Below are 128,351 nucleotides of genomic sequence, written 5' to 3'. Positions count from 1 at the left end.
CCTGGAACGAGCTGAAGAGAGCCCGAGACGTGGGATCACCCAGCAGCCACAGTGCAGAAGCCAGAGGGGGCCGCAGTGACGAGCCTGCGGGCTCCGCTGGTAGCCACCCGCGCCAGAGTGGACCAAGCCCTGGGCTCAGAGGCCCGAGGGCCCCCAAGACCCGGAAGGGGCCCGACTGAGCCACTCGCGCCTGGATCTGCCAAGCAGCCACTGAGAATGAGCTGGTGCATACCTGAGCATCCAGCCCAGGACACCAACGCACCGGCGGTTGAGGGCATCAGCCACCAGCAGGGAGTGTGGTGGGGGGAGATAGGTAATTTACTACGACTGGTATTTTCTCTTTGCCAGAATAAAAAGGATTTGTTTGAGAGGAGAAATTATAGGGGAGAATTAAAGATTTACACAAGTTAGATAGGTCTTATGAAGACATTTCTGCGAGCGTCCCTGTCCACAGTGTAGAGACTTTTAGATCACCATTGACCAGAGGCTGCGGAACAACAAAGAAGACCCTGCTCCAAAATCAGCACCTTCAAGCTCAACTGAAAGTTGGAGCTACCCACATGGACAAGCCAAGTGCCTTCTGGGGAAAAGCTTTATGGTGAGACAAGACAAAGATTGAGCTTTTTGTTCACAACAAGAAAATGTGTTTGGAGAAGTAAAGGTGAGGCTTTCAAACCTAGGTACAGTTTCAGCTGCAAGCATGTGCTAGTATGATACTCTGCAGCTGTTTTCCTGTCAGTGGTAATAGTACATTGCACAAAGTGGATGGAATAATAAAGGAGGAGGACTACCTCCAAATCCTCCTATCAGAATTGTACAGGAAGCTTTTTCATGGCTACCAAAAGCAGCTGTACTAGATGCAACAGGCAACAGAATTGCAGCTGGGCTTTGGCTCATCCAAACTGGTTTCCTCCCCTCTGTTGTGGGTGAAAATATCTGGCTAACTGACAGTTAGTACCAAAACTAATGGAGTTCAAGTCCACATCTTCCAGCTTGGTGTTAGTGGTGGTGATAAACCCTCACCAGACTAACCTGATAGAACAGGAGGCTATGTCTGTTTTTAGCATCTCAGATGGTACAAGTCTGATAATAGTTTAGAACAAACCTTGGTTGGGATCGGGCAAAATATTATTCTTCCAGCATTCAATCTCAACACACCAACACAGACTGCAGCACTCATACTTAAGCAGCCTCTTAAAATGTTTTTATAACTGCCCTTTCATTCACTGGACAATACTAAATAAGGTCTAATATGCTGCTAATCAGCCTTATATAGTTCCTGCTACTATACTTATTTTTCTGTCAGTCTATGAACTTGTAATGTGTGCAGAGGATATGCAATGGACTGGCATTTAGACCGCTTAAAGGAATTAAGACTGCAAGCAACATTTAACCATACATTCATACAGTGCTTTATTTGATAAACTTGATCTGTCTGCATCCACAGCCAATTTAGAATCACCAATAAACCTAATATGCATGTCTTTGGACCGTGTGAGGCAGCCAGAGAGCACAGAGGAATCTCACACAGGCTCACAGAGAAGATGCAAACCCTGCACAGGATCACAACACCGCACAAAGTGCACTATAGGTCGTCAAGTGCCTGATGTTCATTTGGTTACTGTTGCCTTGGTGCACACAAGTTGTTTGTTTCTCTGATACACAAATAAGCACACCCAGACACAAATATACACTTCCAGCTTACACAGGGGTGCATACAGGGTCCTTTTAGCTTATTGACCTAACTGGAGCTTTGTTTAGTTGTTGTTGCCTCCTCCTGTGGGATTGAACATCTCTAGAGTTTCACACTCCGAGCCTGCCTTCCTGATAAAAGACAGAGGAGCAAGGCTTCACAAGGAGAAGCCTGTGCTGTTATGGCTAAGCCACATTTCAGATGACAAAGAGCATCGGGCCAAGCCTTATGTTGACAGAAAGATATCGCTGAAGGGCAAAAGGTTAGGGCTCACAGATTAGTGCCAATGTATTACTGCAGTAGCCTCACTCCCCCCACTTGTAATTCTCTCTAATGCACACACAAGGGCAGCTCTGAATCCTTGACATTAGATCATTACAGTCATTTACTCTCCACTTACTCCAAGATTATCAATAACTTCCACCTTTTTAAACCTTAAATAACATAAAAATTTGACAATTTATATTAACAGAACTTGCATTTTTGGACTCCATTGGGGATATACATCTATAATGTGAGTGTAAAAAAGATTTAGGTCCCCACAGCAGGGATAAAACCTGCACTCCACACACACACTGTTCACAATCTATAGCCAGTGCTGGAGGCTGGATGGAACCACAGACTTGCAGACACAAAACTGCTGACCTGTTTGCAGCCTCATTCTTCTCACCTTGCTTTGGCTTCATTCTCTTTTCACTCTTCTGTGGCCAACTCTCCAACAATGATGTCAGTCTTTTCTGCCAAGGGGGAATGTGAAAATCAAATAATTGGTTGCTAGAATTTCTTAGAAAAAAAAGAAACTGCAACACTTCACTTCAATATTCTTCTTTAGGTGTAGGGGGCGAATAAACCACTGAACACAAGGTCATCATCGCTGGAGAAAAACAGTAGCCGTCATCAGATTTAGGTGACAAGAGACCTGTGGAGGGAAATCGTAGGTAATAATGTGTTCTATTGTAAATGACACAGATTAGCTTTCTAATTGTATCCTCGTTATTTCCCTATGGTCCTCACTTATCAATGTCTGGAAGGTCCTCCCTGCACTCCCAGTTAATACTTTTTAAAGATGAGTCTATTCCTTTTTGAAGGTCACACCAAGTCAATATTTAATCAAGGCTGTGGAACTGCAGGTTGAGGCAGATTGGATAAACTGTCCGTGGTCCATCTGTGTATACTTGAAGATTTGACAGTGACAGCAGAGATAGGCTAGTCACCATTCAAAGCAATAGCTTGTGTTGACAGGTTACAGTAGAGCGAATGAAAGGATTGGGTGTGTAGGTGTACATGTCCACACGTACTTTTCGTCAAGGTTTGCTTTGGTATCTTAGCTGCCCTCTGCGATTTAGGTCCCAACTATATTTCCTGACAGTTATACTAACTACTGCTGATATATGGGAACTCCTTTGGGCACTGTTGTGTTTCAAAATTGTACATGTCTATAGTTATTATAGAGAAGTCAGTGTGATTGTGAGAGTGCAGCTGATCTGTTTACCTAGCGTTTATTTCAAGCATTCGGCCAAGATGCGGTTCTTTGTTTGCATGCCACATACACGCATGGTCTGGAGCTGCACGTCTGCGTAGTGCAGCACTAATCATCTTCGACATTTCAAAGCGCTGCCTTAGTTAAAGTGTTGATGAGACATAATCTATAGACAGTCTGATGAAAGGATACACACAATTTCCTTAAATAGCATCACAGTGACTGCTTGAATCGCCACCTAATTGCCTCGTGTCTGAGAAGTTTTCATTAATTCAGCAAGGCGCACGCAGTTTACACAGCAAAGCCGAGAGGTGTCAGGTTGCCAATAAAACAGGAGTCTGAGTTTCATCCTACTTTATTGGATTGTGCAATACCCTTTGCCAATCACGGGGGATAATTGTGCAGCTTAATTTACCATCGGAGGCTACAAGATGAGAGGAGTCCCCCCATTAAGAAGGCTCACCGCCACACAACTGTACTCCTCAAGGAAAGGAAATGTAACTTTCTTCAGAATCCGCTTTTGGCACTTGTTAGCTCTTCTGAGCGTTGGATTTTTTTAAATTTATTTGAACACGTCAGGTTATAATTCCCTCCTGACATACACTCTCTTTATTAATGTGTGGATAAAGAGGACACAGCGCCTCAGCGACACAGCCACGGTCATGATAAAGTGTGAATGATAAAGTGTGAATTGATTAGAGCTGAACCAATGGGGGCCGGCTGTGCAAGGGAGTCATCGATAACCTGCCTGTGCTTCACATTGATTATTGCTATCTCAGATAACAGGACAGGAGACCTCTGTCTCTCTCCCTCTCACACAGAGAGACACACAAACTCTTGGCGCCTTTTTTTCTCCCTTATATTTATCTCTACATACGGTATATGTAAGGGAAGATGATAGCAATGGCTACATTCAAGTCCTTGTCTAATGTAATAGCTGTAAAGTTATGTTGGCCTTCTGTTGACTGACTTCACTGGACTGTGACCAGCATTAGTAGTTGGTCACACACACACACCGACTCAGTGAGTCAGGGACATGGATGTGAGGACAAAGAGCTGTTCACCTCTCATGTCTCTTCAACCTCCAGACGACTGGCTCAAGTAAACTCAATTTTGGTCGAATTGGGCCAACTGCGGTTACTCAAGAATCTATTCTCTCAGGTATCCTGTGTCACTGCACTGGGAACACTGGCAACACCCTTTCCTTTAACAGAGGCATCCATGTGCCATACTGTGTGTGTTTGTGTGTGTGTGTGTGTGTTAATGGTCAACCTATCACTTTGCCTGATTATAGGAGTTGATACCAGCTGTGCTGCCCCGAGTGGAGACAGGCTGATGTGTTACGTCTATCCTCTGAGCTGTTAGCACAAACATGACTGTGCGCACACACGTACAATCACACAAACCACAATCAGCAGTATGAGGCATGTCTGGCTCATTGAAGACACATAATCTCATGACCTTGAAGAGAAAACTGTAAAACATGTCTTGTTGTCTGAGCTTGCAGGAGACTTCTCTTCTCTTCTCTTCTCTTCTCTTCTCTTCTCTTCTCTTCTCTTCTCTTCTCTTCTCTTCTCTTCTCTTCTCTTCTCTTGCTTTTCATCAACTATGAACATGATGGAGGCTTTATAGTGTTTTCAATCTCTCCACCTCCCATCTCCCCTCTTTTATCCTCTCATCAATATTTATAAGTGTTATTGGTTGGAATGAAGTGTGTACATTTTGTTACCTTCCTCATGTTATGCGCCAACACGTGCGTTTGTGCGCTGAACATTTGTCGCTGAAACATCCTCCCATTTAGCCAGGCAGAAACAATCAAATGTTTTCTCAAGGGCATTTGCTCATTAAAGTCAATCCTTCTGGGACTGCTCTAGTGTATGTGTGTATCATGCGTGGCTTTGTTAGCTAGATAGCTTCCCTCTTAGCTTCCCTGACTACTGAGCGGTGAGTTTGGCATTCAGATTGCCAAAAACTGTTGTGAGCTTCGTCTGCTGGTTCCTTTCAGTCACAAGCTCCCAGCGTTATGTGTGTGTGTGTGAGTTACGTAAAGGCTTTGTGTAATGATGTTGTACGTCCTGTCATTTGTCAGAGTGCTTGTATAAGGAAACAGTGGTTGAATGCTGCAGGGAGGGTTTGGGTCATAAGCATTAAACTCAGGTGTGCTATGATTCGCTTGATTAACTACAGCTGTCAGTGAGGGCAGAAGGTGCTGTCCCTCCAGTCCTTCTGCATGACAGGCAGACGCCTCAACTCTCTGCAACCTGACATTGTCCCCTGCCTCCCTCTGGGTTTTTCACTTTTGCCAGACAGCACAGGGACTTTGTTGGTATAAGGGTCATATAGGGCTTACTGTGATGCTGAGCTCTGAAACGGCATATTGTGGTGTTAGGGAAGGCTCATCCTTGCTCATGTGACAAGGTGCATCCCTGTTAGGTCAGTAAGATTTTAAGGGGCTGAAATCCACTTGAGGTGTTTTATGTGTAAAGAGACTTACTTTTAGGGCATATGTGTGTTATTTGAGGATAAAGTACATATAATGATACATAATCAGAGAATGATCAATCCTTTTTTTACAGGATCACAGTAGCATTATGCAGATAGATGTATATATGTAGGATAAAGATGCATATTTATAATCTTTATCCAAACATCTGTGTAATATATGCAAATTTGCATGCTGAGGTGGATATTTTCGATGTTCTTTGTAATCTGCTGTTTTAGCACTGGGTATGTGTGAGTTAGAGGCATAAAATATGTATTTTGAGTCTATGATTTGTTTCTTCAGAACTGCTTAAAATAGATATCAGTGCTGATCATCTCTGATCTGGAATGAGCAGTGAATAGGCTCAGAGTCTGTGTGTGTATAACAGCTCAGTTTGCATATATATAGCTGGGTCAGCAGCATTAGATGGTTTTTCGCAGATAATGGAGGGACCACTGAAGCAAGAAGCTGTGCTCTGCTGTAATTGGCCCACGTGCACTTCTCTTCCTGGGTATCGTTCATGAACAGTGCATATTTACAAATTTAGGCTTAATCAGTGTGCATGCAGCCAAATACATGAAACGGCCATAAAAAGTATGCATGTTGTATGGATGTCGTCACGTTCCCCAGTGATGCATGTTTGCCCAGAAACTGGGGTGAGTTTTTTGACTTAAGCTGACAGATCCAGTGCCTCCTTCCCTCTTTTTCTTCTGGTCTGCTCTTCTTTTCTTTTTTACCTTAGCTGCAGTCTTTGTCTCAAGGGACACAACATTCACAACTTGGGTTATTGCAGTCCAAGCTTTGCAGTTTTTTTGTTTTGTTTTTTGTATACTGTCATTACTCCCAGGGAAACACTTTCTTGGCATTACTTTTTTTCACTTTTTATTTTTACTACGCCTCTATGTTTCTTCATGATACAGTTCTAGGAAAAATTCTTTTCCTGCAAATTAATGAATGTGTACCCTATTCACCTCCGGTCTCACAGGAAGTTCTTAAGGTAAGAAGTCCTTAATGGCCCAAAAGAATGGACATAGTAGGAAAACCTGTTTCAGACTTTGTAGAAATCAAAAGAAATCATCAACAAAACCATATTAGCAAGTATAACTGTATATCTTAGACGTTACATGGGATTTTAAAACCCGTGAATCCTGCTTTATTTACATTTTGACTCCTAAAAAGTCCTTGCGCACGGTGCTGCCTCGCTGCCTTAACAAAGAGCACAAAGCACTTTAAATACAACACGCACACAAACACACATGGCGTAGCCAGATGAATGGGCAGGCTACAACACAATGGTGCCAAATTAAATCACTGATGTCAGTGTCACCATGCGAGTCCCACAACACACACTCACACGCATGCAAGCATCACCTAATAAGGACCTCTTTGTTTGGCGGCATAATGTATTCTGGATCAGGAGATATCGGTTGGGGTTGGAAGGTGTGCACGGTCAATTTCAGTTGGTTATGCAAATCAGCGTGGCAACAATTGTTCTCGAGCCAACTTGGTATGATTGCTGATTTCATAATTTGCTCCCTCTCCCTTTGGTCCTCTTCAGATGTTTTTGATTCATTTTGTTCAACAGCGCCTTCATTTCCTCGATGCATCCTTTACATCAAACCAAGCTCACTCAAAGGACTGCTTACACAAAAGCACATATGGACCAGCTCATTATATCAGCTTTGATTACAATATGCCGTTGCAGGAGTCGCAGAAATGCATTCTCCCCTCCTCACTTTCTCCGCTTTAAGACAGAAATGGCATCAGGTGCTAGCGAGCGCAGACACACAGCTATTACTTCCACTGCTGCACCCATGCTGCTCGAGGGCACCTGTCTAAGATGAGTGTTAGTAAACAACCCAAACAGGTGGCAACATTTGTGTCACTCAAGCATGAGCTTGTCAAGGCTGGTGCTTCATCTGTGACCTTACATACACAGCTGTACCAGGGTGCTGCGCTCAACTCACTTCAGTGCTCAGGAGAATCGTAACTGGTGCTAAAGTTGTGTGAGTGCTAGATCTCGATAGCAGCTGCTCCTGGTAGACTACAGACTGCACAACGTACCGGATAGGTATGATCACGGGGCTCTGTGAAGTGACTGTGTTTATGTGGAGTGTTACATCCCCCCGGAAGATGTTGGTTTTCTTCTTTCAACTAACTCCTTGGCCGTTTATCAATGCCCAAGTACGCAAGTACGTACTCGCGTGCTCGGTGAGTACGTACTCGCCGAGAATGCACAGGAGTACGCACGCCGCCGAGAACGCGAGCACGGACTCGTGGGCCGTTCTCAATTCTCGGGCACGCGAGCACAGACTCGTGATTTGTACAGTCGGAACACCAGCGTACGTGATGATGTCACAGGTCCGGAGTTTTTACTGCCGTCCCCTCCTAATTTAACTGTGAGTAACATGTTATGAAGCTTAACTGTAATCACAGCCAAACTGGTTTACTCAGGAACAAATAAAACACTGAAATAAACCAAACATTAACATTTAGAAGTGATCTAAGTGACTTATATATCATTTTTAACCTCAGTAGTGTAACCTCTATTAATAAAAATAGTGTACATGTACATACGTGTACATACCTTAATAAAAACAAGCAGGTGAGACGTTAGAACGCTTTTATTTCTATTTTAGTGGACACTCAATACTATAGACAGCTGCTGGGGTTTCTTTAACCTGAGTAGTGAGAGGACCGCGAGCAGGGGGGGGGACGATGTGCCGGGAGTCCGCTGTTGAGTTTTGGATGAAATGCATTCTGGGATATATAGCTGTCCCAAGTCTACACCGATGCATGCTCGATAAAATGGGCGGATCGAGAACACATCCGGGACTTTTTCGCGTTCTCGGCGTGATGCGCATGCCAATTGGAACAGTACTTGGTCTCCGACTGATGACGTATCACGAGTACACGAGAACGCAAGTACGCACAAGTACGCATATTGATAAACGCCCCTTATGTTCTGTCTAGGCTCCACCTCCTCTGTCCTGATTGGATGCTGCTCACAGAATCCAGCTAATTGTCAATCAGCAGAGCACTACTTAAGGCCTGTGGAGCTGTGTTTCTGGGCCCTCTGGCCATTTTGATTACCATACCTGTGCAGGCTTGCATGCCTTTGTGGCTTGTATGTCCATTTTTGTGTTTTCATTTTCAGACTGCCTGTAGGGGAGAACTGCCTTTTGTTTTGAGCCCCTGTTTTCTCCTGTTTATGTGTTGTTAGGTAGGTTATGGTTATAGGTTGTATATTTTGTTTTCTTTGGAGTTAGGTAAGTTTCTTTTGTTTTCATATCTTGTTTGTTATGTTGGCCTTGGCTCTCCCTGAAGTTAACCCTCAGTCTGAACCAGAATTTAAACGCTAGCATGAAATAAACCTTTTAAAATTACCATCTTGGCTCCTCCTTCACTATTTACCTCCATGTTAGTCCCTTCAACCCCCCTAGACTAGCCAGGGGAGGTAACAGGAGAAATATTTTATATGTTATTACTCTTTAAGGGCAACTGTGAGCTCGTGAATCAAGCCTTGGCTAATCTAGGTGTGAGGTGAAAAAGGTTTACAGAAGTGTATAAAAACAGTATTTTTTTTATCCTGTCTTCCTCCCTTTACCCCCAACTGGTCAAGCAGATAGCTGCCCCTCCCTTAGCTTGGTTCTGCTAGAAGTTTCTTCCTGTTAAAAGGGGGTTTTCCCTTCCCACTGTCACCAACTGCTTGCTCAAAGGGGGGCACTTGATTGTTGGGGTTTTCTCTGTATTGCTGTAGGGTCTTTGTCTTACAACATAAAGCACTTTGAGGTGACTTATGTTGTGATTTGGTGCTATATAAATAAAACTGAATTGGATTGACTATCTCAATACTGTTTGCACACATCTAAAATCATTGGTGCCCTTGTACTGGTAGATTTGAACGGTTGGAGTCCAGCTCATCAACACTCACCAGTCTATTCTAAGTCTGATACACACAAGGTATTCACAATCATATGTCATGGACTCTGCATATGTTAAATCTTTGGAGCATCTCCATGCTTTGGTGGCGGGACATACACCCTCCATAGTTCAAAGCTTTCAACCCGTCTGGCATGCTATCCCTCAATATATCCACTAGATGGCAAATATGAAAGTTCTTTCAGAAAAGGTGTGTGGAATAGCTAAAGTCAGAGCCCCTCTATTGTTGCTGACTCATGTGAATGTTATTCTCAAATCTATAGAGACAGCAAAACACATTAGAGTGTTGATTCCTAAAAGAAGCAAAAGTAAGATTAAACATTTATATTTGTTCAACATCTCAGCTTAAACAGAATGATAAAGATTAGATTTATTGTCTTGAGAGACATACATGTCATATGGTTGCAGACATTTCCAAACTCCTTCCTTTTCATCAGCTTTGGACTATGAAGTCTTGCTCTTGCATTGTAGCCGCGGAGCTTGGTTGAGCGCGTAAACTTCCACTAGGATGGACACAGTCATTGCTATGGATACTGATAGACGCATTTGCTTGCTCAGCTGTTGGGCTACTTAACGTGCCTCCCTCTCTGCAAACGCTCCTTGCAGCATTCGCCAAAAATAAATAAATAATGAAATCAAACAGCACAGGGAGCGCAATAACGTCTTTAAAAAAAAAAAGGAAAAAGAAATCCTAAAAAATAAAATATAGATTAAAAGTGGATGATTTTGTCCTTCATGTTATCATTTTTCTCCAAGCCCCCCCAAAACTGTTCAAAATGCAGCTCTATTATTGTTGTGACTGTCTTTTATTGCTGAGCCTGGCACAACCATTTCTTTCGTTTAAAAAAACCAACTGATTTCCACATCCATCATCTGTTGTGCGTGACCCTTAATATGGCGAATCTTCCACGCAAGCACATAAAAAAAAAAGAGGCGGAGAGGTTAAGGCAAGGGTATATTGGAAATAATGGCACTGAGCCCCGGTTTGTTTGCTCGTCTGTCTCCACACAGACTCTCTCAACGCTGCTGCATCCCAGGCTCACCAGCATCACCAGGTGCAGTGGAGCAAAACCTACTATACGTGCGTGACAGGGAGGGGAGGGAGGGGGCGTTGTCGCTGGGGCCGATGAAACAAGAGGGAGAGAGAGAGAGGGTTGGCAAGGTGGCGGGATTTGTGTTGAAGCCTGTTCTGTCAGACATGCGCAAGAGCGTCAGCAGCAGCAGCAGCAGCATCACCACCATCACCACCGCCGCCGCCGCTGCGCTGCGTTTCCGCCTTGGCTGAGCGGCGCACACAGTCGAGAGGGGAGGGGAGGGACGCCGAGAGGAAGAACGGAGACGCAGTGGGGCACAGCACGGACTCCAAGGAGCAAATTACACCGACGCGCCAACACCCCCACCGCCCCCTCTCCAGAAACACCTCAAGCGGCGACCTGACCTGTGCGGTGCGCGCGTTGAGCTTTCCAGCATGGAGACTGCGATAAATAATAAGCACTAAAATGTGAGAGCCACAGGGGGGAACAGAGCGCACGCGTGTGTGTGAGAGAAATAAAGTGGCCATTCCCTTTATCTTTTTTTTTAATCATTATTATTGCGGGTGATTTCAATTCTGTGTTCTGCAGTCTGAAAATGAAGAAGTTCAACATCAGGAAGGTGCTGGACGGTTTAAAAGAGGTGTCCTCCTCCACGCCGTCTGTCCAAGTGGGGCCACAAGAGAACCATCTCATCCAGGAGACCCTCCAGTCCGAGCATTTCCAGCTCTGCAAGGTGGGCGAGACTGGAGATTTTTCTTTTTCTTTTTCAATCATACAGCTGTTTGCGTATTGGCTTTTAGCGCTAATGATATTTATTGCAGGCAATGTTTTGCACTTATCCCATCTCAGAACACGGATGGTGCAAGTGGAGCTCCACGGAATTATTTATTAGCCGCAAAGCGTTTTACACTGCAGTCTTCTTCTAAACTACAACAAGCACGTGCTCATTAAAGATTTAATGAACATTTGGCGAGCAGCCTGTCCATTTCAGAAAGATCACAGCCTATGCGCATAAACAGTGCAACATAGGCACCTACGATGCGCATGCTGTTTGGCGAGTGCGCTGCACCGACCAGCTGCAAGTTTCTATTCGATTGTTTATGTTTTTGTTAAGTAATTTACTTGGAGCTTTTTTAAAATCATCGAGCAACACGGGGTATGTTAATATGCGCCAGTGTACTCTGTGAAAATCCCGGAGTTTTCTGCATGTGCGCATGGCATGAACTGTCATATCGAGGGGCTGGGCTGAACTGATCCCCTCTTGCATAATCTGTTGGTTTGGATTAGTAAAACACTGGTTTGTGATTGATGTGCGTGCGTAAGCGAGCGTGTGGCAGTGTGCGCGTTGTCTTTTCCACGCAGTGTCTCTCCATTCCCTTCTTCTCCCTCCTCTTTTCTCTTTCACACATCCCTGCACCCCCCCCTCCGTTCGGTCTCCCTCATCCACACCTAAACACAGACCACTTTATCCCCAGATCATTGGGGACTGATGGCGCCTGAAGTGAGTGCAGGCCTGCTTGGGAGATTAAAAAAGGCGGCTCGCCCTCCTCTGTCTGTATTGACCACAGTAGTAGATGGGATAATTGGGATAATACCCGTCCAGTTTACATGACATGCATGCTACTGTTAAGTCAATTCGGAGTTTCCTCAGCAGCTTTTCTAATTGCCCTTTTAATAGACCCCACTGTGTGCTTCTCATTGATTTCCCAACATATTTAAATTGTGTGCTTGTGAAGCTTTTTGCTTAACGTTTTTTATATATTTGAAATCATCTATGTGTGATATCCTTCGTTACATCTGGTTGCTGGAAAAAAATTACACTGCCATTGATTTTCTTTAGCATATTTGCACACTGAAGTCTTTTTTGTGTGTTAAAAGACTTGTTGTCCTTGTGTATTTTAGTAGTCACATAACAGAGGTGCAAATCCAGGGCAGATTAACATCAGTAAGAAGTGTTACGTTGAGAGCGCGTGAAGTAAACACGGGAAAATAATCTAAAATCATGTCAACAGACCTGAGGGCTTTGGGGACGTTGGGGTTTTGTGACTAGACAGACCAACTCAAAGACTGCAGGTTTTATAGCCACGGCAGCCTAAATATGTCTGTCAACAGCAAGACATCTGATTGAAGTGCCTTTGAACAAGACTTCAGGCTCACTCTTGCACCTTTGCTGTCTGTCTGGACAGGAACTCTCTGTAATGTCTCTCTACAAGGAAGGCAGGTGTCTCTGCTGCACCGAGTGCTTCTTATGTAATGTACTTTAGCCTTCTGTCACTAAGCAAACAAATCCAACAGCCCACCGCCGGCTGACTGATGCCATAAAACTACCGTCACAGAAATGCACAGAGTGAACCAGGAACACCTTATAATGCGTCGCACACCGTAAAGAAGAGACAAAAGCTAATCATAACCTGATTCCTCCTTATCCATGTTTTTTTTTTTTCTCCATGTATTTTATTTCCAGACTTTAAGTGTTATCACGACTTCACGTGGGAGGCAGCGAGAGAAGGAAAACAACATAAAAAGAGGGAAATGAGAGAGAGATGAAATCTCAAATTAGGCCAGTGATTATAAAAGGAACCTAAAAAGCGACTCCAAATATCATACCTATCATTAAGAAAAGGATATCCGTGCACAGAAAGAGCATTTGTTCCATCTTTTTTTTTTCTTTTTTTTTTTAAATTTTCCCTTGTCTGCACAATTTCAGTCTTTATATTTCTGTCATAACACTCTTCACATCCATCTGGCCCATTTGTTTAGCAAAGTCAGGTGTGTGGCATCCAATGACAAAACAACACCCCTGCTGTGAAATGCAAATTGATATTCTCTAACACATTTGCTTTTTTTTTTTTTTTCTTCTTCTTCATTTTTCTACATATCGCACCAGACTGTCCGTCATGGCTTCCCCTATCAGCCGTCGTCCATGGCTTTTGACCCTGTGCAGAAGATATTGGCCGTTGGCACCCAGAGTGGAGCTCTCAGATTGTATCCTTTTACTTGCCGCTGAGCCTCTATGAGCTGCTGTGGCCCGTGGCAGCTCCTTTGGGTAGGTGCATCCCTGTGAGGCAGCAGCAGGTAAGTGAACAGTCGTCTCAGCTGCTGTTGTCAGACGCTCCTGTATGTTGGCTGGTTTTCAGTATCTTAGAGGGATTTTGGAAAGGTGGGTGTCTTGGGTTTGCGAGCTTCAGTGTTTGATTTCTCTTTAACTTAAAGTCCAACATTCAGATTTTATCCCAAGGCGAGACAATGCATAAAATATAGACTACATTACCGTCACTGAATTTCACAGTTTAGCTGTTTTTTAGACCTTGACCTTGCTACATTGTTGCACCCTTGTGCCGAATACTAAATCAAAGCAAAGCCCGCACAGACCCCACATATTGAAATACGTGTTGCCGTTCGGCACAAGTGTTAGCTCGCATCGGCTTTCTTGCAATATGAGGACGTTAACACAAACAGGGACAACAGCTTGCGATGAAATGGCACCACGGGGAGTCATATAACTTCAGAGAACGCCCGCGAACTTGCCTGTGTGAGGCCGCTTTTACAGGTCCTCCGTGTGTTCTCCTGCCTGTCCGACAACCTTTGCCAGCTCATTACGGTGTGATGAAGAGCGGTCCGCCTGGCTGTCCCTCTTTCCCACCTGCTGGCAGATATGGTTGTGACTCAGTCTCGTTCACCTTGCACTGGAAAAAAGGGAGGACGATGATGAGCATGAGAGTCTACTGAACCGTGTTTGCCAGATTTAAAAAAAAAGAAAAGATGGGCAGCCTGTGTACCTTTTAAATGTTTTAAGGCGGACTGAGTGAGATGGTAGGCACACCACATTTTAAAGTTAAAACTGTATGTTCCTAACGCTTTACAGATTCAAAATAAACCTTAACTGGACTAGAGCAGATTCGATCACTTGTATTAGTAGATACAAGTGGAAATTCCTGCTTTGGTAGATGTACTATGTTAAGGTGGATAAGCTCAATAGGGCTTGTGTTTTGCTTTCTGGTACATTACCCATTACTTCCAAAGTAGGTAGTCTCAGAAAATCAACCCCCCCGACAAAAACCCCCCCACTGTAGTCAAGAAATTTATAGTGAGTCAGCCTATACTCAGACTATAGCGACTTTGGGTGAATGATCTTGTCAGATGTTTCCTGCTGGCTGTAATTGGTCACTTTGAAACTGAATGAACAGAGGGATCTCTTTTGTGTTTGAGTGATGTGGATCAGATAGAGTCTTATCAGAGTCAGTGGAAGGTGAATTGGGAGTCATCTATCTGCTCCTTGGTGTTGGTTCTCCTCCCCTGTTATTTTACTGTTTAGTCAGCCCTGTCTCTTTATCTGATGACAGCGACACCACTGTGGCGCAGATGCAGGCGGTGTAGTTCGAGCTTTCGCGATTCATAAATTGTGCAGTGCTGAGCTGCCGGATGGGGGTCTTGTGGCAGGTTGTGATTTCGTTGAAGTTTTGGCTGGTTGCAGGTTTTGGAAAGGCATCCAGGGATTCCCTGTGCTGGTACACATGGTCACATCTACGCCCTGGCAGGCCATGAGAGGCTTCTCATGGATATCGATGTCTATGTGTGTGTGTATACGTGTGTTTGTTTGCCTGGTTGGCCTGCCAGGACATTTGGCTGCACCCCTCTTCCGTGAAGGATTACAGGAAGTGGCAGATCAAGGGCCTCAGCCTGGCAGCGTGGCAAAGCACTGAAAATTACAGCACAAACAGGAGGCGTGCACTGATGTGTACACATGTGCGATTGAGTACGTGGATACAAGTCGGTGTTTGTGTCCTCTGAGGATATGTCTCATCCCTGTAGACATAAAGCCAATCATTTCAGTGGTGCCCCAAAACTGCCTCGTATTGGCTGCTCACCACTCACTCTGCCTCTGGCTTCAGCGTCCACCTGGGAAGATGACAATGTCCCTTTGGTGTTGTCTGGAGGAGGGAAAGACGGGAAATGGAGAAAGAGCTTGGCTGGTGAGCCCGTGGAAAGAACAGGCCAATAAACTAGGAAGAGCAGAGAGAGAGGGGGAATAGATAGGGAAGAGTGAGAGAGGCAGGCTATCCCTTTTTTCAAGATCTAATGGCCAAGAATAGAATCCTTATTGATCTGTGTGTGGTAATGCAGTGAGACAGATATGCCCAAGTGCACACACGGAGACACACACTCAATTGTTTTCTGCACAGTATCTCAACAGCAAAAAGAAGTCATGAGCATTTAAAAAAACAAGGGGATTTGCTGTGCAAGCAGTCACCCCACATTAGCTATCCTTTGGATTAGCTGTGTATTTTCAAAAATAAGCAGGATTGCAAAATGCTGAATTAATAAAGCCGTTTTTTTAGTGGTTTTAGTGATGAGACAGTGTTTCTGATGAAGGTGGAGGAGCAAAAAAAAGAAAAGCTTCCTTGTTTCCTATGCCCTCTATTTCTTGGCCAAATACTTTCTGATGACGCTACTTTTCAGCGAACACTGCAGAGGCCTTTTTAGTGTTTACCAGGAGGTTAACCACAAGGCCGTCAACATAAGACAAAAAGATGAGAAGATTAGCTTTTCACCGGACTAACAAAAAACACTGTTGCAATCTTGGCTTGCAGCATTCATAAAAAAGAAAAGATTAAAAGATAAAACAAGCATTTAGCTTCAAACCATTCTGCAATGATGCTCTTGCTTCTTCCTCCACACCTCTTTTTAATGTGATGCAGTGGATCAACATGAAGGGTAAAAGTAAAAAGAGGATTGTGTTAAATAATAGTAATCTCAGTACTGAGAGTAATGCTAGTTTTTGCCTTAATCAAACAGCACGTGCCAGCCGAGCTCCATCATACGAACTGAGTCTTGTATAGCGCTTTTCTGCTCTACTTGAATACTCAAAGCACTTTATACAGCATGTCTCATTCACCCATCCACACACACATTCACACAAGCACTTTTTTATATGTCTAAGTGCTCTCCCTTTAACATTCACACTCGGGAGCAACTTGGGCTTCAGTACTTGTTCACTATCTTCAGGATATTTTGGCATACCAAAGACAAAACTGACACTAACCAAGCATGCAGTTAATACCTGCTATACTTCTCTTAGAAGCTGTTTAGCCTTTATTGTAATAGAACAATTGTAGACAGGAAAACTGGGAGAAGGGCCAGGGGCAGGGCTTTGGAGCGGATTCAAAGCAGACCACTGCTTAACCCATTAAAGTCTTTGCATTAAAAATTGCTATATCCTGCATAATAATTCAGTTCCAATTCAATTTTATTTGTATAGCGCCAAATCACAACAACAGTCGCCTCAAGGCGCTTTATATTGTAATGTAGACCCTACAATAATACATACAGAGAAAAAACCCAACAATCATATGGCCCCCTATGAGCAAGCACTTTGGCGACAGTGGGAAGGAAAAACTCCCTCTTAACAGGAAGAAACCTCCAGCAGAACCAGGCTCAGGGAGGGGCGGGGCCATCTGCTGCGACCGGTTGGGGTGAGAGAAGTAGTCGATATATGAGATTGCAGGCGTATGATAAGTATTGGACATCAACATATGAATCAGTTACCTGTAGTTTAGGATCTCCAACTTCAGTACATTGGAGTAATCAAGTACAATCTAAAATGTGTCAAACTGTCAACAACTGTGAAAATCTTTTGCTTATTTTGGTCAAATATTTTCTATGCTGTGTCAGCAAGAACGTGTAATACTGAACACGATTTTAAGCAGACATTGTTTTTGCGCATTAAAGCAACAGTACATAGAAACTGAGTGTCCTAACAGTGTGCAGACAACTTGCTGACAGAAAACATGGACAGTTTTGGAATGTTATAACACTGGAGCCAGAGTCATCTGTATGTATTTCAATTTCTGGGTGGTCTGCAGCAAATGTGTTTAACACTGTGGCAGCATCACCTCCCCAGAGAGATCGCTCCTTACTAATGGTGGCCAGGAGAAATGGCAGCGCTATAACTCAGAGACTCCCTGTGAGCCAGCAAGACGCAGATCAATAGATCAAATTGTCAGTCCATGCTCTGCCAGATTATCTCATCGACAAACGCAGGACATCATAGGCCTCACACGTCCAAATGGAGGCACACAGGCACACACACAGAAGCGCGTGCGCTCATCCCCAGAATTATTATTTCAGAATAGCTGTCCGGAGGTGGCTGAGGTAACACGCAGTTGTACCTCTGCACATATGCACACGCACGATGATAGATGAGTTGTACAGATGTTAATGGATGCGGATTCAAATAATGTGTGACGTGCACAAAAGGGCAAACATTTGTATATGCGAGCAGACACTGGTGGACGCAGAAACGGCGCGTGCATGCATGCACGCACGTCAGATTCTGATGCAATGAGTGAGTGTGCTACCCTTCATCGTTTGCCCACAGTCACTTGAAAATCTTGCTGAGACGTGATCTTAATGACACAGATTGTTTTTACTTAGCAATACAAGCGTGAATTTAATTGGTATAATATGCACCAAAGGAAGTGTTCAGTAGTAGCTCACAATCTCTACAGCGCTTCATCATATGCATGCGAGGGAAGTTCTTGTTTTGATTAAACTCGCGATTAAACGTTATTAATATTTCCGTGTATTTCAATATACGTGAGACTCTCCTGGAGGATTCCAGTGATATAAGTTCTGGTTTATTATTATTATTATTGCTTTCATAGTGCAGTTCAACTTTAACAAATAATTACAGTGACCCTCTGGCTACTTTTCTCTGCATAGCTGCACTATCTTTAGAGATGGAGGGAAAGCTAAAGCTTGTTTTCAGGTCATAGACCATTTATGCAGTTGTTAGGTCTTTTATCTGTTTTGTTAAAACTTTCTTTTCTTTGCTTTTTTGTGGTGTGATTTAGGTTCTTAATTGCAAGCAACTGAGTGTAGAAGGGAAATGCATATTTTATATATTGGTGACTTAAACATGTGTATTTCTTCATATTTCATATAATCTGCTCTGTTGGAAAGGTCTACAAAATTTACAAATGTATAGTTTGTTTCCTTCTCAGTGGCTAGCTCAAGAGCTGGCAGTAGCATATGGGGGATGAAGGATTGTTAAAGTGGTTTGGTGTCACAGAAAATAAAGAGGGATTAGTATCTCATCCCAGTGGACCTCATTTTACTTTTCACACAAGTAGAACAAGGACTGGGTGAGAGAAAGAAGAGAAAATCTGTTGAAATTAAGTCTTAAAACAGCCAGTCGATATAACCGTGTAAGGCTTGAAAGTTTAGCCCGTGGTAAGGTCACAAGGGAACTTCCAAGATGTGGCTTTCATGTCAGTTCTGTGCACATCAACTTTACACTATTACCGGAACAAAGAGGGCATGTGTTTGTGGCTGTGCGCTGTATTGAAGTGCTGTTAATCAAAGACCCCTTATGTACCAGGTTTGAATCTTTCATGCCCTCCCAAAGCACTCAGCGTCCTCTGTTCTATCGGTTCTTAGAAATGGAAAACAAATTTTGCTGCATCAGTACCGCAACAGTGTTTTTGCTGCTTCCCTCTGTCCAATATCCTGACAGCGTGTTCTGCTTAAGTCCTTTAGCCTTGACAGGCACCAAATGGGATCCGGGTTTAGGGTGATTAAAGTTGTGCTGCCATGTTGCTTCTCCTCAATAATTTAGTGTACATTTATCTCCAGCTCTTACTCCTCTTGCTCCTTGTCTCTCTGCTCTGTTGACTCCTGCCTTGTCAGGGATGATGAGTGTGTGTATGTCTGCGCATTAAAGGGAGGCATGTGGCTTTGATGGTTTAAACCGTTCGACCAGTTAACTAATGGAAAAGTGCACATGTAAAAGAAAAGTAAAGTTCATCCAGACACACAGGCCTTCCTACTTACCATGACTCATCACATTTAAGGTGGGAACTTGAAGGACTGCTTAATAAGTGTTGTCTAGAAGCTTTTGACCAAAGGCACATCTTAAATTTGCTTGTTGTTAATGCATGTGCACATTTTTCATTCTTTTGTCTCCACGCTGCATGAAAAGAAACCAAGCTATAAGTAATGCACATGTACTGACTGTTTGATGCAGAGTAGCAATGCCTGAGAGGTCACCAACCTGTGCACTAATTATTCCCAACAGACGGGAGACAACGCTTGAGTGGCTCAATGTAAATACACAGTGTCACGTGGGCTGGAGAGAATAAATAGGTTTATATTTGAACACGCGCACTGGGAGAGTGTACCTATTGTACTGGATGTTGACCGGCTTTATTCTGACTGCTTGTGGACAGGTGAAGCTACACTGTCTGTGTTAGCTGTAATTATTAACTGTAAGTAACCATGAAAAGATAGATTTTGTCTCTGACCACTTTAACATGGGTAGAAAGTCATACTAAGGTGATCTTAGTGGTACTAAACAAATCCCTATGTTAGCCTGAAGGAACCTTAGTTATAAGGTTAGCTAACATTTTCCAGGATGGAGCAAACACAGTAGGAAGTTTGGATTGACATTTTTAATCCTGCCTGCAAAACTCTAATTGATGTGGTCTAAGGACCTTGGAAAGAAAAGCGTCTGGACTTCTTTAAGTTGCTTGAAGACGTTTCACCTCTAATCCGAGAAGCTTCTTCAGTTCTAGGGTCAAATGGTGGAGAGTCCCAGATTTGATGGTTTGATCCCGAGCTGCAGTTCACATGTTGAAGTATCCTTGGGCAAAATGTTGAACCCAAGATTGCTCCAGATATGTCCATCATGTGTATGTGACATAGAAAGAAATAGTGCTCTAGGAATGAATGGATGAATATGTGTTTTCCTAAAAAGTGCTTTGAGTGCTCAGTCGGTGGACCGTTAGAGTAGAAAAGAGGGCCAGTCCATATGAGTTGCTGTATAAATTAGAGATGTATGTAGGAATTTTAAGGGCATGGAAGCATGTGAGTATTTACCAACATTTAGACAGTTTTCATGTTCAGTGAGATATTAAGAAAGGCATTTCGGGCCCTCACACTTTCCCTTTTTAGCTGTCTAATCAATTTGCTGCTCATTTATCGCTTCATTTAACTTCATTGTTGCTTTCATCCCATGTCTTAGCAATATTCTCAGTGAGTGTAGTTCTATTATAACCAAAGCAGCGGCCAAAACTGTGAAAATATCACCCATTTCGTAACATACTGATAATCTGTGATCTGAGACGTGAGCTCCATTTTAACCACGCCACGCGCAGTACTCTTGATAACATACTCGCTGCTGTGTTGTTCGGCCTAGCGAGTGAGTGACAGTCAGAGCGCGCAGCTCTGTCAGAACGTTGTGATTTACGGCAGGATCTATTTTCAACATTGCATTTTCAACATTGGCTGGGCCACTTGTGAGGATCACGTTCCTATTGTATTGATTTGCACTCGTGTAAGTCCCGGTCAATATTCTTCTCTTAATCTAACGGCATCATTGCAACCAAAAGCTTTGACCACTGTCCGGTTGGTGCAACAGCAGGTCCCTTGTCGTCAAGAGTCAGGCATTAAAAGTAAATACCCTGCACACTCTAATAGATTGTTTGGTGTCATAGTGAATGGCTTCCGATTAAGTGATGATACTTGTGGTAACCCTATGCTTCCTATTGATTTCATTTGTGAGTCTGTAGCTTTCATTATCGCGGCACTTTGGTTGACTCCCCGAGGACTAAATGCTGGTGCTTCAGAAATCATGTAAACCGTTCATTTCTTTCCTTTCAAAGCTAAAAAAAAAAGCTCCAGATTGCCCTTTGCCTATAAATAGCCGATTATTTGGTAGGTTAAGTACAAGCTGTTGTTTGCAACTTTCCAAGAGAAGGTTTTGGCGTGTGCTGATAGCGCTCCCCTGTCAAGGGATATAAATATCACTTCAGCATACATGCTGGAAATCCGGCGTCTCGCTGAAATATCACTGTCATCTAACAAATCATACATGACGTCAACAGAGAACGCGCAGTATGGGATTAATTTAAAGGCATTTTTGAGGTTGAATGAGAATGCGATGTCCTTCAATTACCGTCAGTACACACAGTGTGTGCCAGGGGATTGTTCTGGTCTGTAAACACATGTTTATCCTCATGTCTGGGAGGGCGAACATGTGTCCTGAGCATCTCTTTGTGGCCTGCTCTCTGGGGTAAAGAACTGATAACACAAAGCGAGAAGCAGCTTGTGCAAGAAATCGTAACTGCATAACTGTCCCGCACATGCTTTGCTGTCAAGATGACTGGACTGAATTAAAGGCTTCTCCTCGAGTGGGTAAAAACGCTTCATTTGATGAGCTAAAAATAAGCAAAAAAAACCCGAGTGTTTGTTCAGGTGCTTGTTTCAATATGACGTGAGCGGTTGAGACTCGGTGGTTTTGCTTGACATTGTTGTTAATGTGTGGAACTGTGGTGGGGGTGAGTCAAACTTATGCTGTCAGGTTGGCACAGTCCCTGTGGTGCTTGTAGGGGGACTGGCTTACAGAACGCTGTGAAGCACAAAGATTTTGTCATCTTGCTTTTCCCCCTGCCTTTGACGTGACCTCCGGGTCTCCGTAGGGCCACGACTCTGAAATGACTGTGAAGTATTTGTCTCACTCTTTTCTACATTTTCTTCTGTTATGCTTTTAAAATGTATTTTATTTTATCTAAGCTCCTGATTTTGCTACTTATTCTCTGCATCCAATTATTTCTGCTCAACCACTGTAGGCAGTCTTCCACTCTGTCTCAAGGGCCGCTGCTGCCTCCACATTAATGTTTCATATGTTTCCTTATGATTTGGCTTTGGAACGCTCTCCTCTTCCAATCGCTTTACCCAGACATCCAGGGGCTTATCTTGCGAGAGGTGACGCGCATGTTAATGTTCGCCGCATGTACTTTGTTTCCCCAACACAACAGTTATGACCAATTAAGCATAATTAAAAAGCAAAATGTAAAAAGGCCATTATGCCAAGCTCCAGAAACAGATAGATTGTTAGTTAATGATGTTTTATTGTGTAAATCTAATTAAATTACATGAAAATTACCAGCTTTTTTCACATGTTTAAAAAAATTGATCTTTAAATTACAGCCTGCAGGTAAAGTAAACATAATGACATTTTGTAGTGACTTTCTTTTCCACAAAAAAGTAAGTACATAGCTACATTTATCACCTCTTCAAAATCATAAAATTAGAATCACAAATTCCAAATTAGATATCAGGGATTATAATCTCCTTAAAGAGTGGCAGGTAGCCCCAGTCTTGTTTAAACCTCTTCCTTCTAGGGTGTTCGCTTTGCTTTCTTTTACCCTCACGTCCTCAAGAGCTCTCCAAGGCCCTGACAAAAAGGCTTCTGGATGGCTGTGAGCCAGGGAAAAGATTTTTGAAAAGGTTTCCAAATGACTTGAGAGTAATCGTTCCTCTGTAAGGAAAATCACTCAAACAAGTGGTATAGATTTCAAATGACTGCCGATGCGTCAGGACCGACTGTTCCAGCAAAGTCATCCTAATAGCACGTCACTTGATTTAAACGAAGTCTAAAACAACCCAACGTGTAGTCAGAGGATCTTAAAGTAACTCCTGCAACTGTTGTTGTCCAAAAAATCAGAAAATATCACACATTTGATCTGAATGGGAAGCGTGGCAAGAAGAGTTTTTGTTGTCCAGAAAGAACAAAACTACACTTTGCCAATGAAAATGATTAACCAGGTCTTTTGGAATAAAGTGTTTTGGAGTGACACGTCAAAGATAGATACAGAATTGGCGAAATAAACAGTAGAAATGAGCTGAAGGCAGTTTTTAAGTGCAAAACATGGTGTTGGGAATGTTACGGTTTGAGGTTGCCTTGCTGCCTCAGAGAACGGGCAGCTCGAGTCACTGACTAAAAATAAATCCTGATATCAAAAGGGCGCTTGCAGATAATGCGAGGCCAGCTGATGATTCTGTAAGCATGAATACATAAAACATGTAAAGCTGCAAATCAGCCAAAACCTGAGGGCTAAAACCAGATTTGAACCTTTTGCGAGTGTGCAAAGGAGGAAAGACAGAAAGGTTCCCAAGGCGCCAGAACTTGAGGAATTGCCTGTCACTGCGTTTTTATGCGCTGAGATGTGGGTGTATGTGTGTGATAAAGACTCTTGTAGACAGAGACGGAGCTGCATGCATACAGTAGGTAGGTGTCCTTGCCTTGCCTTTTCTATATTTATGTGTAGTTAACCTCAGCAAGGCCTTAACATCCACCATAACGTGCACACAAGTGAACCATCTGTTATGACAGACACACAAAGTTTCCTATAGTTTTATTGCTTCACAGCTTAGGTCCAAGACATACGATTATGCAATTTGAGTCTGAGTCTTCTGTTTCATGCTTTTTATCTTCTTTGCTAAAGGCTAATTTCTACATAGTCAACCAAATCAGCTCCAGCTGTAGAATATTAGCGTCTCTGTCAGCTCTAGCTAACAAACCTAGACTGCCAGTGTGGAAGATATACTGCAACTAAGATATTTGTCCTTTAACTGCCGCAAAAACCTTCGAGCAGGATAAATCTGGTCCTACTTGTAGCACATGCTCCGCATTGCACGGTCAGTGTTAAGCAGTGTACACCAGCTGAACAAAGTGTGTATGACACTTACCTTAAGATAATACTTTGCACAGTCATCTGAAGCTGCTCATGGCTACGTCCAACAGAAAAATTTCTCACCACGCTGGAAGGACCTCTCAAATGTTCTTTTTTTTAAGAGCGCTTCCTGAGCCTGCTCCTGCACTGGCCTTACACACATAAATTAGAATTGTATGTGGTTTTGTGTATATGTAACATTAAAACCTAGTAAAGAAACACACTAGGGGCAGCTGTGCCACAATAACAAAATAGCAGCGCTTGTATGGCTGTCACTGTGCATTATTTGTCAAAGAGAAAGTATTTGAAATAAAATAAAGTGTAGCTGGTGGGCAGTGTCTGGGGAAAGATGACGTTAGAACAAACAAACAGGTTGTATTTTGCTTGCTTTTTTTTGCTGAATCATATACAAGATGCTTTTCTTTGGTAAGACTTAATGTTGTTAATATCTCCTGATAGGACAGAATGTAATAGCATCTACAAAATAGGGGAAAAAAGGAAAGAAATTTTAAAAAATCAAATGTTTTACTTTTATATGAGAAAAAGCTTAATTAGCCCATCTACAAAATGAGTCTCTGTATTGTCCTGCAGCTTCTGTGGTTTCCATGGTCACAAAGGGGGCAGCGATGGAAAAGTTAAAACATAACCATATAAGCAGAAAGTGCACTCTTACAGCTTGCTGTTGCCACTGACTTCAGTAATGTGTCACCAAGGTCTTCAGTCTGTCTGAAAGCATCCAAGTAGACAAACAAATCCTATTTACTGTTGATTTAAACAATATGAATTTCAAATCTTTCTGATTTCCACGGCTGCTTTTGCAACAGTGGAAATTGCAGTTGAGTGTAGGAGGCTGTGATATATGTGGCCTCTCACTTTTAGGAAATTTGACTGGTATAGGCCTTTCACAGTGCTTGGAGTGCCCGTCATTGCTGTTGCTAACATTTCAAAAGCCCCACCCTGAATTTAAATCCACCTTTTAGCCCTGAGTCTAGCTTTCTTTTTTGGGAGGAAGATATTATTGTCAGTCCCCATGCCCTGCTGAAGTGAGCTCTGTGTTTTATTTTGCTGTGCTTGCCCTACATTTGCATTATAATCTATTCCATACGAACTGGCCAAACTTAGTTTGATCGCAGATTCACGCACTGGGATATTAATTTATTTCCCTCGACTGAGAGCACTGGATGGCTTCTGTGCCTCTTCCTCATGCTGACAGTGACATAGCAAACAAATGTTTGAAATTTTCCCCAGCTCGAGAGAAAAGGCTCTAAATGTCCGATCAGTGACTTAAGCCTCACTGCTGCCAGCCTAAATAAATGGCATTTTGTAATGGAGTTTGCTTGAGTAAAGCCAATGTCCTAAACTTTAGCCGACTGAGACTGCGAGCCTGGACTTGGCACAGTCTTTGTCTGTCAATAAGAGCTCCGCAAATCCCGACGTTCGCCTTCCTCCGCCGGTAGCTGCAATGGTATTTATCCCCCTGTTGCTTCTCTCTAGGCTGCTCTTTAGTATGCAGTCCTGCCGAGTGCCTGCAGGCAAGACACACATGTCACATGACGCGATGACTCAGGCTTTAATGCCCTGCCACATGGCTGGCATGTGGACAGGCCCCCCTCCCCACTCAGCTCTCAGCCTGTTGCTAAGTGTGACAGACCTATATTTAAGTCCATAAGAGTATGCTAATGACCAAGATGTTTGTCTCTCTGTGGCACGTGACTGGCCGTCGGGCTGCATTTTTGTCTGATATGTGCACAGCGTGGAAGATATTGTCCTATAAAACGTGGAAATGGTGGGGGGTGGTTGGGCAAGGATGTTGAGATGCACATCTCAGGACCCGAGGGGATGTATGTGGAGGAGGGCGGATGGGGGAAGATAAGGACAAAATTCTAGACGTGTTTGTCCAGAGACAAAGAGCTATATGTCTATGTGTCTGTCTGCTATAGCATCATCCAGCTGGGAGTTGGCAGACTCCGTATGAGGGGACGTATACTGGGATTCTTTTTGTTTTTCACAAGCATGGAGACTTCTGGAATAACATCAACATGACGCAAAGCTGTCAAGACATAAATACCTAAAAGTGGTGCAGATGTGTCCTTGGATTGTCATTCATTGCAGCACAAGCAGGCTGGAAGCCCTACAGCTATAGGAGACAAGATGACAATCAACAGGAAGAGCAGAGGGATGATCTCACTGCAGACTGACGAAGTTGCATCTAAGTTTAGAAAAGTGAAGAGGAGGATGAGAAATTAGAGGGAGATAAAGTGTACTGTAGGAGTGTATGCATATGGACGCTAGCCATAGTGGTTGCAGCCATTCAGCTCTGTGACTCAGAACTGTGGTGCTGTGTGGGTGGGGTTTGCAGAGATTGGAAGGGCAAAAAATTGGCTCCTGATCTAACTGTAATCAGACCTCTGTCCAAGCAGAAGCCACCGCACTTTGGCCATTCGTCTGCTGTGACAGCAGGTTGAAGTGTCAGACCCCTAGAGGGCTGGGAGACCCATCGCTTCTTACTCACCACACAGTGCACTGTAGATCCGCCGGCCTCCGTCAAACAGAGCATCGTAATCGCACGCAGTTTACTTCTCTGTTTTCGAGCAAGGACAGCCCGTGAAAGAAAAGGACAGCTTCGCAGCTTGTGTATCGCCACTTTCATCCCTGTGATGAAGCAGCTAATTTGTTTGATAAGCCAGAAGCCCCCTCCATCTCTCAGACGACCAGCAGGTGTGAGCGATGAACAAGCGGTAGGAGAGGTCTCAGTAAGCCGCGCCGCTAGGCCCCCATTAAGCCTCGACTGGGGTCTATTGGCCTTATTTCTCTTCCTGTCTGGCGCTTGGCAGTGCTTTTGCTTTCACATTAAAAGTGGGCGTTGATGATTGCCAATAACACGATGAGGCGGGGGGTAACAATGGTGAGTGCATTAACCTTTGCGGCAGACCTCAAAATATTAGCATCCAGACAGATAATGAATGCAGTTAACTACTTCACTGACGCTTAAACCGGTGATGTAAAAAGGATTCAGTTTAAACAAAACTGAATCCTTTAAAGAAGTATTGTTAGGTTTCATCTCACTCTCAGGCTGATCCTTGTGCACCGATCAACAGCTGGCCCAGGTGGTCATTTTTAGAAACTGTTGCTGCAGTATTATGCATTTTTAATGGCTGAGGCCATTGTATTAGACTGTTCTCTTTAAGTATATGCATTCAATGTATGTAAATGCCTGTCCTTTATGAGAGTTCATGGGTGTGTGTACAGCTGGTGCATTCTGCATGCATGAGGTGTCTTTACTGCCATTATAAGGAGAACTGCTGGTTCTGTGTGTGTGTGTAAGGGTCTATCGGCATATAGCATGTGTGAGTTAGTATATGAGTGTCTGCATTTCTGCTTGTGTACCAGCTAACAGTGGGACTAATGTGATGCAGCAGCTCTGGGCTTCAGACACAGTCCCTGAATCATTTTTGAATAAGCTCTATTGGGCTCAGATTCCCAGAGGTCTCTCCAATAATGCTTTCATCATGCCTGCGCTTCTTCCAAAATTAATTTGAGGATTTGGCAAGCCTTTAAAATGACGATCCAAAATAAAAGTGGAAACAAACAACCTGCAACCGGATATTTTACAAAGAATTTCCCAGTTTTTAATCATTTTATTTTAATGTTCGCTAGAACCGTTAGAATACACACAAAATGAGACATGAGATCTTGTTTCCTGAAATGCCGGTACCACACCTGGACCGTGCTAAAATCAAAGTCAAAGACTAGTTCGACGATGATGATGCCTCGACTCGTATATTTAGTTTGACTTTATATTGTCTGTACATTAACTTTCTCACAAACATTCAAACCACCATTTTTCCACCAGCTATTCTGAATAATGAAGATTTACTCCAGCTTAGTATTAAATCTGCCCTGTTCAGACACGACTAAACGTAAACTTAAAGGGTAGCTTTGTTCCTAAAAGTCACAAACAAAAAAATACAAAACACCCAGGAAGTTGAATCCAATTACTGAACCTAGGGAAGCAAAACTGAACATAACACACGTAAGACGAGGGACTATCAAAGTAAAACAGGAAACGGTGAGACGGAGACCTAGACTTAAGACATAAAAAACTTGACGCAGGGAAGACGTAAACGCAGAGACGTTACTAAAGGAGAGAACAAGACTCACTTTACACAACAGGAAGTTGTGTAAAGTGACGTGAGCGGTTGAAATGATCCTTAAAAACTAAGAATCACCAAAACCCAAAGATTATAAGATCGAGTGTAAATCTGTCAGTATAATGGAAAAACAAAAGGAACAGCTCAAAAAGCTTTTAATAATGACTTTATTGAAGAAAAAGACGATGAACGCTGAGGTGCAAGAGAATTCTGCTTGCGAGGTTTCAGTCAGTTGCACCAGAACTCTTTGGGCAGCATTTTATTCAAGATCCTAATCATAAGGCCAAAGCAACCAAAGAGCTTTTCAAGGTGAATAAGCAGGGAATCCTTGACTAGCTGAGTCAGTTATTTGACCTTGATCCAAACAGCAGCGTTTGGCTTTGTAAAGACGGCACTAAATGCAGGGAGAAACCACGAGCAGGGGATGAAGGTCGTATTCTTGCACTTGCAGTATTTTGTACCGATGCGTATTATATGCAGTGCCACATGTATAACCCAATCTTGACTCAAAGTCTACAAAAGCACCTACTTGAGATTAATTCAGTTTCAAACTGAACATAAATAGTTTGAACAAAAATCTGTTCAAATAACTGATTATACTGGACTTAATAAAAGGTTATTTTATTTATTTTTAACATGCTTTGCCTGGTTGGTGCATCTACAGCCATACTTGGGAGTTCTGGGATTGATAATGTTTCGAAAAACTGCATAAGAGAGAGACAGACGCTCTGGTTAAATATGTGCAAACAGACACGCATGCATTGCACATTCACACAGACATCCATTGTCCTAGTTTCAAAACACAACACATCACAGCTTGTGTGTGTGTGTAAAGGCATGTTTTAGTTGGGCTATGGGCAACTTGGAGGAGTATTGGAATAGGAGAGAGGGGGGAGTAAGTTGAAAGACACATCAGACGGAAAGGCGATAGAGATAAAAATGACAGCAATGGTACGAGCAAGAGAGGCGGAGAGGCGACAGAGGGGATTAGCAGCAGAGCGAGGAAGACGTGCTTTCGTTTTTTGTGCTCTCACTCTGTTGCTCTTTTTCCTGTCTTTCCCACGCTGTATACACTTTGCCCAAAACTCGGTGGCGAAACGGGAAATGTCACGGCCTGGGCGCCCTCCACAAAGCACGGCACGTGTCTATAAACACCCACCGACACGCGCACATTCATAAACAGCAACGATTCTGTCGACTTATGCAACTGTCTTTGTTGTACCATGCACTCACTTCAGATCCATCCCTGAAAGCCTGTATGTGCTGTGTGATGTGACTGTGTTCGCCTGACTCTCTCCGTGTTTTTTTTCCTCTAACCTGCCTGTTATAATCCCTGGAAGAAGCTCAGGGAGACTATAACTGCGGTGCATGAAGGAGATGGCACACAAACATGTACTGTAGTGTTTGTGCTGCAGTCGGAGGCACATATTTTTATATTGCACAGATGGACATGTGAGTCATCAAAGCGCTGCTGTTTAATTAAGTGCATGGCGCATTTGCCTGTGTGAATATGCATTCTTCTCTTTTTAATCCGGTCATTCAGTGAGAATATCTTCCTTTTCGGTGCCCCGAATTGCTTAATCCAATTGAATGCATCTCCTGAATTAATCCACAGCTGCTCTTACAGGTATTAAAATGTACACTCATCCATCCATCAGTGCATTTTATAACAGCTTCTCCTGGTCAGGGATTTTAAAGCGTTTAGGCTGTTTTGGTCAGCTAGCAGTGTGAATTAAAGCTTAAATTGAAACTTTATTGATTTATTAAATTTTATACAAATATAGTTGATCTTATTCAAATTGATAAAGGTGCCCAGAAATCAACATGATACCAGTGAACCTCTCTATTATATTAGTTGCCATACCAAATGTGGTGGACTAACCTTGGAAATACATTTTGTTTCCTTAGAAAACGCCTTGAATGACTAATCAGAAATAAAGTAAATAACAGATGGTTAAAAAGAATGCACCACCAGAAGACCCGGAAACAAAACCAGCACAAGTCCACCAGCACATCCGCGGGACTACCGAGGCAGCATGGACTCCCAGAGAGAGAGAGTGGGTTGCCTTTCTGAGATCACAACAGCAGCCTCCTTAAGCGGTATCCCAGCTGAAACAGGACGAGAAGCAGGGGACGCTTGGTCAGATTGCCAGGGCTAACACAGAGATAGATAATCATATTCACATTCACACCTAGATCCAAACTACAATCACCATTTAACCTCCTTTGCGTGTCTTTGTCTTTGAGGGGGGAAGCCAGGTCTTTGCTGAATAGTACCGCAGAGAAGTGAAGCATTCAGCTTTTTGCTCAACGATACTTCAGCAGGGCAGATGGCTGCTCACATCGGAAACCTTAAACCTTTGTCCTCAAGTTGAAGGACACCTTCATTACCGGCTGTGGCCCCCTGCTGCCTCAGTGTATGCGTGCAAGTTCACCGGTAGTCTCCGGTTAAGTGCTGGGAATACTTGGCCTTCTGTCTCGCATTAATCAAAGAGCAAAGGACAGCACTCAGATTAATATTTTATATGCTGCGTGACACTTGGCAAGATGCCCTTCTCCGCTGTGCTACGGGCAAACTGACAACCATACAGTGTACCAACGATGCCTAATTAGTCCTAAACCAGACACAACAGAATTATTGCCAGCAGGGAGTGTGGTACGGATACCCTGAGTCATCAGCCCGAGTAAATCTATGGATTCCATTCTCGTCATTTCAGTCATCAAACCGATGACGATAACATCATTTCTTCCTCATAGTTTTCTTTTTAATGACCAATTCTTTAAATATATAATTGCTGAGGTGTGCATGTGTATATATTATCAATCAGATACTGCTAGGTGTCTAGCAATATAGCGATTTTTGCTTTACTGGCAGCTCACAGGTCCATGACCTTGAGAGCACAATCTGGCTCTGCATCGGTTGGCACACAGAAACACATTAGTGGCCAATCTTTACTAATCTCCCATGATCCTACCTTTGAAAGATTTGCTTGATATCAGCGGCGGGTAGTGCATGCCTCAACCGCAGCATGTAACAGACCTTTATTTGAAGCAGGATGATATCAGAGGCATCATTTGCCCTGTAAGGTTAATGCAGGGGCGTGCTGTGGTTGGTGCAGTTGCAGTGATTTCTTCTCACAGTCAAAAATGTGGTTGTTACACAAAAATCTAAATTAACTGTAGTTGTGGATGTGAGACTCTCACTGCGACAGGCTGTCTTGCCTCTCACCTTAACCTCTTGAGCACTAAGCTCTCCAGTGTCTCCTAACTATTTGTGATTAGTTGAAAACTAAGCACCATCTTTGAACACATTAGTTTTGAAAAGTCAAAGGAACATAAGGTAGCTGGAATCGGCTCCAGACGCCTCTTCACATACCGCAGCTGGAAAAGCAGCTAAGAAAAACATTGGGTGGAAGTAAGAAACTTCAGCACTTTTTAAAAATTTCAGTGGACAGAAATACTGGATTTTGTAAAAGATTCTTGCGTTATATATTATATTTCTTCCTTAGCTTATCTGTATTTGTTCGTGACAACCACCCACACCCAAACCTGGCTTGAAATTCGTGTCTAGTTTTTACTCGAGTTAATACAGCAGAAAACAGCACAGCACACTTTCCCTTCCACGTGGTCCCGTTCAGAGCAGACGAGGTCTCCGGGTGCATTTTATTGCTGTTGAAACTTGTATCCCGATGTTGCCACGTGAATGTGTTTAAGGTTAATTTGGCATTGATTTAAATTCTAATAAAACATTTTCTTCCCAACTACTCTGAAAGGATAATACATGAGGCCATCTAAATGCATATACTGGCTCCTTTTCGCCACATCCATTATTCATAGACAGCAGGAAAAACCAGTCACAGACTTAGTCCTGCAGATGTTTGTGTCTTCCTCCTCTTCTCCCTTTCCCTCTCTTTCTCCTTCCTTTCTATCTTTATACGTTGCAGCCATGTTTTTTCCTTAAATAATTCTCCCCGGTGTCTTTCTCAATCTCCACTCGAGGTTTTGTCTTTAAAAGCCACTTTTATTTCCCCTCTGTCTTATTTTCCCAGTCTTCAATCTCTCAGTTGTGTGACAGAGAGAAAATTATTACACGTGTATCTTATTCACACACTTTAAGCATTTCATCTGGATCTGCCTTTTAGATGCCTCCTCGCTCTCTTCATTCACTATATTCAATAACAAGCGTGTTTTATTGTGAAACCTTATGTTTACTGGGTAAAATTGCTCAGATGTTAAGGAGATTTTTATTCCTCCTCTTCTCCGCAGCCCTTCCTGAATTCAATACCCAATTGTGTGGCCTATCTGATATGAGCTTATGAATTGAACACAGTTTTCATATTGATAATGTTCATTTTGTGCAATTCATTGACCATGGTACACCGAATGTGTGGGAGAAGAAATAGAAATAAGCTCTGTGTGCAAAGGAATTGCAAGCATCCCTTTGGAGATAAGGGGGTTGTGTGATTCATTTTTTATTTTTATCAAATATTTCTCTTGTCACATATGAAATAAGAAGGGCATCTGAAGAGCACGATCCTCTGCCAAAGCCAATGATCTGTCTTAAACAGAACATGAACCAGAACTGGACAAGAATCTAAAAGGTTCTTTTTGCAGGAACCTCTTTATTTATTTTGCACAGCAATCTGGCTTATTTCTTAGGTCTAAACAAAAACAATACATTTTTAATTATTACAATTTTTTATTTTAAAGATACAAATCTTTTCAGTCTTTGCACCTTTTTGAGTGAACATGTATTTGCATCAAATACTAGCCTTGTGTAGCCACTAAATATTTGTAAATGGTTCACTTAGAGCTAAATGATGTGGAATATGCAAAATGTCCTTTTCTTGGAAATTGAGGCATTACAGTGGGGTTATTGTAAGTTACTGAATGTCATATAGTAAATAATACATCTCATATTCAATTCAATTCAATTCACTTTTATTTATATAGCGCCAAATCACGACAACAGTCGCCTCAAGGTGCTTTATATTGCACAGTAGGTCGTACAATAACGATACAGAGAAAAACCCAACAATCAAATGACCCCCTATGAGTAAGCACTTTGGCGACAGTGGGAAGGAAAAACTCCCTTTTAACAGGAAGAAACCTCCAGCAGAACCAGGCTCAGGGAGGGATGTCATAGGACGCCTGTGAATTCTTGGTGATCTCCATCTGATCTAAATTGCACACTAAACTTAATTTTTCTTGTCCACTGCTTGTTGCTAGCGGTGTGCAATCTGGACGAAAGATGGGACCATCCTTTGGGTTATAATCACGAATGATCAAGCTCCCTACATTGTCACATGACATAGCTGTGCTTGCTTAACGACTTTGATGGTTCTTTCGGGATGTCGGTCCGCCATCCTGTTTTCTGATTACAAACGTCTGTGACCTTAAAAATGCATTTCGATGTTGTTACAACTAATCACATGGTTCATGTTGCGCTGGAAAGGTTATACAATGGTGTTATTTACTTTATGATGCGATCGGCATTCCTGTGAAATCCGATCATATGGCAAATTAGGATCATCTACTACGTGAGATTGTCTGATTGCTATGAAATACACTGAAAATATGACTCTTTCTATTCTGATGTTACTCGCTGGCATTACTATTACATTTTAAACCCCACCTTTATACAGAATATAGGCAGCACAGACATTGCAGGTGGAGTCCTTAAAGTGAATATTCAGAAACATCTGGTTCTGACAGTTCATGCATAGTAAAACTGCTTTATCCCACTTTGTGTGACATAACTGAAAACACCCAAAATTTAAATGAATCAAATTAAAAATCAGATCCATTTAAATGTAATCAATTTAGCACTAAGGGGCTCCAAATCAGAAGGAATCAGTGCCAATATCCACACACACTCCCTGTTGTGTTGAGCTCCATTGCCTGTTGGAGCGTAATCCTTTAACTGGCTTTGCATTGCAATCACAACAGCAGAACTCATGACTTCTGTTAAGCTGCTGGCTGTCAGAGTCATCTAAATGAGACTTTTAGACTTTTTGGCAGTTGCAGTAGCATACCTAAAAAATCTTTCCTTTCTTTCCAAAATGCTCAGGGAATAGGAATAGCTGATGTTGTCATACAACTAAATATCCCTGTATTTCTATTCCTGTTCATCCACTTACCTCTTTCTTCTGTCGCACTCTTTTATTTCCCTTCTCCTCTCCTGTCTCTTTCAATCTCACCTCTTCCTCCTTCATTCACATCTCTCATTTTCTCCCTTTTGCTTTGCATGTTCTTGCAGCAGCAATCGGCTACAAGCTGTTCCACTGACTCAACGTTTATTCTCTCGTAGTTTACCCCCTTCGCTCTCTGCTTCCTTTCTGGCCTCGCCGATTCTCCGCTCCCACCCTCCCTTACACTTTCCCACCTTCAATCTCTACAGCCAGTGGATTAATTTCATTCCTTCTCCTCTTCTTCACTCTCTTTCTCTTGCTTGCTCTTATGCTTGCTTTTCCAGGTATTTGTCTCTGAGTGGATGCACAGTAGCTAACCGCTGACTTTCCTTGCTATAGATGAGACTCTTGGTTATTAACACCCTAGTACTGGGCAGAACTGGCCATACTCCAGAGGCCCACAATCCCTATTATCCCTACAGCATTTTTACTGTGAATCACAAATGTGGCTGCATCGCCTACTGGCTCAGACCCAGACTAATATTTCTTAACGGAACAGAGATTCTGGTACAATTGGCCACAAACATTTTTGCCTCTGCATCATTGCATTGCATTCATAAGTCACTGAAGGAGACCAAAGGCTCACATGAGCATAGTAGCATGGTGGCCAGATTAATTCAGTGCAACACACAATACACAAGTCTTAAAAACAAAAAGAAGTCAAAAGTGATCTTTTCTGGAATGCTGGTAATTCTTCTTTGCTCATTGTTTTGCAACTCTTGGTAAATTATGATTTTGCTAAACACAATGGACCTGCCAGTGCAGCACTCATTCTGCAGCTTACTGCTCCTAATAAGCTACCTATCTTTAAATTCCTAAAACAGGCCTCTTTTTTTAACCTGGAGGGCGAATACTGCCATGTTGCTGTGCTCTTCAGCAAATAGCCATTGACAGGAATGTCATCTAGATAGACATAGGGGGCGTTATATATATGCACGTGTGTGTGTGGGAGCTGAGGCAGCGGAAAATACTGTGGCTCAACACAGTTTAATTGTTTGACTACATAATAAATCAAATGTGTCAGGGGGGGATTATTTATACTAGGAGTGTGTTAAACAAATAAATCACCAGTTTTCTCAACTCTGCATAATTATTTATTTATTTTTTACATGCATGCTGCTTGCACACGATTTTTGCATTTGTGCTTTTTGCCTGTGTTTCAGTATGACTATAAGACGTGACTTGTGGGTCTGTTTGGCACGTGTGACACTGAAAGTCGTCAAAAAGAGTGATTTCCGGAGCATCTTTGCACTCTGTCACTGGTGTGTCCTGTGCCCGATTGCCGTGTCAAAGGAAGGCAGAAGGAAAACAAATGAACACAGATAAGTCATTGGGGGCTCTTTAGTACTAAAATATGCTATCTCTAAAGCTCAGTGTGAAGACCTGTGCCCAGAAACTTGTTGTAGCTTGCAGTGTGCTCTGCAGCTGAGATGCTTTTAAGTTCTACTGAGCATTGTGCTGCTCCGCAAATAAATAAAATCCAGCCCTGCTCTCTCTACCCATTGCATGCTTTTTTTTAAAAACCTAAATTAATAAAACCATGTCAACACTATAAAGCAGGGTCCTCGTGGACACACAGAATGTGCTACAGTGCTATAAAGGCACATGAAAATGTGTTAACCCTGCTAGATATACTGTGGACTCTAGAATATGCCAAAAGAATTGATTGATTAACTCATACATTGAAATGCATTTAGTTCCCATTAAATGCAATCATAATCTTTATCAAAAATGCATGAGGATATCTGTAGCTGTGCCAAATAAGCATGAAGCAATATGGGCTGACTTAACAAAGGTGTCTGGTAATAGCAGCGCAGGGCTTGTTCATGATGGAGAAAAAGGAGATACAGCTTCCTTTAGCAGCTTTTAAATTGGATGTTAACAACAGTGGGCAGCCAGAGGGAGGGCAAGAGATAAGTGACACGGGATCTAGCAGACTGAGGTTAAGGTCTGCTGCGACGTTATGTATGATCAGTAGGATTTTGCCTTTAAATGAGAGCCAATGATGTGAGGAGAGGCAGCCGAGTCCTTTGTCCGCAGGGTGGGTTTCTCTGCAACATTTTTGTCTGTTTCAGTTTGTTTCTTTGGTTTGCTGTTGCTATGGTATTATTTCCCCTGCATCTATCCTTCTTATTCTTTTATATCTGTTTGTCTTTCATTTTTTTTCCTCACTGTTTTCGCTTCGCCTTCACCCTGTTCTTTGCATTTTCTACCTCCCAACTTCCATCACCTCATCCCTGTCACTGGGTCCAGTGCAGAGCAGTGCTGTGCCCCGTGGCCCCGCCTCCTCTTTGGCAGGGTGATGTATGAGTGGCTAGCTTTGACGTCACTTCAGGCCCAACGTCACAGCAACTCAGTGCTCCCAGGCTTGCTCTTTCTGGTGCTTTCTTTCACTGCCTCTCCCTCATTCCTTTTCCTCTGTATCCTCCATTAATCGCCTATTCTTTTTTCATCTTTCGCTTTCACTATATACTCCTCTGATATGGTCACTTTTCTTAATGTTTCGCCTTTTGCAAATTCATTTCTTTATCATGCCTTTTCATTATTTTGCATCACTCCAATTCATGTTATAGTCTCTCGCTCTCTCTTTGTCCACCCTCTTTATTCTGTTCTTGTCTGAAGCTGCACCCTCTTGATGTGTCTTGCTATCCCTCTCAAAAACATACCATGCACAGTGAGTTCATGTTTGATTTGAGCAGAAAGACTAACAAAGATTACTGTCTTGTATGACACACAGGCTCATCCCTGTTCAGTTCCACTTATCAAGATAAGCTGAGCTCCATACCATAGTCTGTTTCCCACAGCCAGTCCTCCTTATGACCGTTTTTCTTTTACCAAATTCCCACTGACTCACCTTTATTTGTCAGAAAAATTGCCCGTGGCTTTGACAAAGATAAATATAAGAAGAGCAATAAAAAAGTGAATTGTCAGTCATCTTTGACTTCGAGAATAGCTCAGGAAACTTTCATTAGGCTTGACAAGACGGGACGCTGACCCACTTTCTGCTTTTGCTCTCTGTCTTCCTGACTTGTCTCGCTGCTATCGCTGCCTGAGGTCAGTCTGTCCACTTTTAGAGTCGGTGCAGTGGCGAGAGGGACGTAAACTGAGATAGAGTTCGGTCGAGTAAAAATGAATGAGGACCGCTCTTGTCGACAACTGCGACACGGCTCCTACTGAGCCTGTCCCATGTGCATCGAGCTGAGACAGCTTGGAGCAACTTTGTTACATGTTTGTTAAAAAAAAACATACAACTACTTGTCCCGGACTTTTTATTTGCAAAGTGGTGAATATCATTGTGATTATGTAATATTCTTATTCTGTTTTCAGTAATACAACCAGTACTGGACTGTGAGTAACTAATATGCTTTCCTCTGAGAAAATATTAGAGGTAACATCCATTCCCTTTATTCCGTGTACTAACCCAGTTTCTAAAAAGTTGGAACATTGTGCAAAATGTAAATAAAAGCAGAATGCGACCATTTGCAAATCTCATACAACCAAGTTTATTTACAATAGGACATAGAAAGCAAATTAAATGTTTAAACTGTGACATTTTACTATTTAATGAAAAATATTAGCTCATTTTAAACTTGACGACAGGAACACGGGCTGTATTTACCACTGTGTAGCTTTTCTTTTAACAGCAGTCCATAAACGGACCGAACGTTGCTCCCTTGTTGTCTGATACAGGACTCTAGCTGCTCAACAGTCCTGGGCTAGTCCATGTTAATGAGCTTCAGCCAAGAGAAGATGCCACTATTTCTAAATCATGTTCACATATGGCTTCTTCTTTGGATGATAAATATTTATATAGTCATATTTGTTCAGAAATTGTTTCACAGTTTGTAGATGCAGTTTTTCCCCCCAATTGGTGAACCATCTTCACATCAGTTCAAGCACTTGATGCGTTTTCTATGTTTTGTTGTGAATAAAATATGGTTTTATGAGGTTTACAAGTCATTGCATTCTGCTTTTATTTACTTTTTACACGGTGTTTGCACTTTTTTGGAATTGTGGTTGTATATCAAGCGATGCAGAAAAGCATGGTCATTATAGAAACTTTGTCTTTGTCTCTAATTTGTCTTCCTCGTTTTTCATCGACCAAAATATTCGGTCAGTGTTGTTATAACACGTTAAAAGTCAGTGATGTGAAAACAATCCACAGGAATTGAAAACTGTGTTGTTGTTTTATTCCCACCCTGCCATGAAATTGCACAAACGCACTGCCAGAGGGAATTTGTATTTTTATAGGAAAGTCATTTTGACAAAGCATAAGAAAACATTTACTCAGTGCCAGAGGTTTACAAAAACACAAGTAGAAGCTTTCTTTTACTGGATAAAGATTGAATCAGATATTGAGATCAGCAGAAAGGGCATTCAATAATAACCTGTTCAAAACATTTTTGTATAGTTGCTTTTGTTTAATGAATTGCTTGTTGGCCTGTTTAGTGATGTATTGACTTTTGTTTTTCCTTAATTAATCATTAGTTCTTTGAAATGTCAGCAAATGGTAAAAAGAAAATGTTGATTTTTGTCCTGCAGTTCCTCTATTTGCCAGAAGAGACACAACAACAACAACAACGTAACACATAAAAAGAGGATACCAGGGCACTTTTGACAGTTTTGGTTACTCTTGATTGGATGCTGAGGGAATTGGTGCCACGAGTGAAACACAGAGCAGAGGTAAACTCAAACTAAACTACACATGAGGAAATTCAGTCCATGGCCTGTTTCTTTTGGTCATACCCTCTTGTTGAGGTTATAACCAAAAGTGAGCGACACTCACTTGAAACACTTTTTAAAAAGCCAGTGTTTTGAACATATTTTGCGGCAGGATGTTTTCCTGATCACATCCCCAGGCACGCGCGGACGTGTGTGTGTGTGTGTGTGTGTGTGTGTGTTCGCTTCATGATATCGTACATGTGGGATGGCTGCCTTCCTTCAGAGAGAAAGCAATAAGAGCAGTTTAAAAAGCACAACCTTAAATCCTTTCCTCTCTTTTACAGAGAGGAAGATTTGGTTGCCAGGCAACATTCGGACAGAGTTTTCAATTAAGCCACTTTGACTTAGATGGTCTGCACTGTCGCTGGATCCAAACCATCTTAACTAAGAGCAAGCTGGCCCTGTTGCCTGTTTGCTCGGCAGCTTTCTGTGAAAAAATGAAAGACAAAATGTGTACAAAGGCCACTTTTGTACCACTTGTCCAAAAATGGTTCTTTAAAACCCCCCAGAAAAAAACCAGGATAATTTCATAAGGTGATGTCATGCAGGCTGATTTTTGCTTCGTGACCTGATGGTTAAGAACAATTGTTTTACTTTGTTTGAGATTTGTTGAAAAAAAATCCTTGTTATCATTTACAGGCCAATAATATCATTTTATTTTAGAGGTCTGCTAGGATTGTTTTACATGCTTAAATATAAAAAAAACTGAGCGGCGCATCTCTTTTTTCTCTGTCTGAAATATTCTGTCTTTGCCCTTGTCTTGTCAAGCCTTTTCTAAGCCTAGTCTGCTCTGATCTAATATTTATTAATGCAATTTGCACTTCTGTCTTCCACAATGTCAGTCTTCAGTCCTACTTTTACTACTTTTAACTAACTTCCTTTTTACTTTTCTTTGTTTTTATCACTGTTGTAGATATATAAATTCCTGCACTACTTCATAGTATAAGCCCCTTTTATTTAAAGTGTGCTGTTTATTGTGGACTGTACTATTTATTGTATGTTTGAATGTTCTAGGTCAGAATCAGACCTAGAAGTAGAGAGACTGCAGTTGCTATGCCATACAACGTAATCGTATTAGAATTTCAAAAATGTATTCCAGCAGGAAATGATGAAAAACAAACAAACAGCAGAATTGAGGTTGCATGGAAATTCTAAAGGTTGAGGCACAATTTCTAAATTATTGTCCCTTTAAAACAAGTTGGACTAAACTGTACACACGATCAAAACTAATGGTGACATTAGCTACATTAGCCGTGCAAAGCACTGCCCCAGTTCCAAAAACAGTTGGGTGATGTGTAATGTAAAAAACACTTATATAATATGTACACAACATTTATATATTTATAATCATTCTCTCCCCCCTTACTTGCACATTTGGCTTACATTACCCTGTGACAGTTTAGCTAGTAGCGGTATGCTAGGGGAAAGGAGGCACACTAGGTCAAGTGGAGAGAGCACTGAGATTCTCATCCACTGGGTGTAAAAGGTTTGGTGCATGCTGATGAGCTTTCTGGCCCTCTATAGTCAGTATTCTCTTTTTTATTTCTCCATTTGTAACTAGCCCTAAACTCAACACTGTCTGAGGAGTTTTGCAGTCACTAAACTTCTTCTTTATGTCCCCTGTCTGTGGTTTTTAAAATTTTCTCATGAACATTTTTGTAATCACACACAAATGCCATCACAGTGGTAGACGTGTACCACATTTCTCCATAAAACCATAAAAGTTTTATGCAACATGTCGTTTCGCAGCATTTTACTGTAGAAGCATGTAAATGTCAAAACGGATGCTACAGTGCTACAAGCCTGACTGCTCATCACTGCCTTTACTACCTGTTGAAGTTCAGGCTCTAGGTCCTGGGCTGGGGTTGGCACTCAGCTTTAACATCATTTTGGGTTCTTGGCTAGCTTATGGCTTTTTGTGCAGACGCTTACAAAGAGCTAACGTTGTGCTAGCAGTGCAATGTAGTTATTTCTGGCTTGGGGGCAGTTTGTGCCATTGTGGTCTTGTCTTTTTGTGAAATAAAAATAAACCCAGTGCACATGTGTCCACTTCTGAAAAGCGGTAGATTGCCCCACTATTTTGTAAAATCAGCCAATTGTAGCACAAGTGCACAAAAAGAAGAAAAAAATTGTTTGTTTGAACCTTTGTAACACAAGTGACAGCATAATTGTAAATGTAATGTAATTACTGTGGCGTGGTATGCTGCTGCATTACTGAGAAATGTAATGTGATTAAATGGAATGTGTTGCTGCCAACACTGCAAATGATAAACCACATCTTAAACATTGTATCACATTGTATTTCTAAATAAATAGGTTAGCTTACGTGTGTGTAGTCTTCAGTCACTTTGCTACTCCTTAAGAAACACAGAGCTAGCTGCTGGTATGTCATTTTTTCATATGAAACCAATTTGGCAAACCAATATTGCCCCAATATTTTTTTCTTTCTGTAGCACTGTCCAAGATAAATATCACAAAGTGATTTACAACAAAAACATTATTGAAAAAGAGGTGCCACTGGGTCCATAGGAGGGCAGTGTGCAAAACCATTAAACATGAGCAAGCAAAGTAAACGCTGAATTAAAAGCCACCCTAAATTTCCTGACAGAATACTTAGAAAAACTGTCAAGGCGTCTTAGGGTTTCCATTACCTTTGACATAATCCTGTTCAGGGTAAAACAGGGATTCAAATGAGTGGAAATTCTTCACAGTCCCATTCAGATTCAACCAGCTGTTGATGAAAATATCCAGTTATTGAGTTGCTAAAAGCTAAAAATGGCTACCTACTGCTGCCTAATGAGAGCTCCATGGTTAATGATGCAGCAGTTCTTTGTGGATTGCTATGAGCAAACCTTGTGATTTACACATAATACTAAGATCAACATAAAACATAGTGACTCGAGCTGGTTTAGGGATAGCCTTGTCCATGCTATCAGACAACACCTTGTTGTCAACGTAGCTACAGATGACTAAATACAAAGGACTAAATGACCAAAAATACGAATAGAGTTCAGATAAATATATTCTGTAGTGCGTGTATTTATATATACCTTCCTGTGTATTAAGGCCAAAAGAAAAATAAATGTGGAGAAAACGAAAAGCCTAACATAGCTGGGTGAATGCTAGCTGCATTAAAGGCTTTGTAGGTGTTATGATCACCTCTAAAATACTTTGATAAAATATACCTATGTTTAAGGCTTATGGCACATGGGTGCACTGTGTTGAGTGGGACTTGATTATTGGTGTTTGCATTCAGGTGAGATAAGCTTCTTCTTGTTTGTTGTTGCTGCTGCTACCACTGTTGAACCAACATTTCTCCCTCTGCCTTTGAATCATCCTGCTTCTTGTGTCTATGTAGATTCAAGAGACATATCGAGCTCTTCAGGAAATTTACTGTAGCTGGCCACATGCCAAAACACACCACCCCCTACCCTCATATATTAATGATGAGCAATAGTGTCATCCCCAGAGTGCGGTGTCTTCATGTGCCCCCATATGAAAATTGCCACCCCCTGCCTTAGTGCTGATACTCATGGGAAAAATAAAAATAATCAGTAAGCTCACCCACTCACTCTCCTCGAGAAAGGAAACTTGTTATTCTTTGCTAGACTTGTGCTCTTTCCTTCCTTTTTTCCCTTTATTTATTTATTTTTTTTAAGAAAGGAACAAACTTCCATAGTTGTGTCTATTTTCTCTCTCTGCATCTGTTGTTAGAATTGTCAGTGTACAGTATATCTAAATGTGCCCTTTCTCTTCTTTTCTTTTTTTTTACTTCCTGCTATATTTGCTCAGCTGGTCACATAATATCCACCTCCTCTCTGCTGATTCATATTATCTGTACTTGAATTCATGACCCCACATTTCCATTTTCTCGCTGTCAATCTGTGTCTGTTCCTTACTGTAGTTCTGTTTTGTGTTGATTCTGTATTTTTATTGCTATTTCTACAGAACTGTAGTCATCTACTGTAAGTGGCTTACTGTTTCCTGAATTACATTTGCAGTGCATACATACTGAGAGTGTACGGTTAAAATGAAATGCTCCTTAGTGAAACTGTTCCCTGTGATTGTTATCTGTAGGTAGGGCTGTTCGATATAACGATATATATCGGATGACCTATCGTTTCATTTTACGCTATCGTTTGTTTCGTGGTGTCGCAAAATAAACTGTTTACGGCAATATTTTTTCATCGTTTTGATGGTTACTGTAGTGGCCATATTAATTTCTTAAAGTTCTCTCTTTGTCTTATATTTAATATAACCACACTACAGATGGACAAGCACCTGTTTTTATGCGTTGTCGTTAGCAACAACGACGGTAAAACCATTGCGTGTCCGCTTGTTTATTTTCCACATAAACCTTTCGCAATAAAGCTCAAGATCCTGTTGAGACTTTTCAAAATAAACTGAATCATGTGAAAAAGTATGCAGAGTATTTACGGATGAGAAGCAAAAAAGAGCCGTCGGGTGCTAAAAAATAAACCAGAAAAATAAGCATGCTGTGTAATAAATACTCACAAAGAAAACGCCGGCCGTTACAACTTATGTCTAAAAATGTATAGTTTCATGCATCGGTTAAAACACTCGACTACAGGTACACGACGCCCAGCTGGAAACACTTCACGCAAGTCGAGCTGCCCGAGATTCACAGAATTTACAGAAAATGTTACATTTTTGTGATTTATATCGTTATCGGACGATAGATGTCTTATATCGGGATATGAGATTTTGGTCATATCACACAGCCCTATCTGTAGGTTACATAATGAGCTAATATTTTAAATGAAATGTGTGTAAGGAGGAAGTCTTGCCCTGTAAAGATTTTTGTTAGAGGGGAGGAATGGGCTGAATCTCTGTTAGCAGACCATAAAATTTATGTCACTGTGGATGTTTCGTTTTCCTTCCTAACAATTACCCAGGAACACATGTCATGACATTTAAATCAGGTGTCGTGACCCTGGAGCTTTCAAATGCTGAGGCACTTGTTCTTTTTTGCCATTTTTTTTTTCTTCTCTCATGCAGACACAGAACACACCGGCTTTCTCTGCACAAACAGAAACATGCGCTATTGCTTTGATGATCTCTTTGCTGGAACTGTACGTTCCTTGACTGAGAGCCTTTCAGGTTTGGGCGTCCTGGTGTGGAGTGTTACTGTCAGCATGAGAGTGGAGCGGCTGTCATCCAGCTACAGTTTCTCATCAATGAGGTAGGTTACAAAAACAGAGAAATGACTCCCTTTTTTACTTGTGGTTACTTCTAGTACACAACACGCTTGATCACTGATTGCAGCTACTAGGCTGATTTTGCTATTTAAAACAACTGCTGTTTAGTCTTGAAATTTGGCAATCAACGGCCACGTCACGATTTTCTCCAACCTTGTTTATTTCGTCGTTGATCTTATCAGGTAATATTGAGCTTTTTGCAGTTTAGAACAATATGGCTGCTTGTGTTTGAACTATACTGATGCGTTGAAAGTTTATTGTGGTGTATTGATTTAAAAAAACAATATAACATGAAGTTGTTTTACATCTTGTGGCAGTTTAACTGTTTTTTGGCTTGTTCCTTTTAATAACACAGTCAAAGCACAACTTACCCAAACATTATTCTGCACCAGGAAAACCTCTCTTATTTAATTTTAAGCTACAATACTGTGCAAAAGACTTAGGCAGTCTTCAAGGACTCGGTTAAAATGATCGTACAGTACAATGTTGATGTCTGGTCTCTGATGTCTTTTCTATAAAGGTATACTTTTCCTGCATCAACAGTGTGTTTGAGATCATTGCCAAGCAAAATCTGATGACACTTTTCTTGTTGTTGTCCATTTTTCTCAGTTTTCTGTTAACTAGCTATTTTTTAAAGAATAAGCTAAAGAAATTAGAAATTATGAGGGTTTTTTTCAGAGTTGTCAGCCAGCCTGGCCTGAAAGGCTCCTTGGAAGCAAAATATAAAGAAATGAGGGAGCAGCTCAAGACTTTTCCACAGTACTGTACAGGCCAGACAAAAACATTTTTGACTACCTTTTCAGATTTTTATTACTTATGACCAGTGCAGTATTTCATACTTAGTTACGTGTGTCCGGTATGTGCGCTTGTGTGTGTTAGCATCTGTGTGGCTGTGACTCAGCAGCTCAAACGAACCCTTAGGGTGATCGAGATGATTTTTTTGTGCCTCCCACACACACACACAGACATACACTCATATACATCTTATGAATCATCATCGTTACCTGGGAGAAAGCTGCCTGATTTAAACTCAGTTCCCTGAGTTTCTAGGGAATGCGGTCTGACTAATACATGTCATGCTCGCAGACAAAATGTGCAGACGTGTTCATGGAAGCTTCAGTAGTATGTTTGTTAATGACGCTACCCGTGTTTGTGTGAATGCTTTTCCTTTGTCACGTTCAAAAAAGGAAACTCAATGCCTCTGTTATGACAGGGGGCGCTGGTGAGCGCTTTGGCAGATGACAGTGTCCACCTATGGAACCTGAGACAGAAGAGACCAGCCATCCTCCACTCCCTCAAGTTCAACAGAGAGAGGTAAGTGGGTCACGCATAACAGCTGCAGCTGGTCAGAAACACCGCATACTAAATTGAGTCCACTTTCTTTCCGGTTTTTCTCTCAGTTGTTTCTCTGCATGCTCGGTTAGACCCCACACTTGGACTGGTGCAACATGAACTGTGATTTTCTGAGTAGGGTTAGTGTCAGTTTGCCGCCTGTGTCAGCTGTTAGTTTTTGCAGTCATACAGTATGCAAACAGATGGTATTTCATTTGGCACATTTGTCTGTGCGCTTGCAAAACTGTGCACAGGGCACTGGAAGTGACAGAGAGTCTGATGCTCTCGTTTTCTCTCTCTGTTGGTCTCCAACTAAACACTTGGTATTTGGGTCACTTGCTTTGCCTTTGAGGTCTTTCCCATCACTGGGGCACAGGTGTGAAACCTACCCAAACACCTGAAGGTTTATACCAGTTTACACCACGCAGACACACAAACATGTCATGAATAAAAACAGAAGTAATGTGAGTGATTTTTTTTTTTTTTAAAGTGGTTGATCAGGTATGGTGATGTAAACCTTCTCTTCACTGGACAAATCTACTCTATTGTCACCCTGAAGAAGAAAAGCAGTCTATACAAGTTTTTTTTTTCAGCCAGCTTTTTTCAGCTAAGTAATCTGGGTCCAAAACTCCGTCAACTTCAGGTCCCAAAGTCAAACGAACACTGCGGCATCACTGAGAGTTAAAAACTGTCTAAATTCTTTCATCTTTAATAAAATCATCAGCGTTGCTGCTTTACCAGGTTGACAATTAAGTTTAACATCCAGGCATCCATGAAAACAGGATTCATTAAATTTAACGGAGTTGGAAGTTAGCAGGAAGTTAGCTCGCTAGTTTCCACCTGAACATGATATAGCATGTTCTGACTGAGAGATTTCTGAAAAAATGAAAACGTACAGCTCTGCTGTCACTTCCAACATAAAAGAAGACAGAAAACTAAACAGCAGTGACTTTTGTCGGGTTACTGAAGTTGGACTAGCTGGTATATAATGATGTACTATGTGATCGCTAGCAACACAGCTATGTTAGCATAACATAAACACAGTGAAGCTGGAGGATGAACGCTAACTTTTTTCCACTCGATAAAAGTTAACTTGAGGGTTCCCGATGGTTAGGGACAAATGCAATCGCATGGCAGGATGCTGTAAATGGACCAAACTTCAGTCAGGAGAACAACTGAGATATAGCAGAGAGGACAAAGTTTACTTCGACTTTGACCTTAAAAATCCATCCACAGTATGAAGTCAGTCATTAATATATTGCAACAACATGGGAATAGGGCAGCTATGAGAGAATTCAACATTAATGAATTAATGTTACAGAAGTGGAGGAAACAAGAAGAATGAGTTGAGTGAAGTTTGACTTATCTGACTGTTTTGTTTCAATTAATGCGCCTTATAATCCGGTGCGCCTTACGGTCTGAAAAATACGGTACATTATTATTATATTATTGCATCGCTAGTAAACCACTTCCTAACATTGGATTGTGATGTAAATCTCTGAAGAATCAACACTGGTTTTTTTGCCTGTAATTGTATTGTGTATTGTTATGATAATAAAGGTGCCAGGATAGACATCTTCTCAGGGTTGCATCTAAAGGACAGAGGGAAGGGTGCACATACTAGCAAAATTCTAAGTCATACTGTCTGAATACTGCAATTTTTTTTTGATGTAGTTTAAGTTCTGAGACACAAGTACAGAATCACCTCACCTCCAGGAAGTTAGTGTACACCCATCAGAGCCGATCATATCACTGGCCCGTGATCTGTCACTGTGGAAAGCGGTGAAAGGGTTAAACCTCAGAACAAATGATCTGAGATGGCGATGATGTGATGGACAGGTGGCCAGCAGCAGCTTTTAGGGCGGATTGTGTTCTTGTGGAGGCGCTTGACTGCCTCTGACATTTAGTAAACATTGCCGCCCGGCGTAATGACCTCAAGACACAGCATCAAAGAAGAGCAGAGTTACTGCATCTTAAGAGACGACAAGATGGGAAAGAGAAGCTGCAAAGTCACTTGACACGTTTGAAATGGAAAAATTAGAGAAAACCGTTAAACTAAGGCAACGGGAACATGCGAAAAAAGCTCAGGAAGAAACTTAGAACAGTTAACGAATTTGAGATGGAAATAGAACAAGAAAAGAAAGCTAGAGATTAACAAAGAAGGTTATAAGGAAGGAGCAGGAGAATGGAGCATCCATTCAATTCATTCATGTTCTCAACCCTTTAAAAAAGATCAATATTGTCATTCAATTCAAATCCATACACAACATGTAACAAGTTGGAGAAAATTCAGATAACTGAAAAAGTCTTTCCACTCAGTCTCACTGGGAAAACAGGCTGACTGTCTCTTCTGCCCTTCACAGGCACAATCTTGCTTGAGGTTTGAATTACCTTTTTATTTGCCTTGTGTATCCACAATATGAGTTTGCATCTTTTCTCAGGTATGAATAGATTTTTTTTTTTAACTTTCTAAAGGCATACCACTTAGCTGAGGTAACCTAGAACATGTTAAATGCCTGTAGATGTTAATGATGGTAAAACCCTGCGGCAGACTGCTGACCTGCTCAGGATGTACATCGCCTCTCAGCCTTTGACCGCTAGGATAGGCTTCAACTGCACTGTGACTCTGAATTAAATGAACAGAAAAAAATTGTTGGTTGTAGGTGTTAAAGTCCACTGTGTCATGTGACACAGCAGACAGTATCCCTCACCCCCGACTATTTGGCAGTGAGGTATTGAATAGCTGCCCCTCCCTGACCCTGGTTCTGCTGGAGGTTTCCTCCTGTTAAAAGTAAGTTTTTCCTTCCCACTGTCACCTTTCTCATCGGCGGTTATCTGACTGTTAGGGTTTTCTCATATTATTGTGGGGTTTTGACGTTACTTCACTGTTATTGTGATTTGGCGCTATATAAATAAAATTGAAACAAATTGAATCAGCTGTCTTTAGCTGGGCTATACTCATCCAACTTATACTGTAGATACAAATTGATGCTTCACTATAGACAAGTGGTAATACTATAGAAACCTTTGTGTAGCTGTGTACATTACAGGCCTATAGAAATGTGCATCAGTTGATTTGGGCTTACATATAAAATACCACATAAGGTGAAGGTGATAAGGCTTTTTGGATGACTTCTTTGGACTCGGAAGAGGACTAAACATGCAATGATAGGTGTGTAGAAGTTAATGGGTTTAAACTTTAACAGTATTCGAAATCAGCTTACTATTATATACTGATACCTCCCATAGGTATTTTTATTAAAACAACTGATCTTCTGAATTACTTAGATTTTGTTGGACCTCTTGCACCTTCAGTTTTTCTGTCACACCGTTAAAAAGAAGCTGCAGATATCTGTAATCCTTGCTTTGTTTATGTTTGTGTTTTTTTTAAGTGTGCACCCCGATCATACTTTCTGTAGCTGTCAAAAGAAAGAAATACCGTGAGGTCATGTTTCTCAATAGATATCACACCTTGAAGTGTCATCTGAAGTTAAGAGTGACTGTTCTAGTAAAGCCAGAAAACTGTCCAATATTTGTAAGGCCAAGATATCGGTCACCCACTGCAATCCAATCCCATCTTTTTTTCCTTCTTGCCCTCTCTGACACTTTGTTCAAAGCTTGACTTGAACTTGCCAGAGGACAGAGCAGCTGTGAACTCCATCAAGAAAAGCACTGACTCACCCATCCAGAACTGTGACAGCAGCTTCTTTACAGGGTGAAAAATACTCCACCGTAGTAATAAAAATAATAATAATAATGTTAAGTCATAGTAAAGTTAAGACAACATTCAAAACAAATATTATGACAGCTTGTGGTTGTAGATGGACTTAACTTGGCGTAATGAACGAAATTCCTTTGGCTCTGGGCTTCACTGCAGTCAGTGGTTATTGCTTAATCTCTTGGTGATGACAAATCTGTGACACGTCTGGAAAGTTCCAGCGTTTACCACAAAGCCACAAATTGTTTCTTTCTTTCCGTGATTATCGAAACACGATAAAGCGCGTTAATTAATGAGGAGGATAGAGGTGCCAGTAGACAGATTATTTAACTTTGGAGAGAGCTGGGCTTGCTGTTTCTTCCTGCTAAGCTAAATGCCTCTTGGCTCAGGCTCTGTACTTAATGCACAGACATGAGGGTGCTATTGATTTAGCCAGCTGCAGTATCTCTCAGTAAGAAAGCAATTACTGCAAATGTGTCGCCCAAAATGTTGCACTATTCCTTTAATGGATGTTTTGGTTTTGGACGGCACTCGCTTTCGACAGCTTTCTCGCCAGCAGATCAGTCTTTATGACTGCTATCTTTAAAACGCTAACTTCACTTTTACTATTGATAAGGCTGTAAAATGTGGAGAAGCTAAAGAAAGCAAACTATATTTGGTGATTAATGGCCAAAAAAATGTAGTTTGGATACCAGGCATGCTGGAAAATTCTGTTTCTCCGTGTATGCCAAGTTGCTTGATAGCTGGGGTCAGAGTGTGGGCTCCGCCATGATAGAAATATCACTGTTGAGCCACCACAGCCCACTTCCTATCATCTTTAGGCCCGTCCAAGTGCTCTAAACAGATCTTTCATTCCTCCCTAATTGAGCCCTGATCAGAATTTGAGTTGATGATTGAGAGCAGTGTTGCAGAAAGCCCCTCGAGCATCAGTATCCATACACATTAGGCAACAGGGACCGGAGGAGATGAGAGAAAGGAAGAGAGGATGAGCTGAGACAGACTGGGCCTCAGCCAGAGAGCAGTGAGTCAGTCTGTGGGAAGGAGTGTGGGGGGGAAAAAGAAATCCTGCCGAGTCATTCTGGTGTAGGATGCTCTCGTCACCTCCTGGCCTCACAGGAATGCGTTGCAGATGTGGATGTTATCATCAAAATAGGGTGATATGATACGAGATAATGGTGGGAGAGGGGGGAGTGTGTGCTTGCAAAAAAGTGACACCTAATATTTTACGTTCTCCTTGGTAAGATTAAGGAAAGTCTGTTTTATAAATACTACCTCATTGAATTCCTCATATACTTCAGTGAAGCTGTCTGACAGTCAATCAAGGTGACTTAATAATAAGCCTAAAGTCACAGCCTGCTGTCACAGATTTTTTTTGTACTTAGGAGTTTGTTGACATTGGGAGTGTGTCAATCAAATGTCTTAAAAATGCTTGAAAAATGAATTATTCAGTTCAGCAGACTTTGCTCAGAGATATTTGGCTGATTAAAGCTGCTGCAGGGCTGATGATTTCAGTTTAATTCGCTGCACAACTTTCTCCCCAGCTTTTAACCTTGCACACATGCATTGAAACATGCAAAGGTGAAAAAGTATGTGCATGTCTTTGAGCATTGGCACCTTAGATTAAAATCCCCTAACCACTTTGGGGCATTAGAAGCTTTCATTCTCATGGATAATTGGCTATGTTTAAAGACTGTTCAACTCTTACACGACTTTTTTTGGCTGCTGTAACTGCTTGACAATGGTGATGTCATTTTTATGGAGATTTTTTTTTTTTGGTTCGCTGTCTGTGTCTGAATCACTCTAATCCAAATAATCCAATTTAATCCAAATAATACCAAAGAAATCCCAACTACTGTAAAATTTCAGACTTTGAATAGCTTTTGAAAGAGAATATTGGCAAGAAACACATTGAGTAAAATGAAACAATGATTAACTTTGTCTTCATCCTCTCCTCCCATTGTTTACAGATCAAACATATTTATAAACAATATACATTTATGTTCATGATCATCCCTGTTAATATACACTCACCCCTTCATTAGTTGCAGCTTGCTTGTGTTGGACCTTCTTTTGCCTTCAGAATGGCCTTAATTCTTCATGGCATTGATTCAACAATGCGCTAGAAACATTCCTCAGAGATTTTGCTCTATATTGAAATGATAGCATTACACAGTTGCTGCAAAGCTTCACATCCATGATGCAAATCTCCTGTTCCATCAAATCCCTAAAGTGCTCTTTTGGATCAAGATCTGACTGTGGATACCATTTGAGTATAGTCAACTAATTGTTATGTTCAAGAAACCACTTTGAGATGATTTGAGCTTTGTGCCATGGTGCATTATCCTGCTGGAAGCATCCATCAGAAGATGGATAATATTCAACTAGGCTGTGGTGTATAAATGATGCTCAGATGGCACAAAGGTACTAAAATTACCCCACACACCATAACACCACCAATAGCAGCCTGACCCGTCGATATAAGGCAGGATGGATCCATGCATTCCTGTTGATTACACCAAATTCTAACCCTCCCATTTGAATGTTGCAACAGAATTTGACACCCGTCAGACCAGGCAACGTTTTTCTAGTCTTCTGTTATCAGATTTTGATTAGTGCAGGTGAATTGTGGACTAACCCAACACCTAGTGTGGTCTTCTGCTGTTGTAGTCCATCTGCTGCAGTTTATGTGCCCTTCTGAATACACCGGCTGTAACAACTGGGTACTTGAGTTACTGTTGCCCTCCTATCAGCCTGAAACAGTGTCTTTGGACCTCTGGTGTCAACAAAGAATTCTCACCCACAAAACTGCTGCTCACTGCATATTTTCTTTTTCTTCCTTTTATCATTCTCTGTAAACCTTTTAGATGTTTATGCAGGGAAAAATTCAGCAGGTTGACTTGTCTGCATTTCTAAATGTTTTGAATTGCTGCCATGTGATTAGCTGATTAGGTATTTGCATTAAGGAGCAGTTGAAAAAGTGCAACCAATGAAGTGGCCAGTGAGTGTATTTGCAAACAGGAATGTGAATTAATATAAAACCAGACAGGACAGCTTCACTGGAAACAAATTTGTTTCATATTACTGTCTATTTATCATTCTGCACCCCGTGGTCTGTGCTGAAGGATAGCACGGTAAAATGTTGTTCAGAAAAAAGGAAAGTGTCACAAGATCAAGGCAGCGTAGATCAAAGTATTGTAATTGGTGATTTCTAATTACAGGCACGAGCAGATTACTGGATGATCCTCACTGATAGGAACACCACATAAAACCAGGCTTTATAAAAAAATGACTTTCTGGAGTGTCCCCTCTCCACAATTAATTCACAGCGAACCGTACTGTCATACGTCTAGCTCACATTGCAGTTAGTGTCAGAGTTGTGTTGTGCAGCAGGTGTCTGTCATTTCTGAGGCAGTGTGCTTGGCTCCGAGCCTGCAACCAGCAGCTGTGTCGTGACCACTTGAAGCTGGAGGTTTCACCAGGAGACGCGTGCATGCTCAACAAGTGCGAACACAGTGACACACACGCAGTGACAACTGCACAAACAACTGAGTGATGCGCAAACACGCACAGAGAAATGGACACACACATACGCAGTAACACACTAATAAACTGCAAGGATAATTTGTATAATTATGCTTCACAGTTGGCCCTTATATTCTGGCAGTTGACTTGTATATGCTCATGGATCAAACCTATTTATACACAACATACATTTGCACACAATACATGTGCAATTACATTAATTCATATCAACAGCTGGAGAGCACGTAATAACCACACACACACCCATTTGCGCTCACATATACAGACAGACAGTAAGCATAAATGCAGTCACAACTACGATATGTTTGCATTTTACAAAACCATCGCTCATGAAATCGACGCATGCTCACGTGCAAGCCCTCATATGCATAGACGAGGCACATCTGCTTGTGCAGTGGACCGTCTGCTGGATAAAAGGATCCCACAAGTTATCATGAATATCCGTGTTGCTGTTACATTTTCTCTGGTTAAGTGCATCTGTACAAACATGTGCTTCTCTCTGATAATCTGTCCACATGCGAGTAAGCCACTAAAAATCATGTTCATATGCAACCATGGTATCTGGTATATGGTTTGTTTTTTTCATAAGAGATTTTGAAGTGTATATAATACTATTGTTGAAGAAAGACATATATGGAAACTGTTGAGATTGGTAAACACATGAAATCAAATCAGCAACCTTTAAGCCTTATCATGTCCCTGCTTTGTGTAGATGCATCTTACACATGGACGTGAAAAATCTGGGTTACATTAATGTTTTGAAGATTTCAAAAGGTCAGTCACTGCAAAGTACTTTCCACAATATGCTAAAACTTTGATTTTGTCATGAACCTAGTAGGATGAAAGCTCTTCCACTTTATAATAGTACAAGACTGTACAAAGGCCTTGAGCCACGCCTCACTCCTCTATACTTTGCTTCTGGGGAACCATTCATTCTTTAGTTTTTAAAATGTCCTTGGCTTTGTGAACCTTTGAGTTATGAACCATTCAAGCGCAAAAGAGCCATCTAGCCCAAGGGATGAACCACTGTTATGTCTACACATAACAGATAACCAATTTTTAATTGTAGACATAATGTTACTAGCATTTTGTTGCAAAAACACAAATTTGTTCCATTTCTTTAGCTGAATTTACAAAAAATGCTAAACATAACACATTTTGACAGGCATAAAATATCATTTTTGCACCAACAAAGTGATTCCCAAAGAGTTATTAGCTGGAAATCTGGTGTATCTAGGCATGATGCATGTGTCTCTAAAGAATTTGCGAAAATTTCTTTGGAAGAAGTGGTAAGGCAGATGAACAGCATCTGAAAATCATGTCCTTGGGTTCTGACACAGGATTTGTTTCAGGTCTTTGCAGGTTGATTTATCTACTCTTTACCGAAAGCTCGTGAAAAATGATCTCAGATGTCTGTTAAGAAGGGGAAAAAGAGACAAAATGCCAAATTACACATGAACTGGACTGAAAATCAGTGACAACAGGTCTTATGGAGTGATAAATCCATGAAAGTTGTGGTTCAAATCATCAACAGTAAAAGGAGAGAGGTACAACAATGAATGTCTACAGCCATCTGTATAACATGGTGGAGGCTCTGTCATGGCTTAGGGTGAATTTCAGCCAGTGGTGGTGGGGGTCTTCTCTGATGAAATAAAGAACACCAAAAAGTACCATCAGATTTTGATTCACCATGCAATACCATGTGGAAATCACTGGATTAGCAACAGTTTAATTTGTCAGCATGACAGTGATCCCACACTGGGAACATTTAGAGCAAAACAAAAAGCAGTCAACATCCAAGAAGAGTTTTAAATGTCCTTCAAGAAGCCTAGAGAACTATTCCTGAAGACTGCTTAAAGAAATCACAAGAAAAATCGCTCAAGAAGGTTCAGCCTCTGTTGAAGAATAAAGGTGGTCATACAAAATATGAGTTAAATGTTGTTTTATGTGTCTCTTTGCATGTGTTATTTTGGAGGCTTGGTATGTGATGCAGCCTGCTGCCTCTCCAAAAATATGAATATATTTATTTGTTAAAGCAGAGCATGGAGGCAGAGAGGGGAAGAGCGTGTGTTATAGTAAGAGCTGCTGCTGATCTCAGTACAGCCCCGGAGCAACAGTGTGAGATCGACTCCCAGAGTGAATGAAAATTTTAAAATGCTTTAAGCTACCGAACGGCTTTGCTAAGTAAATTTTGGAGGAGATGCAATTACTAATGTTCACTGGCAACATCCATATGCTGCACATGGAGACACAAATACTGATAACTAGAGATCGAGTTAACCGTCATGCTTCAACAGGGTATTTTTTTCTGCATATGTATAACCAAGATCACAGTCTTTACATACATTATTTAGTTGTATCTCTAAAATGCTTTTGCACATTACTTATGCTCAATTAAATCATCATTGAATCATGTAGAAAATGGGATTGCATATTTTTATAATTATAAGGAATTGTTTTAATGTTGTGTATAGGGCTGCCAGAAACGATTATTTTGATAGTCGACTAGTCACCGATTATTTTTGCGATTAGTCGACTAATCAGATCATGCATCCAGTGGATGTAAAACATACAGCTTATTGCATCAGCATGTGTCTGCTCTTATATAACTATCATTAGCTTACAGCTTGAAGTATTTAAGGTATGTGCTAACTAAAAATAAAGACAAGATGATAGTTTATTAAACTTTTAATAAAATTTGCAGATTGTCTCGGTGGAGTTTAATAAACTCAACCGTCTGCTCCTTGCTATCTAAAATATAACAGGACACTGGAGTATATTCTCAACCATCTCACACTTCTGTTTAATCAGTTTTCTGTTTGACATTTATTCAGCTGTGTGAAAACTGTAACTTTAATCTCAGCCAAACCGATTTACTCAGGAACAAATAAAACACTGAAACAATAACAGTTTTAAGTTATCTAAGTGACTCATATATCATGTTTAACCTGAGTAGCGAAAGATCGCGGGGGGGTTGAAAACGATTTGCCGGGAGTCCGCTGTTCTCGCCGGCGCTAGTGAGCCTTGAACCCCGGCTAGCTATCGAGCTGGTGGGTAACAGACGTCTCCGAAAACGTCGGAGCACTTTTACAAATATGTGATGTCTTGATAAACCGAGCAGATATTTGAAGTTTACACAGCTACATCCTCGCCTGAAAATATGTTAAAAGTTTATTTTATGATCCAGAAAGAGTGATAAGAGTAATATTAAAACTAACTAGCTGCCGCCATTGTTGGAAACTCGAATTGGCTGAGCTATGAATTCTGGGATAGGTTGGGCCACAAAAGATACGCCGGATCCTTCAAATCTGGGGAAAAGTAGGACTCATTTGTCGGCTGCATTTGCAGAAGTCTTCGAATTTGGAAAGCCTTCGTCACGTCGCTGTAACGTAATCGGCCTTCAAATGCGGCCTCCGAAGGATGCGGCCCCTGAATTTGGACACAGCTACGATATAGGAGTTGCTTCTTCTTCGTCAAGGTTTAACGGCAGCTGGCATCCTTGTACATGCAGTGCTGCCATCTTCTGTTTCGGTCCGTTGTTACACTCTTAAATCCTACTACTTATTCCTGCGTCTTTCAGGACCTTACAAGGCTTTAAACGACGCATCGACTATTGAATTTGTCGTCGATGATTTTGATAGTCGACGTAATCGTGACTAGTCGACTAATCGTGGCAGCCGTAGTTGCGTATGGTTAATTTAATCCTTCATGATATAGTACAGAGCCTGATTTTAAGTTCAGTTTTTTATTAATTCATCCCTGCCAAGGTACCAAGATAAATGTAAACCATATTCTGTTTTATCTCAAAGCATTTTGTTGACACATTGCCTCCACTTAATCTGTCTTTGATAGCAGCAAATTGACACCAATTGTGCCGAGTGACTTTGCTGTTAAACTTGAGCAAACCCGTCAGCGCTGAGGAAGAAGTACGTCGCTGTACCATTGTTAGAAATACTGAACAAGAAGTGCAGCTTTATTTCTCCTCCTGCATGAATGGCTTTCTCAGCTGATGAAACTTATGGGCTTTGTCCTATAGATACAAGCTTCTCGGCACCACAGGTGTGGCTCAAACCACCGTGCAGAATCAAAAGGATCGCTGGAGGAGCCGAATAACCTTGAAATATTAGCAAGCCGGATTAGCAAGGTTGTACATTACTATTCCTCAGATGGATTGAAAGTTGAATTGGAGAATGGATGAAAGAACAAAATGATGAAAAAGGGATGAGAAGATGAATGGATAAGGAGGGAAGGGTTTATAACCTCTCATTAAACTTGAGTCTGATTGATGGATAAAAGGAGGAGATGTGGGTGATAATGAAAAAAACGAAGAAAATGATGGCTGCCTCTTTGCCCTCATGTATCCTGTGGGTGTAGAGGAAAAGGGTCTGATTGAATGACTCAGAAATCTCTTTGGTTTGCCACTCTCATCTTGACTGCTTCGACCTGGTGGAGTGGTAAATAATCCTCTCATAGTTTTGCATAATTTGTCGTGTTAGAATAAGACTGAGTGATTTTCACGAAGCTTCTTACTTTTGGCTTTCTGTCTTCCTCTGAGGTTTTGTCCGCATTTTCTTTACCTCCCTTTCCTGTTTCTAACACTCCTCTCCTTCTGTCCACAGAATAACTTTCTGCCACCTGCCCTTCCAGAGTAAATGGTTGTACATCGGCACAGAACGAGGGAACATCCACATTGTCAACGTGGAGTCCTTTATGCTCTCAGGCTACGTCATCATGTGGAACAAAGCCATTGAACTGTGAGTGGCCCTCGTGATTTTTTTTTACCCTCTGATGCTCTCTTCCAGATTGTGTCCTGAAAGCTTTGCTTTTGTCTTATACTTAAAATACTGCACGATTCATAGGTTTCGTCTCACATGGCGGGGTGTCTTATCCAAAGAGAATCACAGATAAGTGGATCAATATATAGATTTTGTTAGAGTTGAACTCCTATCAGCGACACTCCAATGAGGACCTTGGGGTCTTGTGACTCACCTTGAAAACAGAAGAATGCCGTTTGACATTTTACTGGTCAAAAGGTTATTGTATTCCAAATGTAAGGAGATAAGAAAGAATCATTAGTCGCTGTGTCATTTCCACTCCCAGTATCAGATTCAAGCTAGTGAGGGACCTGTCTCTTTGCTGTTTCAATGGATCTGTCAGCTTGACAGGCTCCATTTTGGTTCCCTGCTGTATAGACTTAAATTATTCACTGGAGCATTTTGCTTCATGCTTTCCCCTCATCTCCTACTGTGCATGTGTGTCTGCGTGTATGTGTGTGTGTGGAGACGGAGTGAAAAGAGTAGGAGGGAGAGAGGGGGTGGAACAGGTGTCTGCCGAGATCAGTGTATGGTACACACAGACGTCTCGTCTCGTCGACAGGGCTGCAGGGAGGAAAAGGCGCGAGTGAGTGTTGGGAGAGAGAGAGTGGGAGAGAAAGAAGAGGAGGGGAGAAGAGTGGAAAGGATGACACAGGGCTTTTGCCTGAGGGAAAGGACATGTAGAGATGAAGAGTGATATAGGAATGGAGTAGGACAGAAGGATAAATGCAGGTAACAGAGGGCAGGGAATGATCGCCCAGAAGAATGAAGTTGCGCGGATAAGTCAGAGAGGCAGATGAAAAAGTTTTCCAATTAAAGAAAAAAGGGCAAAGGGGGAAAGCAAGGAGTAATAATGTGTGATGGAGAGTAGATATGGATGATGGTGAGGTAGATACCCGGGTGCCTTTTGACTAAGGGACAAACAATAACTTCCACGCTGTTCCCCTTCACCTTCATAATGTCTTTTCACCTTCCCTTGGCATCCTCTGCCACCCATAAATTGTTTCAATGACTTCTATTTCAATGTTTGTCCGGTGGGAAATGAAAGAGTAAAGACTTTTGCACTATGAGAAATGTATTCATCTCTGGAAGAATATTTAAACAGCAGTTTATTGGGCATCAGCTGCATGTACAGCCAGTTGAGTTAATACTGCATATGTATATGTTAAAATTGACTTCATGGAAATAGCGCTTTCTCTTTTACTCCCAAATTCATTAAGACACTCACACACAGCTTGTGGTATGCTACCAGTGCACTCGCCATAACAACTACTGTAGGAGCAATATCCGATTTGAAATGTGACCGTTTTAGCTGCTTTAAATATGGCTGCTTCAACAAAAGTTACGCTTTTGTTTGTTGAGTTTCAAAATATTTGTGATATTCTCCAGAAAATGTGAAATTGTGAAAGTTTAAAGTAAAAGCTTACCCTACTCTTCTACCTTCTTCAAAGTAGTAATCTCAAAAATTACTCAATTTCCCATTTTGATATCACAAATTGCAAAAACGTCCATGTCGGAAATAATAAAAATCCAGTCTTTCTATTTCTAGTATTAAAACCAAATATTATTACAGAAGAGTGCCATACTTGTCTTTGTCTGTGAAGGTTCTCAGTCATCCAGGTCATCGTAGTCAAAGGAATTTGCAAAGAAAAGCGTCTGGACTTCTTTAGGTTGCTTGAAGACGTTTCACCTCTCATCCGAGAAGCTTCTTCAGTTCTAAGGTCAAATGGCCCAGATTTAAACCCAGTGGGAGTATCCCCCCAAAAAGGGACAAAGGACCCCCTGGTGATCCTCTAATCACATGAGCCAAGGTGTGAAAGCGGGTGTGGGACCTAATCAGCCAGGGTTTCGGGTGAGCTCATTGTGAAACCTGGCCCCACCTTGTCATGTCAATTCCTGAGGTCAGATGGCCCAGGATGTGAGTGGGCGTTAAGGCGTCTGGGGAGGGAACTCATCCGGATGAGAGGTGAAACGTCTTCAAGCAACCTAAAGAAGTCCAGACGCTTTTCTTTGCAAATTCCTTTGACATACTTGTCTTTGTTCATTTTGCTCATGTTAGATCCCTTTAAACATTCTTGATACATATTGACCTGTGTGGCTTCCATACCTTCCTCAGATTTCCACTTTTTCTCAACATCACATTCACATCTAAATCTCTACAGTATATCTGCTTTCGCCTTTCATTTCATTACCTCGAGCCGAAGATGAATCTTGTTCCCTATCAGGCATCATCTCACACGACATTAAGTCGTCATTCAGGTTTGTAGAAAATAAAGTTACAAAATATTCTTTCACGTGTTGCTGTTTTTGTCCCAAACTGCGGTGTGAGTTGGAGGACATATCTCCAGTTCGAGCCTCAATCGTCCACGCGGCGTTTTATGTTGTATAAGATGGCAGCATCGTCGGGAATCAGTCCTCAGACTTGATGCGGATGCATTCAGTTTGCATATCTGTTTAAATGTATGAGTGTGTGGTGGTTGTTTGCTTTGATGAACATCAGAGAGGTGTGAGGTGTTCTCTCTTGAGCCTCAGCCAGCTGTGGCGTTAGTAGCGTCACTTTCCAGATACAAAAGCCTCTTCTGTTGTTCTCATCAGACCAAGATAGCGCTCTGTCAAAATCACAGTTACTCCAGTTACATCTGCAGTGACTGGTTGTGTGATAGATATCCAATCAGCAAAGTGATTAATTGTTTGACTTGTTTATCAAACAACACCTGCTGGTTTCAAGTATGAAATAAGGAAATTTGCCTTTTTTTAAGAGGGAAAAAAAGGAAGGTGTCACCTTGGGCAGCTTTCTGATGAAACAAATCGCCATTAGACATAAATATCCAAAATGTTCTTGCTGTTATCTGCATGCTGTATTATTGAAAATATTACCTAAACATTGTATTTCAAGCCCTTCCTAGTACACCTCAGTGCAGCTGTGACTGCTCTAATGAGGATAAGATGCAGTGTGTACAGGGGTCATCATCCTTTGGGCCCTGCTATTTGGAGACAAATTGTGCAGTTGCTGTGCCAGTAGCCCCAGGCCAAGTGCTCCGAGTATTTGGATGACTCACACCTCTGTTCCCAAGCTACTGTGTTAGAAATTGTACTGGACTATTAGACCAACTAACATCCTACGCCGTCTGCACAGCGCTGTTGTTGACAGAGTGCTACAGGCATGAAGGCTGCTACCTCAACATATCAATCTGAGTTTGTTGACATGCACGTTTTTTTCTTTTTTAAAACAATCATAGAAATAATTTAGATATCTCAATAGACATGATATCTCGTACACATCACCACACCACAAGAAAAGTGCAATACTTCAGAGGAACCTTGCACATTTGTATAGTTTGTACAGTTGACATTATTAGGTTTGTTTTATTGCTAGCTTTTTATTACTTTTTTTAATTTATTCTAAATGCTGCTACCAGGAAACTGCCTTTAATATCGTTGGACATCTGATGTTTAATGACAACAAAAGGATTCTGATTCTAAATGAATTGATATATTATATACTTTAAATAACAACACAACAAACTTACTGTTTTGTCTTGGTATTGGCATTTATAAGAGCCTTTTAAATAAAAAAAAAAAAAAATGAAAACTACAAGAAAACCCTTTAATCATGTTATGAGTGTTGACGTTACAGACTTAGTCATCGGAAGGCACTCTCCAACTTCCTTGTTAGCCACACATGTGTTTTTGAATGCCACAAACACAACATCCAGCTGATCCGAAAAGAGCTTAATCAAGCAAATATAATAAATATCAGGGAAATCTGTTTGTTCTGTGTGTCTGAAAGGAAAAAAAATAGCCAGTGTATTGGAATATCAGTATTAGTATTGGTCTTAAATAATTCTATATTGGTTAAAGCGCTTCTTACAACATTACTAGAAACCAAATTAACCTCCTAGGACCCGGCGTCCACATATGTGGACATCACATTTTGGGTTGTCTAGACCAAAATGCTAAATTTTGTTCTACAAGGGCTTGATATCCACTTACGAGGACGTTATACTGCCAAAGCAAATGTCCTCAAATGAAGATCTCATTTTTTCTCAGAAACAAAAATCAGGTAAAAAAAAAAAAAAAAAAAAAAATCACGTAGTTCTTTGTTTTTACATTCATCAGGTCCTAATCAGCCCAAATAGCAAAGAGAAATTAAAAATGCATGCTATTAAAGAGTTAGAGTCTTAAGAGGTTAAATAGAATTAGGCTAATCCTTCATATATGATATACTTGACTGCAGTATATTAATCATAAATAAGCATACACAAACTTTATACATGCACAATGTGTACCATTGTGCTCTACTAAGCACCCCTATCAAAGACTTAACTCCATTAGGATCCCCTACATTCTCATCACTCCACTGCTACATTCCCAGTGGCATTACTTTCCCTCCCCAAAAAAGTGAATTATGAAAAAGAGAAGAAAAATAAATAAATAACCAAGTTAATAATTTCTGAAAAAAGGCATATTCTTTAAGTACCCCATACTTGTAATACATCTCTCCATGATTTCAGATTGAGTTATTATATACTTTTCAGTGGTTGTTAACTGTTCTGACATTAACACAGCTCCTTTTTCTTGTCTAGTTGTGTAGGAGGGTATGCAGTTATTGAATGTTTAAGTGTTCAACGTATCCTTTCATCTAGAATATGCAGTTTGAAGCTGTTATGTATGTATCTAGCAGTGACTATGTGTGCGCTGGTGTGTGTTAAATCAGCTGAACAGTCACTGGGTGCAGAGAGACAAGGAGAAGTGGGACGGGAGCAAATGTTAACAGCTTACTATGACACATAGTTCACGTGAACATGTTGACCCGAGGCATCTCCTGTTCTGTCCACTTTCATTTCCTCCCGCTCCCCCACTCGAACCCTGCAGCTAGTGTAAATACTTGGTTGAATTTTTTATAAATTTTTTCTTACATGAATGCTTCCTGCACACTTTGTTTATATGCATGTGTGAGATCCTCAGCTGGTACTATAATAGATTAGAGAAGATTTATGGCTGGGAGTATCCCCCAAGCCATGTACTGTGGCTCCAGGAATGCTGTGCTACCGGTTGTAGACCTGGTACAGTGATCTTTTGTTGTTATACATATCCTTTTGATATCTGTTTAATTAAGGGTAGAAATAAGTCACTTCACAGGTTCATTTTGTTTGGTTCCTACACATATTTATAATCTGGTTCTTGTTCTAATCTTTTTTTCAGTACCAAAGAAAATTGATTTTTGGTCGTAAAACATTGAGATTTTTTATAAATACCTGTATTTGGTGTTTTTCGGAAAGTTAGAGTGGAATGCTCTCATTGCAGTAAAGTAAACTGGAACGTTGGGATGGTTGGGTCATTAATTGGACTTCACCAGGGGAAAAAACCCCAAAACAAACCAGGCAGACCCTGAATCATCTGGAAGAGAACTGTTGTGTCAGAGCTACAGGAGATGGACCACACCTGAGGGCAAGCTCAGGGGACAACTTAAATGCAGGGAACTCGTGGCCTTGTGGCCGGCTAGAGGGTGAAGACATTAGGAAAGATGAAGAAGGTAAAGACTCTATTTCTGTATATTAAATATGACTAAAAAGGCTTGCTTAACATAGAGACAGAAAGCAGCAGAAAACAGCTACCTTGTCTTAAACCAAGCCTAGCAGTAACGCTAAATGTCACTAATTAAAATTTCATTTTTTCTTTCTCTAAAAACAACATGTTACCTTTTTATAGGGGTTTATGCCATCGGATGTTGGGATTATGAGCGAGTTCTGACAGATACGGTGTAGCTGTGCTCAGCTAAGCCAATCGATGTCTAGCGGTAGCTTCATTTTTAAGAAACGGATGCTTGATGTGTCACCTATTTTCTAACCTGTGGCAAGAAGATGAATGAGAGCACGTCTCCAAAAAAAGTAAATCTGTTCCAATAATACAACAATTACCATTTCATGGCTGCCTGTGCTGATTTTGGTCTCTTTCAGGAGGCTACAGTTTTGATGAGGAAGCAGCTCTCTATGGAGAATTAGTATAGCTAAGCCAGGACTGATGTCTGGAACATGATCCTATGTAGCTGTCATGAATGCTTACATAAAGAATCACACAAAATGAAGCTATAATAGACACACACATACACACATACAACACGCGTGGTCTGTTGAGGTCACATTAGGCCACATAAGAAATCAGCAGGCTGCGAATAGGCTATTCAAGCCATGTTGCCGCAGAGGCACTGTCATGCTGACTGCGCCTCTGCTGCCTGAGAGATTGTCACCCATGATGACACCAGATGTTCAGGACTTCACTGTGTGGGCTTGTGTCAGTGTTGGAGTTAAGCTGTTGAATAGGTATGCTCGATGATTTTTTGTGCTTTCATTTCTAAATGCATGATATCTGAAATACCGTCCTATGAGTTCACTTACTGCTATATTCTCTGCGTGTGTGAATGAGGAAATGTGGGTGTGTCAGCGCCGAGGAGATGCTTTTAAATTCAATGAGGTGTTACCTTTACAAGTGCTTAAATACCCTCTCACCCCTGTGTTCATTATACACGCAAAGACAATTGCTTTACGGTGCACGTGCGCATGCATGCAACATATGTATTGTAATAGCCCATTTTCTTTAATGCACTAAAGGCATTGCTGGGTAGGGAGAATGTTTGATATACAGAGAAGGATTTGGTGCAGTAAGGCTTTATAACAGATGACTGGCTGAAGGTACCAAGGGGGGGGGGATTGCAAGATTTTATGATGTTCTGAACAAGCATTATATTTGCCACGGGGTATTTAGTTTTACTCTTGCCGTTGCTTCTGCGTGTGTGTGTGTGTGTGTGCATGTCTGTCTGTGTGACATATAAAACCTTCAGTTAGTTTTTGAAAGACAAGAATGTGATAAATGCGAAGATACTATGAGAATACAAGCATACTCTGTGCACACAAGCATATATTGAGACAAATACAGTGGCATACATGCACAGTATAGCATCTCACCATTCCGTGTGTGTGTGTGTGTGTGTTTGTGTGCATGTGCGTGTTTGCCTGTGGATGATTTTTGGGAGCCTGCTCGCGCTCTGCCCATCCTGCCTCTGTTGCTATGGTGATTCCTTTATCTCCAAACCTGAATGTGTTGGGGGGGGTTTTGTGAACTTTGTAAATATGTTCACTTCTGGTTTATTTACTGTACGACAACAGGTTTTAACAAAATAGTTTTGCTGTGAAGTCTCAAGGGAGGCACGGAGAACATTATATATAAAACCCTGAAACTAGATCAAGTAAACCACGTGGGACAGGGGGGGGGGGGGTCTGACAAGGAATTTGGCAACAGAGTACTATTTTGCTGTGGCATTGAGGGGGATTGTTTACAGATGGGGTAGATGTTAAGATGTGTCTTAATTGCACTGACACACAAATGTGTGCGCGGGTGTGGACTGCTGTTCGCTGAGACACAGGCAGTGAAGGGGGGATTAGATAAATCAACAACTCTGGCTGCAGCAGAGCTTAGGTAATAAGGCTCCAGCACTAACGGGCTAAATATAGAGACGACTGAATGACTGCTTGCCTGCCCACTAACTGCTACCTTCTAACACACACACACACACAAGCACACACACACAAAAACACATTGTTGTCTATTCTTCTTCCCTTCTATTGCCCTTTGGTTGTATTCATAGATTTATGGAAATATGCTAAGCTAAATCGAATGAGCAGAGTTAACATTCATCCCTTGCTAATTGATTTCCATCCAAAATATGTTCCCAGTGAAATATGTACATCTTTTTACATTTTTGATATTGTCATCAGCGTGTCCTGCCCTCCGCTGTCAAAAATATGCAAAGGCATGGGTCAAAACAACGACTTTGCCTTGCCTCATTTTTGCATTACTTACATTTGGCTGCAGCTCCTTCCTCTCCTTCTCTTTGTCAGGCATCCCTGCCCTTGCTTCACGGTGCTGGGGATATGTTTCAGGCTCCAACAGTCACTACTTTTTTCAGCAGTGACCTTGCCTGGCAATCCTCTGCCCACATCATCTCTCTAAGGCAGGGCAGGTTAGGTACATTCGGCTCCCATGTGGCTTACAGAAAGAGGAGTTTTGACATAAGACTGTCTGGAGGGTAAAGCACAGACAGCAGGGGGAGAGGAGAGGCAGTCGAGCATTTTTTGCTCTATCTTCTCCACCGACATGCAAATGGACACACATACCAGCACGTGGATGCACATACACATAGCCACTGGGGACTTCCTGGCCTGACAGAGTCATCCATCACAACCTTTAGGAAGCTTATTTCTTTGTACAGCCTTTTAGAGCCTTGGAATGATTGACAGCTCTGTCCTCCCAGCAGACCTCTTCGACAAGTCCAAAGACACTCGGTCTTCATCTTAACCCTCACTATGGGTTAAGATGAGGGCTACGACCATGTCATATTAGTAAATCTTACATGATGCCTGTCTACTCCATCCTGGCTTAAAGGGAAAAAAAAACTGTCTGTCTTTTTGATCTTTCTTACAAGGTCCTCTAAGGCTCATCCTGGACCAGTTGTTCACATAAGTGATAACCCCATGGATGAAGGAAAGGTAAGAATCAGCGGTTTTCTGCACCCAATTGCAATACCTTGCAAAGCTTACATTGGTCAAAAGTCTGTGCAAAAGTCTTGAATTACCCCACAATTCTTTATATTTTTCTATGAAATTGGATAAATGTGCAGCGAGTTATTAAAGCATGGAAACATACAGGGATTGCACAGTATATAAAGCAAACAGAGGAGTTTATATAATTTTAACAAGCTTGAAAGTCAATATTTAATGTGACTACCTTTATTCTTTAACACTACCTGAACTCTATTAGGCAACACTTCTTGTAATTTCTTTTAGTAACTTTTAGGAATAGTTCTCCAGGGTTCCTAAAGGACTCTGTTAACATGATCCCACAGTACTTTAACAATGTCCAGGTCCAGACTTTGGCGAGGCCACCTGGATTTTATCTGTCCAGGTATGTTTTTACTACATTGGCAGTGCGTTTGGGATCATTGCCATGTTGAAATTTGCCAATCAGACACTTTCCAGATGATATTGCATGGTGGATCAACACCTGAGGGTACTTTTCAGCGTACTGATGATAATTTGCACCAGAGTTTTTAAATTGGTATTGATCACACCATAAGACCTATTGCCTCTAATTTTCAGGCCAGTTCTTGTGTAAACTGGGACATCTCGGCCTTTTCTTCCTGTTTCCTATCCTTAAGAATGCCTCATTGAAAGCCAATGAGTGAAAAAGCAGTCAGTGCCCAATGAAAAACTTTGAAAGAGCTTCAGAAAGCCAGGAAAATTACAGCTTAAGCCCACTTTTAAAAACAATTTACAAGGAAGTGTGGCACCTAGGATGCAAAATATGAAGAAACAAGGGGTGACTCAAGAGAAAGCATTACTCTGTTTTTTAGTGTAGCCCCATTTAAGTATAGTTTAATTTGAATGCAGCTTGTGCTGACCACTTTGACCACTCTTCAGATATGTATCAGCATGCCTTTTAAACAGCATGTGATAAGTATATAAGGATATAAGTTGACAAGACAGCACCCAGGAGGTGCTGGAGGACAACTACTGTATATATTTGTTTTGGTTATTTTAATTGATGAGATGAATTTGACACAAATGCAGATGATTTTTGATGATTTTTGAGACTGAGTGCGGCAAGTATTTTTCTGTGGATGAGCTCAGATTTTTTTAAAGCATCATGTTCTTTTTGTATTATCTGATATCATTTTTTGTGAAGTAGGGTGGGCAGGTTTTTTTCCTGAGCCGCTGTAGTCTTCTTACACCTGACTTCCTTTCACGCTGTGCTTGAATGTCAAACGTATTACTTCTTTTTCTGCCCATCATGGGGTCTTTTCTATCCCCCTGTCTGTCATCTCTCCTACCTATCTCACTGACTGCCTGTCGCTCTTCCTCTCCAGCTTATAATTGGATTTGAGTCTGGGATCGTGGTCCTGTGGGATCTCAAATCAAAGAAGGCAGACTATCGCTACACATATGATGAGGTAGGCAAATATCCCAGATTTCTTTTCTTCTCTAATAGATTTCCAGCATTCATTTGACTTCTGCTTTTTAAGAAAATGTAATACGAGGACTGGAAGTGAAATCACACATTCTGAACTGAATTGCATACATTTGTGTGAATGTGTGTGTATTGGTCTGTGTGTGTGTGTGTCTACCTGAGTTTGAAATATTTTACTACAGCTGTGTTTCCTTTCTCTTGTCTGTGTTTTAAACCACACAATGGAGGGAAAAAAGAGTGCTGGCAGGGTGATAAAATAAGAAAGATAAAACTTTCTCGGCTCTGCTTCACCTCAATAAGAAAGGGGGTATGGCAGGTTTGACTTCATAGTAGGATGAAGCCAGAATTTGCTTAATAAGAGGATAACTTTTAAACGAGCCATCACTAACTAGATTTGTGTTGTCAAGCTAAAGACATAAAGTATTTCCTCTTTATCCCTCACATACTCGTCATATTTTATGTCTTCGCAGCATGGTCTGGGTCCATTTTGACACAGGCCAAGAATTCTCTCATTATAAGTGTCTAAATCAAGTTTTGATCTACAGGTTTTTTGAGAAATTTAGACTTAAAAAATGGGCGATTAATGGATAATTAAACCTTAATTACTACTTTCGAGAAAATATCTACTCTTATGCAGTACTATGTCCTGTTTACATACATCATGGAAAACATAGGTGTAGCCGTGTATAACCTCTATAAATGTTAAACTCTGTTCTCACTGCTGCATCATAAACAAAACACCCAGTCCCTCTTTTGATTTCTGTTTTAATCTCAGATTATTTTGTTACATTGTGGGAGCTCCTAGGTGCAAGTGTCCAGGAACCATCTCTCAAGAAATTCTCTAACCTCTGTCTGACCCCTTATGTGCACCGTATTCTGTGCTGTTTATAATGTGTGCCCATTATCCTTCAAAGACCAGCAGCTGCCCATCTCGGCAGGAACTCAGGCTAACACAGACAGTTCTTGTTACAGTGTCAAAATCCCCCTTAGATTCTGTCACCACTGTCCCGTAAGAAAATACAATTTCAAGATTTCCTAAACCACCATTTCCCTTCATATTACTCACACTGGTGGCTCTAAAATCCATTTAAAATAGATACAGGTTCAGCTTGACCCAGAACAGCCTAAATGTACAAGGAAACAGTACAAAATGTTAAAATATTTTCACTTTTCATTTGTATTCTGGGTCAATTTAGGGTTTTTTTGCTGCCGTCAAATATCAAAACGGGCCAAATTTCACCCAAACAGTATGAGAGGGTGTAAAATTACAAATGAAGTGCTGGCACGGGCTGATATTTACGAATTTTAAGTATGTAAAACTTTAGTAGTTTCTAAAAGTTTTAAAAGCATCTCCGAGTAGCATTGCAGAAGATGTGTTGTGTCATTTACAAAGAAGAAGACTTTGTTAAATGCATATTTTAACATGGTTATGATTCACACAGTAGAGTGCCATGTGCTCATGTCTGATTGTAAAGCAGCACAGTGGTTTTCTTGTATAAAAACAAACATTTTTTTTAAATAATGGATTATTTGGCTTTATAAGGTAACAGTGTATTTCTGTAAATAACAGAAAACATGACAATTAAATAGAAACGGTGTCAGAGCTGCTTAGACTCTCTCTGGACCTAGCATTTATCTGACTGAGATTGGGTCTTGCAAATTAAACACCATTGTGATGAAATCTTGTTTTAAACTAAGATTTAGACTCATGTTCACTGCTTACATCTTATAAGCAGTACATGGCTAATAACACTGTCATTAGCCATGCACTGTATCACTTACTCTGCTTTCTGAACTCTATTAATTTATTGATTTGCAATTAAAAAAACATAAATCCTACTAATGTATGAGTTAAATTTGACTAATTTAATGCTATTAGTCGGTATAAGAAATATCTGCCTTTTTACATCAAATGTAGCTGTTCCTCTTCAATCTGATTATAGTCTGAACTCCTACAGTCTCTGATTTAGACTTCCTAGTAGGAGTGAAACATCTCTATGAATAGGACCTCTCATTCATAACTTTGTTACTGAGGCTTAAGCCAGCTGAATGGCTGTAAGAACACACATAGACGCACACACTGACTCAGCATGTACACGGCCATGCAGCTGTGTCTGCGGCCTTACACGGGGCTAAGTCTGTTTAAGATAATGAGATTATGGTATCACTCATGTAGATGCTCACCTTGTTGGCACTGCTGTAAGATACAAATACAAAAAAAAAGAGGTGGAGATTTTGTATGTTCAGTATGTATGAAGCTCTCCTTCTTACTCTGTCTGCCTCTCTGCCTTTGCTCTCCCTCCCTCTTTTTCTCAGATAAGCTAATATCCTCCCACTGCTCCTGGGCATTACAGATCCTAGTATTGAATCTCCCAGAGGAGCTCATCTCCTCTCTCCAAACCCTCACAGATACACCTCCCCAGGGACCGGGGGGGTTAGATTGGGTGGGAACTGAGGGACAGGGTATTGAGCTAGAGGGTGGGCGGGGTGTTGTGTCTTGCTTCACTGTGATTTTTCACTCCCTGACTTAAAAAAAGGTCCTGCAACATGCAACTGTTTTTCATCTCATTTGATATGTGGTGAAGTTACTCTCCTGGTTACCAAATCTAAATGTTTTCCAGGGTCAGGTATCTTTAAAGTGGACTTCACTGCAGTAATTTCTTTTTATTTTCTGTCTATATTTTAAAGCATATTTCTTATAATACAGTCCATAGAATTCCTGCCACCCATTGTAACCTTAATAATAAGCATAAATAGAATTAGCATCCATTTGTTAACCTCAATATAAACTAAACTATTAACATTAATTGTAATTAAAAAGCCACTGATAATGCATGGATTTGCAGGCGGTGTTATATTTGCTGGCTGTGATTTACTGGCATCATGACTCTATGCAAACTCCACATAGCTTCTTCAAACAATACTGTGAAGTAACCCTTTTCCAGCTCTCACATCCTCTCCAAGCTATAGTCTTCCTGCCGTGCGTGCTTTTTTCTCCAGCGTGCTTTCATTCAAACCCTATTTGCCTAGAAGCTTCCTGCCAAGTATCAAAGTTGTCGACTGAAATGAACAAGGAAGCTTTTCGTCTTCTCCTTTTCAACAGCAGAGTAAGCCATCAGACCGCGCGGTGATGGATTCAGACTTTAGAAAATGCACAGACATCTTAAAGCGTATTTTACTCATGATGGAAATTTGCGAATGTTTAAACAGCTGAAAGGCAGTCTGTGGTCTTTGATTTCAAAAGATAGAGATAATGAGCAATGCCAGTTCCTGTTTTCCTGCCACATTTTTTTAACAATTCTTATAAGCGTTCTTGTATAATTTGTGCAAGTAGAGGAAATGAAATTCTTTCCATTAAAAAAAACATATATGAAGGCAGCATTTGGAAATTACAGTTGCTGACAAACTGAAGAACAGTTAGCAAATTAGCAAACTTATCCTGTATCGCAAAGAAAAAACTTTCCAGCAGAGTTCAGGCAAACAAAGGCAATAAAACTTGTTTTTACAAGCTCCTAAAGAGCTGAGAGAGCACGCCTTCAACTCTGTGTCTTTCAGTGGATTGTCTATTATTAGCTGTGGATCAGCAGTATGGGTTTCCAGTGAGTGCTAGCCAGAGAGCATCTGTCACCGTGACCCTGCCTCGCTCTTCTCCATCTGACTCAACACCTTGGCCTGAGTCTGGCCCTGATGAATGGTTAATATTGCAGCCAGATCTGAGTTAGTTCTTCCCTCCGCCCTCTGTGTTTGTGTCCTGGTGGCACACACTGAATGCATGGATGTAATTTGTAATCCTTTTTTTCCCTTCAATAAGCCCATTGTTTAATTGCACTAATTTATTCAACAGCCTTCTTACACTGTGTGCAGAAAGGAATGAAGGAAGGGAGTTTTTAAGAAAGACGATCGTTCCTTTCTGCACACATACATGTGCATTAACAGTAAAAAAATCAGTAGTATTTTGTTGTACAGATGCCATACAGTGTTATATAGTAATGAGCACAGCACCTGCATCTTTCGTATCCCAGGAAAAAAAACATTACTTTTGCAGCTTGCAGTTTATTTTTATTGATTTCAACTTCGGAGTGCATCTGGCAGTCAGTCTCTATAGCTGCAAAGGCACGACCTGCTTTTGTCACAGATGTCCAGCCAAAGCTGCACAGATAAGGCACTCTATTTTCCCTATTTCCCTTCCTTTTGTTCTCCCCATTCCTCTTTCCCTTTCTATTCTCTCTTTTCACAAATGGACAAATAAGAAATTATTGGTTACTTTGACTGCGACTACCATAACCAGGACGTGCAAACACAAAGCACCCCCAAACTTAGCACCTACGCCACGATCCGAAGAAACATCCACAATCATGCCAGAAAAACTTTGGGAACAAAATGTTTGCAGGGATTTGTGCAGGAGCAGCTCATAAGTCTTGCAGCTACTAATAAAGGGCAACAATAACAATAAAACTGGAAAACATATTCCCCTCAACCACGAAGCATTAATTATTTGAATTTAAATAAAACATAACAATAACCTGCTCCAGTTGTGGACAAATTTGCATTATTAACATATTTTATTCCAGCATTCATTTTGTAAACAGCCTGCCAGTGTTTTTAATACTGTTGAATCAGACCGGCAGTGTTCTAACCAGATGGGTGAGATTCTCGACAAGAAAAAAAAATCCACCAGGCAGATAAGACTTCCACACATTTCCTGTGGCATTCTCTGTGATGGGCAGCTCTGCCATCTTAATTTAATGTGTCCTCTCGCAGTGAATCCCTCCCATCTGGTTATCCCTTAAGATTAAAAACAAATGCTACAAAATGATCTGCAAACTATCTGACGCAAGTGTGGCTTCATTAGGAAGTGTTTTCTTTCCCCCTAAGACCTGTTGAGATTTCAGACAGACAACTTAACTGTACAGAGCTGATGGGTGATTTGGCAAGGCTTGCATAATATCCATTAGCGGTGAGAGTATCACTCTTTACATGATGGTCAGTCTCTTAGGGAGTCCATCCATCAGGATAAAGTGGATGCTAATGCATAAGTGTGATGTCGTAACAAGACTTCCCATGCGTTTGGTTTGCTGGTGAATTTGGTTTTCTAATGCTTATTCCCACCCTGAAGTTGTTTTAGAGATGTTTACGAGCCGCTGTTTATAACACATGAGTCACATAATCATCCCAGCTGTGAGGTTTCAGGGTGGTATCCCAACCATTTGTATTGGATGAGTCTTACTCTTAGTCTCTGTAGAATAGTCATCAACTGCTCATACTATCAGAAAAGCACATAAGAACATGTAACATATCTAACTGATTTGGTCATTTTTACTCATTTACAACAAAAAACCACAACACCCTGTTTACAAGTACACCGCACGGCCATTCCAACATCTCTGTGAGACTCCGCTTGGAGTTTATTTTTAACATTAGCATGTTATCTGACACCGATTTTCAACTGGCCACCACTCACCTTAGGTACACCTTGCAAATATTGGGTTGGTCCCCCTTTCACCTTCAGAACTGCCTTAACTGTTTGTGCACTGTTGCCGTTACACCCCAACCAGCAGCCTGACCCTTTGATACAAAGCAGGATGGATCCACGCTTTCATGTCGGATACTGACTGTTTACTCTTTTTAGAATTCTTTAAAAACTTATAAAAGATCTCAAGAAGATCCAGTTGGGGCGATCGTGGCTCAAGAGTTGGGAGTTCGCCTTGTAATCGGAAGGTTACCGGTTCGAGCCCCGGCTTGGACAGTCTCGGTCGTTGTGTCCTTGGGCAAGACACTTCACCCGTTGCCTACTGGTGGTGGTCAGAGGGCCTGGTGGCGCCAGTGTCCGGCAGCCTCGCCTCTGTCAGTGCGCCCCAGGGTGGCTGTGGCTACAATGTAGCTTGCTATCACCAGTGCGTGAATGGGTGGATGACTGGATATGTAAAGCGCTTTGGGGTCCTTAGGGACCAGAAAAGCGCTATATAAATACAGGCCATTTACCATTTGAGTTTTGCAGAATAAGAAATTCGACCTGTTGATCCTCTGAACAGAAACAAAGCTTTTTGTTCAGATGGGTATTTACACAGTGCCATCTTGCCATCATACCTGTAGTGTCTGATTATGCTGGTTATGTACAGATTAAAATATTTTATATAAGAATTAGAATTCGATAAAAATGTGAGATTAGCAAATTTTATTGCATTTGAGGTATTTCTTAAGATTGTGACTAAAACACAGCAGTTTAGACTTGATAAGGAGTTAAAGAGCTATTGCCCTTTACTGAACATTTTGACAGTATATTGTGCTTCCAAAGTTGTTTATTCAGTCAGAAACAGTGATGGTGAATCATCTTCATAATACAGAGAAAAATCTAAATGTGTAAATAAGAGGCTCACTGGGGCTTGTTTCTTTCAAGACTTATGTAACGAGCATCTTGCAACACAAAAGCAGAAAAAGTGGATTTAAAATAACCGAACAAAAATGGATTGCTCGTTGCAAATCACTGCTGACGTTTTGCCCCCAAATGCGTTGTTTGTTCAGATTAAGCTGGTTGTGTTGCTTGACTCGCATTACTTTTGCTGTGAGAACCCCGGTGTGTATGTGACTGCTTGCGTGTGTACGTGTTTTTACATGCACACAAACAAGTACAAAAGTATGTTGAGTACTCTGTGTAAAGTCTTGCTGTAAGGTAAAGTATCATTTAGGGTTAGCCAATTCTATTTCAGGGCTATTTCGGGTCATACTGTGACACAAAACTTCTGTGTTTGTTTTCCTCAGTTTTCTGTGCTTGTTAGCGTCTTTGTCGCGAGTGTGTATTTGTGTGTCTGTGTGAGGAGGTCTTGTGTAACTGTGATGAATGTAGACAGGATCCTCTCAGCCCCCAAAGACCAATCTGTGAAAAACTGACCTAATGTGATAAATCATGAAATTAGCCTTTTTAATTGGTATTGTTTGATTTGATGAGTGCCATGTGTTTCAATTATCCTGCTCATTTCCAATTAAGCACAGGGCATTGTTGCCTCTTGGGACTGGCGTGATGAACAACGCGCTGATAGATTTCTAGAAGTCTGTTACTCTCAGGGTAACACCGAATGGGCGAATTTTCCAGGGAGGAAAATTCAAAAGTGGACTGGACTGCATTGAGGGAAAATCATAGACAATTTATACCAGTATCCATTATTAGCTATCATCTATCCATAAATAAAAAGATAAATAAAAGGAATCTTTTAGTGCAGATAATGAAATTTAGATCCCCAGGAGAAAAGTCTGCACTTATAACTGAAAGTAAAACTTGGAACATTGATTTCGTTCCCACAGTGTGGGATGCTAAACATTTGACAAAATTAGAGATGCGTTCACACTGTATTCGAGACACCTGCAATAACTACATCCACACCACCTGCCACTATACACCAGTGAATCACTTCTGGCAAAAAAAAAAAAAAATTCTGTCAAACTGTCTCTCCTTCTGGGCTGCTGCATCCAACCATCCCCACCATGTTCTCCACATCGCCGCCCCAGTTTAAAGAGACACAGAAGCTGTTAGTCATCATGTCTATTTATTTCTAACAATCCTCAGGAAGAAGAAATCTCAAAAACAAGCAGTGTCATCATAAAGGTGATTCAGTCTTTATGATTTTATAAAACTCGCCAGGAGAGACTGTGCAGCACACGACACACTTAACTAGTAAGCAAAAGTATGATGCTGTTCACGTTGGAGCACACAAAACAGGTAAACCGCTCAGAGCGCTGACTGATGCTATTCCCTTTCATGCAGCTTTTTTCTTAAAACTCAGCAGATTTGGTGAGCCTGACATATAGCACTGCTTATGATTAATGACACACTCAAGGCAAAATTGATATACACCTAAATAAATGGCAGCTGCAATTGGAAGAGATTGACTTAACCTGACCATGCACACACATCAGCTCTGACAGAGAGGCAGTCATTCATTTCTGATGAGCGATGTGAGACAAGCAGCAGCGCCGAGGACACAAGGCGAGCGGGACCAGTGACAAGTACGCGCTTAAACGAGGGGATTTTCAGACAAACGCCCTAAATATTAAAGGGCTGATGCGGATGGCAGCTTCACACAGCGTGCAGCCAACATATGGTTTGATGTCAAATGTCAAAATGTTAGCTGGTTTTAATTATCAGCATTGAATACGGCGACAAACGGCAAGCTTGGCCTTTGCAGATATACTTTGGTTTTGATGTGTTTGTGTTTTGTTGCTAGTACATAAATCATCCCAAGCCAGGCTTACAACAGCAGCAGGACTGTTCAGATGATGGGAAAGATGAGAGGACAGAGAGGGCACCAGCTCTCTAAATCTTGCCTGTCTTTCCCCATTATTCTCTTTATCTGTTAGCTTGTCTGTGAATCAGAGATCTGTATCTCCATTTGGTCTTTATTTTCTTCACTTGTGCCCTCTTCTCGGTTTCGAAGCCTTAACTAAAGGTCACCTCTTAAACTTCCCCCTTTTGCAGCCTTTTCTGTAACTGTTGTAGTTGATATTAAGATTGTGATTAACCGTATTTCCTTTTGTAAATATGCAAGTAGTTTTTAACCTTTTGAAAACATTTATATCTGAAGCTGCTGTTGTTCCTCTAGCTCTCAATGATGGACTATACTTTTTTTTCTTAATTTCACAGTAATTCATGCTAAACCATATGGTCTTGATTGAATTATTAGCAGTTTTTCAATTATATTGGATATTATGGACACATTTGTCAGAGTAATGCTGTATCTTTATGAAATATGACTCCTAAGTTAATAATATTGCTAATGGAACCATCTAGTTGGCGTTCCTTTTTTCTTTATTTCACATTCAACAAATGGTTCCTATGAAAGCTTTTAATATATGCATTTGTGCCACAGGAAATTTTCTAAAGCCAGGGAGCTCTTTTATCTCACTTTAACCATCTGCGCAAGTATGCAAAGCCACGGCCATTTAAGCCAAGTATGGAAATCATGTACCGTATGGCTGTGGTAATGCAACAAACTTGTAGCGTAAGGTGCATGCTGGCACATAAGGTTTCATTCAACTAAACCACTGCCCCCCAACCCTTGCCTTCCTGCCTGTCATTTCTTAGGCTATCCACTCAGTTGCCTGGCATCACGAGGGCAAGCAGTTCATCTGCAGTCACTCAGATGGAACTCTGACCATATGGAACGTCAGAGGCCAGGGCAAGCCCATACAGACAATCACACCACACGGTAAGGAAGTGAAAACACACACACACACACTTTATACATACAATGTCACAGTAATTTTTTGGCTTGTAATGATTTCCTTGAACTGTTCTTTTTCCAGGGTTCCTACATTTTTAATGACTAGAACTGGGTGAAGAAGTTTGACTTTATTTTGTCTTTCCTTTAATCCACACAGGGTCAAAGGTATACGTGCTGCCCTTAAATCTGTTGTTCTTGGTGAAGGGATCAAGACCTCCATGGAGAGTGTTGAGATAAATCTAAAGGGTGTGAGATGTTTACTAGGCTGGAGAATTAAAATATGGGTGGGTGGGTTGCAAGTAGACTTTGCTTTAGAGGATCTAAACAAAAAAGTTGGGCGCCACCTATCTGAATATACCTCATAGCTTTGGAACAAACATCCACATAGAGTGTGATTTTAACTTTATTTTTTAATTGTTACACAAAAACACTGATTGCCCATGGTCTGATGACTTCAAGGTCTTGTAGTGTTGATTTTGTTGTTCCCGCTGTAGCCATCTCTCAAGTGTCTGCCTACACATGGGTCAATCATTGTTTCCTTCTTTCAGGCAGAGGATTATTGTCGGTTCAATTATTTCCTGCCTCTGTTTTCTTTACTTAGTGTGTGCATGTGCGTCCTCTGTTTACATCCTGCAGAAAGCAAGTCTGCTCTTTTGAAGATGCATTTAATCCATACTCTAATGTCCCCCAACACACCGACTCACCCCACTTAGTTCACCCAGATGAAGCACCTGGAAGAAAAATAGACGATGGCAACTGGGCAGAGAAAGCAAGAGAGTCAGAAAAGGGAACAAGAAAAGAAATGAAATCAAAGTTAAAAAAAATACAACAACTTCGAACCAGTTTTTCAAGCTGATTTTATGTGTAGGGGGTTGCAGAAAAGATTTCACCGCATGGGCTTTTTAATTAGTTGTTTCTCCCACTGCTGCATGCATAATTAGTTTGGTATTTAATGGGCAATTATGCAAATTCCTTTGACATGTTTAAGTAAGGCTTATAAGTCCTCTTTTAATTGTCTTTTTAGATATCCATTATTAAATGCTAGTTATTAAAAAGTGTTCTTTATTACACAGACCTGCTTTGCATAACCTGCATTAGGGGTCACTTTCGCTCTTCAGTAAGACTTTTCATATAAATTCAACTACTCACTGTACTTTGTGATACAGAAATGCGCACACATAGGCGTGCATGTGATGGATGTGTAATTTTATTCCACACTGACACCCTTTGAGGTTTAAAAAGATGGATTCTGTAAATCATCCAGGATCTTTACACCTTTCTTTGCATGTCCCCGTCGTTCCATTTGTCTTTCTTCTCTCTGATGAATAGGTTTCTGTTATTTTGCTGCATACTGTTCAGCGCAGCATTTTAAAGTGCTGCTTCTGGGGGGAAAAAAACCCCAAGATGACAGGAGAAACGAGAAGAGACTGGGTGAAGAAGGAGTGAACTGCAAACCAAAGTAACTTCTGTTTGTTCTATTTTAGGAAAACAGCCCAAGGATGGGAAGAAGCCAGAGTCTTGTAAGCCCATTCTTAAAGTGGAGTACAAAACAACTAGAATTGGGTATGATCCCTCATTCTCACACGCATACACATATACTGTTATACACTTGTGCCCATGCACCTTCGCTTGAGCATGTTTATAGACATGCATGTGTTTAATGCCTGCAGAGCCATGACAAAAGCCCCCACAAAGCAGCTCAGGTTGCACATGTGCATTTTACTTACATACGATACTCCCCATACTTGTAACTTAACCCAATCATTCAAAACTGTATATTTCGTAGTATCAGCTTTTCTTAATCAGCTATTAGCCCGTTTTTGTCATATAAAGCATAAACTCAGAGGTGTGGATACTGAAGACAAGACGGCCCAGTCCTCTTTAAATCAAAGTCTTTTAACTCCAACCCTGATGTTATTTTGCATGCATCATGACATCTTACTTACAGTATACCATGGTATACATACATTGATATCCATGCAACAGTTCCTCGAAAAATTAAGCTCACTTTACTGATTTTTTCATTTGTAGTCAGATTAACTCATGCTTTAAGTTTCACCAAGGCTCATAATGCCACTGCCAACGATATCCTGCTGGCTAAATAAAATATTGAAAGTGTGAACACACATTATTAAATAAAGCCCCACCATATAAAATGCCTACTATTTTAAAAACCCATTTAAGTAACTAATTGCATGAATGCAACTCGTTCCAGGGACCCCTTCATAATCTTTTCCGGTGGTCTGTCCTATGACACGGTGGGCCGGAGGCCTTGTCTAACAGTGATGCATGGGAAGAGTACTGCTGTGCTGGAGATGGACTATCCTATAGTAGACTTCCTCACGCTATGTGAGACACCATATCCTAATGGTAAGTGTGCGTGTTTTGGTCTGAATGAGAATGTCTGAGAATTATGGACATTGTTAATTTACTCTTCTTTTGCACTAACACCTGCGGAGATATGCACACAACTTTCTGGTTTTTAATTATGTTGGACAGCCTGTCTGTGTGTGTGAGTGTGTTCCTGTAATAAATCAGAAATTTCCCAAGGGAAAGGATGCTACTTTTCAGTTTTATTATCTGACACATAGGCTATTACATTTTCATTTCATCCCGCTGTGCACAATGCCCTTCAATCTAAATTTAATTATTATTTTATTTACGGTATTGAGGAGCTAACAGCTGGAGCTTACCAGTATGGCCTGTATGTATGTGATCCAGGATGTAATCTGCTGCTGTGTTATCTGGCACGTATACAGCTACAGGACGGATTAGCGAATTATGTAAGAATGGCGACTTCATTATGTCACTGACAATCCGATGTCACTGCTCACTGAAATCATCTGGTAATGGACATTACTGGGTCTTTGGATTACACAATGAATGTTTGTCCATATAGTCTAACAATCCTGGCACAAGCAGATGAGGCGGTATCCCTAAATATCATGTATAAACTATACTTGTCAATGCAAAGTTGAATATTTTGGATGAATGATAAACTAAACAGACCAACTAGGAATTCTTGAGATGCCTTTACAGACAAGGAAATGATACAAATCCAAACACTGACAAAAGGTAGTGATGAAAATTGAAGAATTTTTTTTCTTTGTACTTAGAGTACAGACATACAGGAGACAAATTAAAGAAAATACCTAAATGCTTTATACTTCAGTGAGGGGAAATGATGTAGTTTTGGTTTGCCATGTCCCCATTTATAGGGAGTAAGTGGTCAACAGATGCGTTGATGGGAAGGTCCATATACATCGGAAAACTAGCTTAGGATGTTTCACAAACGGGTTAGAATAACATACACTATTAGGTCGATCTTTGATGTTGTAGTTGGAGCTACAAACTGTGATTTTTATTTTCAAATCAAAGATCCTAAAGGAATTGGGACGTGTTGTTACTGTCCAAACATAACACAAAGTTCGGGTGGTGATATAGCTTTAAAATGCCATCCATGCATCTCTGCCGCTTATCCTTTTCAGGGTCGCCATGGGGGGGGAGACAGGGTACACCCTGGACACGTCGGCAGTCTGTCGCATGGCTAACACATAGACGCAGACAACCATTCACACTCACATTCACACCTATGGGCAGTTTAGAGTTTCCTATTAACCTATCCCCACTAACTGCATGTCTTTGGACTTAAAGTAATTTAACAATATGTCAAGAAAATCTGCAATGATGATATTTCTGACGATATAAGAGAAACGGTGTTTTATTGATGCTTGTCATCGAAGGTTGAGACACAGTTCTTGTTCTCAGACATGCCTGGGCTTGTCTCATGGTGGCACGCACTAGGAAACATAAACATTTTTTATCGCCTTATGACATTTTATTGCACGTAAGAATTTTTACTAGCATTATCGTGGACGATATGATAGGAAACAACCCTTGTGTTCTGTGACAGCTGGGTCCGGACAAACCTTTAGGGCAGCAAGCTCCAGAGGAGGTTTTGCATGTTTGCCCTCTCCCATAAATTAAGTGGGGCTTTATAACTCCAGTCTGCTCTTGTCAAGGGGCTGTTAATAACAAACAGATTTGGGAAACGCTCCACTTGACACGTTGATTATTGCAAATGTATGAAACTGAAGCAATTTTTGCACTGCAGGTTACAGTATATACCGAGCCTCTGCAGATTATGCAGTGGCAAGTAAAATAAAATGAATTTATTCATTACCACAGTTAAAATCTATTATGAGGCACTAATCTTAAAATGGAATATGACATTTTACTCTCAAATCAGACTGATACAAATATTCAACTTGAGCAATATCCCCTACAGTTATAAATTACATAGTATAATAAAATTCTAGCGTTGAGCGTTCCTGCCCTCACATCTTAAGGGCATAGATATAATTTGCTGTATAAAGAGTGGGAAATTCTTCCCATGTGGTTTGCATATTTCAGGGGAGCTCTTTTCTCATGGAATTACAAGACTGATAAAAGTGTGATGTTATGAATCTTTGTGTGGTTTGCAGATTTTCAGGAACCCTATGCTGTGGTCGTCCTTCTAGAAAAGGATTTAGTGGTGATCGACCTTGCACAAAATGGGTAAGTCCGACTCTGTTTTTCAAAAAATTGTTCATTATCTTGACTTTAGTTGCTTAACCATGGGGTAAACTGCTACTTGGCCCAATAGTACAGCTTGTCACTGTTGTTTATTATCCCTTTCTTTACTTAACATATTTAGTCAATGTCCAACATTCGTTGAACTGCATGTTGCAGGTATGCAACACTGTGTTTGACCAGTGCAACTGACACCGGCAGACATATTTTTATTTAGACTGACTTATCACTTGAGTATGTGCGGGCTGTATTTAACAGTTATCCAATATTCGAGAACCCCTATCCTCTGACTATCCACGAGTCTCCTGTGACCTGCTGCGAGTACTTTGCCGACTGCCCTGTGGACCTCATACCTGCACTTTACTCTGTTGGCTCGCGGCAGAAACGACAGGGCTACAGCAAAAAGGTACTCCATGTTTTATCATTGGATGCCATTCCTGGTTTTGTGTCCTTCTTCCTCTGACATCTTAATAGAAAATCACTTGTACAACATATCGTGGGTGAAGAAGAGACTTTGGATTAAGACATAGACTCAAAGGGCAAAGCCTCTTTTTTTCCAGATTTGCAGTTTTGCATGTTTGAAAATATTCATTTATTCTGAGAAGACTAAAAGTAGTGCATCCACCATATATGATTGTGTTTTTGTTACACTTAAATGTTTCAGCAAGTATTAATATGCAATACTAGACAAAGATAACCTCAGTAAATAAAAAGAATTCAGTTTTTTTTTTTTATCCAAACCTGGCCTTGTCCACAGAATATTTTCCCCTAAAATCTTGGAGATTATCAAGATGTGAGACCAGCCTTTGTGTTCTTTTCGGTCAGCACAGAGTTTCTCCTTGGATCTCTCCCATGGATACCATTTTTTGCCAAGTCTCTTTCTTTTTGCTGATTCATGAACCTGAGGCAAGTGAAGCCTGCAGTTCTTTAGATGTTGTTCTGGGTTCTTTTGTGACCTCCTGGATGAGTCGGCCATTCCCAGGAAGGTTCACCACTGTTCCAGGTTTCCTTTATTTGTGAATAATGGCTCTCACAGCTTGTTTTTTTTACTGGAGTCCCAAAGCTTTAGAAATATCTTTGTAACCTTTTCCAGACTGATAGACGTCAGTGACTTTGTTTTTTGATCTGTTCTTGAGGTTATTTAGATTGTGACATTATTTGTTGCTTAGATGTAATAAAATGAAAGAAGCATATACTTAAAACAAAATGAAATACAGCTGCTTTAGTCAAGGTGGTATGTGAGTCTCCGTGAGAAGGAAAGTGCTGTAAAGTAAGTGTCGTAATAAAAAGTGCTGCATGTGTGTGAGTGGTAAGTAAGATGGGAAAGGTGCTACATAAATAAAATGTATTTAAAGCAAGAAAGTAATGATAGGGGAAAAACACTGTAAATTCATAGACATGTTGCTCTCATTGCACAATAATGAATAAATAAAGGCATACCTATGGTGTGAAAGAAATTTTAGCAAATCCCTCAGCTGCACACCAGGCAGTAAAAAAGGTTTAAGAGCAATGAAAGAAAAAATATATAAAAAACGATCAAACCAGTAACTACGCTTAGTTGCATATATAATTAATAAAAGCTCTGAAAGCACAAGACTCACATGCCCTTTTTTAGGATTATGTTGCTGTATTAAAACTTATATAACAATAAAACGGGTTTTAAATTGCTCGCAGCAGAAAAACAAGGAATAAAGTTGCGTCTAAAAATCTATATTATCAGTGGTCATTAGGGAAACACGAAAGCTTTCAACTAGAGACTTCAATATTTTCGCAGCGAGGTCCAGAGCAGATTATGTTTGAAATCCAGCTTCTGAGTACAGGCCTCGGGTAGACACCACATGCTAAACATCCCTATATTTATATTGCCGCTTTGTCAGCATTGCATGCTGTTGTTAGAAATGAAATCAAAGCATGACTGTGTCTCAGAGAGCTGCTATCACAGCTGTTACTGGTGTCAAATGAGTATTTTGGGGAAACGTCACAGAAAACACAAATTATTAGGAAGTTACTGAACTGTAATTAGAAGTCTGAGACTACAAACAACTAACTGCTGCTCCACATTATTGAATGAGGCAAGTTTTGGAATATTTGGATATAAAATTAATTGCAGTAACTCATGAAATAATTCAGTTGCCATCACAGATTTTTGATGTGATGAAAGAGTTTAATGCCAAAGGAACAGAAATTCCCACAATGCGCCTACATACATAAAGAACAAGCAGGTCACAGGATAAAGGGCACATTAATACCTCGCTCTACATAATAGGTGAATTTGTCTTAGTCCTCGGAAATATATTTCTTAATGTTTCCATGAAGCCAAATGGACTATATAGCAGTGCCATATTACCTAATGATCCTCCTGTCCCTCGGTACACCTCCTCTCTCCTCTCATTCTCTTCTCACATCTCTGTATCATTTAAGACAGACCCCCTGCTTTTTCAGCCATTATGTATGCTTATGTTCTTTTCTCTGTTGCCTTGTTCTGGCTTTCTGTCTGAAATGTCAGCATGCACTGACCCAAACTGGCAGCCTAGCTTCTTCCTTTTTTTCCCCTGCTAAGCGCAAGCCTTACTGAGCTGCGGGAGGGTATTCTCACATAAAGATCACCGTGAGTCATCCCGTTGACCTTTGTATGTGTCAACGTGTTCATAGCCAAACCCCCACTAACACACACTCGCACACACGGAGACTCACACGCACACCATAATCGCAAGACACGCTGAGAGACGTACACCAAGGACTCGTGTTTGTTTTCCTGCGTGCACTCACACTTGCGCTGGTTTATCATGTCATCTATTTGCACAATCAGTGTGTTCATTGACACCTTGTTTACTGACATAGTGATTCCCGTACGATCTCATTTACTAAGGTAACGCGTGTGTTGTCTGCTGTCTATCCAGGAATGGCCCATTAGTGGTGGGAACTGGGGTCAAGGCATACAGAGCTACCCAGAGATCATCATCACTGGGTAAGACACTAATTTCATTAGTGTTATCTTTATTATCCTGCACAATTGCTTTCCCCTCTCCTGCACTGTCAGGTCACCAAGTTTTTATATATTCCCATCATGTGCACTTTGCTCCCATTTGATGCTTATTATCCCTCTCGAAGCTGTCAACAAGGGGTGGGGGGGGGTGGGGGGGGGGTGTTTTTAACAGAACACATGCAGGAAAGGAGTGACATTGAGGTATGGGTTAGGCAGTTGGAGGCTCTTGCTCTTCTCCTTCCTCCTTGTCTCTTCTCCCCCATGTGCCACATTATTATTCTGCCCAGGTTTTTTTTTCCTAAGAAGAGTGCCACAGCCTGCACAGTATTTCTCTCCCTCTCCACTTAGCTGAATTGCCAACAAAACAAAGAAGAAAAACAGCCAAATGACATGCATTTTTTTGTGACACCAAATAGAAAATCTGTCAATTATCAATACGAAAGCATTCTTTTACAATACATATTGATGTTACGCCTTTATGTTTGTCTAGAATTGCTTGGATATTAATGGATTATTGAATGTTTTCTTCTTCAAATGTTTGTTACTGAGTTGGGAACCCGTGTATTTCTAGAATATATCTCCTCGTTATATCATTAGGACGTCTTGTGATCTGAATTATGTTGATATTGCTTTGGAGCTGTTCAGATGCCCAAATACTTCTGGCTATATATTTACTGATTAACTTACTGTTATAGTTATAAAAAATCACAAATTACAGCGCTGTGCAAAAGGCTTGAGTCGTATCTAATTACCTCTGCCAAGGAGGCTATGTTTTTGGTAGTGTTTACATCCACGCGTATCGTTCTGTCTCTAAATATGACAGCTTGAGAAGTTTTGAATAACTTTGTAGGGGTGCAGAGTGAGGTCATGTGAACAATCTGTTAAGATTTGCCCCATATCCACCGAGGTCTTTAAGGTTAACTTAGTGATTTACTTGTTAAAAATTGACAAAAAGCCTTAGAACTTCGAAACTGTTTTTCTTACAAGTGTAGTGTGTATTATTAACAAATAGAAACTAATGTATGAAGATTTAAATTATGCTACGTTTCGCCTCTCCTTGAAGGTCAAACGATTGGACTGAAGGTCAGCGTGATAAAAATGCAATATAGAGCTATTTAAAACAGTTTCTTAAGTCATTGTTTGTATTGACAGCATGTAGGCATATATGAAATGACATATGGGGATTCTAAATGTTACTACTTTAGTAACGAGAGTTTATTACAGTATATTTCTAACTAACTAGGCAGATCATTCTCTTTGTGTTGACATTACCTTCTTTAAAAATATAATGCGTTTTGGGAACAACTTGAAAGAATACCCAGATACCAGTATCATTATCTAAATGTTCACTATACAAACAGAAGAAGAAGAAATGTAAGCATCCTTTTAACAGTAGAAGACATTTTATGAAAGTTTAACCTTATTTGACCTTAAAGAAGAGGTCACAGGTCCAAAGAAACGTCATATTTAGAATCCCCATATATTCCTTATATGTCTATATGTTGTGAATATAAACACTGACAGTGAGAAACACAGTTTTAAATATCTCTATATAGCATTATAATCACTTTCAGATCATTCAGTTGACCTTGTAGTCAGAGGTCAAATGTGACGTGATATTTGGATGCAATCTTTGATGTGACGTTTAGAATCCCCACTACTATTTCTTAAATGCTGCCAATACAAAAAAAGGCAAAAGAAATTCAGGCACAGTTTTAAAGATAAAAGACGTTTTATAAAAGTTTGGACTTATTTGATCTTTAAGAAGATGTCAGAGGCCCAAAGAATACCTATGTGTTATCAATACAAATAATGGCAGCAACAAACATGGTTTTAAATAGCTCTATATAGCATCATTATCACTTTGACCTTCAGATCAATCTATTGATGCTTTGGAGATGGTATTGTATTGCATGGTGGATCAAACCGTGACATAGCCTTCACCACTTTTTTGTTTAGGCTTGTCACTTCTTCATTTGCCCTCCACTTGTCCAGTTTCCTCACACTGCACACCAAGTTTTCGGGTAATAGCTCTTCGGGAATCAGCTTGGTGGTTTCAAAGAAGAGACGCGTGGCTGATGTAAGGGATTTTTTAAAAGGATAAATAACTTCCCTTTCAGTCATTTTACGCTCTAAGTGTATTTTGATTTTCTCACTTCTCATGAGATTTCATTGTAAAAGCTTTACTACGGCAAATTCTGACATATTTTTGTTACCATGGCTGATATTGTTTTCTTTCCCTGCAAATGTTACAAATTGGCTGGTGTTGTTTGCTCACATAAAAAGTCAAAGGTTATAACTGACATGGTCCTTCATTTGTGTCTCTTTTCACTCCCTTGCATTTCCAGGCACGCTGATGGAACTGTGAAGTTCTGGGATGCCTCTGCAAGTAGGTTAAGCTCATAAATTACAAATATAGTTTATTTTATTGACTATTTTATTAGCTTTTAAACAGAAAAAGACATAGGACACTTTGTTTTTTACTCATTCATGTATGCCTGTAAGAGCGTCTCCTTTAGCATAGGCTTCAATGGAGCTGCTGCTCCTGATGTTTTTTCTTTCCTCCTTTCTTTCTAGTAATGCTCCAGGTGCTCTATAAACTCAAAACAGCCAAGATATTTGACAGGAACAGGTCTAAGGAGGACAAGGGCAGCACTGAGGTGTCAGATGAAGACCCCTTTGCCATTCAGATCATGGCCTGGTGCCCTGAGAGCCGGATGCTGTGTGTGGCCGGTGTGTCAGCCAATGTTATCATCTACCGCTTCAGTAAGCTGGAAGTAACTACTGAGGTGGTTCAGGTGGGTAATAGTCTTCAATTTTACCTTTGATCTTCAACTTCCAGGAATTTCATGTTTTTCCTAATCGTCTTTTGTAATATGTCGCTTCCTAACACACAAAAAGGGATTTACATGAAATGCTCTAACCACTCATTTTAATGATGAAAAGCAGATATGGACTGCCCGTCTGCCTGCAGTAAATGCCTGTTGTTCACTGGGTGCATTGTCAGAAATATATTGTAGAGCTGTGGGCTACTCTTTGTTTTGTTGTCGGTCCATCAGTTTGCCTCGGAGGAGAACTAAATTATGAGATACAAAGTGCTGAAGTGAAACCGAGTGTTAAAAACAATGAAGTGTCCACTGCAGCCACCGTTTGTACTTTTCACACTCCCTTCCCTGTTCCTATGTCAAAAACAAGATTATCTGCCAAAAAGTGATTGCAGATATTTTTTTTTGGTTCATATACTTAAAATTGGTAAATAGGCCGTAGTCAACAGGATTTACAAAGCACTGGAGATAAAATGAAGAAATTACCTGTTTTGCAAGTATTTTTATAACTCTGCGTTATTGTACCTACTTGGTTTTTTACATTATAATCTATCTTGTCCTTTTTGATCACTTAGTGTATCTTTATAGAACTTTTATGACATATTTGTTGTACTTTCTGCTGCCTTTTTCTCCAGATTTTGGTTAAAAAGGACCTTTTAAATCTATATGATTATTCTTACCTGGATAAATAAAGGATATATAAATGTGTCTTTACAGCTTGACAGAAATGTTCTTTCTGGCTCAAAATGATTTCATCGTTCATAATATGTCTGACAAATTATCGGCCAAAAGTCATTTACAACAATACAAATGATGGCAATCACTTTCTGGCATGACATCAGCCCACTCGTCAACCAATCTGCATTTGACCGATGCACAGTGTCATCCACGTTTGTCTGGCAGTGGTTGGTTGCGTCGCTCCAAAACCCCTCTCCGTAGGCTCTCCGTAAGCAAACCGACACAACTGCGGTATTATAAATTAAGCATCAGATGTCGAGGCATATGCACAACCACATGAACTCAAAGATCTGCCTAGTCAAAGGCAGTATGGTTACCATGCCAACAGACAGAGCAGTGAACAAGCAAAGCTAGACCATCATTATGACCTGCTTTGATAGCGATGTAAGTGCTAATGGTGGTGTGATGTGAGCGGGTGCTTAATGAAATAAAGAGAAATGCCGTTATTATCTCCGTGTATGCTCACAGCTTCTGTATTAGCGTTAAACTGTGCATATATGCTTTGCTGTTTCTGTTGGTTGTGGTAGCAAAGCAATAAAATAGTTTCTAGCATGAGATTATCTTTATAGTCCTGGCAACATATTTCTTGTGAACAGTCATTGCTGAGGTGTTGTTGCAGCAGACTTCGCAGTGTTCACTTGTCAATCAAAGCATGTGGGCAGCACTGTGGCGCGTTTAGCTGATGCCCTTTTTGTGTTCAGTACTGTTTGTCCTAAATGTCCAAATGTTTTGTTCTTCCAAACAAACAGCGAGAAGCAATTATGAATTTATAGACTTCAAGTGCCTTGCTTAAGAGCCTCTTAGTAGCTGTTGGAAGAGATTAAAAATCAGCCACGTTCATGTTTAAAAGCTTTGCAGTTTTCTGTGGGTGAATGACAGTAAGCATTGATGCACGCAGAAGAGAAATGTTAGAGCCCTTTGTCCTAAACGCCACATGCTGTAATGTGGATCTGAACGCTATATGCAGCAGTGGCGAGCTGTAATTAGGCGAAACAGCCCGTGTTTGAACAAGGTCAAACACCTCTAAATAACCTCGCAGAAATGAAGGTAGTGGGGAACGAAAACAGGCGGAGAAGAGAAGATCTGAACAAGGGCACTGATCACTCTTCACTCCCACATGTCAGTGGGGCTAATGAGACTGACAGAATGCAAAAGAGAGGAGCTGATGAGTTTGCGTGTGTATCGGTGTGTGTGAATCTAGGAGTGTGTACATATGTGTGTCTGCGAAGGCGCGGGTTGCAAAGGGGTAGCCTGAAGGAGGACTCAGAAGGAATGAAACATCGCAGTATTGGAGGACCTCTAAGACTCTCAATCTTCCCACACAAACATCAAACACCTCCTTATCATCAAAGTGACTCTGCGATCGCATATGAAAGCCATTTACCGACACACTCATCATCTCCTGAGGAATTATTGTTTACAAGAATGTAGAAGAGGAAGTTTCATGATGTTCCTCGTTTATAATGTGTATGTTAATATGTGCACCTGTGTGTGTATGTCCTCTCATCCAGTTACTAGAGGTGCGAATGCAGTACGAGCTGAATGACATAGAGTCTCCAGATGGCGGGGGTGAACAGACATCAGCGCTCCCGACGCCCGGTGCCTCTCCTCAGACAAGCGGCCCACCTTCACACCCTTCCACCAGCAGCAACAACTCTGATGGAGGCAACATACCCTGCCTCAAGTATGAAAAACACACACACATATATAACTATATGGAGAGGGAGAGAGAAGCACTCGCATGAACTCTCATAAGCTGCAGGAGCACTTGCACACATGCTCATTCACACAAGAGTCTTGCCTTTTGCCTCAAGCACACTCGAAGCATTCTCAGCCACAGCCTCCCCAACATTCCCCTGCAGCCACTCAATACACAACAGCTTCACAACCGCAGCTGCACCCCTCGTCATTCTTTTTATGAAACCTTTTTTTTTGTCTATTACTCCCTTTCATCCACAGAGTGCGCAGTACTCCATTGAAGCAGTCTCCAGGTTACCAGGTAGATTTGGTGGTCCAGTTAGTGTGGGTGAGTGGAGAGCCTCCTCAGCAGATCACAAGTCTGGCCCTCAATTCCTCCTACGGCCTGTAAGTACACGCAAGCCTTGGCTGAAACTAGAAGTATTTTCTGGGACTTTGCTGGGATTTATGCTATTTATGTTAAGACGCTTAATCTGAAGTTAAAAAGCAACATTAGCAAAGTTAGCGCAAATCAAATTGCAGGCAAAATCGTCACAGATACTGGTGCTGTTCAAGAAGTTAATACTCAAGTCCTGTCGACACAGTTCAGCAGCTATGGAAGAGATTCCACCTGATTTTGGACTTTGACTACAATGTTTACGGATTCCAAAACGAAATCAAATCTCCTAACTGTAACTTTTCATTATTCTTGTTTTAAAAACTTTTACCCCTCCTTTTCTTCCCACTTCTTCTTTGACTTTGTCGCCAATCCCCAGAGTGGTATTTGGCAACAGTAACGGTCTGGCAGTGGTGGACTACATCCAGAAGACAGTAGTCCTCAACTTGGGGACCGTCGAGCTTTATGGCTCTAATGACCCCTACCAGAGACAGCCCCGGTCGCCAAGAAAGACGCGACAGCCTTCTGGAGGTAATAAAAAGAGAGAAGATGGAAGCCAGAAAGAAAAACATTTTATTCTTTTTTCTGAGCATGACAGCTTTTTTTTTTTTTTGCCAGAACAGCTCACCCCACAGTTCTTTAGTTCCCGTTCTAAACTGTAAACTGATGCAAATATGAGAATGAATAAAGTGACGACACGCTTTGAATCCACAATGGTGCTCTCTTTCTTCCTTAATCTACAATGCTGACGCATGATTGAGCGATGACAACCAAATACTCGCTCTCTCTTTGTGCTTCGATTGACTTTCTCTCTTTGTTTATCCGCCTCTCTCTTTCTCTTTGCCTCTCATTCACATACCCACTCTCTCACAGCCCATCCCTTTTCCACGCATCCCTTCCTTTTTACTGTTGTCTACCACGGACAGCGAACGGTATCCTTTCCAGTAAGGACACACTGCCACCATGTGTCAGAAAACAGCAGTGCATGTTTTGATACTGCCGCAACGTCACGACAGTCTCCTGTCCATACTTGAGCAAAAGTTTGATTGATTAATTTAGCAAAGTGTGTCCACGTGGGTTGAGAGACTTCTTTTTTATGTGTGCTGTATGCAAAGCAACCACACATGCAAGTACAGACTCAAAGTACTGTACGTGTAAACATCCGAATGTTCACAAAAAGGCTCACATTAAATACTCGCAGAGCATCTGGTGTCACTAACTGGTGAGCAGTGGGCTGGCACTTGTCAGTGCTTGGCAAGTGTGAGCAGTAATCAGGCATCCAGCTGTGTTGCTCTGCCAACAGGGACTTATGTCTGCTTGGCTTTCTGCCTCACGGAACAATGTCACACACAAATAAACACACTTATAACTCAAACATGCGTGCAGGGAAGGGAGGAAGTAGCATTTAAAACTGGATAAAGAAAACTAGAGACCTTCTTGATGGTCTCTGACAGATGGCGGATGAGACTGCACATAGGTCCAAAATACATGCTGCGATCCTAAACACTAAAATATAAAGTTAAAGAAACATATTTATTATGGATACACAGAGCGAACAGCCAAGATTTTCTTTGAGAATCCACCTGATTTTTGCTTTTAATTATGTGATCTCTCATACAGGTCTTTGTGACATCAATGAAGGCTCAGCTACATCGGAGGACCGCTGCAAGTCGCCTACTTCAGGTAACATATCTTTCAGCTTGTCATTGAAAGAGAGGAGTGGTGAATATAGCAGAAATAACGGCCAAACAGTAAACCAGTCAGAAATATACTTAGAAAACCACTTGTGTGTGCTGGGAGGAAGATTAATGTTTCAAAAGAGCCTTTACGGTTAATACTGTTGTAATGAAGTTGTTGCTCATCAAACTTGAACTCTAGGAGTTTCTTCTTTTTTGAGTCACTCAAGTGTCTGGCTTCATTCAACCTCTTTCTTTAAAAATGCACTGTTTCAGTTAAATATTGTACATTTATGGATTTATAATAGTTTTACCATATGTCCATGCTTTTTTTTTACCACTTTGCAGAGTTGAAAAAAGGGGAATACGTCATTTATAATCTCACCCTGTATTCTGAAAAACTGGGTTACATAGGCTGTAAATGCATCCGGGGACTGATGGTAATTCACTGAGGCTGCTCGAAATTATGGGTAAACCAAACTCTGCATTCTGGTAGAGAAACCCATTCATTTACATGAATATTAGTAGGAAAAAGGGCTTCACATATTCCGTAGCACTGAAATTCCATGCTTTTTGATACTCACACTTAGATTGCATGCCAAGATTCTGATTATTTTTAACTTGGATTTTGATTAGGGTGCTTCTTTCAACATTTCCCTGTGTCCGGATGCAGTGTATTGAAGCAGATTCGTCTAAATGTATTGCCAAATTAAGCAGTTTTTGTGTGTATATCACATTTAGACAGCAAACCCAATAGAATGTACTAGAAGAAAAACATAATCCACTTTATGCTGCACTATCCTACCTCTGATTTTAAATATTCAGCCTTTTGATGATCTACTGCTTTGTGATATGCAGGAATAAGATGCCCTGCTGCTCTTTTACTTGCTTCCATCTTAATCTGCGTCATTAGTATTTCATTTGAAGGTGCTTGAAGAGAGAACAGCCTAGGTTTATCTCATTATGGGTAACTTGGCATTACCACGATGAAAATAAGGAGCTTTTTAAAAAGGTCAGACAGAAAACAAATCACAGAGTCTGCTTGCTGCTGTTTTCAGGTATGATGGCTGCCCCAGTCTCTGTGTCTGGTGCCACCAGACTGTAATCTGATACATCTGTCTGCTTTGCTATACTCATGGGACAGGGAGAGAAAAGGAGTGCTTTTCTACAAAACTCTCTTTGTAATCTAGGTTTTAAGTGTGAGCCAGTTTGTTTTAGATTTTTGTTTATTTTCTCTCTCTGTCTCTCTTTTCTTTGAGTATTTTTGGTATGAATTCTGCAGAGGAATAATGTAACGTTTGTAGTATGGCTTGTTTTAGACTTAAATACAGTATAAATGTGGATGGCCTGGCTTGATTTATTTCCCAGTACTTTACATTGTACGTGAATAATTTACATCAGATGACAGGATGTCTTAGTGAAATCAGTGTTCCTTCAAAAAGAAAGGTGCCATTGACATAACAAGCCATTTTCTGCTCAGAACAAGTAAGCACATCTGTGTTTGTTTGATTATTTCTTTGTTTTAACTATGCCTGGCAGTAAATCTTGGAAAGCCTGTTTATTTCCCCTTAATTGGTGCCACATTTGTAAGGAAAATGCATTTGTGGGTTTAGCAGCAGAGTATGGGTTGTGCCACATTTGACTGATCTGGATAGAGCCACAGGGCAACTTTAAGCTGGTGTTCCATAAAACCAACCATTTTGGGTGAGCCTTAGTACAATCTCCAAATTGAAGGCCAACATCCATATAATGGGGGATTTCCAAATGCATTTTCCTTACAAATGTGGCACCAATTAAGGGTAAAAAAAAATCTGCCTCTCCAAGATTTATTGCCAAGAAGCATTGTTACAACAAAGAAATAATTGACCAAATAAATATCTACTCACTTTTTGTGCTAATACACACACGCACTGGGGTAGTGGGGTAAAAATTGGTGTTTTTCTAACTGCGCATTTACTCTATTTTACTCCTCCCTCCTCCCCAACACCCTCAAAAGTCTTGATGTCAAACAGCAATCTACACCAATTCTACAATGGAGGTGGTAGAGGAGGTAAGATTGGGCAAAAATGTCTATCAGAGGCTGTTTAGGCAGGAAAAAACGTGGTCTAGATTTGGTGCCCCTGTTTTGTTTCCGTTTTTTTCTTTTTGTGGAGAAAGTGTCTCTGTCTTCCTTTGTCCATACTCACCACAGTGGGAAGAACTAAAGTAGAGAACAGAGAGCTGACGTTCCTCTATACTCCTGGGTTAGCTTCTATTCAACTATCTTTGAGGTCACTTTGTATTTTAACATAAATGAGTATTCTTCGTTTGAAATGACAAGATGCTCATATTTGATATTTGAGCACAGAAGAGTAATATAAGAAAACTATATTCTAAGGATTCAGAGCTTGTGAAGCAAAAGCTTACCTGGAAGGACGGTGGGACTGCAGTTTTCTTGAGACACCTTACTTGTCAAATATTCTGTACATATTGCATGCTACATGTATGTAGCACGAGTGTCATATTGTAAATGTGCCTGCATCTGATACTTGTCCCAACTGATTGTACGAAGTTTGATGATACCACTGAACAGAGAGCAACTCGTCTGTCTGATTTTGTCTTTGTCCAACTTCAGTGTATGTTGATAAAACTTTATAAAAGTACATTTAAACTAAGTGAGCAAGTCAAAAAAGAGGATTAGCAACGGAAGGATTCAGTATCTCATACAAGTGACAGTGAGTAAGTACAATATCCACACCGATCAGCGACAGCATTAAAACCACCTGCACAAATTTCTTTTGGTCGTTGTGATGACATAGCAGCCCTGACTCTTTGGTGTCTCACATTTTGACAATGGAGCCCTCTGTTGATCAGGCTTACTCAGGCACATCCCATGGGTATTGGGAGTTCAACATCTTGGGCTCACTGACATGTTCCTTGAGCTATTCCTGATCACTTTTTGCACTTCTGGGGAGGCCTCTGCCTTTCAGGATCGCTGTTGCCATGTCCAATACGCTTGGTTTCCAGCATAGTGTAGGTGGGTGAAACATGCCAAAGTAACGTCCACGTGAACATCAGGAGGCAAAGTTTGGGGATTGCTGTCGTCGTGTCCGATATACTTGGTCTCTAGCAATGTGAAGGTGGGTGAAACATGCCAAAGTAACATCCACGTGACTATCGAGAGCCAGCTTTTCAGAGTACAAGATAATTGTTGTTAACAACTTCTCTCGTAAATAGTTTTAATGTTGTGGCTGCTTTGTTTGTGCTGGATTTTTCGTCTTTGCTTAGCCTGGTCCAGAAACTGATGTTGTCCTCCTGAGCCCTTTTAACACCTGATTATTCACAGTGCAATACCTTTTCAATATCCCCAAAACCCACATAGGTGATTTCAGTATTTTAGTTTTGCTTAAAAAAATCTTGATAAAGTCAATTAAATTCCCCCAATTTCCAGCATACTGTACTAAACAGAAATCAGATCATCTGGATAAATCATGCATGTATGGATAGCATATGTAAATTTAGGGCTCTAAAAGTTTGTCTACACCTTCATAAGTACTGTAGATGGGCAACAGCAAGATTTTATATGTCCTCCACTTAACTTAAAAAAATAAAACAGAAGCATGTACACTAATGAAAAAAGCCTAAAATAATCAAATTAAACTCAACCCAGTTTGAGCTTGAAGGTATTACGAATGTTGCAGTTTTCTTAAAGGAACTTGTATGGATTTCTTTATGTATGGTTTCTGACAGTTTAAATTGCAAGACAGTCATAACTCTATTACTTGAATGTCTCATTTTATCGTCTTTCTCCTTCTTTTTCCTACAGACAGAGAAAATAATATTTAGGACTTTCATTCACTGCTATTTATATTCACTCTTCTGATAGATGGAATGCTTTACAAACTAGTACTGAAAGTATATAACCGGCAGCAGGTTTAACCATCCTTTTCACTATGTTTTCTTCCATCTCTGGTTCATTTTTTGTTTCTTGTTAGTTCCTTCTTCTTGCTGCATGCTCCTTTGGCATGAAGGTCCTGAATGGCCGTGCAGTTTTGACGTGTGTCTTACCTGTCCTGTCTTTCAGGGCATTGTGCAAACAGACGTCACACCTCTTTTGTTTAGTCTGTAACAGCATGCCTCTGTGATACAGAGGGTCGTCTCTTAATCCTTATGCAATGTCTCCTCCTGTCTAAAGCATTTTGGCTCTCCTATTCTATAAAACAATCCCTTGGCACTTGTTCAACAGTCTTCTGTCATTTTGGTGTATTTCAGGTGTGTGCACAGTCCTAGTCCAATGCTAGATTAACTAGCTTTGCATGGCATCGTGTGTTAGCTTAGACATGTGTTTGTAAAGAGGGATGTTCTCTTTTTTCCAGCAAAGATGTCACGGAAATTAAGCTTGCCTACTGAGCTAAAGCCAGACTTGGGTAAGCCTTGACTTCGTGTCTCCAAACAATTTGTATGAAATGCAATATACTTTTCTCACTCTGACTGGACTCCATCACTTTACATTAGTCCAGTTTTTTTCTGGTTATTAGTCTCAAAATTGGCAAGCTGTGCGACTGTTCTCTTGAGTTTGCATGCATCAAAAGTAGCACTGATCTGAAGTGAATTAAAATGATTGAACTCAATCAAATTGTTGGAAATGAACCCTTGCTCACGCTTCTTTTGACCATGGTGGGGGTTAAATCAGAGGTCAGTGGTGCTAAGCTAAACTTTTTACACCGCATCTCACTCTAAAGCTTTGTGTAACTTTTGCAGCTTTTCTTTTCTCTTGTGTGTTTTTCATGTCTTTCTTTTCTCTGTCTGATTGGTCCTTCAAAAAAAAAAATATACATATATATATAATATCAATACAACTTTTTTTCTGTACAACTTTCTTCCCAAACACCAGAAATATTAGATGGAATATTGTTAGGTTTCATGGGTTTAAAATAAGATACGCAAGTGCCAAGATATTCACCTGTATGCTTGATTAATGATCTCAGTGTTATGCACATTTAACTTTCCTAATGTGCCAAACAGCTGGTTTATTTTATAGTAATAAAATTGTGTTAAATTGATGTCTCTTGTATAATGTAAGGGAACTGCAGTGATGTTAAATCATCATCAAATAGGTCTTAAATGATGCTGCTCTGTTAAAAAAAGGCAATTAAACTTATGAGATCTGTTTTTCCTAGAAAGACAAGTCCACCAACTGTTTACTTTTATTTTGTCACTAGCTGTTAAAGGTGCAATTAGAGTTTCTTTCTCACCATTTCCAGTATCTACATTATCAGCACTAAAAACAATCATTTATAAACAAATAAAAATGCTATTGCTGATATGCCTTGAATTTGCTTTAAAAAGTGTAAATCCATTTGCATTTAACTTCCAAACTTTCTTTTAAGGCAGTACGAAGCTTTTGATTGTTATGTTTCTTTTCTTTTTTTTTTTTTTTTTAGCATATTTTGTGCCCACTCTTCCATTGTCTGTCTTGCAATAATACTTTTTTGCAGGTGCTTTACCTCTCTGTTTTTTCTCCTTACTGTCCTCCTGTCTGTATGCCCGCCGCGGGGTGCCAACCCATTAGACCACCGGGACAACTCTTTCAGCCGCTCACGCTCATCCAGTGTCACCAGCATCGATAAGGAAGCACGAGAGGCCATCAGCTCATTCCACTTCTGTGAGACTTTCGCTCGGAAGGGGGACAGCGCTTTGACACCCTGCCTGTATGTGGGCACCTCCCTGGGAACTGTCCTGGTTCTGGCTCTCACATTGCCACCTGCTGGAGAGCAACGGCAACTGCAGCCAGTTATCCTTTCACCTGCCGGTGGGTAAAGCAATCTCAGATGGGAGGGAGAGATGGAAATTAGAGTGTAGGAGGTTTTTTTTAAACGGCAATAAAGACCAAACTATCATTTGGCAACCCACTCTGTAAATTTTAAAGAAAAACATAACACAATGATTTTTAAATACTCTTATGTTTAAGTGGAAATGGAGCAAAAATGGTACAATATGACCAATTTTGTCCTCTACTTGTCCTCTACTAAACTGCAGGAGTGTCTTGAAGACATAAAGAATATGAAGGCGTTGATAACTTGTAATTTCCTGTCTCTATATTCAGTCAAAACTTTAGTTTTTGTATTTAAAATTTTCAGGCAGACAGTGTCTAACCTGATACTTATTTTGAATGGCATTATCTCAGCGTCCATTACTGAACTTTGGAGTCATTTTTCACCAGGACACACTAAGCATTTCCAAAATGCAGCAGTACTCTGGAAAATATAATGTTCCAACAGGTTTTTTCCTCCTGTTCACCAGGTATGTTGGTACGGCTGAAGGGAAGCATCTTGCGGATGGCCTTTATAGACTCCACGGGGTCTCAGCTGCCATCTGCATATGAGCCTTGGTATGAACCCAACGTTACAGCAGACGGTGAAGAAAGAGAAAAAGTCCGTAAGCGCCGGCCCGTCTCAGTGTCCCCTTCCACCTCCCAGGACCTCAATGAGAGCCAATATGCTGTGGTGTGTTCAGAGAAACAGGCCAAAGTCATTGCCCTCCCTTCCCAGACCTGCATCTATAAACACAGTATCACAGAGACCTCCTTCATCTTACGGGCAGATGTGGTGCAGATGAACCAAGGCATGTGCGTGGCTTGTTTCTGTGCCAACGGCCACATCATGACCCTCAGGTAAGGCTACATCTGAGGTCAGGCAATGTTTCAACCAATACATGCAGTTAGAATTAAGAATGTTTGCTCTCCCCTCTATCATGCATGGTATGTCTATATATTCATATACATGAACTGGAATTGACTTAACAAGAGAAGCAGGAGAGCAAATAATTTTGCTCATATTTGTCCTTGTTGCAAAGACACTCCACACAAAATCCGTAAACTGTGTACAGCGAAAGCTGCCATATGGTAAGAAAGAGGACAGGTACACAAAAAAAAAATTGGGGTCATAATTTAATTTGGTCATAATTTGCACCTGTTTATTGAAATCCAGAGGTTTTTTATAGTATACAGACTTTAATTTTAAAGTTCAGATTTTTTACTTAGAATCTGGACTTCGATTTTAGAAATAACACTTTTTTTCCAGACTGAATTTTCAGAATTTGAACTTTAATCTCAGCATTCTCACTTTTTTCAGACTTTGGACTTCATTTTTAGAATCAGACTTTGTGTCATAATACAGGCTCTTTCTGGACTATGTTAAAAGCAAGGATAAAGTGCCAAACACCAGGCAATGCTGGACACTATTAGGTGCATTTTGCTTTTACTGGTTTGGAAAAGCGTTTGCCTTCAGAACTTCCTTAATTATTCATGTCCTAGATTCAGCAAGGTGCTGGAAACATTCCATCTTAAGAGATTTTGGTTTTGGTCCATATTGGAAATAGCATCGCACAGTTTGACCATATTTGTCGGCTACACATTTATGACGATAATCTCTCATTACACCGCTCATTGTCATGTTCAAGAAACTAGTCTGATGACTTGAGCTTTGTGACAGGGTGTGTAATTCTGCTGGAAGGAAACAACAGAAGATGGTTACACTGTGTTCATAAAGAGATGAACATGGTCAGCAGCAATAGTCAGGCAGGCTGTAGCATTTCAGTAATGCTCAGTTGGTACTTAGGGGTCAAAAGTGTGCCAAAAATTATCCCCACACTATTACGCCACCACCATCAGTCTGAAACATTGATATAAAGCAGGATGGATCCGTGCATTCATGTTGTTTATGCCAACATCTGATCCTACCATCCGAATGTCACAGCAAAAATCATGACTCGTCAGACCAGGCAACAATTTCCAGTCTTTTATTGTTCAGTATTGTAATGTAACTTTATTGATATTGTTTCTGTGCCTCCCATACAGTGTGCCAGGACTGAGACCGCTCATGGATGTGAACTACCTACCTTTGACAGACATGCGGATAGCCAGGACTTTCTGCTTTACTAACCTGGGTCAGGCCATGTACCTCTGCTCCCCCACTGAGATCCAGAGGATCACTTACAGTCAGGACACTTGTGAAAACCTACAGGTGAATTAGCTTTCTATATACAGCACTACTACGTGTTACTATTGCATAACAGTTTAAAATCTCTGAATGGCTTAGAGACACACTTTAGCCAACTAAGTACCTAGGCTATTTTTTATATTAAAATTTTCAGATTAAAATTAACCTTGTCTGTATGGGTAACAGACAGGAAGAATTTTGAAATACCATAATCCTATATTCCTATTGTCATGCCAGAATGAGATTTTAAAAAACTCCCGCCAAACTCCCTCTAACTAATCAAAAATCACTAGGGGGATGCTGAGAGGATAGCAGCATAAGTTTGCAGCTCCTGGTAAAAACTCACAAAAAAAAGCCCTGAAGCATTTTTAATCATTAAATTGTGGCATAAATGTCATGAACGGTGGGAGAAGGTCAAGAAGACAGGGGAGATAGAGGAGACAACGTAGACATGCCGGAAAACAGCATGCAAGGTGAGCATGTGGAAGGAGAAGGGGCTAGCCACCTCCACTCAGGCTAGAGCTAGCTAGCTATAAGACAAGACTCAAAGAAGCTGCAAAACACTTGGAAGAGATGGAAAGTTGGAACATGGCCACAAAAGATGCATTAATTCAGTCACTCCAACAAAACTGGCTGCCCTAGAAAAATGTATATTGGCCAGTAATGTATATTATCGATGGATCGATAGGCCTAATAGAAGGTTCTGAATGAAACTCTGTGCTGCAGTTTCTGGAACACTTGTTGAGAGCTGAGCTGTTTCTCCCACCAGACCCTGCTCTGAATATCCAGCAGGCACACAAAGCTCTGACACCTAAGCCTGGACCAGGAGAAACCTTTATATTGTCATACACTCACTTACTGCCTGTGTCATAGCTAATGAACACAAAACATCAATAAATGACTGCAAGGAATGGAGTTAATCCAAAGTAAGTCTAAGTAGTTTGAAACTTGTTTCACACAAGTTGCTTGGTCTGAAATAACTATGGGGAACTGAGTCATCCATGGTGAGAACTATTCTATTTATAACCGTGTCCAGATTTTACTGCAGTGTGTCTCACAAGCTAGGGACTTGTATTGTTGGGGGATATGTCTAGTATATATATATCTTTATCTCTATTTATACATTTTATATATGTATTTATAAAATGTGTTAATATTTCAGGAGATGCTGGGTGAACTTTTCACACCAGTGGAGACACCGGAGGCCCCCAACAGAGGGTTCTTCAAAGGCCTGTTTGGTGGCGGTGCACAGTCGCTGGACAGAGAGGAACTATGTATGCCGAATATGTATCTGATGATATACATACACTATTTCTGTCCGATATGTACCATCACTTCATGCCTATCTGTCTTTTCTTCATTCGATCAGTTGGTGAAGTAGCAGCTGGAAGGGCATCGCGAAGTCTGGCCCAGCACATCCCTGGCCCAGGTGGCATTGAGGGGATGAAGGGAGCTGCCTCTGGTGTGGTTGGTGATCTGGCACGTGCTCGGATAGCACTAGACGAAAGAGGCCAGAAACTGGGTGAACTGGAGGAGAGGACGGCTGCCATGATGGCCAGTGCTGACTCTTTTTCCAAACACGCCCACGAGGTGAGCAAAAGTGTCAAGAAGGACATCGAGCTTGAAAATTCATAACCACAATTAACAGAGCGACGATGTGAAATCATGAATGCTCACTGTATGTTAGTGCTACTAACAAACAATAAACAATGAAATTAAATGCTTGTGACCAGTCTTGACCCTCCATAAAATATTTTACACAGCAAAGCAGTTACTGTGAAATATTGCATGTAAAACCTGACACTATTTAACCAGTAGAGGGCAGTATGTAACCATGAAACTTTCACTGTACCGTAGCTAAGAAGCTTACTCAAATTGTAGATTGTTTTCAGAATGGAAACGGTTTCTAAAATTATGTGAGGGCCCCTGTTCTCTACAGTGTTTGACTGACCAAGTAAACAAAATTCAAAATCAAAGCAAATTCATATACATTCAGTCATAAAATGAACTTTAGCAACAGCAAATGGAAGTGGTTTTAGAGAGAGACGTGATGGTTTTGTGGTACTGCCTGATCATTTGGACCATGTTCGATTGGCTACATGTTCTTTGTTTCCAGATGATGCTGAAGTGCAAAGACAAAAAGTGGTACCAGTTCTGATTGGTGGAAGGGGTGGAGTAGAGCTCTGTGGACACCATTGTCTGATTGACCTCCCTCATCTGGCTCATCTGGACTCACCGTGACCCCTACCCATCTGTCTGTCCCTTCATCCGTCCCTCCAAGCCTTCTTCACTGAGACACTTGGGGATTTTCTTCCCTAGCACAATGATGAAACACTGTACTTACCTCAGTCTTGGGGTGGAACTGAGGGGTAGACAGGAGAGGAAGACGACCTCAGAGGGAATAACTTAATAAATGGTGTCTTCTTTTTATGTTCTTGTCTCATTGTTTATCTCTGTTCAGCCTCTCCTCTGAGGTAGCTGACTGGCCCATACACCTGAAGATTCTTCACTCTCATTTGCCAAAATGTTCTTTACTGTTGTCTCTACTCTGTACCCTCGTGGCCAATATTCAAACTGGCTAAAAAAAAAAAAAGACAAATGTGTAATGAAGACGCAAAGACTTCAAAAAGTTATTAAAATGTAAAAAAAAAAAGTAAATACATCATTATATATACATAGATCTAATAAATGTGCAATGCCGTATCCACTTCCAAGTGACAAGTACAAAACAAAGGGATAACTCATCGAGGAGATGGAAGCGGGCGCGAGGGCCGAAGGAGGCGCCGTTGGAGAGGTATAAGAAGTGCTGCGATAGCGATGTCTCCTCTATGCAGATAGTCGCAGGGATAACTCATTCGGAAGTACACTGGATAGATCATCATCTTGCTCAATCTCTAGACTCACCTCTGTATTTGACAAACTTTCATATCGTTACCGTGTGTGTGGGTGCGTGCGTGAGAACGTATGTGCGTGCGTGAATTTCTTGTCTTGCCATTCCTCTATTTGTTATTTGTTGGGTTATTTGCTCCGTCTGTATTATGATCATTATTATTATTAGTAGTAATATTATTGGAAAATCTCTTATTTTTCTATTGTTGTGAAAGTGGATGATATTTAATTTGTTGAAAAAGAAAATACATTTTGTGACTTTTGTCTAACAACTGAAATTAATTTCTCCTTATGATAAGGGCTGGAATCTATAAGGAGGGCAAGGATATAAAAGGCATATTTAGGACTCAGTAACATGGTGACATCAGCTTTTCTTTTTTTTTTTATTCTAAAAGAGAGCATGTATGAGCCACACACATTTATTCCTTTACTGAAAATATCATTTAATCACTTATCAGATGCAATGTGAGCTGCCTCCCACTCGCTCGCTCTCTCTCCGATGTCACGAGCTCGGTGGTTTGATGAGATCAGCGTTAAATACACAAATAGCCAAGCCAGTATCAGTATGGGATGATATACATTGCAAGCATAAATCCTAACAGTAATCATACAGGTGGGATAAAAACAAGAAAATGGCTGAGTAATCTTTCAAAGGGACATATTTGAAACTTTTTTCCCATATTTTTTATTGTTACTTTTTGTGTTTTGCTGACAGTTGTCTGTACGTGTGATTCCTTTTAATATTTACTTACTGAGGTGGAGGAGACAGCTGTGTTTGGTGTTACCCTCATTATTATCTTGTTTCTATTTTCCATGTTTGCAGTCGAACTCAAATGTGATGTATCTGTCTACCGGGCTTTTAACCTTTATTTGTATATAAGTAAATAGTTTGACAATCTAAGTGGAAAGTAAATGCCGAGGTTGCTCAGGCAACAAAAGAGGAGACAGGCCATATTTTTTTCTGACGCCAAAGAATTGCTTTACCTTTCCCATTGCGTTGTCCCATAGCATTTGGCCATGAGTCGGGAAACCACACGGTACATGTGAATATGTGTTATCCAGTACAGCTTCACCCAGTGCAGGCCCAGGATCTGGGCAGTTTAGATATATCACCTTTGTCACTTTTCAGGGTTCAGGAAATAGAAAGTCGAGAAGGAACTCAGCCATTTATAACACGATGGATCATGAAATCACTATCATTCCACCACACCTCAAATGATATTTATGGTATTCATCTGTGTGAATGCGTGTATTTGTACATCTTCTCTGTCTGTATGTAAGGTTATGTTCATGTAAATGAAGTGATATGATTTATTACATTTTGTTCCAGTTGTTTACTCATTGCTGGTGATGTCCTAGTTCAGGTAAGTGTGGACAAACTCAAACCACCAATAAAGTTAAAAAAAGAGGACAAGGATAAGATAATGTGTGATAATATGTGAGGATGACCTCTAAATTTTGGTTTAATTTAAAAATCCTTCACTTGTCCTCTGTATTCTCTCCGTTGGTTGCGCAGCTACAGATGTGGCCTCCTGTGTTTCAGTAAGCATTGTGGTGTGAATGTTGGCTGGTTGGTCTATCTTTCGCCCCTAAGCTTAAAAAGAGAGACAAAACAAAGTACTTCAGGAAAAATTGCTTGTTTTAGCTACAAGTCAGCCTCCCCACCAATATCCGTTTGATGTCTTTCCCTTTAACCCAGCTGTTATTTCTTTGAATGTTATATTTGTTTTCCCATCTTTGAGTGAATTTGATTTTTCAGCCCATGTACTACATACAGTATGCAGTATTCCTACCTGATATGATCCACACTCAATAAGAGGGAGTCCTGTCTATCTGCCATATGCCATCTTCTGTCCTCGATTCAACAGTTATCAGTGGGTTGCAGTATTTTTCTCATTGTAGCCAATTTTCTTGTACAGTTTTATGCAACTTTCACATGGATGTTTATGACTTTATCTGCTGCCACAAAAATTTAGAAATTCTGTAGATAGAGATTACTGTGCAATGGAAAATAAAAGTCGAAAATGGATTGTTGTCTTTGGTTATTAAACGGTTTCTGTTTAGCAGAAAGAGGAATAAAATGTTGGAGTAGCTCAACGACATGCAGGCACACTGCATATTCAATGAGATACAGTTAGATCATGGAAAACTGGTTTCATCACAATTTTATCCCAACATTAGATGGCAGTAAATATACATGGTTGCCTCAACAAGCAATACTGACTAAATAGGAAAAATGCAAACAGTGAAAGGGCGATCCTACTAGTTATTATTAGCAGGTTTAATGTTTGACAGCATGCAAATAAAATATTAATTTTTACAAAAATAAATGAATACATTTATCAGTGAAGCAGAAAACAGTAGTAATGTAGTAATATAGTAGTCTTCCTTGTTTATTAGCTTTTTTATTTATACTCCAAGGCTTCATTTCCTCAAACATCATTGTCCTGTACTGAACACAGCAGATTCCCACATGTGCTCACTCGTGATGCAGACAAGGAGGGTTTATTTATTTATTTATATATTTATCTTGGGGTAATGTACAGGAAGTCACCCCAACTGTGACTTCTGTTAAATATTTTATCTGGCTCTAGAAACACTCTTTATCTCACACAGGGAGACGTTCACTAATATTTACTGTAAATACCTTACAGTTGACCTCTATATTTAGAAACAGACCTCTTGAATCACAGATGCAATCATCCTAATCCCTATCAAGCTTTCCCTATTATCTGTAAGTTCATACTGTATCTACAAAGGATTACGATGTGGATCAATTACTGTGGAAATCAGAGAGGCTACCAGCTTAGCTTATGATTTCCCGTAAGAGTACAAATTTACAGACTGTATCTCTGCGTTGTCACTTGATGCTTCCGGGCATTATGTGCGACTAAGGTCAGGTAGCTGTAGCTGGAATTAATGTGGACAAAATAGCTCAGAGATGAAACTAGATAAAGCAATTAGGCTAAAGAGTAATATAGTGATAGAATATCTTAAACCGTACCTCTGGAATTGGTAATAAAAGGACAAATGATTTATAAACCAACAAACAAACCTTATTGCAGTTCAGATATTGATTGCTGGCTAGAGGGATAAAGCAGACTGTGATTGAATGTTGCCTTCTTCTAGCTGATTAATGCCCAATCTAACTAAAAGCAGAGACACTATAGTTCAAAAATTGGGAAAAGCAGAGTTTCCTGGAATAATAACAAATGAAGATACACAACGGACTTATAAACAAATCCATATGTGAAATTTATAATTCCATAAAACATAAATCTCTGGAAAAGATAACTAAATGAATCTAGTTCTTTCTCTTGCCCTTTCTCTTCCCCTATATTGAATAGGCTTTATGGCTCTTTCCGTCTTTGCGTAAACAGAATTATCAGACAAAGTGGTGCCATTTTATTACGTAAGAGCGCTTGTGTTTTTCATCACAGATAAACTTCTGTGGGTGTGAGAGGCTGACAGGTAAATTAAGGGGAGAGTGGGAGAGGGAGACAAAGAGAGGGAAATGTGGTAGGTAAGGAGAAAAAAAACGAGTTGATTTGTTCAATTTGGCTGAAGCCATGAAGAGAAGGTCACTGGGGAGAAATGTTTGTTGTTGCGTACTGTTTGAACTACTGACTGACTGAGATATAGGGTCAGGCAATCCACAGCTAAGCATGCTGCTCAGCAGATGACATGTCCGTGAGACTGTTGCCGTGGTGACTGGAAGCATGAATGACCTGAGCTATGCCTGCACAGCAGGGAGACTCTCAAATTGAGTATTTTGTTCTGAAATATCATCAAAAATGTCATCGATAAACAACCAGTTGTTTAATGATTATTTATCAAGACTGGTTTGTTCAGATAAATGCCCCTTTTAATTGCATTAATCACAAGCTTTTAAAAGTACTTGAGAATATGAAATACTGCAATAGATATATATTTTTTTAAAGCTAGTTTTAGTCCAATCATGTTACAATCAGTAGGTGTCATGTTGTTGAATGACTGTGCCACCAAACATGTTACATCGCTCGGACAGTTAACATATTGTTTCATTCTGTTCCAAGTTTTAGTAACATCTGTGAACAGATACTATGTAACCTCTCAACTTTTTGACTCTTAAGCTTTCACCTTTCAATCTTATGGTTCAACAAAGGTGAAATGAACTAAACCGCTGCGCTTCTTAGATCTTAACTCAGGGGTGGGCAATCTCAGTCCACGAGGGCCGGTGTCCCTGCAGGTTTTAGGTGTGTCCTCGAACCAACACAGCTGATTTAAATGGCTAAATTAGCTCCTCAACATGTCCTGCAGTTCTCCAGAGGCCTGGTAACAAACTAATCATGTGATTCAGGTGTGTTGACCCAAGGTGAGATCTAAAACCTGCAGGGACACCGGCCCTCGTGGACTGAGATTGCCCACCCCTGTCTTAACTTCTACCATAGCACAAATATGCAGCGCACATACATAAATTCAGTTGCTGATACCGGTGCTTTAAGTTCTCAAAACTATAATCAGCATAAGAAAAAGAAATTTCTAGAAATGGATTCTAAACAAGCAATAAGCCTGAACAGAAGTTTTGACAGAAACATTTTCTTACATACAAAGAAGTTAATTTTTTCATATACATTATGTGCAAAAGACTGGAGGCACCTCATATGTCTTTATATTTGGCTTTCAAGGAGACAGATTTCCTTGTTAGCTTTTTGAATTTGATCTTCAGCAGTAGTTCAACAGGGTTTCTGAACCCATTTAAAAGTTTTTCTTTTGACTTTGACTGCTCTGCTTTTTTACCCATGTTCTCCGATAATCAAAAGCTTAGCAAATCATCAATTTTAAAAGATATCTTTGGTTAGTTACTAGCAGTCTGTCATAAAAGCACACTATATTTTCTTAGTCCAATTTAAAAGAAAAGATTTTGAAAAGCATAACAGTATATCTTGCACCAAGAAGGCGAATCCCAAAGATCAATTAGCCAAAACCTTGACCTATCTCAGCATGGCATGCAATGTATTTTTGAATCTTGAATCTGGAAATCATGTTTTTAATAAATAGAGAAAAGTCCAGCGAGGACAAAGGACCTGAGAGATGCATGAGTTGATCCATCTCATCAGGAATGGTCTCAATGCAAGGGTGACTGAAAGAAGCAATGTTTAAAGAAGGAAATGATCTCAAACATACTGCCAATGCAGTAAAAGCATCTGGATAGAAAAACACACAGTGGAACACTGTGAGTCATGGATAGGCTTCCCCAGATGGGAGGAACTATTGCTAATCACTGTTTTAAGGAATTAAAAGAATGCTTGACTGAGACAGTTCAGGCTTTATTGAAGAATAAAGGTGGTCATGCCAAATATTGATTTGATTCCTTCCATTCATTCATATAACTATTTCCAATTTTCCTTAAAAACTTAAAGAAATAAGATGTTGGCTCAAGACTTCTGCACAATACTGTGGAAACAAAATGTGTTCCTTGTTTCACTGTCTTTGTTAGTAATATAGATTTGTTAGCTTTCAAGTTTTGGGGTTTCTAAATGAAAAATTCTTATATTTTAAACAATACCCATTGGTTAGTGATGGTGACAGAAATCCATTAAAGTGAAGCATCCCTTCCTAATTTGCATTAGAAATTTGATATGAGAATCAGTTCTGCATTAGCACATCATGTCCCCATAACAGCTCTTCCTTACAGGAAATAAGTGCTGGAAGGATCATATTTGGAAAGGTAATGAGCATCGTGACTCACTTGATATTTCTAGACTGTTTTGCTGTGTGGGGGGAAAAAAAGTAGAAAATGTGCTGCAGACTTCTTGTAATTATCTGTGTGATTTTTTTTTTAACCACTTTTCAGTTGCTTCCTGAAAAAAAAACAGCTCTTGTGATGAAGAGAGATATTTCAAGCTTGGAGTCCTTACTTATTTAAATACATATGTTACTGTTTTGTTTCATCTGTACCGAGTTAACATGCAAGCAGAAATGTGTTAAAAAGGATCATTAGCTTCAGTCTGTCAAGCTGAGAAACATCTGTGTTCGAAGTAAACTGAAGATCATCTTTGGGCTGGCTTTTCTATCTCCCTGTGTAAGTGTGTGTGCCTGTGTGCATGCATGAGTAAAGGGAGAGAAGGGGTGTCTTCCACACGGGTGCGGTTGAAACTCTGACCTTGTAATTTTAAAAAAGGCTCCAACTCAGTGCTTCTTTCGCCGGAGTGAAGAGAGTCTGAAGGGAAGGCTCAGTGATGAAGCTGTACAGTGTGCCACATGCTCAGCTGGGTGCTTCTGAGACAAGATTTTGGTCCCACAGGGCCACAAGACCCCGTTTTGTTCATCTGTTGTCCACTTTCCTTCAGATGTAGACCAACCGTTCGAAGAAACTAAAGTAGAATAAAATTGTAAATAACAAGTACTCCTCTTTTAGGCAAACATGCAAAAGGCAAAGTTATGGAATGCACACCAAAATAAAATGGCCACCATCCAAAACCTCAGCCTGCGTGACCAATTTGTGTTTGCTGTAATATTTAGTTTTAAAATACCACAGCTCTATTAAGCAGAAATGAGTGATTTATGTGTGTGCATGATTCAAACAAGCACTGAAGCGAAGTTTAATTGATTTAGTTCTCTGAGTCACGAAAAAGGGATCATATGCTTGTTCCTAGAAAGCAAAAAATAGTTATCTCTTGTTTTCTAAAAACATTCCTACACTGCTACAGTTCGTGTAATTAGTGCCGTTATGACATATCCCACCAGAAATTAAACAAAAGTCCAAGTTTCCATTTTGTGGCTATTTGTTCAAGGATTTTTTTTTTTTTGTGAATATGTGAAATCCTCGAACATTTTACTTGTCAAAAAATGTAATGCTGTTTAGAAACATGTGGCTTGGCTTCTCCTGGAGCGGATCCATTTGAATATGCAGGGCATGCTGTTTTCCTGCATAAAGGGAATGAAACTTTAATAGCTGGTTTGAAAGCAGCTGAGCTGCTGCAGTGGCTAGCACCAGATCATTTCACTACATGCCAGTTCCATGTTAGTTCAGCAGTTAACCCATAACTGCATTCAAGAGAGTTTCCAAAGTTTCCTCCTAATTAAAAATATAGTAAAATTTTAGGGCTTCATTTTAATTATCTTCGAATGAGGATTAATTTAAAAAAGAAAACGTTCGGGAAATCATACCCATGCTCGATGTGCTTCAAAGCCCTCACATTTTTTTCCTACACAAACTAATGGGCACTCAGGTGAGACGCACTCAGCCCTGGACCATCTGGCAACCACTTTCATGTGTCCTGGTTACCAAAACAGATTCATTAAAGGTTCCATATTGCAGAGAATGACATTTTCATTTTTCTTTTGATCATAAAGCCTTAGGTGCTATATAAATATTGTGAAAGCACAAAATCCACGCAGCCCATATTCATAAACTGACTTTTAGAAGGAATCCAAAGTGGCCAGAGAGAACTCACACAAACCCCACACAGATAGGCCCCAGCCAGGTGGTGGGTGGGATTGAACACAGGACCTCCTTGCTGTGTGTGCTAATCATCACGTTTACAATTTTATTTGTATAGTGCCAAATCACAATCACAGTTGCCTCAAGGCGCTTTATATCGTAAAGCAGGGGTGCCCAACTCCAGGCTTCGAGGGCCGGTGTCCTGCAGGTTTTAGATGTGTCCTTGATCCAACACAGCTGATTTAAATGGCTAATGACCTCCTCAACATGCCTTGAAGTTCTCCAGAGGCCTGGTAATGAACTAATCATTTGATTCAGATGTGTTGACACAGGGTGAGATCTAAAACCTGCAGGACACCGGCCCTCGAGGCCTGGAGTTGGACACTCCTGTCGTAAGGTAAGGTGTTTGATTTGTAACATTTTAGTTTCTACCTTTCCCCTGTCACAAAGTCCTTCCTTGTCTGTGTCTGTCTCTATTGTTGTGTGCATTCTGCGAGCCTTTCCTCATTTCTCATTTGTGCCGCCTCCTTCACCTCCTCCGTTCTCTGCCTTCCTGCCAGACGGAAAACTTGATCTCACTGTGCCATCTTGAAGGTCTCAATTTCTAAAATGCATCTCGGCAGAGAGGAGAAAGGAGGCTTCCCGGAGGAGGTATTAGTGTGGATGCACAGGTGTATCCTTTACAAGAATCTTAAAAAAAAGGCTGAAATATAGACACCAATGCGATAAGGGAAGAGGACTCCAAATAAGTGTTGTTTTAGTTCTCTAGAATGATCAACTACACACAACCTTCTGCCCTTCGCCCTTTGTCTTTGTGTGTTTATTAAAAGAGTTCATTCCACATATCATATTTGAAGACACTGCTTTAGAATGATGTCTCCTAAGCAATGATGTCATTTTGTTAAAGGCCTGTTGCCTCATTGTGTCTCTACTTCACGTTGGAAGGACTAACGTGCATGCAGAGGAGGCAATGAAAGGAACTGAGAGTGCTCAAACTGAAAAAGAATGCTTAGGTCGGTCTGTCTTTTTAGCAATTCTGTTACTCTGTTTGTTTTGTCTTCTGCTTTCCCCTCTTTATTGATTGTCTGATCTGCTATCATTAATTTCACCCCATGTTGTTCCCAAATTTGTTTTTCCAGCTCTATCTTTCTCTCTATCAGCTTTCAGTTGACCTGCTTTCCGATGTCCCGTTAAATCTTCTTGTTTTTCCCTATTCAGTAAAGTTCATCTTTGTTTGCTTTACCTTCTTTTGAAAGAAAAATGAAGCAGAAATTTAAGAACATTTGCCTCGTCCAGGATCCTAATCATAATCACACCCCGTAACACTCACACGTTGCTTTGTGCAGAACCTTGTCCAGGTATGTTGAAAGACATCGCATGATTGTTCCATGATAGGAGATTTTTAAAAAATATCAGCTATACAATGAAGCCAATCACCAACTGGGAGGGAAACCTTTGATTGCTGCAATTTGTCTGGCCAAACATGGGGTGTTCCAAATCTGGATGGTAACTTACTGCTTGGGCATCCTGTGGCCTTTGAGGTCAGGAAGAGCTACAGTTAGTGCAGCCCATGCTTCTTTTAGTGCAAGCAATCATTTAGAGCAGCATGACGTGTTCCCCGACTGTCATGCTGACACTTTCCTTCCCAGAGGTACGGTCCTGAGGTGAAAGTGAGACAACTGGAAAGCTGTCTGTGTAGCTTGCTTAGCGGATTCTTTGTCATGGGTTATGGAAGTAATATATACATTTTCGTCTTTCTTAGTTGAGTCAAAAGGACGACACTGACTATCAGGCAGCAGATTAAAAAGTCGAATGTGTGAAATTACAAAAAGAAATTCAGTATTAATGTAAAAATAATTTTATATCTGTGTTTTCAAGTTGTGTGACTCAGTATAAATCCACAGGAAGACCTGGTGATGAACTGAAACAGACCAAATGAGAGTGGCTCCCAAGTTTAGAGCATAAAAAAGTTGACTTGTACAAAAAAGGTTACCTCTGTGGAAAGTATTAGTGTTAGTATAGTATTTATTTCTTTCACCTGGGTGCCAGAGTATGACCAGTTTGACTGACAAACATCCCAAAACAGGTAGCTGCAGTCAGTATGTGTCTGCTGGGCTTCACACCTGCTGCATGGAATCACTTAACTGGACCATTCCACCAGGCTTGTGCTGTCGTTGATGCACGGAGCATTTTATTGGACATAGCTGACAAATAATATGGTTTCCTGTCTGTAGCTGAGGACTCAAGAATTATATGCTTCAGTTTTGGTGTAGTGTTTTATTTGAATGTTACTTACCACTAATTAGTAGACATCTGTGTCTATATGTTGTACTTGTACTGTCTATGGATGGAGCTCCGGCTAAAAAAAATACCCAAAACAGCAGATGCCAAAAAAGCTAAGTTGAGGCTTCAGATTGTAGAGCCCAAATCCAGCGGTTGACATCACAGTGGCTAGGTCCATATTTTATACTGTCTGCTATCCTTACAGAGCCACATGTTAAATAATCTACCTTTAAAGCAGAAATGAGGATGTGTACAGCCTTTTAAACAGCTTTAAAAAAAGAAAAGGTTTATAAAGGTTAAGGTCAATATTCCCACTTGTTCAGGATAAATGATTAAATTAATAATTTTGGATTATTAAGTTTTAGGCCTCTTTAATGACACGAGGTCCTAAATAGTGTCATGAAGTGAAGAGGTGAGTCTGAACCCGGAATGCAGGAATGGATGCAGGGAACAAAAAGCAAACTGTTTGGTCGACAAGTAAATACAAAGATACAGAGAATATAAAAGGGAATTGAAAAACTAAGCCTATAACCAATACAAGAAACACTAAGAACCAGCAACACAAGCAGTTGACAACAAACACTCGGACGAAAGAATAAAGGACAATAAATACACAGGCAGGTTGTTGGGGGAAGTAGAAACACATGGGGACACAGCTGAACTGAATACACCTAATAACTCAAGAGGACGCAAAACAGAACATGATGCACACAGGACAAGTGAGTATCACAATGAAATAGGGAACAGAGACTCAGACATACCAACTTAACAAGGACAAAGGTAGAATAAAGACATACATGACCGACTAGAGAGACACAGAAACACGACTGGGGAACAGACCAGGATGACACAGAGAACAAACAATCCAAACCACTATCAGGAAATTGTAAGACTTCAAACATAAATTCTCACAAAAACTAAGGATACACTTATCTAAGAATAAGGAGTTGCAACATTGGTCGAAAATCGAGGACCATGACAAATAGTCACAGGTATCTGATAGGCGTCACCTGAGCTAGTTCCCAAACTAAGCATCTATGATGATATTTGAGGTGTTTGTGTTTCTGGCATTTTCATTATCTGCAAAGCAACGTGGCTTGTGTGTGCAATTTGTGTGCTTAATTTTACTAATCTTACTGGGCTGCCCAAGAAGACTTTAAAAATAGTCTTATTTACTCTGTAAATTACTATTTAAAGAGCTGCCTTGCTGCAATTGCGTCCAGTTAAGGGATATTGTAACATTAGCTGCGTCTCTTAATCACATTGAACGTGCTTGGAAATGAAATAAATTAACAAAAAATTAAGTGACATAATCATGTTTCATTTGAACATTTTAATATGTTATATTTATCGTCAATTAGTCTTGCACATGATTTTCTTAAAATGTATAATAATAATGATAATAATAATAAGCTCCAGGATGGACCCTGTGGTTAGACTTCTTTAACAAACACCAACTGTCATCCTTTAATGTGGAATCACTGTTGTTTGTACATAGAGTCTTTCTACTTCTATCTGCTTGAGTAGCACACAGGGTCTAATTAACATGTCTGGTCAGTAAATTGCCTTGTTCTCCCACCACAGCAGTGATTTAAAAAGCAAAAAAAAGGAAAAGACAGAATGAACCGACTCAGCTGCTCAGCATACTGGCTGCACAAACAAGGAAGATGGTCTCAAGCATAAAAGCACTCCATAAAACACAAACCACTAAATACACAGCTAAGTCCCGCTTCCTCGTTTAATTTTCCTTTGTGTCATTTAAGATTACACAAGATAATAATTTAATGTGCAGTTTAAGAAAACAAGGTGCTATGCAAAACAGATTAGCAGTTTGTGGCGATGTGTGCATGCATGTGTCTCTGGCGAAGGGTATTCCCACCACTGGAATTTTCACAAAATTAGGCACCTCATTTTGGAATTTTTAAATGACTGCCTGGCAGCTGCTGGTGTTTCCAAGGCAACTGTGTGAATCTGAATGGTCGCTGTCAGCGAGGAAAATTGAGTGCTGCCACAGGGATACGTTTTACCCTGTGAGAGTTTACGTTAAATGTGGGTCAATCATAAGCTTCTATTAAGTCTTCACCCTGGTGAGGCATATTAATTTGAATTTTGCTTGCCTCGTCTGTATTCCATTAAGAGTCGTATGCTGCGTGCTGGTTTGAGATGCAGTGTAACGTGTAATGAATGTGTGGCAGTTTGAAGCAAGGGAGAAATAAAGATCTTTCACTGCTTGCGGGCTAATGGAAGCAGATGTCATCCTGCACTTTGCTTGCCTTTTGAGTTCTATTGTTATTATTATTATTTTGATCAGGCAGCTCATTTAATGAGGATTTTTATGGGATATGCGAGGAATGAACAGTAATTAAGTAAAAAAAAATGACAATAGTTTGTAGTAAAGCATCCTTCCAGAACATGCAAATATGGATTTTATTCAAAATTGTTAGTGCTTTATTTATAGCTGTAGTGTGACAGCAGTGTGAATTTATCTCATCTTAAAATTAAACAGTGCAAAGCATCAGATTTTAAGCAATTAGCTATAGGTTTAAAATTCCAATTAGCTATGGGGTGCCGTTTGTAAAGTGAAACACGCTGAAATTAACGGCAACATTTTTCCACATTTAGCTCAAAACCTTACAAAAACATGGTTTTTTTGAGTCATTTTTTACAACATTTAGTAAAATATTTGTAACTTTGCATATTCAAAACACAGTTTTAAATGTTAACTCTAAATGTTAAATCTAAATGTTAAATTTAAATCTAAATATTATATTTAAATCTAAATGTTAAATAGATTTAAATATATTATATAGATTTAACATTTAAAATTGTGTTTTAAATATGAAAAGTTACAAATATTTTACTAAATGTTGTAAAAAAGACTTGAAAAAACATGTTTTTGTAAGGTTTTGAGCTAAATGTAAACGGAACCCCATAATTAGCTATAGGTTTAGCTATAGGCTATTCATTTATATGGTTAGGTTCAAATATAGTATAACTTTCACCAAAACATATTCAAGTTACTTTTAAATAATGAACATGGGTTTAAAGTACAAGTTCTGGGTAAAGTGAGGTAAGTTTTGAAGAACTGAGCTTGATTAACGCCCATTTTTTTTCAGAGGACCAAAGCTAAATGGACAACACATTTATAAGCTGCTTCATGAGTGTGTGTTGACTGAGTTATTTCTTTACTATTCATACATTAAGCAGGTAAAATGTCTGAAGTTCAATCCTGCTGTAGCATTTTCATTTGAAAACAGTGATTATGAACCCACTATATGCAATTAAAAGAGCTCTCAGTGCAAGTGAATCAGGCCACCCTTAGACTAAAACAAATCAAAATCTCTTTCAGGAAATCAAGCCCACTGAAGAAATTAGGCAAGCATGTGATTATTCAAGTCCAGCATAAAGCATAGACTTCATCAAAAACCATATAAAGGGTTCACGCCAAGGTCCAAAACAGGCTAGACAACTTCTGGGACAGCTCATGGGCAGATGAATGTCATATTGATCTGCTCCTGAATTCCGGAAAGAAAATATGGAAAAGGTTCAGAGGTGCTGATCAAAAGCAAATCTCATCTGTAAAACTCGTTGGAGTCAGTGTGATGGCATGAGCACACATGGCTTACAATGGTGCTAGCTCAAAAGTGTTTATTGATTATGTGACAGAAGCAGCTGGGTTTATAAAATTATGGTTTCAGCTCAGATTCAGCCAAATGCACAAAGTTGAATAAAGAGGGCTTCACAGTGCAGATGGCCAGTGACCCAAAATATACTGCAAAATCAAGTCAGGAGCTGTTTTTTTCTAACTTAATCTGGCTTTATTTCACTTGTTGAAGACCAAATTAAAGGTGGAAAGACCAGGGCAGCTGCAGTCAAGCCTTGGTAAGGCTCCACAGCGGAGGAAATGTATTGTTTACAATGCCTGTGAGCCTCAGATTTTAATCAGTTGCTGCATTCAAAGGATTAAAAGTGAGCATTTTATTTATTAGTATGCTAATTAATGCAGTTTGAACCTCTGGAAATGTGCATAAAATATATATAATTCCTAAATGCAATTCCCCCAAATCATGTATTTTTGTTCAACCTGTTGAATTAAAACTGAAAGCCTGTGCTTCTGTTGTGCATTGAATGATTTGCTTCATCAATTGCCGTCACATACAGAAGCTTTGGGTAACATCTCTCAGAAAATAAACTACTCTGTAAAGTACAGACAGGCTTGTATCTCTGTAAAAATGCCACTTATGTGATGTTTGCAATAAGCAATATTCAGCTGTAATGGCCTGTCTTTAACCAGCGATGGCAAACCAATAACTAACAGTGCCATTTGTTTTATAGTTGTGTCATTATTATCATATCTCTGTAAGAAGTATTGTCAAATAAAGCTAGTGCTGATTCACAGCGTTTTGGCAAATGCATTAAAGTATACTGAGATAAGTTATCAGATTGGCGTTCTCATCCAACTTGTCTTGACTTTGCATTTGAATGGCTTTATAGTCTTCTTCGTTTTTTCTATTCGAACATCAGCAAAGACAACAAATCCTAAACAAATGGAGGTAGAATAGGGTGGCTCTTTGCCCGATGCGTGAAAACTAGAGTCCTGCGGAGGAGAGGACAGAAACTAGTGTGACACTAATTGACATAATGACTCTCTCACACAGTTGATATGGACCAAGAGTACATAACAGCTGCTAGAATTATTTATCGTGCAGCTGCATATGTAACGAGTAACTAGAAATGAGCACGTACACTGAGGTTTCTTTCAAATTTTTCTCTTGGGGGAGCATGCCAGCAGATTCACTTGCTGTGGTTTCACGTCAACACAATAGTGTGACCCTTTATTTATTTATTTTAATACCCCCCTTTTTTGCATCCCTGCTCAATGAGCATGGCTGTATGCCATTAGCTGTAAATTGGGTCAGGCATATGTACCAGCTCTTAGACAGAATATTTACTGTCTCATAATTTGCATCTAAATGCATGTTGTTGTTGTTTTTTTTATTAGTATTGTAGAAGCATATAGTAGGGCATTGTTCATAGAATGCATAATTTCATCTGGAAAAAAAATGCTTACCACTCATCCAGAAAGCACAATTGTATATTGTATCATTCTTAAGCCACAGAGAAAGGGCTCAATAAATGAAAAACACTGAGGGGAAAAACACAATTGTAAGAATTAAAAAAACAAAACAAAAACCAAGAACCTTGTTTTGCTGTTGAGGTGTTGCCATCCTGTTTTGTGTAGTGAATATGTGCAGGATTTGTTCACTTATCCATGTCCTAAAATTTAGTATGTGTAGAAACATTTGCATGTGTCACAGATGCATAAGTCTGCAACTATCATCCTACACATTGGTCTGTGAACTAGGCTTATTAGTGCAGTAGAAACCTCATAGCACACAGGCCTAGAAGAAACAAACTGTCTGCATCCCAAACACGATTACTACCAGATTTCAACTGAAACAAAACTTTGGAAATATTAATTAAAATAAAATTCAAGGAATTTAAAGTCACTTAAAATCTATATTTAATTGAAAATTCCACATAAACACAATTCACAGCTGCACTGGGGAATCTGGAGCCTATCCCAGCTGTCGTATGTCAAGAGGCAGGGTATGCTAGCAGGTAAATATTAATGAATTCCCCAACTTTTTGGAAGCCGGGTTGCTCATCTCAAGCCTTTGAGTTTATTGGTCATTGCAAGTTAATCTTTATGGTTACATACATTCTTGAAAACAAAATTCCCATTGATTCAGCCTCGCATAGATGCCAAACTAGGACCATCATTATTTCCACCAATTCTTTTTTTCAAAGGGCCTACTTGTGGGGTGGAATTTCAGCGCAGTGAAATTCAGTATTTCCAACAGATTCAAATATTGTTGAAAAACTGTGTTTTGCAACGTGGCGAGATCTGCTGACAGAAGAAATGCTGGTTTTGTGGCTGCATCATTGCCTATAAAATTGTACCGAGACTCCGAGTCTACATCTCAATCTGTTGGAGTGACCTGAAATAGCCTGAGGATGTGTGACAACCACTGAACCCTGGCCCAGTTCAACCATTATTGGATCTGAATTGAGCCACAGAGAAGATGAATCTGAAAGCATAATGGCTCTGGGATGTAACAAACACATAGAGAAGAAAGAAGGGAGATAAATGTTTTAAAAGACCAAATTAGATCAACGGGGTGGTTTGTTAAAAAATGAAAGCAATGGATTGAGGAAAGCGCCATGATTCTTACATCTTATTCTGCTTTGTAATTACTGCCTGTTTCCCTCACACATAATACGAGTTTTGACCTCATTCAAGGGAGAGGCTGCAGTTGACACAGTTGGCGGCTTACAACTTGAATCAAACAAAAGAAAGAGAAGACTATGTGTGTGTGAAACAGAGGAAACAATGGCTGAAACTACCCTCCAAAGTAGGAAAACCCTTAAATATATATCAGTGCACTTCCCTGCAGCTGCCTGGCAGCTGTCCACATCAACATGAGTGGTGGAAACCAGTGCTCAGATCTGCAGGAATTTTCTGCAAACGTTGTGCTACCTAATCATTCTTTTCTTAACATTATTTAAATGCATCTTATTTCTATAAAGAAAATACTACAGCTAGTGGAGGTTAACATGCGTTAACCTTTGGTTGACCTCAGAGTCACTTGGTTGATCTGTTGTTTTCAAGCATTATAATTTGCTGGACCCAAACTGCCCTACTTTTTGTCCGTGGTTAAGCAGCTCCTCATTAGCCAAAAGGCTACTACACAAACTAATTATAACTTACTTATAATTAACTGTTATGCTCAGTCTTGCCTCAGCGTAACATTTGGGGAAACCATACACCGGCTGTTACAAAACAGCACGAGCTCAGTTTCATTTTCCCTCCTTATTTTACTTAATTATTAAAATCCTTGCTGGTTCGCGTTGAGAATCCATTTGCACAAATTAAAGCAGGTATAAATAAGCTACAATAGAGAAAAAAATACCCCTAACTATCTATCCCACTTGCCTCCTCATCACTGACAACAGCCATTTTCCATTCTCATAAATGCTTCCTAAATGGATCATGCAAATCAGGCTATAAATTAGCGGGAGGGATCATGATGATGTGTTATCCATCTGTGGCATTGCATGTCCCTGATCCCACGTCTATAATTGACGATCACTGTCATTGTACCGCATTTTTAAATGAGGTTCAGAGTCGGCCCCAGTTGCATAAATTAATACACATGCTGTTACCTAATTGCGCTGATTAGCATGAGCTATGTGGCAAAGCAGCGACGCTAATCATAGCAGAAAGTCTGTGCTGACTCAATTCAGTAAAATTATCATCAGTGGTTAAATATTAGACAAAGTGGTAAATGTTTACTGCCTTCCTATAATGTATCACCCCATCTTTTGTCTTAGAATAGGATAGAATAGTGCTTTATTGTCATTGTACATGTACAACGAAATTGTGGGTGCTCCACACAAACTGTGCTGGAATAAAATGTAAACAGTAGTCAGTAGGAATGAAAAGCAAACAGGAGAAAGGAATATATACAAAACAAGAGAAATATAGACAAAATTAAGGAAAAGGCACAGATTAGAGAACAAGTTGCAAAGTGCTTGGAAGTAGTGCAAACAGAAGATTTGGATTGAATAGAGTCTGTGTGAGTGGCCTGAGTGATGGAGATTGATCATGGCTCAGATTAGTGAGATTGGTGGGGTGTGTGGGGGGATAGTGTTTGTTAACAGTCCGAATAACCCAGGGGAAGAAGCTGTTTGTGAGCCTGGAGGTGTGGGACCTGATTGACGTGAGGCACCGACCGGAGGACAGTGGGTCAAACAGGTGGTGGGCCTGCCTCCAGGGGTGGCGGAGGGTGAGGTGGGGGCCGAGTCAGACTGATTGAGGAAGTCTCAAGGAGCAGGTGGCAGGGGAACCTGAAGGCGGTCCAGTTTGGTGGTGAGGATGTCTGGGATTATGGTGTTGACCCCCGAGCTGTAGTCCACGAAGAGCATTCTCATGTAGCTCTTCCTGTTCTCCAGGTGCTTCAGCGCTCTGTGAAGGGTGACAGTGATGGCATCCTTTGTCGACTGATTTGCGCTGTATATGCAAACTAGTGGGGGTCAAGGGAGGGTGGTAGACAGTCTTTGATGTGCTGAGACCAAATGCACTCAAAACACTTCATGACTACAGACGTGAGGGCTATAGGTCTGTAGTCATTGAGGCTGTCTATTCAAGTCTTTTTGGGGATGGGAATGATAGTGGAGGCCTTCAGACAGATGGGAATGGTGGCATCAGTCAGGGAGAGGTTGAACAGCCTGGTGAGGATTCCTGCCAGTTTGCGTGCACAAGCTTTAACCACAGTCCCCGGGATGCCGTCGGGGCTGGCAGCTCTTCTGGGGTTCACTGCTCTTAGTCTTCTCCTGACCTCATGTTCCTGGAGGGAGGGAGGGGGGCTTGGATCAAGGAAACCCTCTATCGTCCTCCTGTAGGCCTCCTTTGCCTGTTTGATGCCCCTCCTCAGATTGACTCTGGCAGTGCTGTACAGAGAGCTGTCACTCAGCCTGGAGGCTGAGTTCTAATCGGAGCCTGTACTTCACTCCTCATCCAAGGTGTTCGGTTAGGAAAAACCCGTATGGTTTAAGTCACTGTCACATTCTCCACTCAGCACACATAGCACAGAATGATGGAAGGTCTCCAGGTCCTGTGTTAAAACAGTGATTTACATTTGCATCAAACAGTGGCTTGAACTACAATTACATTTACATTAGAAATAGAGAAGAAAAAATGTAAATCTGCCCAATTCCTAATAAACAAAAGTTTCATTATATACAGTCAATAAAAGTTATGTTTATAAGTAATTAATGGTAGTATTAATATATCTAATGACCCAATTCCTTCCCTTTTTTCTGTTATTCTAATGTATTTGTAGATATATTTTCCATATACCCTGTATTTTTGTTTGTTTGACAGTTTTATTTAGTATTAATATTACTTGGGGATTTAAAATGAAGGTCAACTGATCAGCTGCTTTAATGCCAAAGTGAACTAACTGGTTTTGTTTTTAATCTTATGGCATATTTTCTATTAAAAACATTTTGCTCCGAATGATATCAGTACAGAAATCCAATTACTGGTGATAATAACTTTATTTTGCCAAATTTTCGAGATAAACTAGATTATGTTACCACTGTATAGGCAGTTATTGAGTAATTTGGATTTGATAGCATCTTAAAAGAAACCTGCACTGCAAACAGGAGCAATTAATTACAGACACAAAGGGCTGTCGATTAGCAGCAAATCCACTGATATACTGGCCCTGATTACTTATCTGATATAGAAGCTACTTTCATTATACTCAATGTGTTATTTTAAACACATCCTGACCTGCTCAGATGTGACCAGCTGACAGACAGAAGAGGAAGTTGATCTCAGCTCAATTTAATGATACAAATTAATCTAAAGCGGCTTTGCAATTCATAAATTACTTTTTACATCAAAGAAATTCAGCCGAAACCCTTCAGCCAGAGCAGAATGGACCAATGAATAAATTTTCATGGGAATAAAGCAGATACAGCAATATCATGAGTGGTCCATGTCTGCTTCTTTAGCTGAACCCTTGTTAATGCACGACTCTCTTATTGATGGTATCAGTTCATGCATACCTTCAGTAATTCATTCAAAGTCTTTTCTCTGGTGCAGAAGATAGACCTCAAGAACTGCTGATAAGACACTAATATATACAGCTAGGGAGGCAAGGGAAAATAGTCTCCACACTCCAGACAAGACTCAGATGACAGATTGCCACTTTAAACACTTTTCGCTGCCATGTTTTGCTAGCTTAACATGCTACTGAAGTGCAGATATGACATTCAATGACTGGGATTGTGTGGTTAGTGGATAAAGATGGAAGCTCATCACCAGGCCTATCAAAACCACCCCAACAGATCAGACATAAGCCAGTTGTTAGGTCTAAAGTTTGTTAAGGTGACTGTTAAATAAAGCTGGAGGTGCAGTTCTGCAGTTAGCCGCTACTATGTCAACATCTCACACACAACCATAAAATACATTTCATGCAAAGCTATCCCAGGCCTTATTTTATAGGTTTGCATTAACAGATTACTCATAATATGTAGTGGAAATATGCTAAAATGCAGTATTATATCAGGACAACATACCTAATATCTAAATGAACAATCATAGCAACAGAAAAAGCAATTAATGAAGTGGACTACTGTAAATGTAGGACACATATGTGCAAACCTATAAATTTGTTGGTTTGCTACAATTGTAACCAACTACAAAGTATGAGCGAGTGCCTGAGGGCTAAATAAGACGTTGACCTGTGTTTTGGGTAAATTTGCCAGTCATGGGGTCATTACATATCATATGATATTATTGCACGGAGACAGTAATAACTGCTGGTGAAGCATTTGTTCATCAAATCCACCATGAAAGATTCAATTTCACCATCCCGTGTCATCAGTGAGGAACATGCTCCAGCTTCCTCTATCACAGCAAGACACAAACCCAGCTTTTGGGCTCAGTTGCAGAAAGGGAACGATCAACACCCTAACCCACTGTGCTGTGATGCCAATCCAAAGATGTGCATTTCGGTACGTGTGCGTATGACATTCGCCCGATTAAATTCAGCCATGACCCAACAAGCAGAATCCAGCAGCTGCAGACATCAGCAGCTGGGCAAGACAGCAAATTTCACTGACAGCAGGAATGAGCTGACAAGGGCCAACTCTGTGTTTATAGACAAGACGTACACCATAATCCAACTCACATGAGACAGCTGAAAGATAAGGAGAGAAATAGCAGATGGCAGTTCTCTATTACAAAAACTTCACAAATAGAGAATTTGTTTTGCGTCAGGGATGTCATGTTACTACAATATTGGAATGGATGCTGAGGTTTGAAGGTCATTTGATAAGAACCAGTATTTCCAAGGGGTTAGAAAAATTAGTAATGATAATAGAACAGACCGTAAATTAATATAACTCAATTAAAAGTAAAAGCAGATAAAATAAGAAATTAATCTAAATTGCCCGTAGGTGTGAATGCGGGAGTGAATGTGAACGCGAATGGTTGTCTGTCTCTGTGTGTTAGGCCTGCGACAGACTGGCGACCTGTCCAGGGTGTACCCTGCCTATGACAGCTGGGATAGGCTCCAGCACCCCCCGTGACCCTGAAAAGAAGCGAATGGATGCATAATTAAGGAGATTTTTTTTTAAAAAGTGATTTTTGGCAAATAACATTCAGCTAAAAAAAAAATAAAAAAAAATAAATCAAAAGATGACTTCTTTAATGACATCATTTTAGTTGTATTCAAGTTGGCATCACCACATTTTTTAACCTTCTAATTTTCTTTGAGTGCAAAAGTGTCTTTTTAAAGAAAATTTACATATGAAGTGTCGGAGCACTCATGTCAGACAAACAGTGAATATATTTCCGTGTAACAGTTATTCTTTAAAAGGACTTTCTGCGGCTGCCTGATGCGCCGCTGCTCTTTTCCCCAGCGAGAAATCAGACATGCAAGCTGTCAAACGTTCAATACAAAAATGACAACCCGCACTGTACCTTAAAACTCATGTGTTGGTTCTTTTCTCTGACAAACACTCTCACCCGAGATTTTCTTTTCTTTTTTTTCTTTTTTTGGTCCGCCTGCCTGGAAGAAACTGCCAGCGGTGCCAAAGAGCTTCACAATGATTTGAATGCCTCTTTCCCTTAGAAATGTAATTTGGATTGACAGGTTTTATTTTTTTAGGGGTTTTTTTTTTTCAGTCATGTAAAAAAAAAAAAAATCACAAAAAAATAACCAAGTTTTGAAGTGATGCCAGCACACATACAGTTTGTCAAGTTGTTCGATGTTCTAAATGGCAAAAGTCACACACAAAAGGTACCTTCATATGATGTAAGAGCATTTTTTTGTAGTTAAAAAAGTGTTTATTTTGCCCCATGTGTTCAAGACTTATACATACTCACAGTTTTTGCATGGTTTTCCTAATTAAATAAACTTTATTTTAGTAACAATTAAACAAGACGCATTGTTCTGTAGTTGAATACTACTCTCTCTCTGGGGCACTATCGTTAACCTACTGTATGCAGTACCCTTAAAAGAGGCTTTTTATAGAGAAAAGATGACAATTTGGTGATGTTCAGCCTGGTTTTATCAAAACTCATTCTCAGTTTTTAAGAAAGCCGCTTGAAGCATTATTAAATAAATAGAAGTGTTAGACTGGGCCTGCTAAAACTGTGTTTTAGGTACCAGCATGTTAAAGAGGCCTGCTACCCATCACTATTTTATCACTTAAGTGTTGAGACTACACTCATGAATGTTTCTTGTTTTATGAGAACTGAAAATGTCCTTTCAGCGAGACGTCCAAAGTTATTTTTGTTATCTTTGGTGGAATGTAATGGAAATTTTTAAGACTATGCTGCTTCTCTGTGTCAAGTTAACCACACTGAATGAAAAGCTCCATATTGTCTTGTTTTCTCTCTGTCTATCTTTCAGATATACCACATGCTGATGTACGAGTGATCGTTTATTACACGGTGATTTCTGTGGCAGATGTAAAACAAAAATTCTAGGCTTGCAATCCTTTTTTGGCAAAAAATATGCAGACTGCTATCATGCAGGCTGCGCTGACGTTTAACCACCTTGCAAAGGACAACCTGTCAAAAACAGACTCTTCATGTTTGTTTGCAAAAATATAAATGTAAATATCAACCTTGCAAAGTACCAGGCTAAAGGCAGACAGTTGCAAAACTTACGCAGTACATTTGGGTTCATTATGAGGTCATCCCCCCAAGGCTGAGGGATTACATTTTGAGGTATTAGCGTGATCAGTTTCTGTCAGCCTGGATTTGTACAACCATTTCTCACCATTGAGAAATCAAATAGGAAGCTTTTATCAAATAATTGCTCCCACACTGAATCCCCTGTTTCCTACAGTGGTTCTGTGTTCCAACTTATTAAAGATGCCTGAGTTGTGTGTCAAAGCACAATGTCATTTTGAATGCTGCACAAATATTTTCATCACCATCTCCGGATAGAACTTCAAATGGGGAAGAAATATTTTTAATTTCTTCCTCATTTTTACTGTACAGTAAGTTCTGGTATCTGCCGAGTACTCTGGATTATGAAATTGTTTAATTAAAATAGACAAAATGTAAAGGAGAATATCACATTTCAAGCCCAAGTTGAACGCAGCTGCAAACACAAAAAGAAGCATGTTTTTCCATGTCCAAATGCCTCTCCCTGGAGAGTGTTATGTTCGCATGGGTTGTGCGTGTGCACAAAGGTCTGATTCTCCTTCTGATGTTGTATTGAGGTCGAGATGCTCACACTTACAAAATGTACATATTGCACCTGTACATGCACCTGAAAATACATCTGTGGTTCATATGTTTTTGGCAAATTAAATTATTGTTATTGGTCCAGTAATGTAATTTTAGCCAATGACTAGGCTATTGAGTTTCTGGAGAATGCGATGGGATTGTTGCTACAGCTGGACTTAGCATGTTGCATTGCTGCATTGCATTACTTTAAGGGTCATGTCTTTACTTTCCATTGTCTGCTGTGCTTGTCTAACAAAGTTGAAGGGACAAATCATTTGAGAATTATGCAACAAAAAAATGTAAAAAGCTAAATGGAATTTCTTTATTTTGAAAATCTGAGATATTATTTTAGCATTGTGATAATTATGTAAAATATACAATTAACAAGAGAATTTATTTAACAGAATTAAAGCATTTCAGTGACATCCAACAAATAATTGCAGGCTTTTATTTGATAAACAAACAAAAATAAACAAACAAAACATTCAGTTTCCCAGGCTTTTATTTATAATATTCCAAAGTTTTTTTTGCAAAGTATACTGTTCTTTCAATGAGAAACTGAGGGGCTTTATTTTGAAAATCTAACATACATTAGCATGTTTGTTGAGGAAGAGGCAGACAAGAGGAGCTTTAAATTGTTTATATACTTATATCTAGGTATATAACCATATATAAACAAGTACATATGTGTATACTCTTATACAGCTTCAAGCTTATATACTTGCTTACTTATGTCCATGCTGAAAGCCACAGACAGTCAGAGACACTGACAGACAGATGATAAGTTGCTTTATGTCAATTTCAGGGAATGCGCTTACGATGCTTGTGCTTGCCATTCTCACAGAAAACAAAGTATTAGACGTGAACACACATGACAGGTATCAACCAATCACAGAGAGGGAGAGAGAGAATCAACCCGGATGATAATATTGAAAAGAACGGTGTGTTAGGCTGTCAATTAGAATACATCTATAAAAAAAAAAATACATAAATAAATTTTGATAAAACCCCAAATCCCTAAAGCTGTTAAATTTATTCATCAAAGTAATAACTACTTACATGCCAGTGTCTTTCTCAACTAAAGCGCCCCCTGATAAGAACAGAATTCCCATTGTTACAACTAAATTAATTTTAATTCTGAATCCAAACCACTTGATATAAAATTGCTTTTTATTTTTTAACTGTGTCAGTCTTCCCATTTATGTTATGGTTTTTAATTTAAGCTTTATAAAAGCTGACATTTTAATCGCTATTAGGTTTTGAAAAAGGGGATAGAATTCTCCAGTGAGCAGCAGTGTAAAGAAAAAGAGAGTACTGCAATACTTGTTGGGGTGAATTTGAAATTATACTACAACAATGACATGTTTTTACTGGGGACGAGTAGACAATGATTGTCTTGACTATCTGAGCAGTTCCTTTGTTGCCTCCCTTTCCACCCAACAACTGTAGTTCTTATTGTTCACTTGACAGACTTACAGATAGTTTTGCATCAACTCGTTCTGAAACAGAAGCCATCTCTGAAATGTGGTCCAAGGTCACATTTCATCAACCTCCATCCAGCTACTGGGTAAAATGTTCAACATAGAGCGCAAGTGTCTAATTTGCATGATTCATTTAGACATGTATGAGAGCAGAAGAACAGTACACAGACTTATAATTAACTTGGTTGTGAATTACACATTGGATAAAATGCTGTCAGTCATTCCAAGGCTGTGACGTTTTCAAGAATCCAAATGCTGTTTCGTGCAGAAGAAGATATAAAGAAGAGAAACGGGAGACTATCTTGAAGAGACAAGATGGGAAAATTTATATATATTGTCAGTCATTTTGACTGATTTCAGCAAATTCAAGTCAGCATCAGTAAATACTGTAATCCTATATTTTAACCGTGCTGGTGTTGTATGAATTTAGCTATTTAGATCTCATGTTTTGTCTTTAAAAAGAATACACACTTAAGTTGCTCATCAGGAGGCCTAGGAGAACATTTTATACTTATTTAAAGTGTTGTAACTGCAGCTTTTAGCTAATTTTCTGTGATCCAAATCCATTATGATTTGGATCGTGAAAATTTGCATGACTATTTTAAATGTCAAGGAATCAAATCTCATGGCTCATTGTTATGTTAATGGTGCTGGTTTCAATCACCATACAGCTTTACTGTTTTACTGTATAAGGCTGGGAAAACCTGCAGTCAGCTGATACTGAAGGCATCTCCAGGATGAGGGATAAAACGATTAATCTACTGAAAATGCTGTGTACACATCAACTGAATCAACACAGTCTTTCTTAAACTCAGCTTTACAGACCATAACATACTCTATGCAAGCTAAGAAACAATTACTTTAACTATAAATCAATAAACCAATCAAAGCAAACACAAAGTGTACGAGCAAAGTGAATAAGCGGAATAGGAAGAGCAAAGGTTTTTGGAGTATAGCAAACATTTAGCTCCCAACTAATGATGTTTTCACATGTTTACATGAGCTTAGGCCTCCTTTCTTCTTGCTAC

The 128,351-nt window shown here is 40.3% G+C and overlaps 1 protein-coding gene across 4 annotated transcripts; it reads left to right on the top strand.

Moving 5' to 3' along the window:
* Positions 1–10,743: 10,743 nt before the first annotated feature.
* On the top strand, positions 10,744–104,841 carry stxbp5a (syntaxin binding protein 5a (tomosyn)). Of its 4 annotated transcripts, XM_039598538.1 has the most exons (27): positions 10,744–11,098; positions 11,220–11,364; positions 13,519–13,616; positions 44,331–44,412; positions 45,642–45,742; positions 57,641–57,775; positions 66,318–66,381; positions 67,758–67,841; positions 76,935–77,058; positions 78,558–78,636; positions 79,289–79,443; positions 81,558–81,630; positions 81,904–82,051; positions 84,546–84,613; positions 86,980–87,020; positions 87,209–87,429; positions 89,706–89,878; positions 90,154–90,279; positions 90,648–90,799; positions 91,889–91,951; positions 96,300–96,350; positions 97,454–97,735; positions 98,227–98,596; positions 99,782–99,947; positions 101,086–101,197; positions 101,293–101,513; positions 102,040–104,841. In XM_039598538.1, exons 2-27 carry the CDS (start codon positions 11,227–11,229, stop codon positions 102,079–102,081), a joined length of 3,369 nt encoding a protein of 1,122 aa, XP_039454472.1. In that variant the 5' UTR covers positions 10,744–11,098; positions 11,220–11,226; the 3' UTR covers positions 102,082–104,841. The 4 variants fall into 4 exon arrangements, with proteins under 4 accessions (XP_039454472.1, XP_039454474.1, XP_039454473.1 ...); XM_039598540.1 differs by lacking the exon at positions 96,300–96,350 and having other exon boundaries at positions 97,496–97,735; XM_039598539.1 differs by lacking the exon at positions 96,300–96,350.
* The last annotated feature ends 23,510 nt before the right edge of the window (positions 104,842–128,351 follow it).

The sequence above is a fragment of the Oreochromis aureus genome, linkage group 15, assembly GCF_013358895.1.
Source record: "Oreochromis aureus strain Israel breed Guangdong linkage group 15, ZZ_aureus, whole genome shotgun sequence".
Lineage (NCBI taxonomy): Eukaryota > Metazoa > Chordata > Actinopteri > Cichliformes > Cichlidae > Oreochromis > Oreochromis aureus.
This window is presented reverse-complemented; position numbering and strand designations above follow the sequence as displayed.

What these genes read in the sequence shown, in the direction of transcription:
- stxbp5a (XM_039598538.1), top strand. Translation starts at nt 11,227, where the DNA reads ATGAAGAAGTTCAACATCAGGAAGGTGCTGGACGGTTTAAAAGAGGTG. An exon ending in GACAGGGCTACAGCAAAAAG is followed by an intron (nt 82,052 to 84,545) that starts GTACTCCATGTT and finishes CTGTCTATCCAG; the next exon opens with GAATGGCCCATTAGTGGTGG. An exon ending in CTCAATTCCTCCTACGGCCT is followed by an intron (nt 90,280 to 90,647) that starts GTAAGTACACGC and finishes GCCAATCCCCAG; the next exon opens with AGTGGTATTTGGCAACAGTA.